Here is a 144,179-nt window from a genome sequence, read left to right as displayed (position 1 = left end):
CAACTAAATTCATAGTAACTTACAGCCAGTAAAGGATATGTAAACTAAAATTCTTTCTGAAAAAGATGATCAATGTAGAGAGACCTTGAAAGCGCTTACGGAGCCAGAGCCAAGTGATTGCATTTTGCCAATGGCAATTATTATTGAATATTAGAACATCTTCAATGACATTGCATTTTGCAATTATTCTTGTGTCAATGAGAAACACAAATTTGAGGGATGAAACAAGTACCATTTGGCTGCATAAATGTTGTGTCTTGCAATTATTTTTTAGAGATAATTTCACAACCTGAATTCCCATTGTACTTCAAAATGCATGGCTAATTACTTTTTCTTATTTCTTTTAGAAACTTCCTTTGTAGTTTGAATTTTTATGCATACTACATTTTTTTTTTTTGTCAATTTCGTTTTTTTTTTTTTTTTGGGGGGGGGAATACAGTATAAAATTAAACGAAAATTTTTAAGTTAAAGTACAATAAACCAGAACAATAAAATTCCCATCTCACTAGCAGACTAAAATTTAATATTTATATTTTATAGTGATAATATTTAAAATTATAACGTATGTAGAAATTAATTGTTTGAGCTTGCTATTACTTTTTGTTAACTCTACAGATAGCCTTTTCACATTATTATTTTTTATTTACTTGAAAAGATATACTATATCATTTTAATTATTTTCTCGTTCTGCCCATAAATTTCCATTCAATTTAATTTATATTTTATACTGAAAAAGGGAAAAATTGCAAATAATGAAAATTCAAAAAGAAGTTTATGCCGAAAGTAAAATTGTTGAAGTAAATTTCAAACTATAAGGAACTTTCTATAAAGATTAAAATAGTAGGGTGAATGTACAAAACTTTCAAAGTAGAAGGGAAGCGTATAGAATTATTCATAATTTTTTTATTATAATTAAGAATTATAAGCAGGAATGATCTTAATTTTTAGTGAATAATGGATTGCCAATTCTCCAATTAACCGAAAATAGAAGAATATATATTTTAAAAGGTACAAGCAGGTTACAGGATAATCTTAAAAAACATATAATAAATTAAACTTAATATTATACATATTATGAAAATTTTTCTACTAAAATTAAAAATTGAGTAAGCAACAGATTAAGGTCCGTATCCAATAACTTTCTGGAATTGGACAGGTAGGGAAACCCATGAACGCTTCAATTTGCTAGGAACTCCTTTGTTATTTTCCAACTTCAACAAATTCACTACGAGCTGCAATGTACGAGCTGAAATTAAAAATATTTACCTATTTAAATTTTTCTATATATAAAATTCAAATTTAAATTTAAATTCAAAAGTAAATATATAATAGTTTCCTTATATGAGATTCAAATTCAAATTCAACTATATTTTTTGATTTTTTGCAAATAATTAATTTTCTTATGTTAAACTTTTATAACATAATTTCATTATATTTATTATTATTATTGTTATTATTATAACTAATTAACAATATTTTGGATTTAAAAAGAAGTATAGATATACATACCATAAATATAGTTCCATTATTATATGTGTTAATTTGTATATTATAATACATATGAGTATCAAATTATATATAATTTATGGTATATTGTATATATTTTATTTTAATAGTATATATATTTTGATTATGACCTATATTTAATGCGCATGATAATATTAATTATAGTAAAAATTTGTATATATAATATTATAAATATATATTATTGTTTATTTAAAATTTATTTCAAAATAAAAATTGATTTTATATATATTTAGATACAACCATAAAAGGTAAAATATTTATACTTTTTCAATAAATTATCTAATATTATAATAATAAAATATATATTTTTTAATACAACCAGTAGAGGTTAAAAAAAAAAAACTTTATACTTTTAAATAGTTATTTTATTAAATAATGATTAATATTTTGATAGAATCATAAATAATTAAAAAATATATATTTTTGTTATTGATGATTTTGAAGGGAATTTGTAATGATAATACACTGGCATGTGGCACAAAACTCTTCTACTTTTATATATTATTATAAAATTATATTTTTATATATTTAAAATATATATAGGTATATATCTATATATATAATTTTATAAAAATTCCTATAACTATGTTTATAGGAATAAAAATTGCATAAAAATATATATTTTTTATATATTTATTATTCAAATATATAATAAAAAAGGGTGATAGCTGCTTTTTTGGGGAGTGGTCTCCAGGATCTTCCCCTATTGGCCCGACTATACTTAATCATATGATGTTGTGAGTAATTAATACAAATATTAGGGATGAAATAAACACCATTTTGTTACCTAAATATTGCATCTTGCGATTATTATTATTTCTTACTTTATTAAGAATCAAGTAGAAATCTTATATATTTTAGTTAATTCTAAATCACAATTATTAGCAACTTTAATGTGTATATTTAAAATACGTCAATATTCCTACTTATTTATAGACCATGACTTGAACTTGAATGTTCAGGATTTTGGAGTTTGTTACCATATTAAGTTATCATAATTTCCAAAGGTTTAAACAGTTGGTAATAAGTAGGCTCAAAATTATGCTTATTAAGTTATGTCAACAGAAATCATAACATTTACTTTCATGATACAAGTGCGTAAGAGGATAGTAAAAAAGTTTTGCAAAGTGCTAACCACATGGTTGAATATTCTTTTGAAATTCCAGTAGTTTTTAGCCATATACGTTTCTCTATATGAAGAATCGATCATATGACAAAAACTAATGTATACACATTTTATGAAAAGTAAAAATAAAAATAAAATATCTACCCACTAAAATTACGAATTGACGTGCCAACAGATTCAGGTAAAAAAATCCAGTAACTTTCTGGAATTGCAGAGGCATAGAAACCCACGAATCTCTAAACTTGACAAAAAGCCCCTTTTCCTTCTTGGTGATGGACAAACATATTCATCGCGGTCAATTGCAATGTTCGAGACTTAATGTCTTCATCAAATTTAGATGGCAGTGAGATTTCCTCAGGCTGCAAGTCCAAGTGCTTAACAAACCACAAACCACTATAACAGAAGCTGCAATGAAGTGAACTGCTGCCAAGCCAAACTACCATTCCTTCTCATGCAATAATGGCCTTCACTACCACTTTTCAACCCGAAAGAGATCAAATGTGCAAATACGCATTTGTGGTAGGCCAAGATTGGTTTATGTCAAACAATACAGATTTCGTTACCATACGCGATATGGACTATGTTCCTGTAACTCTAAAATGGAGCTTATACGATTCAAAACAACAAATTTTTGGAACAAATAAATCCGATGAACAACTTGATTTTTGTTAGGGAAGAAATCAATCCGTTGGTACAGAAGTGCTTCCATCTCTTCAATAAATCAATCAACGGCGCTGGAATGCTACTGTGGCTACGGCTTTGAAGGAAATTAATATCTTTTGGATGGATGTCAAGGTAAAACATAATTGACAGTGTAGTAAATAATATTCTACCTCCTTATAACATATATATACCTTTGTTGAGTGCTTGATATCAATACAACCAAAGGCTTTTTTGTATACCAATGCTTCAGTGCTATCTTTGATTTTGCAGTTTAATATACAAAAATAATTCGAGATTTACTTGCTGTACCTTTTACATATTAGATATCAACGAACGTGAAATTGATCCCACCACATGTCATGGAGCGGGAACTTGTGTGGACACTATTAGATCATATGAGTGCCGAAAGATTAACGTGAAAATTGTCCTTAAAGCTATGTCAGTCCAATGGTAAAATTTAATTTTTATTTTCTGATTATAAAAAAATTATAACCAATAAAATATCAAGTAAAAATAAAATGAAAATGTATACATATGCACTTATCTCAACAATATTCAAACACAAGACTACTAGTAATTTATCATTTTATAGCACGACTTTTCATGAAGGCTAGAGGAAGTATGTTAAGAATGATTAAATTAGCAGGCGCATGCTGCTGAGTGCCATCTTTCTAGATATGATTCACATTTTTCCACAAATAATTTTGAAACAGAAAAAAACTAGCTTGACAAATTCATAAACTTGAGCTTTGTACAGGTTTCGGCATCGGTCTTGGAGTGCTGTGTTTGCTTATTGGCACACGGTGTCCACAAAAATTCATAAAGAAAAGAAAATCCATCAAACATAGAAAACAGTTCTTCAAACGAAATGGTAGTCTATTGTTACATCAACACATATATTCAGGGGCAGTACAATTTCATGCTAAAACCAAGGTGTTCAATTCAAAGGAGCTACTCAAAACCAATTCAAATAAAATTATAGGCCAAGGTGGCCACATTAGTATTTGCAAAGGAAAGGTGGCGGATGGCAAAAGCGTTGCGGTGGAGAAATCTAAAATAGTAGACGAAGAGTAACTTGTGGAATTCATTAAGGAAGTTATCATTCTTTCACAAATTAATCACAGGAACGTGGCTAAACTATTCGAATGTTGTTTAGAGACCGAAGTTCCGCTTCTTATTTATGAATTTATACCTAATGATACACTTTCCGACTATATACATGACCAAAAAGAGGAATTTCCTTTTACATGGGAAATGCGTTCACGAATTGCATTGGAAATTGCAGGTGCTCTCTCCTATTTAGACTCTGCAGCTTCCTTTCCCTTATACCATTGCAACATCAAGTCTTTGAGCGTACTTTTAGATGACAAGTACAGAGTGAAAATTGCTGATTTTGGAAGTTCAAAATCAGTTACCATTGACCAAACACATGTTGCTACACTGGTACATGGTACATTTGGCTATTTGTTGGATCCTGAGTATTTCCAATCAAGCCAATTTACATAGAAAGGCGATGTTTATAGCTTCGGTGTGGTAATCGTTCAGCTCTTGACGGGACAAAAAACAATTTGTATAAAGAGGTTTAAAGAAGGAAGAAGCCTAGCAAATTTTTTCTTCATGTGCATGGAGGAAAATCGTCTGTTTGATGTAGTTGATCCTAAAATTGGTAATAAAGGAAGTAAGGAACAGATCATGGAAGTTGCTAATCTTGCATGAATTTGAATGGAAGGCATCGACCCACAATAAAAGAAGTGGCAATGGAGTTGGAGGCAATTCAGAAATCAACCAAAACTTTTTTGAATGAACAGACTCATGGAGAAGTTGAATATGTAAGGCCTCAAATACCATAGCCTTGGGATGTTTCCACACCAACTGGTTCACACATAAACACTGGTAATAATATTGCTTCACCATTAGATGCATTACCACTATTAGTTTGCTCTCCTTCTTTTATAACTCTAAGCGGGAGGCCTTCCCTCTTAGCTCTTAAGGAATTCTTAAACCTATAGACGTTGTTAACGAGCTAACCTAACTAATAGAATCTCTTCCCTAGGTAGTTTGTAGTGGGCATTCCTATCTGACCGAGTTGCTAGTAGGAAGCTAGGCTAGTAATGGTTATTAGAAATATTATATATTTGTACTTTAATTGCCTTCGTTGTTGGAAAACAAACTGAATTGTTTCTCCAGTTTTGGTAATCTTTCATTTTATTTCTCTTTTTCTTTCTCTTTTTCCTTTGTTTTTTATTTTTATTTTTATTCTTTTAAAGTAATAGAATATGGACAGGGTCACAGCAAGGCCCTATGACATATTACAATTTACTAAAGATAGAAAAAGTGCAAGAAAAATATGTAGAGCTAGAAGAAGAAGAAGAAGAAGAAGATTAAAATTGCTGACTTTGATAACAGAAATTAGTCTGACCGAATGCTGACAAGGCAAGCATTGAATTTGAAAGAATTTACAAAACGGATTTTACCTCCAAGGACTCTGTTTTCAACCTTGCATCCTCTGTTATATTTAATAAGATCATATTACTGTTTCCATGCAAATATTTACAAAAAGAACTAGTTTTAAGAAATTATTGTTTTAATAAGGAACCCAACTAAAAACCTGTCTCAATCCAAAAATATTAAATATATATATATATATATATATCCAGGTTCAAAAATGTTGAGGTTATGGCAAAAAACTTGTAGAACAAAAGAAAAAACAAGTCAACTACATGAAGAGTTTCCTACTTACAGGGGTAATTAATAAATCCACTGTATTCGAAAATCTATGCCCTAATTAATGGCCGACAGATCGACTTTATTTCATTTTATCTCAAGTTATATCATTAATATTTTTTTGTTGATGCTAGAAGATTGCTTCTAGCGAAGCTTCTTATCATTGTTTGATCATTAAATATTTTATGACTTTATATGTGTTAATGAAAGAGACACAAGTTCCCCGTAAATTCGTGATGGCCAGAATGAAATTTTCCACTTAGGAAACGGTGTGTCCACTCTTTTTAAATGTCTAAGTCCTTACTTTTTTTTTTACCACAATTGGTCATATCATTAAAGTCCCCTACAATCTAACTTAGAATTTTCTTATCTAAATTGATGTAGCTATTTACTAAAAGGCATTGGCTAGTAAGAGCGTCCATGGGGCTCCTTTATCTTCTGCATACTTTTTATTTTGTAGTTTGACTTTTTAAAATACAAAATTGGTTTCATATTTGGAGAGTTAAATTCTTTAGGTATATTTAATATTAAATTAATATAATTTAAATTTACAAAACACTATCTATTTTAGTTATCAATGTATTGTTTCTAGAAAAAAAAAAAGAAAAGAAAAAAAAGAGGGAAATAATAAAATAATTGAGAGAGAATTTTAATAAAAAAAAGTAAGGCAATAAATATAGAAATAAATGTTTATTGAAAAATAAAAATAAAGAATATAATATAAAAAGAATTATTGGATAATTTTTTGCTGAAATAATCCTCTAAAAGGCCTTTAAACAAAAAATATATATGTTTTGGTAAAAATTAAATCTTGTCAAAATATACAGCTGGATAAATGTAACAGCTCGTACAAAAAATACACATGATTAAACAAATTTGATCAAGTTAACTAAGTTTGACCAAATTTGATCAAGTGAACAATATATGGATCCAAATTGACTTTTTCAATGGCCAATATTTTTTGTTTGACTGAGGTACCATTGTGCAGATCTCGTCGATACGAGTTTATAGACTGGTGGCACGTCAAATTCTGAGTTACGGATAAGAAGTTATGATTCTGAGAAATTTTAAGCATAAGTTTTATATCAGTGTCCAAACCAGTCCTCAGATTTTGTCTGTTAATGACCACTACTAGAATCGAGCTGATACACGACGCAAGTACTGCGTCGCACTAAATAAACAGCGACGCATTTGACAGAGTCGCCAAATGTCTTGTCGCGAAATATATAAGATAACAGGCGACGTATCATAACAGTCACCTAATAATAATTTTTAGCGATGCACATTTAATTTTTAGCGACTCATACAGTGATGTACTTATAGCGACTCTTTATAATAAAGTCGCTAATAAATTTTTAGCGACACTTACGTGATTCGTCGCCAAATAATTATGTCGCTAAAAATGCTTCCTGAATAGCGACTCATTCATTTTTAGCGACATATTTTTTTGTCGCTTATTTAGCGACGCGTTATTTTTTGCGACGCATTATGTGAGTCTCTCTTTTAACGACCATATATTTTTAGCGACTATTTTTTAGTGTCTCTAAATTAGCGTCTCATGAATTTTTAGCGATGCTTTTTTGTCACCTATTTAGCGACAAATTTTGTGGATCGGTTTTTTAACGACCCGTAACAATTAGCGAGGAGTTTTTAGTGTCGCCATATTAGCGACCGTTCATGTTTTAGCGACAAATTATAAGAGTCGCATATTTATTAATTTTTAGCGACTCTTTTACCTATTTAGCGACATATACAACAATATATTTATGTCGCTAAAAATTATATGAGTCGCCAAATTGATCTTATTATATGTCGTTATATATTTTAGGCGACTTTTAGTTATATTCATAAACCGCCATTTCTTTTATATTTTTTTAGATTTATCTTCATAAAAATTTATTAAAATATAAAATTAATTATAATAGCAAAAAACCCAAACTAACTTCGTCCAAAATAATTAGAATATAAAAATTTAAAATAAATACTTGTTCATAACAAAACAATAATCAATATAATTAAATATCATCTCATTGACATATTTTTACATATGCATACTTATTGAGATGGAAGTTGATGTACTCAAGTTGACGATATTACGCCCTCATACTGCATATGGAAAAATAAAAAAATTTGTTAGCACTGACGCAAAATAAATTAATAAAAACTTAATCATAATTAATAAATTAAATTGTAATTTGGCAAATGAAAATTTAATGAATATTTACCTTCTTAAGGTTTGGCGTGGCACATATTCTCCTAATTAAAGTGGAAAACACATAAGAAAAAAACACACAATGAATAAATAAATATTACTTAAAATATAATTATAAGTTAATAAATATACGTACCAATTTATTTAGAAGATATTGTTTATCCATATCCCCTCACAGTCATTACGAACATAGCCACTCTCACATTCATCCTCATTATCATTTTCATCAACACTTGGCAATTGTATGGCAAATGGATTGTGAGCCATTGTAGTATCGCCAAGAACATCTTCTTCAACCAATTCTTCTTCAACCAAAGTACAATGTCATGGTGGAGTTAAAACAACAGACCATCTCGAGTCAAGTTGATCTTCAACATAAAATATTTGTTGAACTTGTGAAGCCATGATGAATGGGTCAGATTTATATCCAATTTTACTAAAGTTAACACATGTAAACCCCATCTCATCAACTTTCACACCACTGCTGTCAACCCAATCACACTTGAACACTGGAATTCGAAACATAGTGTAATCGACGTCCCAAATCTCTCTTATGATCCCATAGTATGTCATCTCGGCTAAAATTGGGTTATTATCCTTAGCACTAGCAAAATGCTCACTTTTGGCAATACCTTTGACACCACTATTCTGGGTGACCCTCTTATTATCCATATTTATAGTGTTGAATCTAACCCCTCTAATGACATATCCTTCATGTTTCGTTACCACCCATTGCGGACCATGGGCTAACCATCGTAATGTTTCAGACACTGTGTGATTAGGTTGACTTCGCTCTTGTGCAATCTAGTCAATAGAAAAATATGAAAAATTAAAGCTAAAACAATGATATTATATATTGAATATTTAACTTTCCCATACCTTATCACGTAACCAATACGTAAATGTACGTTTGTGTTCGTCTTGAAACCATTTTGCTTTTTTTCCTCGATTTTTTTTGCTTGACTTCAAGACTTCAAAATGAATACTAAAACAAATAAAAGTTGTTGTAATTAATAAAAATATCCAACATATCAACTTATCGATGCCTATTAATATATTCAAAATATCAACTAAATTATACATGTTGATATATATATATATATTAAAAATATCAACTATTTTATACATTAACATGTATATACGCACCTGACATACGGTTCCACTTCTGGTGTATTCAAAAGTATATATCTATGAACTTGCTCCCAAAGTTGTTGATCAATTGATTGATTTTTTCCACCTTTAAATGGGGCACCAACATCATCCTTATCATTTAACTTTTGATATCTACCAATTGGGTTTCCAACTGCATCTAATCCTCTCTGAAATTCACTACAAAACTCAATCACTTCTTCACATATGTAACCCTCGGCAATACAACCTTCTGGCCGATTTTTGTTTCGAACATAACTTTTCAATACTTTCATGTACCTCTCAAACGGGTACATCCACCTGAAATGTACTGGTCCACACAATCTTACCTCTCGAACCAAATGTACAGTTAGATGAACCATTACATCAAAAAATGATGGTGGAAAGAATTTCTCTAAAATGCACAAAGTTGTGACAAGATCATTTTGAATATTTTCCAATTCAGTAACAATGATAGACTTCTTGCAAATTGCATTGAAGAAAAAACAAAGTCTTGCAATTGCATGTCTCACATGTTTAGGAAGGATTGCACGAATTGCAAGAGGCAAGAGTTGTTGCATCAATGTATGACAATCATGAGATTTCAATCCTACCATCTTTAAGTCCTCCATTGAAACAAGATTCCTAAAGTTTGAAGAATAACCATCTGGAACCTTTAAGTCCGCTAAACACTTACAAAACAATTTCTTCTCATGCTTTGATAATGTATAGCAGGCCGGTGGTAGGAAAGTTCGATTACCTTGAGGCTTAGGGGCCAAGTCTTTCCGCAAACCCATTTCTTGTAAATCTAACCGAGCATTAACTCCGTCCTTCATCTTACCAGGAATATTGAGCAATGTATCATATATGCTCTCACAAACATTTTTCTCAATATGCATGACATCTAAATTATGTCGCACATGGAGAAATTTCCAATATTCCAATTCAAAAAAAATGGACTTCCTCTTCCAACATTCTTCAGAATCAACAGTCATTTTCCTCTTGTGTGAGTTATCAAATCTCATTGCATTAAGCTTATCTAAGATTTCTTCTCCAGTTAACGGTTTTGGAGGCACTCCAAATTCTTGAAATCCATTGAAAGCCTTCTTTTGCCTTCTATATTGATGATTTGGAGGAAGAAATCTTCTATGCCCGGTAAAACTCATTTTTTTTCCATGCTTTAGCCTTGTAGCAAAAGTATTTTCACTGCAAATTGGACAAGCATAATATCCCTTCACCGCATGACCGGACAAGTTACCATAAGCTGGGAAATCATTTATTGTCTATAGCAACACTGCCTTCAACGTGAATTTCTCCTGACGGTAAGCATCGAAGACCGTAACACCCTCATTCCACAACCGCTGCAGGTCTTCAAATAACGGCTCCATGTATACATCAATTTGATTTCCTAGTTGCTTCGGTCCAGAAATTAGAAGACTTAACATCATAAATTTCCGCTTCATACACAACCAAGGAGGAAGATTATACACAACCGTCATCACAGGCCAACAACTATACCTACTACTCAACATATTATGTGGATTAACTCCATCGGCCGCGATTCCAAGTCTCAAATTCCTATCTTCGGATGCAAAGTTTGGCCATAAACGATCAACCAACTTCCAAGATGGAGAATCCGCAGGGTGTTGCATTTCCCCTGTCTTAACCTTTCTCCCATTGGCATGCCATGTCAAATTCTTAGCTGTTTCAACACTACCAAACATTCGTTTAAAACGCAGAATAATAGGAAAGTACCATAAAACTTTATTTGGAATATTGCTAGCAACTCCATTCTTATCAATTTTCCATCTAGCAGATCCACATTTAGGACATTCATTAAGGTCTACATATTTCTTTCTAAACAGAATACAACTTTTAGGACATGCATGAATCTTGATGTACTCCATTCCCAAAGCACTCAAAGTCTTCTTAACATTGTACATGGAGGTTGGCAACACATTGTCATTTGGCAACATCTGGGATAACAATTGCAACAGTACATCAAAGCTCTTATCAGAATATCCATATCTTACCTTTAAGTTGTATAATTTAACCAAAGCCGACAACTTGGTAAATTTGGTACAACCTAGGTACAAAGGTTTCTCCGCATCCTCCAATAAGGTAGCAAATTCATTAGGATCATTATCAAAAGTTTCTAATGCAGCACGGGTCATGTCTAAGCTATTGAAAGCCACGTCTTCCTTACTACTACTATCATTTTCATTATATTCTACATTAATATTCCCAAAATGAGAAGATGGTCTAATACCATCAGCACATGACTCACCATGCCAAATCCATCGCCGATAGTTGACATCAAACCCATTCCAATATATATGGCCTTTAATATCCCTAATAGTATGGATTTTCATATTCCCGCATTGCATGCAAGGACACCATATGGCATTACAATCATTGGCATTCTCCATGCTAAATTTCAAAAATTCACTCACCCCCTTAGCAAAATCGCTTGAGGTTCTATCCTTCGTTATCCACGATTTATCCATTTCCCTACCAATCTAAACAGAACAATATCAAACAATATCATAAAAAAAATTTGAGACAAAAGCAAGATTAAGAAAACCCATCGCAAACAAATTATCGACAAAAGCAAGATTAAGAAACCCATCGAAGCAAGATTAAGAAAACCCATTGCAAACAAATTATCGACAAAAGCAAGATTAAGAAAACCCATCTCAAACAAATTATCGACAAAAGCAAGATTAAGAAACCCATCGAAGCAAGATTAAAAAAACCCATCGCAAACAAATTATCCACAAAAGCGAGATTAAGAAAACCCATCGCAAACAAATTACTGACAAAAGCAAAATTAAGAAAACCCATCGAAAACAAATTATCCACAAAAACAAGATTAAGAAAACCCAGCGAACCTAACCTTCGGGTATAATGAATAAATAAATAAAAAATAACCCAATCCACCACATGTCACCGCCAATCATAAAGCGAAAAGAAACTCACCGAAACCATGGAGACGAAGAAAGAAGAATCCAAGCTAACCACGAGGGAGACGAAGAAAGAAGAATCCAAGCTAACCACGAGGTTGACGAAGAAAGAAGAATCCACGAAGAAAGAAATCCAACTTCCAGATAGCAATGCAAGCAAATGGAAAATTAAACACGAAATATCCCACTCTTCAAGTCTCTTTTAGATTGCTTCCAATTCTAACACCTATTATGAAGTGTACTAACACATATTTTGTGAAAAGAAATGGTATTCAAAATCCCGCGTAAATTTTGAAAACGCGCCAAAAATTTTAAGAAATTGGATAAACAGGCGACATATTCAGATAAACTATGTCGCTAAAGGATAAACAGTTTCATAGACGCTCTTTTTTTAATTCGTTTAAAACAAATAAGTTTCTCCAAGTACTGTTTATTTCCTTCTTAAACTTTTGGCAATAATTCTAAAATGGTAATTTTACATTTAAAAAGGTATATGATCTAGCGACTCATTGATAGAAACAGGCGACGCATTTACGTATATAAGGGTCGCCTTATCCAATAGTAATTAAAATTTATTTTTTAATTTGTGTCACTTTTTTTAAAATTACATTCAAAAAACATTTTCACATAGCATTCCAATGAACACCAAGTCAATTAATCTAAAAATATAAAACAGTTCTATCAATGCTCTTTTCAATTATTCTAATATATGATGAGTATACACAAACACAAAAACACATCTCACGACATAATTTAAGATAGGATATAACAATTGTAAATTGGTCTAAAGCAAGGACCCATAGTCCAATTGCTCGATGTAAGTATGTTCAAGGAGTTGCACGTTCATGTTTTCGGCTATCAGTGATAGTTTATATGAACCCAAATAAACTAATAGATTACATTTGGGAAGGACATTTCAAATAAAAAGCGACTCATTAAAATATTTATGAGTCGCTTATGAACAAATAATTTGTTTTTTTGGGTTTGTGATCTTTCTGTTCAATCAATCTGATATTATTTCAGCATCAAATAACCAGTGAAAATATTTAAAGATGATAAACAGAGTTTTTTTTTTTTTTTAAATTATAGTAATAGGCGACGCATAAACATCCTTATGCGTCGCCTAATACCCATTTTTTTTTCCCCAAAAAAAAACCATCTTTTTTAACAATTTGATTTTCTAGGAGCATCAAATAACCAGTGAAGATATTTAAACAAGATAAAGAGAGTTTTTTTTTTTTTAATAATAGGCGACGCATAAACATCCTTATGCGTCGCCTAATACCCTTTTTTTTTTTCCCCAAAAAAAACCATCTTTTTTAATAATTTGATTTTCTAGGAGCATCAAATAACCAGTAAAGATATTTAAACAAGATAAAGAGAGTTTTTTTTTTTTAAAATTATAGTAATAGGCGACGCATAAACATCCTTATGCGTCGCCTAATACCCATTTTTTTTTCCCCCCCAAAAAAAACCATCTTTTTTAACAATTTGATTTTCTAGGAGCATCAAATAACCAGTGAAGATATTTAAACAAGGTAAAGAGAGTTTTTTTTTTTTAATTATAGTAATAGGTGACGCATAAGCATCATTACAGTAAATGACAAGTTAGAGAAGGTTTTTTTTTTTTTTAAATCTTCCTGTTTAACAATTTGATTTTCTTCCAGCATCAAATGACCAGTGAAAATATTTAAAGATGATAAACAGAGTTTTTTTTTTTTTAAATTACAGTAATAGGCGACACATAATCTATTTTATGCGTCGCCTAATACCCATTTATTTTTCATATATTTTTTTAAAACCTTCCTTTTTAACAATTTGATTTTGTTGGAGCATCAAATAACCAGTGAAAATATTTAAACAAGATAAAGAGAGTTTTTTTTTTTTAAATTATAGTAATAGGCGACGCATAAACATCCTTATGCGTCGCCTAATACCCATTTTTTTTTTCCCCCAAAAAAACCATCTTTTTTAACAATTTGATTTTCTAGGAGCATCAAATAACCAGTGAAGATATTTAAACAAGATAAAGAGAGTTTTTTTTTTTTTTTGAATTTTAGTAATAGGCGACACATAAGGATGCTTATGCGTCGCCTAATACCCTATATATTTTTTTTTAAAACCTTCATTTTTAACAATTGGATTTTAGTTGAGCATCAAATAACCAGTGAAAATATTTAAACAATATAAAAAGAGTTTTTTTTTTAATTATAGTAATAGGCGACGCATAAGCAGTATTATGTGTCGCCTAATACCCAATTTTTTTTTTCTTTCAAAAAAACCATGCTTTTTAACAATTTGATTTTCTTCCAGCATCAAATAACCAGTGAAAATATTTAAACAACATAAATGAGTTTTGTTTTTTTATTTTTTTAATCAATCTGATTTTATCTCAGCATCAAATAACTAGTTAAAATATTTTAACAACGTGAATGAGTTTTTTTTTTATATTTTTTAATCAGTTTGATTTTCTTTCAAGTATATTTATTTTTTATTTAACATTTCAAAACACTTAAAATTTATATGCTTTTTAATTTTTATAGGCGACGTATTTTATTCTTTATACGTCGCTTTTTCTGTTTTTTTTTTTTTTTTGTATTTCCATTTTTTCGTTTGTAAATGTCTTTAAATATTTTTATTTGCCCCTAAAATGTTTTTAATAACATTTTTTTATTCCCCAATATTCATGAAATATTATAAATAAAATGGCACGTTAATCTATGGGCTTTCTTTTCAACCATTAACCATTAGTACGGAAACTAGAGAGTTGGAAGCAATCTAGGGGGTATGAGAAGATTTTGAAGGATCACTCTCATTATGCATTCTTGTTTCTTTCAAGGGTTTGAAGGATTTTGTGGGTTTCTTTCCTAAATACCCAAAGTTCCTTCTTCCTCTACGTCTTCCTTCTTGCCGGTGGTTGGGTTGGAAGAACTTCACCTTCTCTCCGTCGCCGTCGCCGTCACACTGGGTGGCTGGGGTTTTTGCCGTCTCGTCGCCGGGATTTGGTTGCTGGGTTTCTGCCGTGCCGTCGCCGTCGCTGCTGTGGTGGCTTGAAGTTCCTCTTGATTGCTGGATTTGTAAAGGTGTGCTGTTTTTGTGTGCTATTTTTCATCCCTTTTAGGGTTCGGTGGTGTATGTGTGCTGTTTTTGTGTGCTGTTTTTCATCCCTTTTGGGGTTCGGTGGTGTATGTGTTTGCTGGAAAAAAAATTCTGTTTGCTGGTGTTTTTGTTTTTTTTTAAATATTTGTTCGTTACTGTAATTTTGGTGGGGTTTTATGTTGTCAAAATCATGGCTTGTTGTCGACAATGGGTTAGCTAAATTTTGTTTGGAAAAATAGCTATATTTATTAAGTGGGGTTCGATTGTATGTAAAGCAAAATTATCTGCTATTATTTGTATTATGTGTTTATATGGTTAAATTTGCGTGGGAAATGTCAGAGGTGGTGCTCTGTTTTGGGTCTTAAAACGATGTCGTTTGTGCGACTCAAAATCCATTAGTGATTTAGTCGCTGGATGCAGAGTTTGAAAATGTTAATGACTGTTAAAGAGGATAGATGTTAAGAGAAGATACTATTACGGCATCACTTGGTAAATAAATTACATGAATTTATCGTTTATTATTGTTATTAATGGTTTATTCATTATACTACACCCTATATTGTTAGTAATATTAATTTGTGTTTATGTTTTTTGTATGTAGAATTATGGATTCTTTTAATGAACATGTCCTCTCGGATGGGGATGGTGCTGGATCACCATCCAGTGATATGGAAAGGCCAAATACATCATCCCCAAGGCGTAGAAAACGAGGGGCCACAACAATGAAAGGCCTTAGAAAGCATTTGGCGGGAAACAAAAGCTTGGAACCTCAATATAATGAGGTTGGAGTTGCTATTAACTCTGAGGCCGTTCGACTAAACAATTTGGAGGGCTCGTTGGCTAGGAGCACAATACCAATTAATATACCTAATTGGAGAGATGTGTCCGATAGGTTAAAAGATAACCTATGGGCATCAATAAAGGTACGGAGTGCATTATTGTTAGATATTGTTTATTATAAATAATATTTAATTGATGGAGATTTTATAATTCTTTTTTTGCATTTGCAGCTTGTATATATGCATTTTACTTGCATTTCTAACTTACCGCATTTACTTGTCAATCAATGTTACTAAATATATATATATATATATATTAATTTTGCAGCAATATACGGGTAAGGATGATAGTTTTAGGAAGGCAACTTTAAAAGATTGTTGTGACAAATGGAGAAAATTCAAGAATTACTTGTATAGATCTTTTGTTCGACCATATATTGACACACCCGAAAAGTTGAAGCATCAACCCTCAATTTATGAATTCATAAGCCAAGAGGTGTGGGATGATTTTGTACAACAAAGGTTGTCGGATAAATTCCAGGTATAGTTTTATTTAACGCACGGTACTGTTGTATTAAATTGCGCTGGCATTATTTATATAAAAATTAAAATTTGTTATGGTGACTTATGTTATTTGGATTTTCTAATATGTTTGTTTATAACTTTTGTAGGCATTAAGTCAAAAGTATTCAGAAAAACGGCAATTAAACAAGTATCCGCATAGGATGGGTGCAATGGGCTACGCAAGATTAGAAAGAGCCATTGTATGCAATTTATTTTTATTTACATTTAACCATAATAATTTTGTCATTGTTACTTGATCAGTTGCATGCATTATTAAAATTAATTTATTTGTAATTTTGAAGCAACTTGAAAGAGGCACTGAAGATTATGTAGACCGAGATGACCTGTGGATACAGGCACGTATGGGGAAGGATGGAAAATATGCAAATGAAGAAACTGAACATGTAGCGGAAAAAATTGTGAGTATTGTATTTTATATGAATATTTGTTGCATATATTATTATTTACTTCATTATTATATAAACTGATATATTCAATCATTTAAACAATATATTGTAGAATGACTTAAAGAAAAAGGCAACAGAAGGAGAAATTCGGCCTTCACCTCCTGTGGATATCCTAACACAAGCTTTGGGAAAAGAGGAGTATGGAGGTAGGCTTAGGGGTCGAGGCAAAGGATACACGGTGAATAACTTTTTCCATACTCCTAAGCCGAGTTCACAAAAAAAGACCAAGTTGGAGGGAAGTGGAAACAATTCAATCTATGAGACGCTGCTCAAAGGTCTGATGGCGATCGTCAGAAATTCAAGCAGTAGCAGCGCTGCCCAAGTTGATGCGCTCATATCGGCATGTGGTATTCAGATTCCGTCACTCGCTCATCTAGCCGATACTGTTGCTGCTCCTGGGACCCAAGTCGATGATGTTGCTGGTCTAGGGACCCCTCCAGCCGATGATGTTAATGCTCGTGGGACCCAAGTCGATGATGTTGCTGCTCATGGGACCCCCCCAGCCGATGATGTTGATGCTCCGGGCACCCAATTCGATGATGTTGCTGCTCATGGGACCCAATCTACATCTTGGATTGATGCTCCTCGGATCTATCCTGAGGTGATTATTTCATATTTTATTTATTTATTTATTTATTTATTTATATATATATGTATGTATGTATGTTTAAGTGGGTTATTACTATCTATATAGCTCCCATGGTTGAAGGGTCTTACCTACCGCCATGAGGTCATGGGATCGAGTCTTTAAGTTGAAGGAATATTGTCATGTGAACATATATTAATCTTTTTTTTTTAAAAACTTTGCAGGGTGTAAAATGCAATCTTGCACAAGGCAATGTTGGTCATATAGTAGCACGTGGCACTTTGGTACCTTCGCTGCCAACGGATATGTGCCATGGTGTGAAGCTAGGTGCAGCAAATTATAAGGTAACTGTTGATGACGTTATTGATGGATTTGCACCTTTGCCTATTCCGTCATTTGACATCATACGTGTCGGTGATGCTGAAGGTGCATTTGTTGCATGGCCAAGAGATCTTGTTATCTTGCCATCTGAGGAGGTATTGTTCGATGCAGCTCTATATATTAATGAAGTTTAAAATAATTTCATTTTTGTTCTATTTTAAATGTTGTTTGTTGATATTTTGTAGGGAAGCTCGAACAGGTCAAATGTTGAGAATGATGAAGATGATAATGTTGATTCCTTAATCGTTACCCCAACGATCCGAGAGTTGCTATGTCGGATCAAGGACGTCGATAGCGATCATTTATGGTTTTTTAATATGAAAAAAGAGATCTTTGGGAAAGAACAATAGTTGGCCATAGCGAGTAGTGATATAAACAATTTTTGTTACATGCAAGAATTATCTTCCAAATGCATCTCATTCTACATAAGGTAAACTAAATTTGGATGTCTTTATAACTAATTCTTTAATTTAATTAATTAAACACTATAATTATTTGTAATCGGATTATGTGGGCATTTATGTGAGGGATTGACGGGCTCCTTCGAAGGGAAATATTGCTTTGTTCATCCGGATATTATTGCTTCGGTTGGTCATCAAAACCCTCATGAACGGATATCAAATATATTGAGTAGATGGCAAGATGCAAGAAATAATCAACTATGGTTATTTCCCTACTGTGCAAGGTAATATTGTGTTAGTTTTATTGAATTATGTTATGAAAATATTCATTTCGAGAAACATCATATTAACTAAAATATTTATTGGTGTTTTTAGGAATCATTGGATGCTATGTGTTGTTGATTTATACAAAGCAGTAGCATGGTTTTTTGATTCTTTGAAGACTCATAAGAATATAATTGATAAGGATCTAAAATCTTTGATCGACGAGTAAGTTAATTAATAACTTTAATATTTTTACTTAATTGTTCTTATATATATTGGATTTGTACTTTTGAAGCTATTGTATAATCTTATACAATATTTATATTTCTATATAGTTCCTTCGTTGCATGGAACCAAGGAAAGACATTTGAAAAGAAACTTCGGTGGCAAAATACTAAGGTAATTATTATATATAAAAACTTAGCATTATTAGTTGTTAGTTAATTTAAATACTTGTATATATTCGTATCTAATATTACACATAATTTACTGTTTGCAAATTTAGACACCGATGCAGCTTGGGAATACGGAATGCGGTTACTATATGATGATGATAATGCGAGATATCATTAGGCGCAAAGTTCCTCCCCGGGACTTAAGAGGAATGGTAAATTATTATTAATTTAATGATTTCATCATATTTCTATTATGTAATAATTAATATTTATTATTATTTTTATATGTATTAACATAAGTTTCTCATGTTCAGTACGAAGGTGTCACTTGGTTACAAGCTGAAAATGTCAACGAATTTAGAGATGAATGGGCAACAGCGATGATCACAAGTATCTCAAACCAATGAATATATATATGCATGGTAGTGAAATAGCTAGATTTTGTTAATAGCTTTTGTTTGTACATATAAAATATCGTAGACAAATTTGTGAAAATCGCTCATAAGGTAGTATTTGTTTTGCATGAACTTTGGTTTCAAACATACCAATTTTACAAAATTTCAAACAATATTAAAAATAATTAAAATAAACGATGAATAGGCGACGCACAATATGCTTCAGAGTCTCCTGATACAAATAATGCAAAAAAAAAAAAAAAACCATCACAGTTATGTGCTTCAATATTTTAACAGATTATTTGATGCCAAAAGTAAAACAGATTGATAAATATTTTCACAAAACCAAAGGAAAAAAAATATTTAAATAAAAAGTCAATAGGCGACGCACAAAAAGCTTGAGGGTCGCCTAAGGGAAATAAGAAACAAAAACAAAAAAAAAAGCTCTGTGATGCTGCTTAAACATTTTCACTTGTTATTTAAAGTTAAAAGAAAATCACATGTTTAATACTTAGAAAAAAACAAAAAAAAATATTTTCACAATGATAGGCGACGCATAATGGTATTTATGCGTCGCCATATATCAATAACATATTTTCTAAAAATTTATTTGGAAAAAAAAAAAAAAAGCACTGTGAAGCAGCTATAAAATTTTCACTTGTTATTTAAAGTTGAAAGAAATCAACTGTTTAATACTTAGAAAAAAACAAAAAAACAAATTTCACAATAATAGGCGACGCATAATAGTATTTATGTGTCGCCATATATCAATAACATATTTTCTAAAAATTTATTTGAAAAAACAAAAAAAAAAAAACACTGTGAAGCAGCTATAACATTTTCACTTGTTATTTAAAGTTGAAAGGAATCAACTGTTTAATACAAAAAAAAAAAAATTTCACAATAATAGGCGACGCATAATGGTATTTATGCGTCGCCATACATCAATAACATATTTTCTAAAAATTTATTTGAAAAAACAAAAAAAAAAAAACAGCACTGTGAAGCAGCTATAACATTTTCACTTGTTATTTAAAGTTGAAAGAAATCAACTGTTTAATACTTAGAAAAACACAAAAAAAAAAAATTTCACAATAATAGGCGACGCATAATGGTATTTATGCGTCGCCATACATCAATAACATATTTTCTAAAAATTTATTTCAAAAAACAAAAAAAAAAAAGCACTATGAAGCAGCTATAACATTTTCACTTGTTATTTAAAGTTGAAAGAAATCAACTGTTTAATACTTAGAAAAAAACAAAAAAAAAAATTTCACAGTAATAGGCGACGCATAATAGTATTGATGCGTCGCCATATATCAATAACGTATTTTCTAAAAATTTATTTGAAAAAACAAAAAAAAAAGCACTGTGAAGCAGCTATAACATTTTCACTTGTTATTTAAAGTTGAAAGAAATCAACTGTTTAATACTTAGAAAAAAACAAAAAAAAAATTTCACAATAATAGGCGACGCATAATGGTATTTATGCGTCGCCATATATCAATAACATATTTTCTAAAAATTTATTTGAATAAACAAAAAAAAAAAAAGCACTGTGAAGCAGCTATAACATTTTCACTTGTTATTTAAAGTTGAAAGAAATCAATTGTTTAATACTTACTAAAAATTTCAAAAAAAATATATGATAATAGACTAATAGGCGACGCACAATTCTTCTTGTCGCCTGATATCATTAATAAATATTTTAAAAAAAAATTTTCAAAAAAAAAAAAATGTCATGCTGCTTAAACATTTTCACTTGTTATTTAAAGTTGAAAGAATATCAACTGTTTAATACTTAGAAAAAACACCCAAAAATATAAATTTATTCCCTAATGGGCGACCCATAATAGTGTATACGTCGCCTTATATCAATAAAATATTTTCTGAAATATTTAAACATTTTCACTTGTTATTTAAATTTGAAAGAAAATTAACTGTTACATACTTAAAAAAACGCAAAAAAAAAAAATGTTACACTAATAGGCGACGCATAACTGTGTTTATTCAGCAACTCTAAATCTTATGCGTCGTGTGTTTTTGTTTCTCGCGACTTCTCGACGACAACATTTTTTTTATGCGTCGTCGATTGGTCGAATTTTTACTGACGTATTAACCTCAAAGTCGCGGTTTTATTTTTTTAGACTCATTTATCTCGTAGCGTCGCTAATAATGTGTTGCTAGAGCTTAGGTTTCGCGTAGTGGACCTTAGACTCTATATAAGCCTTGATAAACATGCCAAACAGGAATCAAAGTCCAAAATATCCATTTCATCTCCAAAACCCGAGATATTCTCCCCCAGACCCATGGGTTTGAACTGGATTGTTTCGACCTCTTTAGCATCAAACCGGGTTATCGCCGTTTTGCCCATTTCTGGCCAACCACCACTTACACGGGCCAGCTAAGTAGAAAGGTCACTTGAAGATGAGCTTAGCATGAAATTTCAAAGCGAGAGGTGGCCAGACACGCCCAGATCGGGCCGGCAAAATCCTCAGCGATCGGCTAGGTGGGTTGCCGGATTTTCTCAATTTTTGGCCTTTTCAGACCAACCCATACACCTTTTCCACTATTTTTGACCCCTCTGAACTCATTCCAGTGGTTCTTTTGTCCAGATTCCTCACCGTTTGGGAGATACGACAACTTGAATTTTGGCCGAAGCTTCAACTAAGTTTTCCGGCCACCAAAGAAATCTTTGGACCAAGGTGAGCATACTGGTGGATTTTTTGTCTCTTGGGCTTTCTGTCAATATAAAATTTGTGAATTTTGGAGATTGTTTGATAGTTTTTCCATTTTTGGGTCAATTAGTTAATTTTCGGATAAGTTGGGATTGTGTTTGGACAAAATTGGTTAAATTGGATAAAATTAGAGTTAGATTAGTGAAATTAGATATTATTAGGATCCATTAGAAGGTTCAATTTTAAAAAATTAGCTTTCAGATGAAAAACCCTAATTTTGGATACCGGATCCTAAGGGAATGCGGTATAATTGGACCTCCCGGTGTTCAATTTATCTAATTTTATTGTAGCATAAATCAATTTGAGACATTTGGGTCATACAAGTGTCTTTGGTTTAGTTATTAGAGCCTAGAAAATATTTTATTATATTACAAACACTCGTGTTAAGTCTGGAGGTGGTCCTGCAGGTGAGCAGGAGTGAGCAACTACAGTATTGTGAGTGGTTATAATTTTAAAAATATTTTGAGTGTATAGTATAATATATATATATATATATATGTGGTTTGAGTATTTTACTTATACCTATCGTTTAATTTGAATGTTCATTTTATGGATATATGAGGATCTGCTTTTACATATATGTTTTATTATTTTATATGACTTTTATCAATATTTTAAATGTTTGGCAATTCTAATGAGTTCATGAATGAACTTGTGGTATTTGAATTGAGGTTTTAAATCACTTTGGAAAATAATTGATTTGAGAAAGCAGATTGAAAATTATATAATTTTAAGCATGTGCAAGTATTTTAAAATTTTATATGCTAAAAATTGGTTTATGGTGAATATGTTTCACTGTGGTATTTTTCATTTTATATGAAATGATGATTTGAAATTTTTGGAATATTTAAATAAGCAGTTGAATTTGAATATTAAATAAGGATTTATGATTTATGATACAGTATCATTTGGGAAAAGTATATATGATCTTACAAGATTATTTTGAGGATACCGTATTGGTTATTTTTAAATTGATGTGCCATGTAATGCCAATATCTTGGATCATTATCATATTATATTATATTACAACGCGCAAAGTTTACCACGGTGCCGTGAGGTTGGTCTCATCCAAAGGTTTATTACTGCCACGGACCGTGAGGTCGGGTTATCCAACGGTTTATTATTATTACCACGGTGTCATGAGGTTGGTCTCATCCAATGGTTTATTATTGCCACGGACTGTGAGATCGGTTTTATTTGACGGTTTATTATTATTACCACAGTACCGTGAGGTTGGTTTCACCCAACGGTTTATTATTGCCATGAACAGTGAGGTTGGATATGTCCTGACAGTTATTTATTATTTCCACAATATTGTTCGTATATTGAGGGTCGTGAGGTGGGTGTATCCTATAGTTTACAGATTGGTACATCGTATGGTACATTGTATACACTTGAATATATTGTTGATTTACAAATATTGTGGTGCTTTCTGCATTTTGATATTTATTTGGTGGAACTGTGTTTATTATATTTATATCTTGATTTGAGACATTTTATAATATTACAATGATCCTTCATTTATACATTTAAGCATGAATTTTTATGTATTAGATTGGGGTACAAGTTTAGGTTTTGTGAAATGAGTTTTAAACGAGGAATTTTTCAAACGAATGGAACGAGAGTTTTTGAGAGAAAGATTTTTCAGAAATAAATTATTATTTTTCTATTATACTATGTCACTCCCTGAGATTTCTTTATCTCATATTTTATTTGTTTTAAATTCATTCCCCTAGGCCTAGGCAGCTAGTAGCAGTCTACCTCGTGCACAACTTATCACTTGTTTCCTTCCACGATAGCAGCCGTATTTATCTTTTCTTTATCTATTGTTATCTTCTGGACTTATTTATTATTTATTTATACTCCTAGACTTTGTTGACACTCTTAGAATGCTCTGATTTTAAATATGGGACTCAGTAGAGACTATGATACTTATATGTGTAGTTATGGCCTATAGTACAGTACGCTGGTTGTGGACTTTACGCTGTTGTGGATTTATTTATATATATATATATATATATATATATATTGGGGTATTATCGTTATCGCTTGTATTCGTTGTCCACATTTTAAGGTGATGTTCCATTGGATACTCTCTAAGGATTGTCCAGTGGGACTTCATTAGACGAGACCACCTGGGAGGTCCTAGGAGGGTTCCCGGGGCAGATCCTGTCAGCTTGGTTTTATCTTTCTACCTTCATTTGTTGGCAAATAAAATACTTGAATACATATTCAACAACTTCTCTTTTCATCCCTTTTTAGCTCTTCATTAGCTAGAAAACAATGCCTATAACCAATTACCAAGGCTTCATTACCTCTAATAGCGAAATCTGACTTTCCCCATTGTTTAACTTTCCTTCTCGTGCTCATCAAGTAAGAGTCTTCAAATTGGGCCTCAAAAGCACAATCTATAAGTATCAGTCATAGTTGGAAGCCAACAAAAAGTGCTCCAGAATTATGCATCCGCAAATCGACACCTAACTCTCTTAACTTAACCACCAAGGAAGTTGTATTGTTTGCATATAAGCCAATCAGCCTGTAGACTTCCTATTTAGTACATCAGCCACCACATTTACCTTGCTTGAATTATAATCAATAATGCAATCATAATCTTTGAGCTACTCCATCCATCTCTTTTTCCTTAAATTCAACTCCTTCTGAGTAAACAAATACTTAAAGCTCTTATAATCGGTAAATATCCAACAAGCGGCTCCATACTAGTAGTGCTTCCAAGTATTCAATACAAAGATCACTGCAGCCAGTTCTCAATTATGAGTCGAATAATTCATCTCGTGCTTCTTGAACTGTCTGGAAGCATAAGTAACAACTCATAACTTTCTAAAAGAAAATCCATCCATCAATTCAAAAACAAAGCTTAAAACTTATATCTAATTTCCTCAAACCAAATACCAGTGTCACAAAGTTAATATGTAAATTATTCTCTTCGCCTCCAATTGCACTCCTAGTGCTTGCAATTATAAGATCTATGTTCCTCATTGATTATCCAAATTTCTTAACCTCGACAAGCATCTTTCTTTTAACCAAATTCATGAAAGTCATAAAATAAAATTTTTCATACTTATTCTAATGGAAGGCTTTAGATTGCTTATAAAACCTAAAAGAAATCCTCAGGAATGTCAACGCCAAAGATTATGAAACCAAAAGATCAAGTTCAAGTCTTCTAGTGATCTCAAATATCATTCTTGAAGAAACCTCAAATTCTTCCAATTCAAACAAACTCCAAGAATACATACCTCGAGCAATAAAGAGATTTAAATCTTAATTCTAATATCACAACCAAATACTAAAAACTAGTTTCTAGATCCTTAACCATAAGAAAACATTCATCACTTTCTTATATTCTAGCTACGTCCCAAGAATCATATTCCTTAGGAGATTAAGTTATCATCAAGGATACCAACCCTCAGATTCATAAAACATTGTTGACATAAAATCCTCAATCTCCAAGAAAATAAAATATCAAAACCAATATATAAAATCATCACCCAAAAGCAAATGCCACAAAACCAGCTTATGAAATTTACCACTTAATTATCAACAAGTTATCCCACACAAGATCACCAAAATGCATCAACCAAACTTGGTCTATATCAGATTCTAGTATTAAGATCTTAATTTCCATAAAACGAAAACAACTACTCTTGAACATCTTACTAGGTCAATGAACCCTCTTGTGAAGGTGGAAATTTTCAAGTGACATCACAAAGGAACTGGAGTTATCCTGACTTGTGCAATATATTCACGTAAACAAAAGAGCATGTGGTCCTTGAGCCAATAAAATATGTATGTCATTACCAAGTATAGATAATGTATCTATCACAACATCGGGGTGATTTGTGCCTTTTAACTGATCATCGCATATACCTTACCTCTGGTAAGTAGTAATCCTCTCTGATCTTCGCCTCTAGCTGTGGATGACGACCGTTGTCCAATGTGGGTAAAACCTCATGAAGTCTGGCTGGTTTATCTATCATGTACTTTGTACCCATCAATCAACTAAAATTGTGCACCCGATCTTAAAACTCTAGCATGCATATACCCTTGATAGGAGCAATTATTTTTAAAGTGTTCCGACTACCTGTAATAAAAGCATGATCCATCCCACTGTCACTGCCATCATAAAACTTGCCACATAAGCTACCTCGGACTGCCGACCTCTGAAAATGGTCGCTACTATTATTCACTGTCCATTATCTTGAATCCTGAGTGGGTGTCTCAATTTTAACCTCTTAATTTTAATAGAGATTGGAGGACAAAACTCGGTGTAAAATGCAATCTTAAACTATGTCCAAGGGTGACGTCTCCTAGTTTTTTTTTTTTTTTTTTCATATGTTCACCACCTCCTCGAGTTTCCTTCTAGCATAAAGCTAGCTAATGTAACCTTATCCTCATCCGGATATTGCATAAGACCCATGGAGCCATCACAATCGACTCCTCCAAGTCTACAAGCCTAATTAACAAAATACCTAATAAACCCACTCCTCTTGAGTGATCGAGCCAGGCACATGACAAGATGCTGCAAATAAGTGGACACATCTACACTTTCAGCTAAGCTTGTTGGAAACTACGTCTACCTTTTCGCGACATCAAGAAAAAGTTCTATGTGAACAATAAGCCAAAATATATTTAACAACCAACAAAATGGTAGGTATGGCAGGCAAAACACAGGATGAGTTGTACAGCAATGCACAATCCCAAGACAATTTATAACCAGGCTCTGATACTAAGCTGACAGGATCTACCCCGGGAACCCTCCCAAGATCTCTCAAGTGGTCTCGTCTAGTGAAGTCCTACTAGACAATCCTTAGAGAGTATCCAATGGAACCTCACCTTAAAACATGGACAACGAACACAAGCGATAACAATAATATCCCAATATATATATATATAAATAAATCCACAGCAGTGTAAAGTCCACAACCGGTAGACTGTACTACAGGCCATAACTACACACATAAGTACTATGGTCTCTACTGAGTCCCATATTTAAAATTAGAGAATTCTAAGAGTGTCAACAAAGTCTAGGAGTATAAATAAATAATAAATAAGTCCAGAAGATAACAATAGATAAAGAAAAGATAAATACGGCTGCTATCGTGGAAGGAAACAAGTGATAAGTTGTGCACGAGGTAGACTGCTACTAGCTGCCTAGGCCTAGGGGAATGAATTTAAAACAAATAAAATATGAGATAAAGAAATCTCAGGGAGTGACATAGTATAATAGAAAAATAATAATTTATTTCTGAAAAATCTTTCTCTCAAAAACTCTCGTTCCATTCGTTTGAAAAATTCCTCGTTTAAAACTCATTTCACAAAACCTAAACTTGTACCCCAATCTAATACATAAAAATTCATGCTTAAATGTATAAATGAAGGATCATTGTAATATTATAAAATGTCTCAAATTAAGATATAAATATAATAAACACAGTTCCACCAAATAAATATCAAAATGCAGAAAGCACCACAATATTTGTAAATCAACAGTATATTCAAATGTATACAATGTACTATACGATGTACCTATCTGTAAACTGTGGGATACACCCACCTCACGACCCTCAATATATGAATGGTGTTGTGGAAATAATAAATAACCGTCAGGACATACCCAACCTCACAGTCGGTGGTAATAATAAACCGTTGGGTGAAACCAATCTCACGGCATCGTGGTAATAATAATAAACTGTCGGATAAACCCGACCTTACAATCCATGGCAATAATAAATCGTTGGATCAGTCTAACCTCACGACACCGTGGTAATAATAATAAACCATCGGATAACCCAGCCTCACGATCCATGGCAATATTAAACCATTGGATGAGACCAACCTCATGGCACCGTGGTAAACCTAGCGTGCTGTAATATAATATAATATAATACTGATCCAAGATATTGGTATGATATGGTACGTCAATTTAAAAATAACCAATACAGTATCCTTAAAACAATCTTATAAGATCATATATACTTTTCCCAAATGATATTGTATCATTAATCATAAATCTTTATTTAATATTCAAATTCAACTGCTTATTTAAATATTCCAAAAATTTCAAATCATCATTTCATATAAAACCAAAAATACCACAGTGAAACATATTCACCATAAACCAATTTTAAGCATATAAAATTTTAAAATACTTGAACATGCTTAAAATCATATAATTTTTTATATGCTTTCTCAAATCAATTATTTTCCAAAGTGATTTAAAACCTCAATTCAAATACCAAAATATTTAAATACTGCAAGGTCATTCATGAACTCATTAGAATTGCCAAACATTTAAAATATTGACAAAAGCGATATAAAATAATAACACATATATGTAAAAGCAGATCCTTATATATCCATAAAATAAACATTCAAATCAAATGATAGGTATAAATAAAATACTCAAACCACATACATATTATACTATACACCCAAAACATTTTTAAAATTATCAGCACGCACAGTACTGCAGATGCTCACTCCTGCTTCCCTGCAGGACTGCCTCTAGACTCAACACGAGTGTCTGTAATATAATAAAATATTTTTCGGGCTCCAATAACTAAACCAAAGACGCTTTTATGATCCAAATATCTCAAATTGATTTATACTACAATAAAATTAGATAAATTGAACACCGGGAGATCTAATTATACCGTGTGCCCTTAGGACTCGATACCCAAAATTGGAATTTTTCATCCGAAAGCTAATTTTTTGAAATTGAACCTTCTAATAAGTCCTAATAATATCTAATTTCACTAATATAACTCCAATTTTATCCAATTTAACCAATTTTGCCCAAACACAGTCTCAACTTATCTGAAAATTAACTAATTGACCCAAAAATTAAAAAAATATCAAACGACCTCCAAAATTCACAAATTTTAGATTGACGGAAAGCCCAAGAGATAAGAAACCCACCAGTATGCTCACCTTGGTCCAAAGATTTCTCTGGTGGCCGAAAAACTCAATTGAAGCTTCGGTCGAACTTCAAGTTGTCGTATCTCCCAAACGGTGAGGAATCTGGACAAAAGAATCACGAGAATGAGTTCATCGAGGTAAAATATAGTGAAAACGTGTATGGGTTGGCCTGAAATGGCCAAAAATTGAGAAAATCTGGTGACCCACCTCACCGGCTGCCGTGGACTTCACCGGCCCGATATGGGCACGTCCCGCTGCATCTCGCTTTGAAATTTCATGGCTAGGCTCGCCTTCAAGTGACCTTTCTACTTGGTTGGCGCGTGTAAGTGGTGGTTGGCCTAAAATGGGCAAAACGACGATAACCCAGTTCGACGGTTCGAACCCATGTGTCAGGACCCGTTCAAAATTCCTCACTAGAACCCTAGACAAGCCCTGATCCCAGAGAAACCCTACCGAATCCTCCAATGGAAAATCCGGCAGAACCTCTCCTAAGGGTTGAACTTACCACAATTTTTCTGCACTGAAAATACACTTCTATATACACCACCTTATTCCTCCCACATTACTACAATTTAAGTTCCACAACTGGCAGCATTTCGATAACAAATTATATAAAAGGCATATAATGGAATTAATTTAGTAAATAACCAATTAAGATGTACCATCATAGATTTTCGTCCGCCCACACCACCCACTTAGTGCTACACATGTCAAATACACTTTAAATATCGTTTTACAAATATGACAATGCGTAACATAGAAAGAAAGGTAAACAACATCACATTAACAATCAAAAAAACTATACCAAACGTTTTAATGATGATGGTATTGATGTAACTTGCCTGAGGGCTATTATATTCCCACACATGTATTAATGTAACTTGCCTGAGGACTATCTCACTCAGGCATCTCACATACCCAGAGGCTACCATTTGTCCGAGGACTATTATACTTGCCCAATGGCTATCTTTCTTGCCCGTAGGCTTTGATACTTATCCGAAGGTACCATATGGTAGTAATAATAATAAAAACAATAACAAAATTAAAATTAAAGATCTCATAATAGTGTTAATAAAAATAAAAATAAAAATATATAATAACAACTATAATTATAATAATGATAATAATAGGAATTGGAATTACAATAAAAATAATCATTATAAATAATAATAACAATCCCGATAACAGTAACAATAATGATTAAATAAATAGTTAAACACAATTAATATTAATAAGAATATAATAACATCGATTAAGAATATTAGTAAGAAATTAATTCACAAATAGATAACATAACATAAATACGTAAAATCATATCTTAAAATTCATAGCATAAAATGAAATATGCACGCTCGTAATGGAGATACGTACGATACCTTCTAACATGCTACGTGATCCATGATTCCAGCTGTCGTCGGCACTCTGCTACCAAGGTGATTGCCTATATAGGCCGTCCGATCCCCTGGTCTCGTAGGCAACATGATTATGGGGCTAGCTCTACATGGACCACATTGGTTCGCCGCCTCCGTATGGTGCGGTATATGCAGTATAATATCAAACAATATAACATACAAATATATGTACGAACATATAAAAAAAAAAATACTTGATGCACCATACTATATACTAGTGGTGCCTGAAGGTACCCAGCGTCCTGAGCACCGACTGACGAGAGGTTAAAGAGAGAAACTTGCATACGGTCACTTTGGCATCCTGACAGCGCCGCTGCTTAAACCGTCATCCCGGCCATGGAGGGGGGCGGCTTATGGCCAATATCAAACTTGCCTGCCCTCGGTCCAATGGCAACTCACGGGAGACATTATAACTTGCGCGCTTATTATAATCACATATACAGTACAAAACACCGGTACGTGTATGGGTGCATCTAAAATAAATAACCATATTTATTATTAAAATACGAAATTTTTTCAAAATTCACCGTGGGAATTATACCATTTTTCAAATTCACCATCCCACATTTTTCTTTAAATAACACCAGCATAAATCCACCGATAATAATATACAAATAATTTTTTCCCAAATCATAAAATCAATTAAATAATATTCCAAAGGCATAATTATATAATTTGAAACCACCAAACTTAACCAATATTTTCCTCGAAATATTTAAAACCAAATCATGCCCAAAAATAATATTAAAATCCAAATACACTTAATTAAATGAAAACACGTTGCTCATACGTAATGAATACAATTAAATCACAATAATAAAAATCAAGAATTCCTTAATAAACCAAATTTCCATTTAGCATCAATAAACATAATAAAATTTAAATCATAATTTCATAAAATTAGTCTCTTCCACAATAATTCAATTCAACACAATTTGGCATTTTCAATATAAATAATAACTTAGTTAAATATCCAACACATAAAATTCATTCTTCAAATATTTAATTAACACAAAATATACTTAATTTAACAACCCAAAATATAAATATGAGGCAATATATATACTAACTCAACATAACTTAGCATCACAAATATAAATAGCAGTTTCTTAAATATTAAACACAGATGATCTAATAAATTCTATATAACGAATATATTTAAATCACATTAAAATAACACATTAAAATCAAATAACAATATCTCTTAAAATTTAAAACATATATGATATACTTCAAAATTTTGAATGATATAAAATACATATGTATAAATGTCTTGATGCACACAAGTACATAGATATATATATTCACACACACACACACACACACATATATGTATCCACATATATATAATTATGTATTTTCATATAACATCACACATCTTCATATATATATATATATATATATATATGTATATGCCCATTAACAATACATATAAATATATATATATACATACATATATGCATCATATGTTTACCGTACATGTGTGTGTGTGTATATATATATATATATATCAATCTATACACATGCTAACTATAATTTTTGTATAATAAATCCAATCAACATAACAAGTAAACTCACAAAATCTATAACAATCCTTGTACACCTTCTGCTTAATATTATCAACATTGCCCACTCTAATTTGATAGAAAATCAGATGAACCCGTATGGCCTAAACTGAGATTTGGGATTTTTAAATATCTTGACAATTAATTCAAATTAACCATTCCTTTAGCCTCCAACAATCATTAAGAACCCAAATGTAATGGCAATTGGCTAAGGACTTGTCCACTCTCTATCCAATTTCAACATAAACACAACCTAACTCCATCAATGGCAATTTCCTAATTACTCAATTATAATTCACATTCTAGCTACCAATTTGAAGCTTATGATGAGAACATCAAGAAGGTACCTTCAATTGGTCCAACCGCTGCCGGAGGTCGCCGGAATCCTGCCGTGAAGTTGCTGCCGAAATGGGTCTCTTGTCATATCTCACGAATGAGCAAGATTTGAGCCAATCCAAGCTTGGAAACAGATTCAGGGGGCCCAAATTCATGGGAAAGGACCAGTCACGCCGCCGGTAGCGGCCAAAAAATTGGTCAACAGAGAGGACGCCGGCCGCCGATGTTGGGCGCCGATCCCAGCACATCCGTCGGCCAACCGGCCGGAGAATCGACAGCTGAGCTCGCCTGGCCGTGGGCCGTCCCGTCGCCTGGCACGTGTGGCCGTCTGATGGCCGAAAAAAAAACGCAGACCGAGAGGGAGAGGCCGTCGGGAGGAAGAAGAAGAAGAAGAAGAAGAAGAAAAGAAATGCCATGCCCGTCCCTTTTTTCCCACGTGGGGTGAAGAAAAGAAAAAGAAAAAAAGAAAAAGAAAATAATAAACAATTATATAAAATAATATTAAAATAATATTATTGTATAGAATAATAATAAAATAATATGATATTTAATCATGGTTGACACGTGGCATCTCACCATTGTGACATATGGCACCTTTCATTAAGTAACACGTGGCACACTGTTCACATATTCAAAAATAATATTAAAATAATACTGTATTTAAAAATTTTGCAGGTCCATAACTTTTTAACCAAATGTCCAATTTAAGTGTGCCGCTAGTCTATGAACTCGTATCGACAAGTACTTTACAACCATGCATGAGTCAAAGCTCAACTTTGCATGAACAAAAAGTCAACTCCGGCATCCCTTGTATAGTTTGGACCTCAACTTGTTTTGCTCATAATTTTCAAACCGTAGCTCCGTTTCCAACGTGCTACTAGTCTATGAACTCGTGACAACATATGCTTTTTAATGGTACCTTGGTCAATGTGAAATTTCATCAGAAGCAAAAAGTCAACATTTGATCCCTTCTCCGTCAACGATGGTAAACCCGGTCAACCTTGGTCAAATTTGAAAAATTTTCGATGTACTTCGGGATGGGGTGTTACACCATGGGTTTGGGAAGGGGAATATCTCAGATTTTGGAGATGAAATGCATGTTTTGGACTTTGATTCCTGTTTGGCAGGCTTATCAAGGCTTATATAGAGCCTAAGGTCACTAATAGACAAAAATTGGAGGCTGGTTTGGACACTGATATAAAACTTATGCTTAAAATTTCTCAAAATCATAACTTTTTATCCGTAACTCGGAATTTGATGTGCTACCAGTGTATGAACTTGTATCGACGAGATCTACACATTGATACCTCAGTCAAACCAAAAATATTGGCTATTGAAAAAGTCAACTTGGATCCACACATTGTTCACTTGATCAAACTTAGTCAACTTGGTCAAACTTGTTTAATCATGTGTATTTTTGGTACAGGGTATTATAATAAACCCTAATACCCTTTCTGTATGCTTTTAAAAAGAAAAAGAAATACTGAAGAAGACAAATCAAATCTAGATACAAAGTGAGAAAAGAAAACCACATGTAGAGGTTGATAAAAAGCGAGGACGAGAAAAATTAGATAGAATGATAGAAGATAGAGATGAAACCACATGCAAAAATCTTCATTTTTGATGAAAATTGGAAAAAAAAAATAGAAGAGGAAGAAGAAGAAGAAGAAAGATCTCCATTACTGCCGCAAATTGAAAAAAAAAATCCTCAATTTTTCGAGATTTAGAGAAAAAAATAAATAAATATTTATTATAATCGGGAAATCACTGGTAACTTTTAAAGTTGGTAGATGGTTTGTTGCACAGAGTTGTGTCAGGACCCGTCCAAAGTTCCCCACCGGAACCCTAGACAAGCCCTGATCCCAGGGAAACCCTACCGGACCCTTCTGTGGAAGATCCGGCAGAACCTCCCCTAAGGGATGGACTTACCACAAAAGTTCCTGCACTGAAAACACACTTCTATAATTGTTCCCTTATTCCTCCCACAGTACTACGAACTGGTTCCACAAATTTCAGCACTCCAAAATAAAAATACAGTAATCCAGTGCAATACAAATACTTAAGTGTCCCATACAGTATACAGAGCTTTATGAAGTACTGAAGTACTACAAAATACAGAATACAGTAAAAGTGAAAGAAATAGTACAACTGCAGTAAAAGAAGAACAAGGTACTGCACGAACAAATACAGCGAGGAAGATCAAGTCCGCTCCGAGTGAACACCGACAACCTGGTACCTAGAGGAACGGAATTTAAGAGTGTGAGATGCTAATCATCTCAGTGAGCGACCCTACTACTCTACACTATCATACCACGGTAATAGGTATATAAATAATAATTATTTGGAAATAATAATGTCTCTCAAAACCCTTACAATTCTCTCAGTTGGAAAGGTTCCCCTTTTAAAACATTTTCACAAAACCCTTTATTCATATTTCCCGAAAACCAAGACATCAATTAAATACCAGAACAGTAATATTATATTTTTAATTCCAATACAGTTTCCAAACATTTTATTTTTAAAACACAGTTCTGAAAATCATTTGATGCACCCACTATATACCAGTGGCGCCAACAGTACCCAGCGTCCCAAGGTACCGCCAGACAGGAGGTTATAGAAAGAAACCGGCATACGGTCGCGTGGCGTCCCACTGCGCCGCTGCTAACCTGGTGTCCCGGCCAAAGGGGGGTGGCCGCCCTCTCCGATGGCATCCACAGGACACCCTCATAATATCAACCGCGCGCTACTCACACCCACCTGCGCGCTAATCACAACCGTGTGCACACTAACCATATCACATATACCATATCACATATACCATATCACATAATCAGAACACCAGTACGTGCACGGTGCATCTAAAAATTATAAAATCCATAAATTTAAATCATAAAACAAATTTCACATTTTTCATAAGCATAGCGGGCATAATCCATCCGCTTGAACCGGGAAATTCTCCACAATTTCCTTATAATCCATACCATAAATTCCATGATTTTCAAATCCACCAACTCCCAAATCCATCAATTCAAATATCCACATTTTTTTTTTTTTTTCCAAGCATAAATAATTTCTCGAAATATCATAATCAAATCCCATAATATTTTATGGGCATATTTCATAAAAATTGAAATCACCAACATAACCAAATATTTTCCTTGAAATATTTGAAAATCAAATCGTGCCCAATTTACCATTAAAACCACACCAATTTCAAAATCCTCAAAACCATAAAATAATTCCACATGGCATAAATTGGTGAAATACACATTTTCTTAAATCCGATAAATTCACAAATAATTCCACAATAATTCAAATAAATATTTGGCACATAGAAATTAAATTCCAAATATTTAAATCACACATTATATATTCACCAATTAAATTCCCAAAATTAATTTGAAGGTGGGTCACTCACCTTGTGCACGTATCTCAATCAAGATCCTCCGCAGGATCGACTCCGCTACTTGCACGTGCACCTAAAACATCCACAGTACCAAAACCACAAATATTAATATTTTATTCGGGTAATCCCCAAATGGGTACCCGAGGAGCGAACACCAAATGATAACTAAAATTTACGAATGATATACCGAATCGAAGCTCGAGTGATGCTAATCACAGATCCGGTCTTAATTTCCGATGATCGTACCCGACGGGGTCGGAATTTTATCGGGAAGCTTTTCGGGTTTCGGCTCCGCAATTCTCCCAAACCGTCGCGAATTGGTGGAAACGGAAGTCGGATTTGGGTTCAGGAGGTCGAACACTGCGGACTGGAGCTGGCCGGAATTTTCGGGGTACTCGCCGGAACAGTACTTTCCGGCGGGCCGCCACGTCACCGGCAACCGTCGCCGGAACAGTAATTTCCGACGGTGGCCGTTTGCTGTGAAATTTTGCAGATTTGTAGATCGTGAGGAGAGCAATCCAACGGAACCGACGGTGAGCAAAACGGAGGTCGGACGGCGGAGAAATCACCGTTTGAAGATTTTCGACCCCTCGCCGGAAAACGCTCCGATCCCGGCGCGTCGGTGGTCCGATGGCCGTGATTTTTGGTGGGTAGGCCGGACTTGAGGAGAGGATCAAGGCTGTCAGGCGCGTGTACTGTGTATAGGCCGGAATAGTGCCGATTCGCGGTGGCCGGCGGTGGAGGGGAAAAATCGCCGCCAAACTTCGGACGTCCGATCCGGGCGCGTCCGGCGGCCGTTCGCCGTGAAATTTGGAGGTTTTGCCGGAAATGAGGTGGGCAATCTGGCTGGCCGGCGCGTGTACAGTAACTAGGCCGGAAAAACGTGAAAATGGCCGGCGGCCGGCGGTGGCTCTTTCTCTCTCCTCTCTCTCTTTCTCTCTCTTCTCTCTCTTTCTCTCTCTTCCCCGAGTGTTTTAACAAATAAAACCCCTGCATGACACTGTTCATGCCACGTGGACCAATCAGAAACTGACACGTGGCGTTTCACTGTTCACCGACCCAAAAAAAATATTAAAATAATACGGTATCCGGTAAACTTCAAACGTCCATAACTTTTTAACCGGATGTCCGTTTTGAGCGTGCCGCTAGTCTGTGAACTCGTATCGACGAGTACTTTACAACCATACAAGAGTCAACTCACAATTACATCACAAGAAAAAGTCAACTCCCGGCACCTTTTAGACAGTTTACACTTCAACTTGTTTTGCCCATAACTTTCAAACCGTAGCTCCGTTTTCGACGTGCTACTAGTCTACGAACTCAGGGCGTCATGCACTTCGCCACGGTACCCTGGTCAACTCGAAATTCCCACCGAGTCAAAAAGTCAACTTTGACCCCTTCGGTCAACGGTCAACGGTCAACCTCGGTCAACGTGCACGGATTCCGGTGCGATTCGGGACGGGGTGTTACAGCCTTCCCCCCTTACAAAAATTTCGTCCTCGAAATTTCCGCACGTCACTGGAACAGATACGGGTACTGCTCACGCATCTGTGCTTCGGGTTCCCACGTTGCTTCCTCGACCAAGTGGTTCCGCCATAAGACCTTAACTAGAGGAATAGTCTTGTTACGTAGCGTGCGTTCCTCGCGATCCAAAATCTGTACTGGCTGCTCCACATACGAAAGATCTTCCCTTATCTCTATATCCGGACTCTCGAGTACGTGCGAAGGGTCTGCAATATACTTCCGTAGCATCGACACATGAAACACGTTGTGTACTCGAGCTAGCTCTTCCGGTAACGCCAACCTATACGCCACCGGGCCAATCCTCTCCGTAACCTCGTAAGGCCCAATATAACGAGGACCCAACTTACCTCGTCGTCCAAAACGTACTACTCCTTTCCATGGAGATAGTTTTAGGAATACCCAATCCCCTACCTCGAATTCCAAATCCTTTCTACGCACATCGGCGTAACTCTTCTGTCTATCTTGGGCAACCTTCAAGCGATCCCTAATGATCTTCACCTTGTCCAAGGTCATCCTTAAATACTCAGATCCGACCGCATTAGTTGTTGCAAGGAGCCTCTCTTCTCCTACCTCACTCCAACACAAAGGTGTCCGACACTGTCTCCCATATAAAGCTTCATACGGGGACATTCCAGTACTCGCTTGATAACTGTTGTTGTAGACAAACTCTATCAGTGGCAGTTGTTCATCCCAGCTACCGCTAAATTGCATAATGCAAGACCTTAGCATGTCTTCTAATGTCTGGATTGTGCGCTCTGCTTGTCCATCAGATTGTGGGTGAAAAGCGGTGCTGTAGTTAAGTCTTGCTCCTAGTGCATCAGCCAACTTCCGCCATAGTCGTGAAGTAAAGCGCGGATCTCGATCGGAGACGATGGCTAACGGTACTCCATGAAGACTTACAATGCGTTGCACGAACAACTGGGCTAACTTCTCGGGCGAAAAACGTTCTCGTACCGGTAGGAAGTGTGCCGACTTGGTGAGACGATCAATGATTACCCAAATGCCGTCGTACCTTCTAGGTGTGGAAGGAAGCTTGAATACGAAGTCCATGTTGAGTTCTTCCCACTTCCACACGGGAATCGGTAAAGGTTGGAGTAGTCCCGAAGGCTTCTGTCTTTCTGCTTTCACTTGTTGACAAATCAAACACTTTGATACAAAGTCTGCCACTTCTCTCTTCATACCAATCCACCAATAATACTTAACAAGCGTCCGATACATCTTGGTACTCCCAGGATGCATCGCATACATCGAGCTATGCGCCTCCTCCAAAATCTCCTTCTTGAGTCCTGGGATATCCGGAACGCAAAGTCGTCCTTTATACACGAGGGCTCCATCCCTCCTTATGGAAAATTCCGGATCAAGACCTTCTTGTACCTTGCCCTTAATTGTCCTCAACTTAGGATCTTCCATTTGGGTCTCTACTATACGATCCACCAACACCGGTCGTACCTGGAAGCTAGCCATGAGAACTCCTGAAGGATGCATATGCATTAACACCCCCATCTTCTTCAACTCCACCATGAGAGGTAGTTGGATGACTTGGATGTGAGCAAGGGATCCAGTAGCCTTCCTACTCAAAGCATCTGCCACTATATTCGCCTTACCCGGGTGATAGTCAATCACACAGTCATAATCCTTTAACAACTCCATCCATCGCCTTTGCCTCATATTTAACTCCTTCTGAGTGAAAATATACTTGAGGCTCTTGTGGTCGGTATAGATTTGGCACGTGGCCCCATACAAGTAGTGCCTCCACTTCTTTAGAGCAAAGACTACCGCCGCCAATTCTAAGTCGTGCGTAGGGTAATTCTTTTCGTGCTGCTTCAATTGCCGAGATGCATACGCTACCACCCTTTGATTCTGCATTAGCACGCAACCCAACCCTTGATGGGATGCATCACAATAAACTTCAAAACCTTCATTCCCATCAGGTAAAGTTAAAACAGGTGCGGATGTCAACTTTTGCTTCAACTCCTGAAAACTCTGTTCACACCTGTCCGTCCAACTAAATTCAACATTCTTTCGGGTCAATCTATGAAGCGGCCCGGCAATCCTTGAAAACCCTTCAATAAAACGACGGTAGTAACCCGCTAATCCAAGAAAACTTCGTACCTCCCTCACAGTGGTAGGGCGCTCCCAACTCAACACTGCCTTTACCTTATCAGGGTCCACATAGATACCTTCTGCCGACACGATATGTCCGAGAAAACCCACTTGATTCAACCAGAATTCACACTTGTCGAATTTAGCATATAGCTGATGCTGTCTTAGAGTTTGGAGCACTCTCTTCAAATGCCTCACGTGCTCTTCTTGGCTCCTTGAATAGATCAGAATGTCATCGATAAATACAATGACAAAATGATCCAAGTACGGACGAAACACCCTATTCATCAAGTCCATGAAAGCTGCTGGGGCATTGGTGAGTCCGAACGACATCACTAGGAATTCATAATGTCCGTACCTCGTCCTAAAGGCAGTCTTAGGAATGTCCGACTCTCGGATCCTTAACTGATGGTATCCCGACCTCAAGTCGATCTTGAAGAACACCTTGGCACCTTGGAGTTGGTCGAATAGATCATCTATCCTTGGCAACGGATAGCGATTAGGAATGGTGACCTTATTAAGTTGTCGGTAGTCTATACACAGCCTTAGACTACCATCCTTTTTCTTTACAAACAAAACTGGGGCTCCCCACGGCGATATACTTGGTCTAATAAACCCCTTATCTACCAAATCTTGCAACTGGACCTTTAGCTCCCTTAACTCCGCTGGAGCCATCCGATACGGTGGTAGAGAAATAGGCACGGTGCCTGGAATCAATTCAATGGGAAAGTCAACTTCCCTTTCCGGAGGCAATCCTGGTAACTCCTCAGGAAACACGTCCGGGAAATCCCTCACAACGGGCATGTCTTCCAACCTGACCCCACTTACTCGGGTATCTATCACATGAGCCAAATACCCCTGGCAACCTTTATTCAGTAGCTTCTTGGCGGTAAAGGTAGATATCAACCTCGGTAAGGGCCTTCCAACTCCTCCACGGAATACTACTTCTGGCAACCCTAGCCTCCTGAATGTAACTTCCTTGCTGAAACAGTCTACAGATGCATGGTTCCTTGCCAACCAATCCATGCCCAAAATTACATCAAGTCCGGACAGATCCAACAGGATCAAGTCCGCCTCCATCACTTGATCTTCGATGCAGAAGAAACATTCCTTGATTAACTGGCTAGGCCACAAGGATTCTCCTGCAGGAGTGGCTATCTCTACTAGACATTCTAAAGAAGTAGGGGTCATACCGACCCGAGTGACGAATTCCTTGGAGATAAATGAATGTGTTGCTCCCGGGTCTATAAGTACTAATGCATCATTACCAAATATATTCAACGTACCTGCCACGACGTCCGGTGTAGCTAGGGCCTCCTGCTGCGTCATCGCAAACACTCGACCCTGCCCTGTCTGCTGGGGCCTCCGTCCTCTACCCCTGCTCGGTCCAACAGGCTGTGGGACTGATCCCGATGAACCTCCTACTGCATAACTCCCTCGGGAACTCTGACCCCGCGATCCACTGGCCTGATGTGATGGTGGGCTCACCCCTAACACTCCCGCCTCTCCATAAGGGCAATTTCTCTTAATATGTCCCGCCTGTCCACACTGAAAGCACACACCCTCAAACTGGCAAATCCCATGGTGTGCTCTATTGCAACGTCTGCAGAATGGCTTGGGGCTAAACCCAGAGTGCTGATATGAGCTCGTGCCGCCGCTGATGGAATGGCGCGCTGGTTGGGGCATACGATAGCCGCCTCTCCTCTGAAATCTGCCTCGAGGGCTGAACCCACCACTGTCTGAGCCTGAACTATGACTCTTCTTAGATGCCCCCTGTCGAGGTACCCCGCTGTACGAACCTTCGAACGGTCTGCGCCTCGAGGGTTTGTGTATCTCCGCCTGTCTCTCTAGCTCGAGCGCTGCATCCCTGGCGGACTGATAGGTGGGGTGTACTGACCCAGAAAGGGTGTAGCCGATGCTCTCGTTCAACCCGTCTATGAACCTCACCTTCTTCGCGTGATCGTCGGGAATCAAGTGCATGCAGAACTCTGACAGCTCCCGGAACCTCCTCTCGTACTCTGTCACCGTCATGTTTCCCTGGCGCAGTCCCTCGAACTCTCTCCTTCTCGCCTCACGGTAGGCAGGAGGACAGAACTCAGTAGAGAAGGCAATCTTGAACTGGTCCCACGTATGCCTTCTGCGGGTCTTCTCCATTTGCCACCACTTCCGGGCGTCTCCCTCTAACATGAACCCAGAAATCCTCACCATATCCTCATCGGGGCACTGCATCCCCTCTTCCAAGATTTTCTCCATGCTGGATAGCCACTTCAAGGCTGCAGCTGGGCCTTGGCTTCCATCGAACTCCACGGCTCCTAAACGTCGAGCCTGATCCACGGATCGGTTACTAGAGCTTGAACCTCCTAAGGCTCTAGTTAGCTGAGAGACCAGATCTCTAAGGCTTGATCGACTCCCGGAACTCTCAGCCGAGCGTTCCCGAGTTCTACGTGTGTCCCGCCGACTCATCGTAGTCGATTACTGAAGAAACAAACAAGAGTTTAGAAACAGGGACACTTAAGCACGATTACAAAAGGAAGGAATTTACGGATGGGCTGTACAGCAATGCACAGTCCCTTAGGATTACAAGAACCTATGCTCTGATACCAACTGTCAGGACCCGTCCAAAGTTCCCCACCGGAACCCTAGACAAGCCCTGATCCCAGGGAAACCCTACCGGACCCTTCTGTGGAAGATCCGGCAGAACCTCCCCTAAGGGATGGACTTACCACAAAAGTTCCTGCACTGAAAACACACTTCTATAATTGTTCCCTTATTCCTCCCACAGTACTACGAACTGGTTCCACAAATTTCAGCACTCCAAAATAAAAATACAGTAATCCAGTGCAATACAAATACTTAAGTGTCCCATACAGTATACAGAGCTTTATGAAGTACTGAAGTACTACAAAATACAGAATACAGTAAAAGTGAAAGAAATAGTACAACTGCAGTAAAAGAAGAACAAGGTACTGCACGAACAAATACAGCGAGGAAGATCAAGTCCGCTCCGAGTGAACACCGACAACCTGGTACCTAGAGGAACGGAATTTAAGAGTGTGAGATGCTAATCATCTCAGTGAGCGACCCTACTACTCTACACTATCATACCACGGTAATAGGTATATAAATAATAATTATTTGGAAATAATAATGTCTCTCAAAACCCTTACAATTCTCTCAGTTGGAAAGGTTCCCCTTTTAAAACATTTTCACAAAACCCTTTATTCATATTTCCCGAAAACCAAGACATCAATTAAATACCAGAACAGTAATATTATATTTTTAATTCCAATACAGTTTCCAAACATTTTATTTTTAAAACACAGTTCTGAAAATCATTTGATGCACCCACTATATACCAGTGGCGCCAACAGTACCCAGCGTCCCAAGGTACCGCCAGACAGGAGGTTATAGAAAGAAACCGGCATACGGTCGCGTGGCGTCCCACTGCGCCGCTGCTAACCTGGTGTCCCGGCCAAAGGGGGGTGGCCGCCCTCTCCGATGGCATCCACAGGACACCCTCATAATATCAACCGCGCGCTACTCACACCCACCTGCGCGCTAATCACAACCGTGTGCACACTAACCATATCACATATACCATATCACATATACCATATCACATAATCAGAACACCAGTACGTGCACGGTGCATCTAAAAATTATAAAATCCATAAATTTAAATCATAAAACAAATTTCACATTTTTCATAAGCATAGCGGGCATAATCCATCCGCTTGAACCGGGAAATTCTCCACAATTTCCTTATAATCCATACCATAAATTCCATGATTTTCAAATCCACCAACTCCCAAATCCATCAATTCAAATATCCACATTTTTTTTTTTTTTTTCCAAGCATAAATAATTTCTCGAAATATCATAATCAAATCCCATAATATTTTATGGGCATATTTCATAAAAATTGAAATCACCAACATAACCAAATATTTTCCTTGAAATATTTGAAAATCAAATCGTGCCCAATTTACCATTAAAACCACACCAATTTCAAAATCCTCAAAACCATAAAATAATTCCACATGGCATAAATTGGTGAAATACACATTTTCTTAAATCCGATAAATTCACAAATAATTCCACAATAATTCAAATAAATATTTGGCACATAGAAATTAAATTCCAAATATTTAAATCACACATTATATATTCACCAATTAAATTCCCAAAATTAATTTGAAGGTGGGTCACTCACCTTGTGCACGTATCTCAATCAAGATCCTCCGCAGGATCGACTCCGCTACTTGCACGTGCACCTAAAACATCCACAGTACCAAAACCACAAATATTAATATTTTATTCGGGTAATCCCCAAATGGGTACCCGAGGAGCGAACACCAAATGATAACTAAAATTTACGAATGATATACCGAATCGAAGCTCGAGTGATGCTAATCACAGATCCGGTCTTAATTTCCGATGATCGTACCCGACGGGGTCGGAATTTTATCGGGAAGCTTTTCGGGTTTCGGCTCCGCAATTCTCCCAAACCGTCGCGAATTGGTGGAAACGGAAGTCGGATTTGGGTTCAGGAGGTCGAACACTGCGGACTGGAGCTGGCCGGAATTTTCGGGGTACTCGCCGGAACAGTACTTTCCGGCGGGCCGCCACGTCACCGGCAACCGTCGCCGGAACAGTAATTTCCGACGGTGGCCGTTTGCTGTGAAATTTTGCAGATTTGTAGATCGTGAGGAGAGCAATCCAACGGAACCGACGGTGAGCAAAACGGAGGTCGGACGGCGGAGAAATCACCGTTTGAAGATTTTCGACCCCTCGCCGGAAAACGCTCCGATCCCGGCGCGTCGGTGGTCCGATGGCCGTGATTTTTGGTGGGTAGGCCGGACTTGAGGAGAGGATCAAGGCTGTCAGGCGCGTGTACTGTGTATAGGCCGGAATAGTGCCGATTCGCGGTGGCCGGCGGTGGAGGGGAAAAATCGCCGCCAAACTTCGGACGTCCGATCCGGGCGCGTCCGGCGGCCGTTCGCCGTGAAATTTGGAGGTTTTGCCGGAAATGAGGTGGGCAATCTGGCTGGCCGGCGCGTGTACAGTAACTAGGCCGGAAAAACGTGAAAATGGCCGGCGGCCGGCGGTGGCTCTTTCTCTCTCCTCTCTCTCTTTCTCTCTCTTCTCTCTCTTTCTCTCTCTTCCCCGAGTGTTTTAACAAATAAAACCCCTGCATGACACTGTTCATGCCACGTGGACCAATCAGAAACTGACACGTGGCGTTTCACTGTTCACCGACCCAAAAAAAATATTAAAATAATACGGTATCCGGTAAACTTCAAACGTCCATAACTTTTTAACCGGATGTCCGTTTTGAGCGTGCCGCTAGTCTGTGAACTCGTATCGACGAGTACTTTACAACCATACAAGAGTCAACTCACAATTACATCACAAGAAAAAGTCAACTCCCGGCACCTTTTAGACAGTTTACACTTCAACTTGTTTTGCCCATAACTTTCAAACCGTAGCTCCGTTTTCGACGTGCTACTAGTCTACGAACTCAGGGCGTCATGCACTTCGCCACGGTACCCTGGTCAACTCGAAATTCCCACCGAGTCAAAAAGTCAACTTTGACCCCTTCGGTCAACGGTCAACGGTCAACCTCGGTCAACGTGCACGGATTCCGGTGCGATTCGGGACGGGGTGTTACAGTTGTTTAGAAAAGAAAATAAACAAAATTGACTTTATGAAGTCCCTATACCGTCTAACTCATATCGTTGAATTCCTATGCCATCCAACTGATTTCCTTGATCAATCAATGTAGATTCCCAAGTTTTGAATTCGTTGCTTTATAAATTCGATCAAGATATATATATATATATATATATATATGAGTGTACGTATGTATGCATACCAAGATCTATATATGGTACATGCAAACAAGTTTGAAAGACGATTGATGATTTTTCCTCTCTCCAATGGTAGTCTCTGATCACTACAAAGGGGCAGCTAGTGAAGGTAAATTAATAAAATAAAAACTTAAAAATTTAAAGTATAGTAAAATTATTCGTCTCTTTATGATAAAATTAAAAGGAAAATAAGAAGAGAAATGAAATAAATGATACTAGATCAACAATTATTTAGCAAAGTGTAAGTGGTCCTTCCAAGCGGGGAACCATTTCATAATAAAAATAAAAATAAAAACAAAACAAAAAGCAATGACTTAAAAGAAGAAGAAATTGACTAAAAATAGTAGCCAAAATAATAACCATAATAATTGAGGAACTCATATATGTTTGATATATATATATATATGTATAGTCAATCTCATGATTAAGTGATGTTAATTTAGTTGATAAAATATTATGACTCACGCTAATAATTGAAAATCGATATATCAGAATGGAAATATTTATTCTAAATGTTAAAAATACAGTTTGATTGTGTATGTGTGTGTGTGTGTACATAATGTATACTAAGTGATAATTGCAAAATATATAAAAATATTTTTTTGTATTTTGTAAATAATATTTTACTATGATAGAAAGACAAAAAAAAAAAAAAAATTCTTAAAAAAGAATAATACAAATATATTTATAAGAAAATTATTAGGAAATACATAATAAAATTTATACAAATATTAAATTTTTTAAGACTAATGCTGGTGTTTTTAAGGAAAAAAATCTTCATGGGATTATTGTCAGGACCCGTCCAAAATTCCTAACCGGAACCCTAGACAAGCCCTGATCCCAGGAAAACCCTACCGGACCCTCCAATGGAAAATCTGGCAGAACCTCCCCTAAGGGTTGGACTTACCACAAATTTCCTGCACTGAAAACACACTTCTATATCCATCCCCTGATTCCTCCCACAATACTACAAATTGATTCCACAAATTTACAGCACTCCATTGAATAACAATAATCCAGTGCATAATTAATAACTACATGTCCAATACAGTACACAGAGCATTATACAAATAAATGTGGAATTAATACAATGTCAGATAAAGAAGTAATACAAGATGAAGAGGAAAAAGGGAAGAAATGCTGCTTGGACTTTCGGCAATGAACTGAAACGTCGAGTTCGCCCCGGACGATCAACATCTTCCAACCTGGACCTAGGGGAACGGAATTTAAAAACGTGAGATGCTAATCATCTCAGTGAGTGACCCTATCTACTGTACACCTTTAATATTTATAATATAACAAATAAAGGAATTTACTTACTTAATACAAAACAATTAAATAAATAAATAATAATAACAATTGAAAGTAATAATTTCACTCAAAACTCTCACTATTCACTCCATTGGAAATGTTCCCCTTTTTAAAACATTTTCACAAAACCCGATGTTCGTATTTCCCGAAAACCAAGGGATCAATTAATTTCATAAACAATAGATAAATACCCAAAATATAAATAAAATGTAATAAAATATAATAAATAATTTTTGAACACTTTGGGGTTTGAAACTTCTATCCGAAAATTTATACTTGACGCACCACATCATATACCAGTGATGCCCTCCAATACCCAACGTTCCGAGCACCGACTGGCAGGGAGATTAAAGAGAGAAACTTGCACATGGCGTTTCGGCGTCCCAATAGTACCGCTGCTGAAACCGTCATCCCGGCCAAGGAGGGGGGCGGCTATGTGCACTATAAAACTTACCTGCCCTCGGTCCAATGGCAACTCATGGGAGACATAATAACTTGCGCGCTAACCTCAAATAATTATTAAATTAATTATTACCGTACCGATTTTCTAAAAATCACCGTGGAAAATCTATCAGTTTTCAAATTTACCATCCCACATTTTCTTTTAACATTTCCGGTACGAAACCATCGATAACGATATAAAAATAATTTTTCTCGTAACACGAGGTTTAACAAATAATATTCTACGGGCATAATTATAAAATTTAAACCACCAATTAAACCAATTATGCCAAAAAAAAATAATATTAAAATCACATACGATTTATTACTGAAAATACCTTACTCATGCGTAATAAATAAAATTAAATCACAATAAAATAATAATTTTCCACAATTATAATTAAATTGCATCACATGAGCATAATTCCAAATACCAATTAAACACCAATTAAATAAAATTAATTGCCCCAAAATATTTTTAAAGGTGGGTCACTCACCTGGAGCACGCAATTAATCCAAGATCCTCCATGGGATCAATTCCACGACTCACCCGTGCTCCTAGAACAACCACATTACACATCTCAAATAAATTAATATTTTATTCGGATAAATAATACCCGGTACCCGAGAGTCTAACACAAACGTTAACCAAAATTGACAAATTATATGTCTATGGAAAGCTTGTGAGATGAGGATCACATTACCGACCTCCATTGAGCTCAATTCAACTGGTGGTGGCCGGAAAGCTTCAGCCGAGTTTAAACTTGAGGGATCTCTCAAACGGTGGGAATTTTGGGTAATCTAACCCCGAAAATGCACTCAGAGGGGTTGAAAACGGTGGAATAGAGGTATTGGTCGAGCCGGGTTGGTCGGAAAACACAAAAAAAGAGGAGAGAGAAAATTTCCAGCCAGCGGCTTCTCCGGCCAGATCTGGGCACGTCCGGCGACTGATGGCCGTGAAATTTTGCAGCCGAGCTCGCCTCCGTCCCCTGCTCCTCTCTGGCCGACGCATGTGGCTGTTCGGTGGCCGAAAACGAAGAAACGACGACAGTCCAAGAGGAAGAAGGAAAGGAAAGGAAGAGGAAGGAGGAAGAAGAAAAAGACTCGGGGAGGGGGCTGGTGTTTTCCCACATGGGGGAAAAGAAAAAAAGAAAAAAAAGAAAAGAAAAAGAAAGAAAAATAAATAAAAATAAAATAAAATAAAATAATTAAATAATATTAAAAATAATATTATTATATAAAATAACAATAATAAAATAATATGGTATTAAACATGGTTGATATGTGGCATCTCAACATGGTGACACATGGTCACATTTATTAAGTCACATGTGGTACATTGTTACAAGTTTAAAAATAATATTAAAATAATACGGTATTCGAAAAATTCTATAGGTCCATAATTTTCAAACCACATGTCCAAATCGGACGTGCTGCTAGTCTACGGACTCGTATCAACAAGTACTTCACAACCATGTATGAGTCAAAACTCAACTTTGCATGAATAAAAAGTCAACTCCGACACCCCTTGGACAGTTTAGACATCGACTTGTTTTGCCCATAACTTTCAAACCGTAGCTCCGTTTTCGACGTGCTACTAGTCTACGAAGTCGTGCCAACGTGTACTTCGTAATGGTACCTCAGTCAACCTAGAATTTCATCCGAGTCAAAAAATCAACTTTTGACCCTTTCGGTCAATGGTCAACAGTCAACGGTCAAAGTTGAAAAATTTCCGTTGTACTTTGGGACGAGGTATTACAATTATTTATAAGAAAAAGTTAACTTCTAGACCAACAATATAGTTTAGTAATTGTGAAGAATGTATTCGGCTGATCAAGATCTATCAAAAGAATAATAAATATTAAAAAAAATTTACTTAAAAATCAAATTTTAGTTGCAATAAAATATTGAATCATTATTTTGATATATATTAACTAAATTGGATTGTTCACATTGTTTATAACTTGATTACTAAAACCACATAAATTAAATTAATAATCTATTTCGAATTTAATTAATTAAGACATAATAAAAAAAACTCACATCCTATTTTAGAGAAAGAATTAATTCTTCAATTTAAGCTTTGAAAAGAAAATTCGTTAAATATAATTAAATATCTTATTGAAATTTTATTGGTTATTTTAAATGCATGGGGCCCCAATAATTATTATTTTGGTGTCGCCCCTTTTCATACGTTTACATTAGTCAATAGTTGACTTATTTCCTTTTACAGCATCCGTGTAAAACACTCAAGAAAAAAGGTGTGGCCGGTATATCACTCAATTAAAAAAATATTCAATTACCTTTCAGAGAGTGTTTATTTTTTTATTTTTTATTTTTTTTTTTTGGGGGACCTTTCCGAGAGTGTCTTGTAATTACACAAGTGTTCTCTATAGTCACGTTAAGTCGTCTAGGATGATTTTAATATTAAATTATTTTAATTAATAACTGAATCGTATTAAAAATTATAATTTAAAAAATTAATTACCAAATAAATATAAATTTATTAATATATTAAATTGGTTCTATCTATTGAAAGAGAAAAGAAACCCATTAGAATCTCTTTAGATCATATAAAAGTTATAATTTAAAATTTAATTAGTAATTAAAAATAAATTTATTGATATTTTAAAATTATATTTAAAAAAATAAATTCTATAAGAACTTGACAAACTATGAATATATATTTTAATCTAAAATTTTGAAGTGATCTAATAAATAAAAATGAAAATTTAATGATTTTATCATCAAATGATAGAATTCTTGTATTATATATATTTATATGAATTTTGAAATTGATAAAATTTTCAATATACGATTTTATCATCAGCTAATAGAAATCTTGTATTATATATATTTATATGAATTTTAAAATTGTTAAAATCTTCGATATATATATAGTCTATTGATTAGAAGCTAAACAAATAATATTTTTTTCCTAAGCATAAGAAGAAAGGAATTAACCTCACTTGTCAATAATAATAATAATAATAATAATAATAATAATTTCTTAGGACCGCAAAGTTAACTAAAGTCATCAAACTTTTAGAACGCGGTTGATATGACCTGCTTCAAAATATTTTAACAATAGTCAAGAATATACTATCAGAGTCAGATTTTACATATGGTTAACATGATAATTTCAAAATAAAGTATTCTATTATTATATTTTAAATCATATTAAATGTTAATATTTAAAATTTAATTATTAATTAAATGTGAATTTAATGACATATTAAATATTTAGATAGAATAAACCCTATAGAATAAAAAACTCAAAAAGAAAATTTTGATCATAAATTTGTCAATCTGTTGATTAATATTTTTTTTTTCTTACGAATAGATGATATTTGCTTTGTACAAGCTAGAAGGCTTATTTATTTTTTTATTTTATATTTTATGGAAGATGATATTTGCACTCGACAAGAATGTTCACATGCTATTTTTTTACAACAATTTCTTTCAACTAGATATCTCAAATTTACAATTTTTTAGACATAAAAATGAGTGTCATACTAATTAAATCAACTTTACTTGATTTTTTTATTTTTTATTAACTAGTTTACCTAAGTCAGAATGACAAATGTCGTAATCATATCTTTAATAAACTTTATAATGGCTGTTAATTTATCTAATTATATAATCCTTTTAATATGTCAATTTCTATTATGTAATCTTATAATCTAAGTATTTATTACGATCTCTTTGATTTATTCCTTATTTATTCAAATGACCAACAAAATCAATGTCCCATTTAGAGTGGAGAACATAGAACATATTGATTTTTCAAATAAAGTATTATTATATGAATTAACTTGAACAATAAATGGTTTTCATCTGCCTTTGAAAAAAAAATGATTGGGGAGGGATATTTTAATACTAGACTGTTCAAGCCAAACGGACAATTCGGATGGCCATTATTCGCAACAGTTAAATGGGGGAAATGGTGGACTAGTGTAAATATATATAAAATAAAATAAAAAAAATACTAAAGTTGTTGAGGAATCAGATAAATAATGTGTAGTTAAAATAATAAATCCCACCAAAAAAAAAATAGCCGATTAAAAAAAATATGCAATCAATAAATAAATTTAGTCACAGCAAATTCAACTATCTAAATTCTAAAGAGAAAGAGACGAGCAAATATAATTAAAAAAAAAAAAAAAAAGCAAAAAACTAAAAACAGCATATATAATGTAATTCAATAAAGTTGATCAATGTTCAATAAAAACAGCAGATATAATGTAATTCAATCAAGCTGATCAACATTCATGGACAAACAAAGAAGAATGCCTTTCATTAGTATTAAAGATATACAAGTCCCCAATAATGGCATATAAGATAACGCACTTTTTCCTTCTCTAAAACAAAGTTTCTCACGGGACTCCCAGCTCGAGTTCCAAAAAGAAAAGATGACTTACGAGTCACGAAGGGTAAAAATGAATTTTCAGCGCACCTGACAACAAGACGGCACACCACGCGCTTGAAAGGAGCTCGCACGAGCGAGGAAACTCTGAACAGCGGTTGGCCACGAGCTCTTCATGGCGCTCTCGCACCAGTGTACCTGTTAGGCTGCCAAACAGCAGCTCATTAAATCCTGACAGATACACAAAACGCCAGCCCAAAATAAAAATGAAAAAAAAAAAAAATTTCAAACTTATTCCATCATTGCCGCTCTTTTTGACTTGTCACTTCGAAGACCAATCATCATTAATCCTCTGAAACACCATTGGACATCGTAAATACCATGAAGCTTCGTTCACTGATAATTGAGTCACCGGTCATCAAAAGTATTATTAATATACCAATAGTTTATGTGGAGTGCAAACTGCAATATGACCTTCTTCTGCTTTTTATTTTTTATTTTTATTTTATTTCCCCGATAAAACTATGAGACCGATATTTTGAGATAAGTCAGCAAATACGTAAAAAATCAATGATGCATACTTCTTATCGACTATGGACCACTAGGAGTTGGATTCTTTAATATAATTGGTTGTTTCTCTTGTACTAGCTAACATATGTAGTGCATATATATAGATAGATAAGCCTAAGCAAGTTGATTAAGTACTAGGATAGGGGAAGTGAAGAAAGAAAAGGATGGTGAGGCGGCTGTTGCTTGTTTGCACGATTGTATTCTTATGGCTGATCATTCATGATTCATTAGCATCGGCAGTACCAGCAGCGACCATAGGAAAACATGGTTGTCAAACGGAATGTGGAAACGTAAACATCTCTTTCCCTTTTGGCATTGGATCCCCACATTGTTATGCTGACGATTGGTTCGAAGTAGTGTGCAAAAATTCTAGTAGACCTTTCCTAAAACGCACCAATCTCGAAGTCCTCAATACGTCTTATATTGACGGCTACTTGGAGACAGATCAGACTGTGAGTAAGATAACTTTTTTTTGCTACGTATATTTTGTATCTTGCAATTACTATTGTTATGACTTTTTTGTTATATTAATAATCAAGTAGGAATACATAGGAATACATCTTTTAGGCATCCTCTGGAGCAGAAATCAGGTAAAGTTTATTAATTTTATTGTTAACAGTATTGTTGCTTTTAATTGTAAGATGCGTAGTAGTTTTCTGGATTGTCTTAAATTTTTGCATAGTGGTTCCAGGAGTTGTTGGCCAATTATATCCATCTCTATATGAAGAAAGATATGATAAAACTAAGATTATATATATTAGGGTAAATTTTCTACTAACAGAATTATATTGCAAATTGACTTTACAGATTCAGGTGAGAAGCCCAATAACTTTTTGGAATTGCAAAGGCAAGGGAACCCAAGGGCCTCTTAACTTGACAGGAAGCCCCTTTGTCTTGTCCAACGACCAAAACATAGTTGCTGCCATCAGTTACGATGTGCTAGCGTTGATGTCTTCATCAATCTTGGATGGGACTGAAATTTCAGCAGGCTGCAAGTCCAAGTGTTCAAACAAGTACCATAACAGAAGCTGCAACGGAGTGAATTGCTGCCAAACCACCATTCCATCTCATGATATGCAGACCTATACTATCACTTTTCAAAATACGGACTCCGTATGCAAATACGCGTTCGTGGTAGACGAAAATTGGTTTATGTCATCCAATTCTACAGATTTTGTTGAAATTAAAGATATGCACTTCGTTCCGGTGACTCTGTATTGGACATTATACCATTCGCCACAAGAAATTTTTGGAAATGAATTCATGCCAGAAAACTCAGGAAGCAAATATTATTGCCAGAATGGCGCCGTTTCAGGAAATCAGACGTCTTTTAGATGTTTCTGTAAAGACGGCTATAGTGGAATTGCCTATCTTTCTCCTGATGGATGTCAAGGTAAAAATCTCCGCAGCCATCAAACCTTCAAAATGAACCAATTTATTATATTTATCTCCATTATTTTAAGGAACACTTTCATTCATACTTTTTTAGTTTTTTTATTATTTTATTTAGATTTAATACTTTTGAAAATTTTTTATTTGTTTTTGTTTAGTTTTTTAAATCTATTAAAATATACTCATTCATCAATGTTTACCTGTTAAATTTTATAATTGAAGATCAAAATTATATTTTAAAAATATTAGTTAATTATAAAATATTGATTTTTTCAACTTTCTTTTAACCTTTAATTATTAAAATTAATTAATAAAAATTAATAAATAAATATATTTTGATATATAAATATAATTAAAAAAAGGCTAATGATTAGTTTTCAAAAATATCAAATTTAAATTTAAGTTAAATGATATTAAAATTAAAAATGCGTAAATAAATTTACCCTTATTTTAAAATGCCCAAATTCAATTTTGTTTTATTTTTTCTAATTTATTTATGTATGTCAAAGTTTTTCATTTTATATTTAATTTATATATTTTCTTGTTTTACATGTCAGATGTCAACGAATGTGAAATGTCTCCCACCATATGTGATGGAGTCGGAACTTGTGTGAACACAGTTGGATCGTACAAGTGCCGAAAGCCCAAGGTTCTAGTTGTCGTTATAGGTATGTCCCCTGTTCTTCTAATTCAATTTTATGAGTTAAGCCACCCTGAACAATACGGCCACCTATATTGATTAATCCAATGAATATAAAGAATAGCATATATATATATATATATATGTATAGAAACTATATATCTTTTTTGGTGAAAAAAATTAACACATGAATTTTAAATTAATTTTAACTTTTCATGTTCGACAACTGACTTAAAAAAAGGCCAATTAGAAAAATATAAACGCATCGGCAATTAATTATGTGTTGTTTATTAACATGATCGATTTTTTTTTATTTAATTGTTTGTATTTTACTTAATTCAATTTCTTTTTTTTTTCTTTATTTATTTATTTATTTATTTATTTATTTTATGTTAGTAGTTCAATATAATTCAACAAAATTTTAAATTGTATTAAATTTATCATTTTTGTTTTATTTTTTTTAAATTTATAGTTAATTAAAATATATAACAAAGTCTACAACTAACATTGGAAGCAGATAGTTAGACTACACATAATTAAGCAAAAAATACAAAAAAACGAAAACAAAAACCAACACGTACCAAAACCGACCTAATAAATAAATATTCATCCAATATGAGCTAAAGTCCCATATCTGGTCAGCTTAAGAGAAAACTATTTAGTAAATCCGTGTAAGTAGGGCAAGACCTGGAAATTTTTTTTTTTTTCTTTTTTCTTCTCTCTATCTAATTGAGTTACAAAAGCAAGATTTTGATACAGAACAGAACCTAGCTCTAGTACTATTTTATAACACAACTTTTTATGAAGGCTAAAGGAAGTAGTTCAAGAATGGATACTTCAACCGTCACTTGTTTGCATACTGATGCTACTGAATGCTATCTTTCTAAAAGTTATTGATATTTTTCCATAAATTATTTTCAAACAGAAAACTGGGTAGACGATTTCACATACTTCAGTTTTTTATAGGTTTCGGTAGTGGTCTTGGAGCATTGTTTCTTCTAATTGGCACATGGCGTTCATACAAATTCATCAAAAAAAGAAAAGCCATTAGACGTAGAAAAAGGTTCTTCAAACGAAATGGCGGTTTAGTGTTGCAACAACAATTATCTTCAGGGGAAATTTAGCTTCTTTTATTGGCTAGCAGATTTGATGTTCAAGGAGAGATTAATAAGCAAAAAAGACCCCATCAGAAAAATAAGACGAGAAATTAATTAGATAAATAAGACAGTATTTATTAATAAATATCTCTCGCAAAGTGAGTGGTGATGGCAAAGAGTTGAGTAAGCAATGTATATGCATCGATGCATAGTCAATCTTGATGTGCTTTTTATTGTACAAATAAATAAGAAAATTTATACAGTAAAACTAGTATTTTCTCAAAAATAAAATTCTCCACCTCCAATGTCAATATATATTAAAGTTTGAATCTTTAAAGACCACAGGAAAAGATATTAGGGTAGAAGTAAAGTTTTCTTATAGCTTATTTACTTTAGTTATTAATTATTTAATTTTTGATATTTTAGATTAAAGTGACATTAAAATAAATGTCACTGTATTAAGATTTTCTTGTATAGTAATCAATTTAATAGCAACTATAAAAGGTATATTAAGTATATTTGATAGTATTTTAAAATGTTATTTAAGTATATTCATAGCATTTGAAAATGTTATAGATTTCTATAGCATTTGAAAATATTATTGTAAAGTAAAATTTTATCCAACATGTAAAAAATAGATTGAAAATACTATTGTTTTATATTATTAATGACATTTTTTTAAAATGCTATAATCGTAAGTGTCAGGACCCATCCAGAATTCCTTCCCCGGAACCCTAGACAGCCCTGATCCCAGGGAAACCCTACCAAACCCTCCAGTGGAAAATCCGGCAGAGCCTCCCCTAAGGGATTTACTTACCATAAACTACCTGCACTGAAAACACACTTCTAAAAATATCCCCTTATTCCTCCCACAACTACAAACTGTTCCACAAATTTTTAGCACTTCTCAAAAGCAATAACAGTCCAGTGCATAAATAAAACAGAAGTATCTCAATAGTATACAGAGCTTTAAGAAATGCTAAACAATAGAAATACAACAAGGCTGAAAGAAATAATATACTGAAATGAAAGAGTACAGAAGTACTTCTCGAAACAAAACAGCAGCGGAAAACTTGGTTCGCTCCGGAAGAACGTCTACCACCACTTGCACCTAAGGGAACGGAATTTAAGAGTGTGAGATGCTAATCATCTCCGTGAGTAACCCGAACTACTGAACACCTTTTGTGATAATAAAAATAATAGTAATAGCAATTAAGGAATAAAACAAATACCAGCAATTAATAAATAAATAATAATAACTGTTGGAAAATAATAATTTCCCTCAAAACTCTCACCAATCGCTCCGTTTGAAATGTTCCCTTTTTAAAACCTTTTCGCAAAACCCAATGTACATACCTCCCAAAAACCAAGGGATTAAACCATTTGATACACAATAAATAAATAAAAACATACCCCAATATATATAATAAAAATATAATAAATTATAGTAAATCATTTTGAACACCTTTGGGGTTTAAACCATTATTTGCAATTTACACCGACAATTACACCTGACGCACCACACCATATACCGGTGATGCCCTCCGATACCCAGCGTCCCGAGCACCGACTGGCGGGGGGTTTAAAGAGAGAAACCTGCAACGGTCACTTCGGCGTCCCGACAGTACCGCTGCTACAAACCATCACCCGGCCAAGGAGAGGGGCGGCTGTGGCCAACAACAACTTGCCTGCCCACGGTCCAATGGCAACTCACGGGTGAAGTAAAAACCGTGCGCTAAACCAGATAATAACCGCGCACTACCACGTGTCCATACACCATACACCAGAACACCAATACTGTATGAGTGCGTCTAAAAATAAACATAAGTAACCAACCGTACCGTTTTTCCAAAAACCACCGTGGGAAGTATACCAAAATTTCACAAAACACCATCCCACATATTTTTATTCAACAACCCGGTACGAAACACTGATAACCAACAAACCACAATTTTCTCGAAGTACGAGATGCAACCATAAAAATACCACGGGCATAATTTATAAAATTTAAACAAATACTTTCGTAAAATATTTAACCCAATCATGCCCGGAAAATCAAATTTAAAACCACGTACAAATACTACCAAAATACACCTTGCTCATGCATAAAAATTAATTAAACCACAATAAAATTCATAAATAAATCACACCACATGAGCATAATTTAAATACCAAATTAAATACCAATTAAATATAATTAATTGCCCAAAATAATTTTTGAAGGTGGGTCACTCACCTGGAGCACGTAAATCAACTAAGATCCTCCTCGGGAACAACTCCACTACTCGCGCGTGCACCTAAACAACCACAGTGCACAAACCAAAAATATTAATAATTTATTCGGGTAATCCCCAAATGGGTACCCGGGGAGCGAACACCAAGCGACATCTAAAGGGTTACGATTTATATACCGAATCAAAGCTCGCGTGATGAGGATCACGGATTCGGTCTTACTTTCCGGTGATCGGACCCGACGGGGTCGGAATCTCGCCGGAAAGCTTTTCGAGTTTCGGTTCCGCAATTCTCCCAAACCGTCATGAATTGGCGGAAACGGAAGCCGGATTCGGGTTCAGGAGGTCGAACACTGCGGACTGGAGCTGGCTGGAAATTCGGGTACTCGCCGGAACAGTACTTTCCGGCGAGCCGCCGCGGTCACCAGCAACCGTCGCCGGCGGCGGCGCGTGAGGTGGCCGTTGGTCGTGAAATTTGGAGGTTTTGCCGGACATGAGGAGGGCAAGCTTGCTGGCCGGTGCATGTACAGTAACTCGGCCGGAACAGTGGAAAAATTCCGGTGGCCGGCGGGTCCTCTCTCTCTCTCTTTCTCTCTCCTCTCTCTCTTTCTCTCTCTTCCCCGGGAATTTTAACAAATAAAAACCCCTGTGTGACACTGTTCATGCCACGTGGACCAATCACAAGCTGACATGTGGTGTTTCACTGTTCACCGACCCAAAAACATTAAAATAATACGGTATCCGGTAAACTTCAAACGTCCATAACTTTTTAACCGGATGTCTGTTTTGAGCGTGCCACTAGTCTGTGAACTCGTATCGACGAGCACTTCACAACCATGCACGAGTCAAAGCTCATTTCCCCATAAACAAAAAGTCAACTCCGGCACCCCTTGGACAGTTTGGACCGCAACTTGTTTCGTCCATAACTTTCAAACCGTAGCTCCGTTTTCGATGTGCTACCAGTCTACGAATTCGTGGCATCGTGCTCTTCACCACAGTACCCTGGTCAACTCGAAATTCCCACCGAGTCAAAAAGTTAACTTTTGACCCTTTCGGTCAACGGTCAACCTCGGTCAACGTGCACGGATTCCGGTGCGATTTGGGACGGGGTGTTACAGTAAGCTACAAAATCCCATATGTGTTGTAGTGATATATTGGGAGAAGATGCCCAACACATGGAATTAGAAATTATTATTTTTGAGTTGCAAATTAAAATTTAAATACAAGACTTGTAGCACAACCTCTTATAAAGGCTAAAGGAAGTAGGCCAAGAATTATTCGTTACTTTAACCGCGTCACTTATTTTGCATGCTGATCAGTGCCATCTAAGTCTGATTTTTTTTATCCCTTAAATTATTTTGATAAGAGAAAAACTAGCTCGACGATTTAATGTGTACTTGAGTTTTACATAGGTGTCGGCAGTGGTCTTGGAGCATTGTTTCTACTCATTATTGGCGCACGGTGTTTATACAAATCCATAAAGAAAAGAAAAGCCATTAAACGTAGAAAGCAGCTCTTCAAACAAAATGGTGGTCTATTGCGAACCAAGCTGTTCAATTCAAAAGAGTTACAGAAAGCCACTGACAACTTCAACCTAGACCGAGTTCTAGGTTAGGGAGGCCAAGGTACTGTTTATAAAGGAATGTTGGCAGATGGTAAAATTGTTGCTGTGAAGAAGTCTAAAATAGTTGATGAAGAGAAACTCACTGAATTCATTAATGAGGTTATCATTCTTTCCCAAATTAACCATAGGAATGTGGTTAAACTACTTGGATGCTGTTTAAAGACCCAAGTTCCACTTCTTGTTTATGAATTCATATCCAATGGTACACTTTCCCAGTATATTCGTGACCAAAATGAGGAATTTCTTTTTACATGGGAAATTCGCTTACGAATTGCAACAGAAATTGCTGGAGCTCTTTCCTATTTACACTCCGCAGCTTCCTTTCCCATTTACCACCGAGACATCAAATCATCAAACATACTCTTAGATGAAGAGTTGAGAGCAAAAGTAGCAGATTTTGGAACTTCAAAATCAGTTGCCATTGACCAAACACATGTTACTACAATGGTACATGGTACATTTGGCTATTTGGACCCTGAGTATTTCCAAACAAGCCAATATACGGATAAGAGTGATGTTTATAGCTTTGGTGTGGTGATTGTTGAGCTCTTGACAGGACAAAAACCGACTTGTTTAAAGAGGTCAAAAGAAGGACGAAGTCTAGCAACTTATTTCATCATGTGCATGGAGGAGAATCGCTTATTTGATATAATTGATCCTCAAATCCTCAAGGAGGGAAAAAATGAACAGATGTTGGAAGTTGCTAACCTCGCAAAAAGATGCTTGAATTTGAATGGAAGATACCGACCTACAATGAAAGAAGTGGCAACGGAGTTGGAGGCCATTCAGAAGTCAATCAAAACTGTTTCTGATCAACAGAGTTTTGAAGAAGTTGAATCTGTGAGGACTGAAATAACAGCGGCTTGGAACGTTTCCAACACAATTGGTTCAAACCCGTCTACATCCATTGATATTGCTTCCTTGTTCGACTAATCATCACTGTTGTCAAAATAAAATTACCTTTTTACTCTTCTTCGTTGTTCATTTTCATTCTCCGTTTAGAAAATGGAATTTTATTATTGTGACTTTTACTAGAGATATGTTTAACAAGTTGTTTTAGCCCGACTATATAATTTGTTTTTTTTTTTTTTTTTGAATTTTTGAAGATACATCTATGTTTCAATTCAAAGAACCTATATATTAGCACCATCTGCCTTAGAGTTTATTGGCTTCTATAAATCAAGGTGTTACAATTATGGACAGATAAAAATATTCCTTTATTATAAATATTCAGAACAAATAAAATAATTGCAATATATAAATGCAATGAAACAAACTTACAAATATTAAATATTAAAAACCTGGTAAAATTAGCAAAATCCACAGAAATTGATCTAAATTCAAGGCCTGAATTCTACAATATCTTTAAGACAGATTCGTCTCATATGGTATAAATGATCCTGCAATAACTGTCTTTCAAAGTACAGCAAATCAATTAGAGTGAATAAAAAAAAATTAAACACCTCTAAAGCTCTCTTCTACGCACTTAATTAATCTATTCCTTCCTCTATCATACTACAAACTTAGACTTTCTTAGAATTTTAGGAGAAGAAGATAGAAAATATATTGTATTAATTTTCTATTTCGTTTTTGGTGGGTTCAATTCTGAGAAGGAACCACTTATACATATAGCCCACAAGAATCATAGGAATTACAAAACTTTTGTAATACAAGTTTAAAATTTTTTTTAATACAAATTAAAACAAAAATGGTTAAATAACTCAATTACAAATTCATTCAAAACTTTTGTAACTCTCGTAACTCCTCAATTTGATGAGAGCTTTATGTGTATGTGAGTTAAGCCCCTGTTTTGGGCAGTAAGAACAGAGCCAAACAAAGTGGGGAGAGAGAGAGAGAGAGAGTAGAGAGAGAAAAGGTGGACGTTAGTAGCTAATTTTGATAGAAGAGATCGGGGGGGGGAAGGGTTGTGTGTTTATTGGTTAATGTCTACTTTTTATTCCTCAAGTCATAGCTAAAATAGCTTACACAGATACTAACTAAATAACAGCATTTCATAAAAATCAGGAAGCAGTACTCCACTTCACAGAGTGGCTAACAACAAGGAAACAAAACAAATCAAAGATAAGACCAAGTCTTAGGAGACTAAGTCATCTGTCAACCCAACGTCCAACGTGAGCCTTCTTAGCATGGCACGTGCAACACCTAACACAATTCAAAGCCAATAAACATGGCTGCTACAAGAAGTTTTTTAAGACAAAGAATAACATATATGTCTTACCATGCAATTGTGCTTCCAGAGATTCATTATGCAACAGTTTGATAGACAAAAAAACCTTGTATCACCTTGAGTACTACACACCAACAGAGAAATTATGTTTTGGATGCTTAATTTTACATCACAAATCCACTTTTTTATGCAATTCCAAAGGGTGTACTAGATAAGTAAAAACATATGATAAAATTCCAGAAGAAGAAAATAAATATTACAACTTTTCCAGAAAGAAAAAAAATGGTACCTCAAAATTTTCTCTCTGCATCCCACCCTGACTACCTTCTTGTAGTGATACTTCCCATGCATTTTCGAAACTGCTAAACTTATAAGATAAAAAAGTTAAAGAGGATATGCTGCTAATCTCCAACAGATTTAGCTAAAATCAATGAAGCTTAACCAGAGAGATACCAAAATCAACACAAAATATAAAGCATTGCCAACAAATTCAACAATAGAGACTGTAAACTTTTTAATTACCAAAAGTCTCGAGATCAAACTACAGGGCAAAAAATTTAGATATTGGAATAATACACCAAAAAAATAATATCAATACAACATGAATGCATACGTATACATAAAAGAGACCGTAAAAAGGATCAACTAAATTCATAGTAACTTACAGCCAGTAAAGGATATGTAAACTAAAATTCTTTCTGAAAAAGATGATCAATGTAGAGAGACCTTGAAAGCGCTTACGGAGCCAGAGCCAAGTGCTTGCATTTTGCCAATGGCAATTATTATTGAATATTAGAACATCTTCAATGACATTGCATTTTGCAATTATTCTTGTGTCAATGAGAAACACAACTTTGAGGGATGAAACAAGTACCATTTGGCTGCATAAATGTTGTGTCTTGCAATTATTTTTTAGAGATAATTTCACAACCTAAATTCCCATTGTACTTCAAAATGCATGGCTAATTACTTTTTCTTATTTCTTTTAGAAACTTCCTTTGTAGTTTGAATTTTTATGCATACTACATTTTTTTTTTTTTGTCAATTTCGTTTTTTTTTTTTTTTGGGGGGGGGGGAATACAGTATAAAATTAAACGAAAATTTTTAAGTTAAAGTACAATAAACCAGAACAATAAAATTCCCATCTCACTAGCAGACTAAAATTTAATATTTATATTTTATAGTGATAATATTTAAAATTATAACGTATGTAGAAATTAATTGTTTGAGCTTGCTATTACTTTTTGTTAACTCTACAGATAGCCTTTTCACATTATTATTTTTTATTTACTTGAAAAGATATACTATATCATTTTAATTATTTTCTCGTTCTGCCCATAAATTTCCATTCAATTTAATTTATATTTTATACTGAAAAAGGGAAAAATTGCAAATAATGAAAATTCAAAAAGAAGTTTATGCCGAAAGTAAAATTGTTGAAGTAAATTTCAAACTATAAGGAACTTTCTATAAAGATTAAAATAGTAGGGTGAATGTACAAAACTTTCAAAGTAGAAGGGAAGCGTATAGAATTATTCATAATTTTTTTATTATAATTAAGAATTATAAGCAGGAATGATCTTAATTTTTAGTGAATAATGGATTGCCAATTCTCCAATTAACCGAAAATAGAAGAATATATATTTTAAAAGGTACAAGCAGGTTACTAAAATATATATTCTCCAATTCTACTAAAATTAAAAATTGAGTAAGCAACAGATTAAGATTAAGGTCCGTATCCAATAACTTTCTGGAATTGGACAGGTAGGGAAACCCATGAACACTTCAATTTGCTAGGAACTCCTTTGTTATTTTCCAACTTCAACAAATTCACTACGAGCTGCAATGTACGAGCTGAAATTAAAAATATTTACCTATTTAAAATTTTCTATATATAAAATTCAAATTTAAATTTAAATTCAAAAGTAAATATATAATAGTTTCCTTATATGAGATTCAAATTCAAATTCAACTATATTTTTTGATTTTTTGCAAATAATTAATTTTCTTATGTTAAACTTTTATAACATAATTTAATTATATTTATTATTATTATTATTGTTTTTATTATAACTAATTAACAATATTTTGGATTTAAAAAGAAGTATAGATATACATACCATAAATATAGTTCCATTATTATATGTGTTAATTTGTATATTATAATACATATGAGTATCAAATTATATATAACTTATGGTATATTGTATATATTTTATTTTAATAGTATATATACTTTGATTATGACCTATATTTAATGCGCATGATAATATTAATTATAGTAAAAATTTGTATATATAATATTATAAATATATATTATTGTTTATTTAAAATTTATTTCAAAATAAAAATTGATTTTATATATATTTAGATACAACCATAAAAGATAAAATATTTTATACTTTTTCAATAAATTATCTAATATTATAATAATAAAAATATATTTTTTTTAATACAACCAGTAGAGGTTAAAAAAGGAAAAAACTTTATACTTTTAAATAGTTATTCTATTCGGTAATGATTAATATTTTAATAGAATCATAAATAATTAAAAAAGAAAAAGAGATATTTTTGTTATTGATGATTTTGGAGGGAATTTGTAATGATAATACACTGGCACGTAGCACAAAACTCTTCTACTTTTATATATTATTATAAAATTATATTTTTATATATTTAAAATATATATAGATATATATCTATATATATAATTTTATAAAAATTCCTATAACTATGTTTATAGGAATAAAAATTGCATAAAAATATATATTTTTTATATATTTATTATTCAAATATATAATAAAAAAGGGTGATAGCTGCTTTTTGGGGGACTGGTCTCCAGGATCTTCCCCTATTGGCCTGACTATACTTAATCATATGATGTTGTGAGTAATTAATACAAATATTAGGGATGAAATAAACACCATTTTGTTACGTAAATATTGCATTTTGCGATTATTATTATTTCTTATTTTATTAAGAATCCAGTAGAAATCTTATATATTTTAGTTAATTCTAAATCACAATTATTAGCAACTTTAATGTGTATATTTAAAATATGTCAATATTCCTACTTATTTGTAGACCATGACTTGAACTTGAATGTTTAGGATTTTGGAGTTTGTTACCATATTAAGTTATCATAATTTCCAAAAGTTTAAACAGTTAGTAATAAGTAGGCTCAAAATTATGCTTATTGAGTTATGTCAACAGAAATCATAACATTTACTTTCACGATACAAGTGCGTAAGAGGATAGTAAAAAATTTTTGCAAAGTGCTAACCACATGGTTGAATATTCTTTTGAAATTCCAGTAGTTTTTAGCCATATACGTTTCTCTATATTAAGAATCGATCATATGACAAAAACTGATGTATACACATTTTAAGAAAAATAAAAATAAAAATAAAATATCTACCCACTAAAATTATGAATTGACGTGCCAACAGATTCAGGTAAACAAATCCAGTAACTTTCTGGAATTGCACAGGCAAAGAAACCCACAAATCTCTAAGCTTGACAAAAAGCCCCTTTTCCTTCTTGGTGATGGACAAACATATTCATCGCGGTCAATTGCAATGTTCAAGACTTAATGTCTTCATCAAATTTAGATCGCAGTGAGATTTCCTCAGGCTGCAAGTCCAAGTGCTTAACAAACCACAAACCACTATAACAGAAGCTGCAATGAAGTGAACTGCTGCCAAGTCAAACTACCATTCCTTCTCATGCAATAATGGCCTTCACTACCACTTTTCAACCCGAAAGAGATCAAATGTGCAAATACGCATTTGTGGTAGGCCAAGATTGGTTTATGTCAAACAATACAGATTTCGTTACCATACGCGATATGGACTATGTTCCTGTAACTCTAAAATGGAGCTTATACGATTCAAAACAACAAATTTTTGGAACAAATAAATCCGATGAACAACTTGATTTTTGTTAGGGAAGAAATCAATCCGTTGGTACAGAAGTGCTTCCATCTCTTCAATAAATCAATCAACGGCGCTGTAATGCTACTGTGGCTACGGCTTTGAAGGAAATTAATATCTTTTGGATGGATGTCAAGGTAAAACATAATTGACAGAGTAGTAAATAATATTCTACCTCCTTATAACATATATATACCTTTTGATGGAAAATCAGAACAAACAAACCAACGCAGATCTTATCGAGGTTCTGCCAAGATAGCCTACGTCCTCGTTGCTCCGGCGAGAGCTTCTGATCTCTTATTAATCTTGCAACAATCACAGAGAAGACAACACTTTGACACAATCTGGTTTTCACACAGAAAACACAACCAACCCGAAGCCCCTTTCTACACCCTTCCTATTTTGTATATTCAATCTAATTCACTCAGAGATTTTTCACTAAGAAAAATGAACACAATAGAAGAAAATGTAGAACACGAATCTTGGAGCTCCTCTCTCTTTCTCAATCTTGAAGAAAAGCTGGTATTTCTATTACTTGGATCGAAGAGGAAGAGTTCTGTGTATATATATTGCATAACAGCTTTAAAACGACGTCGTCCAACTTATTATGAGGAATCACTTAGATTAAGACACGTAGCTTGCAGTTATTCAGTTATAATAGGCTTGAAATGACCACTTTGTCCTTCTTTATTTCCAAGTAAATGAAACGATGCGTTTTGCCCTTCTGCAACTTAACCATCGAGTCTGAGAAGTCACACCAGCTTAAATCCTCTCCAAGTGTTGACCATACTCACCAAAAACCTTGTAAGATTGAATTTGTGGATTAAATCTTCACATATCTCCACCTAATCCTCAAATTCAACAAACACAGAAGCTCATCACCATCTCAGTAAGATTTCTTCACAAATTAATCAGCTTGCTCCTATTCGAAGTAGGTTCTTGCAAGTGTTAAGCTTGCCAACAGTAAGCACTTTTGTTCCCATATCTGAAGGATTAAACTCTGTAGGGATCTTCTCCAATCTGATTACTTTCTGAGCTGTCATATCTCGAATGAAATGGTATCTAACTTGAATGTGTTTCGATCTTTCATGAAACACTGGATTTTTACACAAATGTATTGCACTTTGACTATCTGAGTACGAAGTAACCTTTTGCTTGAGTGCTTTAAGCTCTGTCAGTAGCCCTTTAAGCCAAATGGCTTCTTTTACAGCCTCAATTGCTACCATATATTATGATTCAGTCGTTGACACAGCCACCACAGGCTGTAACTGAGATTTCCAACTTATGCAATTTCCACACAAGGTCAATGCATAAGAGGACATTGACCTTCTCTTGTCCTTATCTTCTACATAATCAGAATCTAGATATCCATTTAGCTCCACTCCACTTGAATCCCCCTTATAAATCAATCCTTCACTAGCTGTATGTTTCAAATACCTTAGAAGCCATTTTAAAGCTTTCCAATGATCTCGGCCAGGATTTGCCATGTATCTACTTAAGATACTAATGGCATGAGCTAAGTCAGGCCTAGTTGAGGTCATCACATACATCACTGACCCCATAGCATTAGAATAGGGAACTGCTATCATATCTTCCTTCTCTTGCTCAGTTGATGGGCACTGTTCACTTGATAATTTGAAATGTCCACCAAGAGGTACACTTGCAAGCTTTGCACCTTCCATTGAAAACCTTGAAATTACCTTCTAGGTATATGAAGATTGCAGTAACTTCATTTCACATCTTGACCTGTTTCTCACTATCTCTATTCCCAAAATCTTCTTGGCTGGTCCAAGATCCTTCATTTCGAGCTCTGACTTTAACAAGTTCTTCACAATTTGTATAATTCTGCCATTTGGTCCAGCTAGAAGCATTTCATCTACATATAACAGTAGATACACTGCTTTATCTGTCATAGGATCTTTAAAATATAAACAGCTGTCAAAATTACTTCTTTCAAAACCAGATTTCACCACAAATGAGTCAAAACGTTTATACCACTGCCTTGATGATTGCTTAAGTCCATACAGTGACTTCTTAAGCAAGCACACCAAATCTCCACCTTTTCCTTTAATCTCAAAACCTTCAGGCTGCTTCATATATATTATTTCTTCCAATTCACCATGGAGAAAGGCAGTCTTGACATCCATTTGTTCTAATTCCCATTCAAAATGAGTCACTAATGCCAACATGACTCTTATGTTTGTATACTTCACAACCGGTGAGAAAATCTCATTGTAGTCTACTCCTTCCACCTGAGTAAACCCCTTGGCCACTAATCTGGCCTTGAACCTCACTGGTTCAGATTTAGATATGCCCACCTTGACCTTGTAGATCCATTTACAATCTACAACTCTTCGATTTGTTGGTGTTGGTACTAAGTCCCAAGTTCTGTTCTTATGAAGAGATTTCATTTCCTCCTTCATGGCTATTTTCCATTTTGCTGATTCCTTAGATTTCAATGCTTCTTTGTAACTCCTTGGCTCATTATCAGTGAGCTCTTCGAATGCCATCAAGGCATAAGCTATGTAGTCTGCATAACCGTACTTCCTGTTTGGTTTCACTTTCCTCTTAGCTCTATCTCTTGTCAGCAAATAGCCAGGTGATGCTATATTTTTGTTTCTTGTATTTGGTGACTGTTGTTGGGTGTGATCATCTTTAGAATCTTCATCAGACTGAGCAGGTGTTAGTTTTTCTGGTTCATCACCTCTTACAAGTTCATTTACTCCTTTTGAAGTTGGCCTTTCATCCAAATCTTCACTATGTTGGTTTTCCACCTCAGGAAACAAATTTAAACTTCTTGTCTCCACTTTGTTGCTCATTTCATTACCTGCACTGTTAGAATCTTTGCAAGGCATAGAATTTTCATCAAAATTGACATCTCTGCTAATAATGACTTTAAAACCTTTACTTTCTCTATCTCAAAGCCTATAGCCTTTAATTCCCTAAGGGTAGCCTAAGAAAGTACATTTCGAACTCCTAGGCTCAAGTTTCCCTTCAAATTGATGGAAATATGCAGCACAGCCAAAAATCCTCAGCTTGCCATAATCAGGCTTTTTACCAAGCCACATTTGTTCAAGAGTTCTAAAATTTAAAGCTGTAGAAGGTGACAAGTTCACCAAATACATGGCTGTCATAACAGCCTCACCCCAAAACAGCTTAGGTAACCCAGATGACACTAGCATGCATCTTACCTTATCGAGTAAGGTTCTATTCATTCTTTCAGCCACACCATTTTACTGTGGTGTGTATTTCACAGTTCTATGCCTTAAAATACCATTTGACTTGTAAAAGTCATCAAATTCTCTATCGCAAAACTCAAGACCATTGTCTGTTCTTAAAATTTTAACAACTTTGCTGGTTTGATTTTCAACCAGCAATTTCCACTCTTTGAACCTTGAAAAAAAACCTCATCTTTAGTCTTTAACAAGTATATCCAGACTTTTCTAGAATAATCATCAATTATAGACAAAAAAAATATCTATTTCCACTCTGTGTTTGCACCTTAGCAGGTCCCCACAAATCAGCATGAACATAGTCTAAGACAGATTTGGCCCTATTTGAGCTCAAATTAAAACTGAGCGTGTGCTGTTTGCCCAAAATGCAGGTTTCACAAGACTCTAAATTACTAACTACATTCTTATAAAAAACATTTAGTTTATTCAAGTAATACAGGCCTTTTTCACTAATGTGGCCTAATCTCTTATGCCACAAAGCAGTTTTATCAGCAGGTGAACTTATAGAAGCATTACTTGAATTGACTAATGTCTTACCAAGTAAGACATATAGGCCATTTTTCTTCTGAACCTTCATTACTACAAGTGATCCTTTGGTCACTTTCATGACACCATTCTCACTTTTACAGGACAAACCAGATTCATCTAACATGCCAAGAGAAATTAAATTTCTCTTCAAATCAGGTCCATGCCTTACTGCAGTAAGAGTTTTAATGGTACCATCTACTAACTGTAGCTGCACATTACCAATGCCAGTTACTGAACAAGATCGATTATTGCCTAACAAAACTTGGCCACCATCACACTTAGTATATGAGTTGAAACAACTCAAATCAGGACACGTGTGGAAAGAGCAGCCAGAATCCAACACCCATTCAGTGTGATTTTGGCTTGTGGACATTACCAAGACTTCTGCAGGTTCTAAACCAGTGTAGGCCACTGCTAAATCTCCAGATTCTTGACTCTTTTCTTTCTCATCTTTCTTCTTCTTAAAATAATTTTTAATAATGTGTCCCTCTCTCTTACAGTAATAGCACCTCCTACCCCTAGTTCTAGATTTAGACCTGAAATTCTCCCTAGACTTACTCCTGTGGACACCATGACCCCAACTTCGAGTAGCACTCCTACCCCTCACAGTAAGTCCTTCACCTTTGGATTCAGACTTCAATTCCAAGTCTCTAGATCTAAGGGCACTTACAACAGCATCTAAGGTCAATGAGTCCCTACCATACTTAATGGCATTCTTTACTTCTCTATAAATTTCAAGCAATGAGTTTAATAAGATCACAGCATGATGTTCATCATCAAAAGTAACCTTACAATTTGCAAGGCTTAAGATTAAACGATTAAAGGCATCAGGATTTGTGTCTAAATCCTTAGTGGTATCCATCTTAAAGCCAAAACATTGCTCAAGTAAAAGAATTCTATCAGGTAAGGATCTTACCAAGTAAAGTTGTTCAAGTTTTTGCCACATTTGAGAAGTAGTACTTACATCATCGACTTGCCACATTAGAGAGGTGCAATAAAATTGTGCTCATTGCAATCTCATCAATCTCATGCTTTTTTTCATCAGTAACATCAGCAGCATAAGTTCCATCAATTGCCTTAGCCACCTTCATCTGCACCAGTACTACTCTCATTTTCTTGCACCACAGCAAGAAATATCCTTGGCCATTGAAAACATCAATTTCCAATTTTGTAGACATTCTTAACTTCTCAGAAAATTGAAAACCCTCACAAAGATGATTCTCACAGAAAATCTAAAAAACCAAGAATCAAGAACACTTAACCAAGCTCTGATACCACTGATGGAAAATCAGAACAAACAAAACAACACACATCTTATCGAGGTTCAGCCAAGATAGCCTACGTCCTCGTTGCTCCGGCGAGAGCTTATGATCTCTTATTAATCTTGCAACAATCACAGAGAAAACAACACTTTGACACAATCTGGTTTTCAGATAGAAAACACAACCAACCCGAAGACCCTTTCTACACCCTTCCTATTTTGTATATTCAATCTAATTCACTCAGAGATTTTTCACTAAGAAAAATGAACACAATAGAAGAAAATGTAGAACACGAATCTTGGAGCTCCTCTCTATTTCTCAATCTTGAAGAAAAGCTAGTATTTCTGTTACTTGGATCGAAGAGGAAGAGTTCTGTGTATATATATTGCATAACAGCTTCAAAACGACGTCGTCCAACTTATTATGAGGAATCACTTAGATTAAGACACGTAGCTTGCAGTTATTCAGTTATAATAGGCTTGAAATGACCATTTTTTCCTTCTTTATTTCCAAGTAAATGAAATGATGCGTTTTGCCCTTCTGCAACTTAACCATCGAGTCTAAGAAGTCACACCAGCTTAAATCCTCTCCAAATGTTGACCATACTCACCAGAAACCTTGCAAGATTGAATTTGTGGATTAAATCTTCACACCTTTGTTGAGTGCTTGATATCAATACAACCAAAGGCTTTTTTATATACCAATGCTTCAGTGCTATCTTTGATTTTGCAGTTTAATATAAAAAATAACCTGAGATTTACTTGCTGTACCTTTTACATATTAGATATCAACGAACGAGAAATTGATCCCACCATATGTCATGGAGTGGGAACTTGTGTGGACACTATTAGATCATATGAGTGCCGAAAGATTAACGTGAAAATTGTCCTTAAAGGTATGTCAGTCCAATGGCAATATATATATATATATATATATGCATGTTCATGTATAAAACAATTTAATTTTTATTTTCTGATTATAAAAAAATTCTAACCAATAAAATATCAAGTAAAAATGAAAAGAAAATGTATACTTATGCACTTATCTCAACAATATTCAAACACAAAACTACTAGTAATTTATCATTTTATAGCACTACTTTTCATGAAGGCTAGAGGAAGTATGTTAAGAATGATTAAATTAGCAGGCGCATGCTGCTGAGTGCCATTTTTCTAGATATGATTCACATTTTTCCACAAATAATTTTGAAACAGAAAAAAACTAGCTTGACAATTTCACAAACTTGAGCTTTGTACAGGTTTCGGCATTGGTCTTGGAGTGTTGTGTTTGCTTATTGGCACACGGTGTCCACAAAAATTCATAAAGAAAAGAAAATCCATCAAACATAGAAAACAGTTCTTCAAACGAAATGGTAGTCTATTGTTACAGCAACACATATATTCAGGGGCAGTACAATTTCATGCTAAAACCAAGGTGTTCAATTCAAAGGAGCTACTCAAAGCCAATTCAAATAAAATTATAGGCCAAGGTGGCCAAGGTACTATTTGCAAAGGAAATGTGGCGGATGGAAAAAGCGTTGCGGTGAAGAAATCTAAAATAGTAGACGAAGAGTAACTTGTGGAATTCATTAAGGAAGTTATCATTCTTTCACAAATTAATCACAGGAACGTGGTTAAACTATTCGAATGCTGTTTAGAGACCGAAGTTCCGCTTTTTGTTTATGAATTTATGTTACGGAATTGAGAGAAAAACAAATAGCAACGAAAACAAAGAAAACGAAGAACAAACACACAATTTACGTGGAAACCCTTGACGGGAAAAACCACGGGCAGGGAGAAGCAAATCCAATATCGAAAGATTGATACAAAGGTGAGCCAAATTTCGAGATACCCTAAAAACCCCAATTACAGCCGAACAATATATATATATATATAGTACGGAAGAAACCCTAAAATTGAACAGGTCCACCACTGAGCCCCAAATTTTTCTCCAAAATTAGTTTCACCAAATGGGTCGCACCGCGAGCTTTTCGGGTCGGGTCAACAAGAATTCGAGTCACTAACTCTAACAATTTATACCTAATGATACACTTTCCGACTATATACATGACCAAAAAGAGGAATTTCCTTTTACATGGGAATTGCGTTCATGAATTGCATTGGAAATTGCAGGTGCTCTCTCCTATTTAGACTCTGCAGCTTCCTTTCCCTTATACCATTGCAACATCAAGTCTTTGAGCGTACTTTTAGATGACAAGTACAGAGTGAAAATTGCTGATTTTGGAAGTTCAAAATCAGTTACCATTGACCAAACACATGTTGCTACACTGGTACATGGTACATTTGGCTATTTAGATCCTGAGTATTTCCAATCAAGCCAATTTACATAGAAAGGCGATGTCTAGCTTTGGTGTGGTAATCGTTCAGCTCTTGACGGGACAAAAAACAATTTATATAACGAGGTTTAAAGAAGGAAGAAGCCTAGAAAATTTTTTCTTCATGTGCATGGAGGAAAATCGTTTGTTTGATGTAGTTGATCCTAAAATTGGTAATAAAGGAAGTAAAAATTGGTAATAAAGGAAGTAAGGAACAGATCATGGAAGTTGCTAATCTTGCATGAATTTGAATGGAAGGCATCGACCCGCAATAAAAGAAGTGGCAATGGAGTTGGAGGCAATTCAGAAATCAACCAAAACTTTTTTGAATGAACAGATTCATGAAGAAGTTGAATATGTAAGGCCTGAAATAACATAGCCTTGGGATGTTTCCACACCAACTGGTTCACACATAAACACTGGTAATAATATTGCTTCACCATTAGATGCATTACCACTATTAGTTTCCAAATAATAGTTATTAGAAATATTATATATTTGTACTTTAATTGCCTTCGTTGTTGGAAAACAAACTGAATTGTTTCTCCAGTTTTGGTAATCTTTCATTTTATTTCTCGTTTTCTATTAATTTTTCTTTCTCTTTTTCCTTTGTTTTTTATTTTTATTTTTATTCTTTTAAAGTAATAGAATATGGACAGGGTCACAGCAAGGCCCTATGACATATTACAATTTACTAAAGATAGAAAAAGTACAAGAAAAATATGTAGAGCTAGAAGAAGAAGAAGAAGAAGAAGAAGATTAAAATTGCTGACTTGGATAACAGAAATTAGTCTGACCGAATGCTGACAAGGCAAGCATGAATTTGAAAGAATTTACAAAACGCATTTTACCTCCAAGGACTCTGTTTTCAACCTTGCATCCTCTGTTATATTTAATAAGATCATATTACTGTTTCCATGCAAATATTTACAAAAACGGCTAGTTTTAAGAAATTATTGTTTTAATAAGGAACCCAACTAAAAACCTTGTCTCAATCCAAAAATATTAAATATATATATATATATATATCTAGGTTCAAAAATGTTGAGGTTATGGCAAAAAACTTGTAGAACAAAAGAAAAAACAAGTCAACTACATGAAGAGTTTCCTACTTACAGGGGAAATTAATAAATCCACTGTATTCGAAAATCTATGCCCTAATTAATGGCCGACAGATCGACTTTATTTCATTTTATCTCAAGTTATATCATTAATACTTTTTTGTTGATGCTAGAAAATTGCTTCTAGCGAAGCTTCTTGTCATTGCTTGATCATTAAATATTTCATGACTTTATAGGTATTAATGAAAGACACACAATTTCCCCGTAAATTCGTGATGGCCAGAATGAAATTTTCCACTTAGGAAACGGTGTGTCCACTCTTTCTAAAAGTCTAAGTCCTTACTTTTTATTTTACCACAATTGGTCATATCATTAAAGTCCCCTATAAACTAACTTAGAATTTTCTTATCTAAATTGATGTAGCTATTACTAAAAGGCATTGGCTAGTAAGAGCATCCACGAGGCTCCTTTATCTTCTGCATACTTTTTATTTTGTGGTTTGATTTTTTAAAATATAAAATTGATTTTATATTTGAAGAGTTAAATTCTTTATGTATATTTAATATTAAATCAATATAATTTAAATTTCCAAAACACTATCTATTTTAGTTATCAATGTATTGTTTCTAGAAAAAAAAAAAAAAGAAAAGGAGTGGGAAATAATAAAATAATTGAGAGAGAATTTTAATAAAAAAGAATGAGGCAATAAATATAGTAATAAATGTTTATTGAAAAATAAAAATAAAGAATATAATATAAAGAGAATTGTTGGATAATTTTTTGCTTAAATAATCCTCTAAAAAGCCTTTAAACAAAAATAAAGAGAAGAAGAAGAAGAAAGATCTCCATCATTGCTGCAAATTGAAAAAAAAAAAAAATCCTCAAGTTTTTTCCAGATTTAGTTCTTCTATTTCCATTTTTTATAGAGACAAAAACAAATAAATTCTTATTATAAATGTCAAGGTTATTGGAATTTTAAAACTTCTTGCAGAGGAATAAAAAAAAGTAAGAGCTATGGAGAAAGTAGAACTATAGCGTCTATAATATAAAAGGTATTTTTTTCAACATAAGTCAATTATTGAATATTTTTTATATCTTTTTAAAAAAATATGGATTATATTTCATCTCAATTATAATTATTAAGCCAAAAAAAAAAAAAAACACTCAATGAGATTTTTAAGTCGTATATAAGAATGTTCTTTATTAAAAAGAATATGCTTTTTTTTTATATAAATAAAACCGGATGTTCTAAACGTTTCTTCTTTTTTTTATTATTATTCATAAAAAGAGATGGCTGACGTGCCAATGGTATTTGAATAGGAGTTATTTTATTAAGAATTGATGTATATATGTACTTCAACAGAGAATAATTGAGTACGAGACCAATAAATCCACTACCCAATCGGTCGAAGGTTCGATGTAAAGCTCAACACCATTTTAAATATTCAAATCATTAAAATTAATTAATTTGTAATGAGAAACGAACAAATTCGACTGCAGTTATTTATGAATGCAGCCAAGATAGCAATTATCGCGTTCATTTTTCCTGAGAGGAAAAAAAAGTTGGTTTGTAATTATAAAAAGGTATTAACCATATCATAAATACGATTCATTTATTTAAGTGAAAGTAAATTAATATAAAAAATGAAAGTAAATTAGTGATATACATAATTTAAAAGTCAAAGTACAAAAACGGCATCATAAAAAAAAATAATAATAATCAAATGGTTACTGAATTAACCATTATTGAATGGAAAATATTTTATATTATTATATATGACTATCATAAATGAGATATGCATATTCACATAACATTTTAATTGACTACTCATTTACTTTTTCATATTAAAATTTGAATTTTATAAAGTTTTTGAGTTATACAAAATTAAGTCAAAATGTATCAAATTAATACTAATTGTCATGTTTTTATTCAAAAAATAATAATAATAAATAGCCAAACGTACGTTTTGTTGTGTTAGCCAAGATCACAAAAGCCCAAATAAAAATTCCAATAATAACAGGCCTAAGACAAGAACACTAGACTTTTCAGCCCAAAGCTCTATCAATTTCAGAAAATATCCAAAAGAACCTATGTGGATAATTGTTTACGTGTAATTATTCATATCTGTCTAGGCAACTTACAGGCAGCTTTCTTTTTATACATTTTATTATTTTTATTAATTTATATAAATATATATCTTAAAGGGACGAAACAGAAAGATAGAGACATTCAATCATTTATTGCGATGCTAAATATCTTTCTTTATATGTGGTCCTACCAAAGGGAGACATGAAAACTCATTGTAGGGACATAAAGAGTTAAAGTCATGAAAGTGTTTGTGGCTGATATGACCACCCTTAAAAGTCCTTCACTGAATCACTATCAGCATTAGAAAAAAATTAAAAACTGTATATATATATATAAAAGAAAATTGCTTTTTATGTGGGCCCCACATGAATGTGAAAAAGAAGTCCGGAACCAGTTGAATTTATTTATTTATTATTATTATTTCCCTTGCGAGGTTGGCTTCGTTTGTATATAGAACGCTATACCTGGCAATTCGGGTTGGTGGGTCGTGTTTGTGTCAATCCGTTTAATAATCGAGTCAAAAATGTCTAACCCGAACACGACCCATTTATTAATCGTGTCAGGTACCTAAAACACTAACCCGACCTGTTTATAAACAGGTCAACACGACACGACCCGTTTAACACGATTATTTTAACGGGTCGTGTTGACCTATTAACCCGTTAACCTGAAATTGACCTATTAACCCGAAAACTAACCTATTAACCCGTTAACCCGAAAATTAACCTATTAACCCGAAATTTTTTTTATTTTTTTTTATTTTTATGTTTTTGTTTTATTAAAGATGTATTTTTTGTTTTTAAAAAATTAGTAATAGAAAATTATTTTTATAAAATTTTTAATTTATAATATTTTTTAGTTATTAAATATTATATTAGTGATAAAATATTAATTTAAAATTAAATTTAAATGGGTTGTAATAGGTATATAATCGTGTTAAACAGGTCAACCCGAAAATGACACGATTAATAAATGGGTCGTAACGGGTCAATTTCGAGTTAAACAGGTCAACCCGAAAATGACACGATTAATAATCGTGTTAAACGGGTTGACCCGAACCCATTTATAATAAACCCAAATCCATTTATTTAGTGTCGTTTTCGAGTCGTGTCGCCGTGTCATGATCCAAATTGCCAGGTCTATAGAACGCATAGATGAATTAGAGATACGTTTAATTTATATTTTAATTTATATTTATAGATTAGTAAATTTGAATTTAAAAATTTAATGATTTATATTGAATTTTATATTTAATAAATTGAAAAATATAAATTGAATTGTATTTTGTTCCAAAATTGAATCAACCCAATCCATATCACCATTACATGTAAGCATGTCCACTTAATATAGTCTTAAAGCCTTAACTGACTATTTATTTATTTTTTTCATATTAAAATTAAAATTTTATAAATTTTTAGCAAAAAAAGTCAATATATAAAATTAAGTCAAATATATCAAATTAATACTAATTGTAATTATCAAAATAATAATAATAAATCATCACCAATTGAAAAAATAGCAAAACTTTTATTGCAACTAGTAAAAGAACAAATGCAGCATATGTATGGTCCTACCCAATGGGGACACAAGAACTCATTTTAGTGACATAAGAGTTTAAGGTCATGAACCTGTTTGTGGGTGGTATGACCGCGCTTAAAAGACCTTCACTGAATCACCATCCGCATTAGAAAAAAATTAAATATATATATATATATATACACATAATATATCTGTATATATAATAAATTTTCTTTTATGTGTGCCCCACATGAATGTGATAGGAAGGTCCGGAAATGGCTGAAATTTATTTATTATTTCCTTTGGGAGGTTGGCTTCATTTGTTTATAGAAGTTAGAACGCAGAGATAAATTAGGGATACTGAAATGGGAAGACTTGTCGAGAAGAGGAAAACAGATATCAAACAACATTAAAGCGGACACGCGTCAATTTTCAGTAGAAGATGGGTATGACACGTCGTGTACAAGCACAACACGCAATTACCTTTGGATATTTTTGTTTTCCAAGTTTCCAAATTGGTTTGAGACCACTAGCTGTTCTCAACATTAATTAAGCAACTACTACGAAAATTCAATTCATGCATAGACTTATCAACACTGAATCATTAATACTTCGAGAGCCACACTTTTTATTTTTTTATTTTTTTATTTTTAATTCCTTTCTTTTGGGGTTTTGGCTTGGTTCGCATAAAGAAAGCATGGGCAGATTAAGAAAAGAAAACACGGAAAGAAAAATGCCATTTGCTATGCTAAAAAAGTTTTTAGTGAGATTTATATATTAAATTGTAATTAAAATAATTTATTTTTAAAATTATAACATAAAAATAATAAAATTAAATATTTAAATTAAAAATTATTCTATAAATTAATAATAGTCGTTGATAGTGATAAATAATAAAATTCAAATAGAAATCAAGAAAGTCTTATCGGAAGAGGAAAACAAATGCTAAGGGGACCATATATCAAATTTTCTTTTCCAAGATTCCAAATTGCTTTGGGACCAATAAGTGTCCTCAAACATAAATTGTGCAAGTACTACGAAAATTCGATTCATGCATTAGATTTTTCAACTATGGAATAGGAATAGAATAATTTCTTTAATTTTCTTGTTTGCTCTCTTAATTAAACTAGTATATATTGCTAATAAAATAAATAGGCCAAAGCAAACTAATCAAGGAGGAGTCGAAAAGCCAAGAAAGAAAAGAGAATGGGGGCGAGAAGGCTGGTGGTGGTGCTCGTTCACCTGATTGGATTTTCATGGCTGATCACTAAAAATGCACTACCATCATTTGCACTAACCATAGGTAAGCGTGGTTGTCAAACGGAATGTGGAAATGTAAGCATCCCATTTCCTTTTGGAATTGGATCCACAAATAATAAATGTTTTCTTGACGATTGGTTCGAAATAGTCTGCGACAACTCTACCTCCTCTCCCACAGCTTACCTCAAACGCACCAATCTCCAAGTCCTCAATATTTCTTTGAAAGACTACTCCTACTACAGCTCGTCACCTGGCGTTGTGAGTAATCAATTTAAATATTACTAGGGATGAAAGAAGCACCATTTCTTTACATAAATGTTGTCTCTTGCAATTATCATTATTTACTTTTTTTTTTTTTTTGTATTAAGTACCATTTCATTTTCGCCAGCTCTCTAGCAGAAAGAATGTATGTCATTATTATTATTATTTTTTTAAAAAAAATTTATATATATATATATATATAAGGTATATATAGTCTTAGATTTTTGCAAAGTGGTGACCGTGTTTTTAAATTTTTTGGAATTCCAAGAATTTTATATGACGAAGCATATATATAATAAAACTAATATTTATGCATATTAATTATGAAAAGAATTTTTAGTAATGGACTTTTGCAAACAGATTCAGGTCAAAAACCCAATAACTTTGTGGAATTGCACGGACAAAGAAACCCGTGAATCACTAAACTTGACAGGAAGCCCCTTTGTCTTCTCGGCTAGTGAGAACATGTTCACAGCGGTGAGTTGCGGTGCACGAGCCTTAATGTCTTCATCAAGCTTAGATGACGTTGAAATTTCGGCAGGCTGCAAGTCCAAGTGCTTACAAAACAAGCAAGGGTACATGAATTGCTGGAAAGGAGTGAATTGCTGCCAAACTACCATTCCTTCTTATGTGATCCAGACCTTCTCTACCACTTTTGAAACCGAGACACAGAAAACATGCATATATGCCTTCGTAGCAGACCAAGAATGGTTCATTTCCATGTTCAACCATACAAATACTTCTGCTGCCCTTCACAATATGGATTACGTTCCTGTAACTCTAGAATGGAAATTAAACAACTATTCAAAAAACCAAATTTTCGGAACAAATCTATCCGTTTTTAAACTTGAAGATTTGCTACGGAGCAAATCAATCCTTTGCCGCGGAGATTATTCCATTTCTTCAGAGAATCTGACAGCGGCACTTTCAGTGCAGGGTTGTTACTGCAACGACGGCTTTGAAGGAAATCAGTATCTTTTGGAGGGATGTCAAGGTAAAACCTTCGTCATCGATCCAAACTTCAACATTGATAGAGTTACTATATAAAATAAGGTTCATTTTCATAAGGAAAATCTCATTTAGACCCTTTACTTTTATTATAATTATAATTAGATTCTATAATTTTAAAAAATAATCATTTAGATTTCATTTAACAGTTTTTAATAATTAATTTTAACAGTTAAAATATAAAAAAAAATTACATAATTATTCAACATCAAATATTGATTTTTAACATTTTTTTTTGTCTTTAATAATAAGATTTAACTAGAAAAAACTAATAAATAGATTTATTCTGATAAATATAGAATACTAAAAAATAAAGTTAATAATTATTTTTATATAGCATAATATATAAATATAATGAGAATAAAACTAAAAAGGTTTAAATGAAATTTGCTCCTATATATATTTTTCTCAATAATTATAAAATAACTGTCATATAATCATTTATTATTTATGTAAGTTTGATCTCTCAAACAAAAAAAAGAAAAAAAATAGATAAAATCTAAAACGTAAATTAAACTGAACAAGGGTACATTAAAACACGCATCTGATGTTGGCTGTTACTTCCGTAAATGATATATTTTACGTGTCAGATATTAATGAATGTCAAATTTATCCCCATGCATGTGACGGAGGTGGAACTTGTGTGAACACTATTGGGTGGTATAAGTGCCGCAAGTCCAAGGTTAAAATTGTCCTTATAGGTATGTCTCCTTTACTTTTAAATTTAAAATAATGTTTTTTTTTTTTTTTGGCTACAAAAATTCAAGACATGTTTATATATACTCTAAGTAATCCAATGGGAACAATCCAACAGTAAATATTACTGTTTAATATATGATTTTTATTATTTGAAAGGAAAGTTTATTATTTTATTATTTTATTATAGAAAACTTCTATGACGAATAAAATATTGAGTACAAATGAAAATAAAATATATGTTTATTTAAATAAAATTTAATTTTCTATGAAAGCATGTTAAAACTTTTTTTTTTGGCTAGCAGATTTAATGTTCAAAAAGAGATTATAACAAAAAAAATAAAAAATAAAAAGCCCAATTAGAAAAATAAGACAAGAAATTAATTAGATAAATAAGACAATATTAATTGATAAATATCTCTCGCAGAGTTGAGTAAGCAATATATACGCATAGATGCATACGTCACTTTTGATGTGCTTTCTACTTTATAAATAAATAAGAAAAGTTATACAGTGAAGCTACTATTTTGTCGACAATAAAATTATCCTCCTCTAATGTCAGAATATATATTGCGAGAAGATGTCCAACACATGGAATTAGAAATTATTATTTTGTTCTCTCTTTTCTTGAGTTACAAATCAAAAATTGAATACAAGACCTGTAGCACAATTTCTCATGAAGGCTAAAGGAAGTAGGCCAAGAATTACTGGTTACTTTAACCGCATCACTTATTTTGCATGCTGATTAGTGCCATCTAAATGTGATTTTTTTTTTCCTTAAATTATTTTGATAATAGAAAAATTAGCTCGACGATTTAATGTCTACTTGAGTTTTGTATAGGTTTCGGCAGTGGTGTTGGAGCATTGTTTCTACTTATTGGCGCATGGTTTCTATACAAATTCATAAAGAAAAGAAAAGCCATTAAACGTAGAAAGCAGTTCTTCAAACGAAATGGTGGTCTATTGTTACAACAACAAATATCTTCAGAGGAAGTCAATTTTGAAGCAAAAACCAAGTTGTTCAGTTCAAAAGTGTTACAGAAAGCCACTGACAACTTCAACCTAGACCGAATTCTAGGTCAAGGAGGCCAAGGTACTGTTTACAAAGGAATGTTGGCAGATGGTAAAATTGTTGCTGTCAAGAAGTCTAAAGTAGTTGATGAAGATAAGCTCATTGAATTCATTAATGAGGTTATCATTCTTTCCCAAATTAACCATAGGAATGTGGTTAAACTACTTGGATGCTGTTTAGAGACCGAAGTTCCACTTCTTGTTTATGAATTCATACCCAATGGTACACTTTCCGAGTATATTCATGATCAAAATGAGGAATTTCTTTTTACATGGGAAATGCGCTTACGTATTGCAGCAGAAATTGCGGGAGCTCTTTCCTATTTACACTCCGCAGCTTCCTTTCCCATTTACCACCGAGACATCAAATCATCAAACATACTCTTAGATGAAAAGCTCAGAGCAAAAGTAGCAGATTTTGGAACTTCAAAATCAGTAGCCATTGACCAAACACATGTTACTACAATGGTACATGGTACATTTGGTTATTTGGACCCTGAGTATTTCCAAACAAGCCAATTTACGGATAAGAGTGATGTTTATAGCTTCGGTGTGGTGATTGTTGAGCTCTTGACAGGACAAAAACCGATTTGTTTAAAGAGGTTAGAAGAAGGACGAAGTCTTGCAACTTATTTCCTCATGTGCATGGAGGAGAATCGCTTATTTGACATAATTGATCCTCAAATCGTCGGGGGAAAAAAAGAAGAGATGTTGGAAGTTGCTAATCTTGCGAAAAGATGCCTGTATTTGAATGGAAGATACCGACCTACAATGAAAGAAGTGGCAATGGAGTTGGAGGCCATTCAGAAGTCAATCAAAACCGTTGCTCATCGAAAGAGTAATGAAGAAGTTGAATATGAGAGGACTGAAATAACAGAGCCTTGGGATGTTTCCACCACAATTGGGCCAAACTCGTCTACATCTATTGATGTTGCTTCATCGTTAGACGAATCGCCACTGTTGTCTAAATAAAAATTACTTTTTTATTCTTCTTCGTTGTTCATTTTCATTCTCCGTTTAGAAAATGGATTTTTATTATTGTGATTTTTACTAGACATATGTTTAACAAGTTGTTTTCGCTCGACTATATAATTCGTTTTTAGTGAATTTTTTAAGATACATCCATGTTTCAATTCAAAGAACCTGTATATTAGCACCATCTGACTTAGAGTTTATTAGCTTCTATAAATCAAAGTGTTACAAACATGAACAGGAAAAAATATTCCTTTATTATAAATAGTCAGAACGAATAAAATAATTGTAACACAATATTTAAATTCAGTGAAACAAAATTACAAATATTAAATATTAAGAACCTGGTAAAATTTGCAAAATCCACAGAAATTGATCTGAATTCAAGGCTTGTACTCTATAGTATTTTTAAAATAGATTCGCCTCACATGATATAAGTAATCCTGTAATAACTGTCTTTCAAAATACAACGATTCAATTAAAGTTTTGAAATTAAGCACCTTTAAAGCTCTCTGCTACGAACTTAATCTATGCCTTCCTCTATCATACTACAAACTTAGACCTCACTACAAGAAATTCACCTTTTACTGACAAAACATTATTGTTGGCAAAAACATAAAATTCATCGGTAAATTATTTACCCAAAAAAATAAATTCGTCGGCAACTTTGTCGCCTATGCTTGGTCTGCGATTGTATTTACCGACAAATTTTAAAATTTTCCTGCTAAAACTTTTGCCGACAAAAATTAAATTTTCTTGCCAAATACAATTTCCTTCAAATCAAAATTGTCAGGAAAAGATTTTGGCGACAAAATGTAGTATTTGGCAAACTATTTTTATATTGTTGAAATTCCAATTAGCAACAAAAATATTTTGTTGGCAATAATTGATTTGTCATCAAAAGTGGAATTCGTCGGCAAAGGTTATTTTAGCGATGAAAATGCTTGGCCGGCAATAAGGTTTTTGGGGGCAAATTAAAGGTTGGACGGAAAATATTCAACTTTTAGCGACAGCAATATTCCTTTTACCAACCACTCCCATGGCAGTTTCATTGTTCCCTAATTCTTATAGCATTTAAGTGGACAAACTATTCCAGGAGTACAACTTCATAAACTAACTAGTACTGTGAATGTTCCAGCCACCAGTCATACATGTTATATCAACTATATTTAGGTACCAAATGTAAAATAGTTTAACAAAATGAGATATTCCAAAATCCACTGATATATCCTAGGTTGTTGATAACTTGCACTAAGATAAGATACTTAAAGTAGAAAGAAAAGTTGCATCCATCTAGACATGATCTAGCACTCCATCACCATTAATATCAGCATGAAGGCCACCTTCTTGAAGATGAAGCTAGAGAGACTAACAAATTTTGTGTTATTTTTCAACTTGTTAAAGATGATATAACATAAATTTGTGAATTCATAGCTAACATAACCAGAAATAGTAATTAACAAAAGCGATTGTAACAGACATGGGAAGAGGTTGATTGCAATCAAGGAAGGAGCGAATTCATAAAAGGAGCAATTATATTGACGTGGCAAAGAGAGAGAGTCAGATAAACAGACATTAACTTGGTCATCTTTCTGTTGAAGTAGGGCATATTATTAACTATTATATAAAGTATCATTGCACATGGATAACCGCATATGGCATGCCATCATTTTGGGGTTTTCATTTACCTTACAAATAGTGCAACCGGTTGCTAAATGAACAGCTTCAATTCCTTCCTTTGATGAGCCACAACAACATTCGGAAGCCACCGAAGTTGAGTGTAGTTTGTCATTGTAGGAACATAATGAAATGGCTGCAGAACAAAAGAAAGCTTAAGAAAGATATTCATGATACAAATTCCTGAGAAGACAATCAATGCGCTGAAAGACATAGCTTAAATAAATGTCTCCAATAAGTATGGATTACAACTAATAATGCCACGACTGTATGCTTGACAAGTCTTACCTTTTTTGGTTTTGCAGAACCGGCATACTCTGCTGCTTTTCAAATGAAGCTCGAAATTTTCTTGGTGGAGTCCTTCCCTGGAGGGTGATTCTCCTGGGGCTTGTAAAAAGGCAAGCTTGTAGCCTTTCCAGGTGTTTTCTTCAAAGTTTTCCTTTTATGCCGCCTGAAGTGTGCCAGTTTTAACATGGTATCTTCACTCCTATCCTGAAAATATCATAAGAATGCCACAAAATATTCTTTCATCCTAAAAATACATAGAATAAACAAAAATGAAATGAATTCCAGGGAAGACATGATTTTATAAACATACCCAATGAGGTGACAACTCCCAGGATTGACTCTCTGAATTCCCTACATTCAAACTAAAATTTAACTAGTTTCAAAAAGCATATCTCAACCAAACATCTAATTCTAGATGAATTAAATTCCGATCCTAGCACAAAGAGAGTTTATTCAAGCTAGCTCCAAGTCAATAATTTGAAAATTTTGAACAGTAAAGGGAAAAAATGCAATTCAGAAAAGAAATAAAGAGTTGCACAAAATGAGTTAACAGCATTCCTCTCCTGGATGATGACTATTAGGAGCCTGAACATCAAGCTTGTAGCTATGTTGTGCAATCAATGCATCTGAAGAATGTCCTTCAATATTCTAAGTAACAGAATGACGAAAGTAGTAACTTAAATAGGAATTGTCACTTTTATGGCTATAGTGTTGGCTTTGGCAATACCAATCAATTATGTTAACGTGAAATTTCAAATAGTTCCAGTAATATTCTAACAACTTAGCATACGCATGAAAAAGAAATCCATGCTGTATGCATAGTTCTAAAAGGTAGAAGTAAAATGTAACACCCTGTCCCAAATCGCACCGGAATCCGTGCACGTTGACCGAGGTTGACCGTTGACCGAAGGGGTCAAAAGTTGACTTTTTGATCCAGTTGGAATTTCGAGTTGACCAGGGTACCGTGGCGAAGTGCACGATGCCCCGAGTTCGTAGACTGGTAGCATGTCGAAAACGGAGCTACGGTTTGAAAGTTATGAGCGAAACAAGTTGCGGTCTAAACTGTCCAAGGGGTGCTGGAGTTGACTTTTTGTTTATGGGGAAATGAGCTTTTACTCATGCATGGTTGTGAAGTGCTCATCGATACGAGTTCACAGACTAGCGGCACGCTTAAAATGGACATCCGGTTAAAAAGTTACGGACGTTTGAAGTTTACCGGATACCGTAATATTTTAATATTTTTGGGTCGGTGAACAGTGAACACCATGTGTCAGCTTCTGATTGGTCTATGTGACATGAATAGTGTCACACAGGGGTTTTTATTTGATAAAATTCTCGGGGAAGAGAGAGAAAGAGAGAGAAGAGAGAGAAAGAGAGAGAGAGTCCGCCGGCCGTCGGACTTTTTCAACTGTTCCGGTCGAGTTACTGTACAAAAACTGGCCAGCAAGGTTGCCCTCCCCATTTCCGGCAAAACCTCCAAATTTCACGGTGAACGGCCGCCGGACGCGCCCGGATCGGACCTCCGAAAATCGGCGGCGAGTTTTTCCCCTCCACCGCCGGCCACCGCAAATCGACCCACTTCCGGCCATTTTCCGACCACACGCGCCGTACACCATTGATCCTCTCCTCAAGTCCGGCCGACCCACCAAAAATCACGGCCATCGGACCACCGACGCGCCGGGATCGGAGCGTTTTCCGGCGAGGGGCCGAAAATCTTCAAACGGTGATTTCTCCACCGTCCGGCGTCCGTTTTGCTCACCTCCGGTCCCGTTGGGTTGCTCTCCTCATGATCTAGAAGTCTGCAAAATTTCACGACCAACGGCCACCGCACGCGCCGCCGCCGGCGACGGTTGCCGGTGACCGCGGCGGCTCGCCCGAAAGTACTGTTCCGGCGAGTACCCGAATTTCTAGCCGGCTCCAGTCCGCTGTGTTCGACCTCCTGAACCCGAATCCGGCTTCCGTTTCTGCCAATTCGTGACGGTTTGGGAGAATTGCGGAGCCGAAACTCGGAAAGCTTTCCGGCGAGATTCCGACCCCGTCGGGTCCGATCACCGGAAAGTAAGACCGAATCCGTGATCCTCATCACGCGAGCTTCGATTCGGTATATAACTCGTAACCCTTTAGATATCGTTTGGTGTTCGCTCCCCGGGTATCCATTTGGGAATTATCCGAATAAAATATTAATATTTTTGGTTGGTACTCTGTGGTTGTTTAGGTGCGCGTACGAGTGGTGGAGTTGATCCCGAGGAGGATCTTTGTTGATTTGCGTGCTCAAGGTGAGTGACCCACCTTCAAAAATTATTTTGGGAAATTAATTATGTTTAATTGGTATTTAAATTGGTATTTAAATTATGCTCATGTGGTGTGATTTAATTATGGTTTTATTGTGGTGTAATTTATTTATTATGCATGAGCATAGTATGTTTCGGTAGTATTTGTACATGGTTTTCAGTATTAATTTTTCGGGCATAATTGGGTTAAATATTTTACGAAAATATTTGGTTATATTTTATAAATTATGCCCGTGGTATTTTTATGGTTGCATCTCGTACTTCGAGAAAGTTGTGGTTTGTTGGTTATCAATGTTTCGTACCGGGTTATTAAATAAAAATGTGTGGGATGGTGTTTTGTGAAAATTTGGTATACTTCCCACGGTAATTTTGGAAAAACGGTACGGTTGGTTAATACTGTTTATTTTTGGACGCACTCATACAGTATTGGTGTTCTGGTGTATCGTGTATGGACACGTGGTAGTGCGCGGTTATTATGTGGTTTAGCGCACGGTTATTACTTCACCCGTGAGTTGCCATTGGACCGTGGGCAGGAAAGGTTATTGTTGCGCATAGCCGCCCCCCTCTTTGGCCGGGTTGATGGTTTTAGCAGCGGTACTGTCGGGACGCCGAAGTGACCGTTGCAGGTTTCTCTCTTTAACCCCCCCGCCAGTCGGTGCTCGGGACGCTGGTTATCGGAGGGCATCACCGGTATATGGTGTGGTGCGTCGGTGTAAATTGCAAATAATGGTTTAAACCCCAAAGGTGTTCAAAATTATTTACTATAATTTATTATATTTTTATTATATATTTGGGGTATGTATTTATTTAATTATTGTTTACCAAATGGTTTAATCCCTTGGTTTTCGGGAGGTATGTACATCAGGTTTTGTGAAAGGGTTTTAAAAAGGGAACATTTCAAACGGAGCGATTGGTGAGAGTTTTGAGGGAAATTATTATTTTCCAACAGTTATTATTATTTATTTATTAATTGTTGGTATTTGTTCTATTCCTTAATTTCTATTACTATTATTTTTATTATCACAAAAGGTGTTCATTAGTTCGGGTTACTCATGGAGATGATTAGCATCTCACACTCTTAAATTCCGTTCCCTTAGGTGCAAGTGGTGGTAGACGTTCTTCCGGAGCGAACCAAGTTTTCCACTGCTGTTGTGTTTCGAGAAGTACTTCTGTACTCTTTCATTTCAGTGTATTATTTCTTTCAGCCTTGTTGTATTCTGTTGTTTAGCACTTCTTAAAGCTCTGTATACTATTGGGATACTTATGTTTTATTTATGCACTGGACTGTTGTTGTTTTTGAGAAGTGCTGGAATTTGTGGAACAATTTGTAGTTTGCGGGAGGAATAAGGGGATGAATTTTAGAAGTGTGTTTTCAGTGCAGGTAGTTTGTGGTAAGTAAATCCCTTAGGGGAGGCTCTGCCGGATTTTCCGTTGGAGGGTTCAGTAGGGTTTTCCTGGGATCAGGGCTTGTCTAGGGTTCCGGAGGAGGAATTCTGGACGGGTCCTGACATAAAAGGTCAAAATATCACATTATTGTAAATTAATAATGTTTATTACATCCTGGTAGTAAATCAATTTAATCTAAAGCAATTACAAGGTCAGAAAGACCACACATAATAGAGTTTCAATATTGGATGTTTCAAGAAAATGCTTCAGTCTACTAGCCCTTGAATTTTACATCCTTCCAGAGAACACAATTTAGTGGTCATCACTCAGAAATGCAAAAATGATTGGGAAGAGAAAATATTATGATATCATTTTACATTTAGTATGCAGCTTTGAGTGCCAATATCAAAAGTACATAAAACTCAACCAAACTACACATGAACAAAAGAACATTTGGGGTCAGCATCAAATTGCTTTCCAAGAAACCATTTTTTCCTCTCATTATATCTAGAAGTACATTAGTGCAATGGTATGATAGATCACCTCATTCCTTCCACTCCACCTAATAGCACCAGAGCCACCAGCAAAAGCATAAAATTTAAAATGGCTTAGATCTGCAGCACCTGAGTTTTCAGTAGCTATAGAAGATTGGGAAACCAAAAAAAAAAAAAAAAAAAGGAGAGAGAGAGAGAGAGAGAGTTAAACAATAGTAAATAAAGAGTACCATACCACTTTAGAAGATTGGCAAAAAGAAAAAATTGAAAGAGAGAAGAAGAAGAAGAAGAAAAGAAAAGAGCATTCCGTGTACAGATACTGGTGTTGAAAGGTTTGCATTTCAATAAATATAGCTGCATAGTATTTATATCACACAATCTTCTACGAAAATAGCTGTAAAGATCATCTATAACAGTGAAACCATTAAAAGGTTTATCATGCATAAGCAAAAAGAAGACAATACCTTTTCAGTAGCACTTCGTCCATGCTGCACAATGAAATATATTATCATAACATTCATCAATATCTTTTGTTTCTTGCTCTCCAAGACTCGAATTATTCGGTCTAAATATGTTTATGTACAACCTCCGTAGGTCTCCAATAGGCATTAAGATAATTACATATTTATGTAATTGTAAACAGAATTTAGAATGACAGATTCAAGACCTAAAATAGGTTAAGCTTTGGCTCAAGTTGGGTTTCATGCATATATTAAGGCCTATTCTGGTATGGACTCGTCGATCTTCTTTTAGTATAATAAAAGTTTATAATGTCTTCTTCTAATTACAAAACAAGAGCTAGATGTATGTCCATATTAATATTTTAATCTTAAAATATGCATATTTTTAGAATATCTAGCATCACAGTCAAGAATAAGAGAAAAAAACCAGTGGCTTCATCATAAAAGTATCTGTGCTATGTTACTTGCAGGAAAAATAAAAAATAAAAAATTAATCCACTACATACATTAAAACAGAGTACATAGAAGGGGGAAAAATATCAATCCTATGGTAGTGTAGGAACCGAAGAGGGTCTGAAATGGAAATTTTTTTTAAAAAATAAATGGAATGGAGTACAATAGAATGAAATGAAGGGTGGAACATTTGTTTAATTAGATTTTGAAATTAACATATGAATCAACAACATATCGAATTATTTTGACCAAAATGCCCTATCTATGATATAATTAAAGTAATTAATTTTTTTATTTTAAAAAAATAATTTAAAATTTCCAAGAAAAGCATAATCTGGGTTAGATGTTGATGGTGTAATTGAGGAGACACAACGTCCTCTGGTCTCTGCATTGTCATGTGAAAGGTGGAAGCTTCCATACCTTACTTTTAGTCATTAACGAAAATTTGCAATTAAGTTAACATTTTTGTCCTTTTTTTTTTTTTTTTAAATTTTAGAATCATCATCATCATCATTATTATTGTTGTGTACAATTTCCATTCCCTTCTAACATTTGCGTTGAAAATTAACTCAGACCCAGTGTTTCTTTTTATGGGTTCCAAAACTAGTATAAAAAACTAAGAGACCGACATGGCATAGAGGAAAAATTTAACGGTGGAAAAGGTTATGCATATTCTGCAACTGAACCAGGAGGGGGAAATGGCGACGGAGTTACAGAAAGAGGAATTGAACCCACCTGAAACCCGAAAATTGGGAGGCGCCGCAGCTGACCATGGTCGTTCAAACCGAAAACCGGAAGCTTATTTCTATAGCAATATCCCCAAAAAAAAAAAAAACAAAACAAAACAGCACCAACCTGCAAAGATTGGGGACCAGAACGGCAACAACCAGAACGACTTTAAACGGCAACCAGCAGATCGATCGGCGACTAGCACCTGCAGAAGAAGAAAAAAAAAAAGAAAAAAAAAAGAAAGAGAATTTCGAAGAGAAATTCAAAGTGAAATTCAAAGAAGAAAATGGGTTTGCTTCAACCTTTGGAGATGCAGTGACCAACTGATTTGATTCAACTGGTTTTGAAGGAAGAAAGTAGGTTTGCGGTGGAAAATGATTTTGACAGAAGAAGAAGAAAAAAAAAAAAAAAAAAAAAAGAGAAAGGAAAAGGAGATGCAACGGAGAAGGAGAGAAAGATAATGGGTCAAATAGCCTCATTAATTGTATTTTGATTTATTTTTCCACGTTAGAACTGCCGGGACTGTAAGGCGGGATGGGTACGAGAGCGAATTTTTTTTTCGGTTGCGACGAATTTGTTAAATAACAAATTCTCGCCAAAATATCCAATTTTTTACCGACAAATTTTATCAATTTGTTGGTAACAGCAGTTTTTCCGAAGAAAATATATTTCGTTGGCAAAATATCCAAACAATTAAAAAATATATAATATATATCAGTTTTTTATAAATACATCAAAACGAATAAAAAAGCAATACCTTTGTCAAATAAATAAAATATAAATTTCATCGACAAATATTTACTAGTATTTTTAAAAAATGAAATACATATAATGCAATAAATATATGTGCTCTCTACCATTAGAATGTAATATAGAATATAATTAAACTGTAAATTTAATTGTAAGCTAAGATTAAAAAAAAGTAATTTAGCTATATATATATATATATATATATTGGTTCAATTTAATTTATATCTTACAAATTTTGAAATAATATTATTATTAATGATAACAATAATAATACTATATACATAGTTTTATATAATTATAATATTAATTGTTAAGCATCACATTTAATTTTTTTAACATAAAAAACTTACATATACATGACATAAAAAACCCAAACTAAAAATACAAAAAAGAAATATAAGAATTTTTTTTTCCAAAAACTACATTTTTCCCAAATGTTTATTCCATTACCCATAGAAAAATAAAGTATTTAAAATATAATAAATTATTTGTAAGTTGAGATATAAACTAACTTATATGTATGCTCTTCAATTTAATTTATACTACGACTACTAATAATAATACATATGTGTAGATATATAGTTTTATATAATTATAATACTAGCTAATAAGTACTGCATTTAATTTGTTTTTAACATAAAAAATTTAAACATATGTCACAAAAATCCTATGTAGAATATGGAAAAAATTAAATATATGATAATTTTTCCCAAAAATACATTTTTTGAAATAAAATATTCACAACTTTTACCAACAAAATTGTTAAATTTCATTGCCAACAGTCACATTTGCAGAGGAAGTTTTTAAATTTACAGCAAAAAGTTTGTTCCATCACAAAAAAAAGTAAGGTACATAGAAGGTAACAAATAAATGAAAGGTAAGATAGAAAGTAATTTATATGTGTAAAAATTTAAAAATCCAAAACAAAGTCATGCGACAGATATGTAAAATTTTGTTGTCAAATTGTTTTTTTTTTTTTTTCTATTACCTCCTTACCAAAATTCAAATATATAGTATATATTAATTACAAACAAATAAAATAGATAGATTCACTAAATAATAATAATAATAATAATAATAATAATAATAATAATTCAAAAGTATATATTTTGGGATTTTATCTTTTACGGGCAATTGTGGAGTTTGTTGGTAAAATGTGTAACTTTTTGCAACAAACATAAGGTTTGTAGGTAAATGTTAACCTTTTGCCGAGAATATTTCAAATTGCGCTAAAAAGCATCATTTTTGCCAACTAATTTCAATTTCATCAGTAAATGTTATGTTTTTACCGACAATATATAAAGTTGAGGGTAAAATTTCTAACTTTTGCCGATAAATTTTAATTTTGTTGGTAAATAGTTATATTTTTGCCGACAGTATTCTGGGATTGTCGGTAAAAGTTAGTTCAATACCGGCAAAATAGTGTTTTCGTTGGTAAAAATATAACATTTGCCGACGATTTTATTTTTCATCGCCAAAAGTATAATTTTTACTGAGAAATATTTTTTTTGTCGATAAATGTTATCTTTCAATATTGTTTTTCGTCAGTAAAAACTCCATCGCTAAATGATCATTTTCTTCTGATGCCTTCTTAGAATTTTAGGAGAAGAAGATAGAAAATATACTGTATTATTTTTCTATTTGGTTTTTTCAACTCTGAGAAAGAACCACTTATACATTTAGCCCACAAGAATCATAGGAGTTACAAAACATTTTTAATACAAATTAAAACAAAAAAGGTTAAATAACTCAATTACAAGTTCATTCAAAACTTTTGTAACTCTTCTAACTCCTCAATTAAAGGCCAACAAACATGGCTGTTACAAGAAGTTTTTTAACATAAAGAATGATATATTTGTCTTATCATGCAAATATGCTTCCAAAGATCCATTATGCATCAGTTGATAGACAAAAAACATTGTATCACCTTGAGTACTACACCCCAACAGAGAAATTATGTTTGGATGCTGAATTTTTACTTCACAAATCCACTTCATTAGGCAATTCCAAAGGGTGTACTAGATAAATAACAAACATATGAGAAAATTTCAGAAGAAGAAAATAAAAATTATAACTTTTCCAGAAAGAAAAAAAATGGTACCTCAAAATTTTCTCTTTGCATCCCACAGTCTAGCTTCTTATCATGAAAATAGTAACCTGACTACTTTCTTGTAGTGACACTTCCCAGGCATTTTCGAAACTGCTAAATTTATAAGATAAAAAGTTAAAGAGGATATGCTGCTAATCTCCAACAGATTTAGCTAAAATCAATGAAGTTTAACCAGAGAGATATCAAAATCGACACAAAATATAAAGCGTTGCCAACAAATTCAACAACAGAGACTGTAAACTTTTTAATTACCAAAAGCCTCGAGATGAAACTACAGGGCATAAAATTTAGATATTGGAATAATCTACCAAAAAATGATATCCATTCAACATGAATGCATATGTATACATAAAAGAGACCGTAAAAAGGATCAACTAAATTCATAGTAACTTAGAGCCGATAAAGGATATGTAAACTAAAATTCTGAAAGAGATGATCAACGTAGAGAGACCTTGAAAGCACTTGCGGAACCAGAGCCAAGTGCTTGCGTCTTGCCAATGGCTTGAAATGTTATTATTGAATATTAGAACATCTTCAATGACATTGCAGTTTGCAACTATTCCTATGTCAATGAGAAACACAAATTTTAGGGATGAAACAAGTACCATTTGGCTGCATAAATGTTGTGTCTTGCAATAATTTTTTGGAGATAATTTCACAACTTTAATTCCCTTTAAACTTCAAAATTTGTGCACGGCTAATTACTTTCTTATTTTTTTTAGAAACTTCCTTAGTAGTTTGAATTTTTTTGCATACTACGTTCTTTTTTTTTTTTTTTTCAATTTCTATATTTTTTTTTGGGTGTACAGTATAATATTAGACAAAAAATTTTAAGTTAAAATATAATAAACCAGAAAAATAAAATTCTCCATCTCATTAGCAGACTAAAATTTAATATTTAGATTTTATAGTGGTAATATTTAAATTATAAAGTATTTAGAAATTAATTTTTTGAGCTTGCTATTATTTTTTATTAACTCTGCAGAGAGCCTTTTCACATTATTATTTTCTTATTTACTTGAAAAGATACACTATATCATTTTAATTATTTTCTTGCTCTGCCCATAAATTTTCATTCAATTTAATTTATATTTTATACTAAAAAAGGAAAAAAATTGCAAATAATGAAAATTCAGAAAGAAGTTTATGCCATAAGCAAAATTGTCGGAGTAACTATATGCGAAAAATTTCAAACTATAAGGAACTTTCTATAAAAATTAAAATAGTAGGGTGATGTACAAAACTTTCAAACTAGAAGGGAAGCTTATGAAATTATTCATAAATTTTTTTATTATAATTTAAGAATTATATGCAGGAATGATCTTAATTTTTAGTGAACGATGGATTGCCACTTCTCCAATTAACCGAAAATAGAAGAATATATATTTTAAGGGGTACAAGCAGGTTACAGGATAATCTAAAGAAACATATAATAAATTAAACTTAATATTATACATATTATGAAAATTTTATGCAAACTAAAATTACAAATTGAGTTAGCAACAGATTAAGGTCCTGTATCCAATAACTTTCTGGAATTGTACGGGTAGGGAAACCCGTGAATGCTTCAATTTGACAGGAACTCCTTTGTTATTTTCCAACTTCAACAAATTCAATGCGAGCTGCGATGTTCGTGCTTTGATGTTTTCATCAATTTTCGACTACGCTGAAATGTCAGTGGGGTGCAAGTCCATCTGTTCAACAAATAAATAAATAAATAAAATAAAAAATAAAACATATATAAAGCTAAAGCTTTATCAAAATCTAAAGGTTCAAAAACCATGAAGATCATCCACATGAAATTTTGAACAAAAACTAGGCAACTGAAAGGACCATGACCAGTCAGCTGAAGAAAGTGACAGACTTGGAAAGAGCATTACCATTTCCATCCCTGTAAATGTGTGAGACCTTGTAAGAAATAGAAAACGCAAGCAATTTTCCGATTATCTTCAAGCTCCAAGTAACGCCAAGAACAATCTCAAATAAAATTAACTACATAAGTTGAATCCCATATGGTTCAAAGAACGATCTCAAATAAGATTAACTACATAAGTTGAATCCCATTTGGTCCATGTCAAATTCCACCCAAATCTTTTGACATAACCAATGCCTTTAACGACAGCGACCAATTCAGCCTCAAATGCATAAGCAATCCCCGCAGAACCCCAATAGCAATCTAGTCAAATTTGTATACTTGGAATTTTTTATTTTTTTTGTATAAACTGTTGTGAATCTGACTTTATATATATCTATGTAAATCCTTTTTGAATCATACAAAACAAATATTCTGAAGGTGGATGAGCACAACTAAAATAAATGAAAAAAAATAATTTTGATAAATGAATTTATAAAAATATAAAATAAAATAAATGAAAAAAATTGAATTGAAAAATCTAATATAATTAACATTTGACCAGTTATTAATTATTAAAAATGTACGGACTGTGCCTTAAGCCGGCAGTTTTTTTTTTTTTTTGGGGGTAAATTATTTTTGAGTCATAAAACGACAAATGACAACAACTGGTCCTAGCAGTGAGTCAGTCACGTTGGGGACCACGAATTAATTATTAAAGTCACCAAACTTTTTATGTTTTTATTTGCTTTAAGAAAAGGTTTTAATACAACCAAATACCCGAAGGCAACACAAGCCTACTAAAGGGAACTGGCCAGAAAGCCGTTCTCCTGGGCGACTAAACAAGAAAGGATTCCTGGAAGGGAATCTACTTGAACTGATCCAACAATGTTGTTTTTGAGACGCCATTTAGTCACCAAACTTTATACGTTGATATGACTGTTTATAAAATATCTTCACTAAGTAATCCATACATGTTGATTTTTAGTCAAGTTCTTAATAAAACTAGCAATCCGATAATACATCAAATACCTCTGGCAAAAAAGGAAAAATAAAAAAATAAATAAAGTAAGAAATAATAATTAATAAAAATGCATTCTTATCCCCATGGATTGGGGAATATTTGACCATACAGAGAGCTGCTGGGAAAATAGAAACACATATGTACAACTGGAGCAAGTTAATCAAGGAGAAGACACAAAGCCAAGAAGCAACTTAATAGGACTAAACAAGCAGTTGAAAAGGTGGTTAAAAAATTTAAAAAAAAAAAAAGGGAAAAATTATATAGAAATGGATAACGAGATATCGATGGAGGAGGCTCCGGCACCGAAAGTAGGGGTGGCGGTCGTCTTGCTCAGAGTGAAAACCGTGTTGTTGGGCCGATGACACTCCGCCGGTGTTGGTGACACCAAATTTTCACTCACTAGTGATCACCTTGAGTTTGGTTTGTGTCCACTTTCATACCCTCCAAACATCAAATCATCAAACATACTCTTGGACGAGAAGTTGAGTGCAAGTAGCCGATTTCGGAACTTCCAAATTTGTAGCCATTGATCAAACACATGTTACTGCAATGGTCCATGGTACATTTGGCTATTTGGACCTCAGTATTTCCAATCACACCAATTTACAGAAAAAAGTGATGTTTATAGCCTTGGTGTGGTGATTGTTGAGATTTCGACAGGACAAAAGCCCATTTGTGTAAAGATGTTAAAAGAAGGAAGAAGTCTTGCTACTTATTTCATAATGTGCATGGAGGAAAATTGTGTTGCTTGATATAGTTGATCCTCAAATTGCTAAAGAGGGAGGTAATGATAATGAACAGATTTTGGCAGTGGCTAAGCTTGCTAAAAGATGCTTGAATTTGAATGGAAGGTATCGACCTACAATGAAAGAAGTTGCAACAGAGTGGGATGCGATTCAGAAGTCAATGAAAACTTGTTCGAATATTGAAGAGAGTTATGAAGAAGTTGAATATGTGAGGAATGAAATAATCGAGACTTGGGATGTTTCCACCACAATTGGGTCAAACGCTTCTACTTCTAGTGGTGTTGCTCCATCATCTGATAAACTCCCACTGTCTGTCTAAATAATAATCATCAAGAACTATCTTTTGTTCATTGTATTTTTCATTAGGTGGCTTGGTCGAGATATATGCAACATGTTCCTTTTTCTTTTTTTCTTTTTGGGTTAATTTTTGGAAGCTATTTATTTTTCAATTCAGAGAACAGAAAAGACGCTTACTTAATTTTTAATAATGATATGGAGACAGAGGATGGATCTCTGCCTTGTCCGAGTAACAATTTACCTTTGCCCCAATCTTCCTCTTCTTCTTCTTCTTATTCTTTCTTTTTTATTATTTATTTATTTATTTCTGGTGAATGGTTATTCACAAAAAATTATAAAATTTAAAAATATTTTTCTAAGAAAAAAGTCTATTTATAAGTTTTATTTGGTACTTCAGTCAATATTTTGGAAAACTGAAGTGAGAGTTGTGTTAATGGAGAAGACACGCCACCCTGCCTTCGGTGGCGGCTATAGCAAAATTGGTGGTGGAGATTGCTATGTGGCCTACGCCGGGTTATCAAAGTTTGAATTCTTTGCTACGTACACATGATTATACACCAACTTGTACAAATAGGAAAAAGACATTTTGTACATAGAGACGATGATGACTTTTCTATGTTCAAAAGAGATTTCTTCTATATAATTATACAATAAATCAAAGACTTCTTTCTTGATCATCATTTACAAGAATTAAATCTAGGTAACCAAATTTAAATCACCTGGAATTCTGTTATTATTCGCTAGTCATTGGCTTTTTATACATTTACTTCTTCATGAAGCAGTAAATTAACCAAGGTGCAAAGAAATTAAACGTTTCACTTTTGGATCTATATATATATATATATATATATATATCATCGTAACTAAAGAGGAGGAGAAAAAGAAGAAGAAGAAGAAGAAGCTATGGTTGGACAGGTAATGCTTTTTCATATTGTTTTGCTTTCATGGCCGATCATTCATACGGTAGCATTAGGAGGAGCCATAGCCAAGCCTGGTTGTCCTTCGGATTGCGGAAACAACGTAAGCATTCCCTTTCCTTTCGGGATCGGAGCTGGCTGTTATGTTGATGAATGGTTTGAAATTGTCTGCAACAACTCCGCTAATAGACCTTTCCTGAAACGAACCAACCTGGAGGTGCTCAACGTTTATACCAGTGACTATACTACGTCTTCATCGGGACAAATCTCAAGCAGCAAGGTAAGTTTGTAAATATTGATTTTGTGAAAATCACAATTTTCTTGCAGACATGTTTGCAACATCCAAATCTGTTATTAATTTTACTAAGAATGAATTGGGAAATTTGGTTTGGACTGAAAATGGTAGAGCTGATAGCTGCTTTATAGAAAACAGAACTCCTTACAAAAAAAAAAAAAAAAAAAAAAAAAAAAAAGTATAATATTTACTGATGTAGAGAACTATGTCACTAAAGCGTTTTGTTACCAAAAATTCATTGATTCCATAGAGCCCACGTCGCTCCCAGACTATGTTCTAGAATTATGTATATGTACTTGCGCTTAGCCTCCGTACAGTAACTTGGCTTCCATTATTTTTGTCACAAAAAGGTTATAGATATATATCTTCAAAGCTTTGGAATTCAACCAAGTCTTGGGCCACATATCTAGCTTTATATGAACCAACATATATAATTATAACATTGTAGAAACTATGCAAGTTTCATTCTAACATAGATTACATATTGGATTCCAACAGCTCAAGGTCAGATACCCAATAAGTTTCCAGAATTGCACAGGCAAAGAAAGCCATAAACCTGATTTAAACTTGACAGGAAGCCCCTTTATGTTTTCGGTGACCGACAACATATTTACTGCCGTTAGTTGCGACGTTCGTGCCACTATGTCTTCATCGAATGTGGAAGGAGCAGAAATTTCAGCAGGGTGCAAATCCATCTGTTCAAATTCAACAAATAATAATAATAGTAGCTGCAATGGCCTGAATTGCTGCCAAACCACCATTCCTTCTTTTGTGGAAACCTTTACCACCACTTTCGAAACTACAGGCACAGATAGAGATAAAGCATGCAAATATGCATTCATGGTGGACCAAAATTGGTTTGGCTCGTCAAACACTATGAATTTTGTGGACATTGGAGATATGGACGATGTTCCTGTGACTCTTGATTGGAGCCTACATTATTCGGAAAATGAAATTTTCGGAACAGAGTTTGCCGCTAAAAACTCATTGACCTATAGTTGCTATGAATCCAATTCTACCTTTTCATTTATAATTGGAAAATTCCTTGTATGTCAATGCTTTCATGGCTTTGAAGGAAACCCTTATCTTCCTGGCGGATGTCAAGGTAAGAACCTCCCTCAATTAAGTTCTCTAATACAAGAAGTATTAACTCAAACTATATCTTCCTCTGTTTTTTTTCTGAAATAGATATATAAGTAGAATTCTTATGTGGAAATTTTTTTTTCTTCTTTTTCAACATCTAATGCTTATGTTCGTAATTATATATTAGATATCGATGAATGCAAAGAGCATTCTGGATTTTCGTGTGGAAGCGGTGCAACTTGTGTGAACACAATTGGATCGTTTCAGTGCCAAGGTCCAAAAGCCAATATGTTAGCCGTAGGTATGTTCTGCTTCTCTCATATAAACCGTAATTCAAAATGAAAGCCGAGTCAAGAAATTTTATTGTAGTCTTTTAATTACAGAAAATATATAAAGTACTGATGTATATGAAACATTTCAACCTATTAGATCATATGGTATTGTTGGCATGCATATGTAGATGCGAATTAAATTGAACTCGTCTTCATTTCCATTTTATTTCCTATTAGTTAAATCAATTCATGCATTTTCATAGATGAACTTGCTGGCGTTAATACACATCTCATATACAACTCAGCTTAGAAACTGTTTCGAATACACATCTCATATATAACTCAGCTTAGAAACTGTATTATTCAATTTTTATTATACTTTTAGATAGCATGTATTATTGATGTCGCAAAATTTATAAGGAAAAATTGCATAGTTGGACTAATTAAACTGACATAAAAATAATAGTTAAAGGGGCAATGTAAAGAGTTTTATAATTTAGAAGGCAAAGTACAAAAAAGTAGCATAGTTTTCTCTCTTTTTTTTTTTTTTCATCACTATTACATAGGTAGTATAGTTAAAAGGGGTAAAATAAAGTTGCACCTATTCTATATAAACATAATTCTGAAATAAAAATGCCAGTTTGACAAAGTTATCATTATTTCTAGTGGTATTGATTTTTATGTGCATTATATATACAGGTTTCGGCAGCGGTTTTGGAGCGCTGTTTCTACTTATTGGTGCCTGGGGCTTATACAAATTCATCAAGAAAAGGAATGACACAAAACGCAAGCAAAACTTTTTCAAAAGAAATGGTGGTTTACTCTTACAGCAACAAATATCTTCTGGGGAAGTCAATGTTGAAGCAAAAACACCGTTGTTCGATTCAAAAGAGTTAGAAAAAGCCACTGACCATTTTAACGTAGACCGAATTCTTGGTCAAGGAGGACAAGGCACCGTTTACAAAGGAATGTTAACAGATGGAAAAATTGTTGCTGTGAAGAAATCTCAAAAAGTTAATGAAAGCAAAGTTTCGGAATTCATTAACGAAGTTGTCATTCTTTCCCAAGTTAACCACAGGAATGTGGTTAAACTACTAGGATGTTGTTTGGAGACCGAAGTTCCTCTTCTCGTATACGAATTCATACCAAATGGTACACTTTACCAATATATTCATGATCAAAGTGGGGAATTTCCACTCACATGGGAAACGCGTCTACGTATTGCTACAGAAGCCGCAGGAGCTCTTTCCTACTTGCACTCTGCAGCTTCTTATCCCATTTTCCATCGAGACGTAAAGTCCTCAAACATACTCTTGGATGACAAGTACAGAGCAAAACTAGCAGATTTTGGAACTTCAAGAACAATTATCATTGGCCAAACACATCTTACTACAATGGTACACGGGACTTTTGGTTATTTGGACCCTGAGTATTTTCAATCAAGCAAGTTTACTGAGAAAAGCGATGTTTATAGCTTCGGTGTGGTTCTTGTTGAGCTTTTGACTGGCCAAAAACCAATTTGTTCATCAAGGATAGAAGAAGGACAAGGTCTAGCATCATATTTTATAATGTACATGGAAGAGAATCGTTTGTTTGAAATCATTGATGATCGAATACTTCAGGAAGGAGGTAATGAAAAGATAATCACGGCGATTGCTATTCTTGCGAAAAGATGCTTGAATTTGAAGGGAAAGTATCGACCTACAATGAAAGAAGTGACTATGGAGTTGGAGGCCATTTATAAGTCGGCAAAAACTTCTTCTGTGCATCAGAATTTCAATTATGATCATCAAGAAGTTGAATATGTTAGTACTGGAGTAACCGAGCCCTGGGATGCTTCTTTTTCAATTGGTTCAAATGTGCCAAGTTATACTAATTCATCATCAGATGTTGTACCACTAATGTCTTCCTAATAATTAATTTGTTGTGAATTATGAACAAAAGACCTTTACTTTTGAAGGATCTAAATCCTCTATTACAATTTTTCCATCCTCATTCATGTTTACCATGATGTCATATCATTTAAAAAATTAGCAAAAAAATAAAGAAAAATTAATTAAGTGAAAAAAATATATTATATATATACGTATCAATCAATCTCAAATAAGTTTTATATTACTACTTTAATGACCATTTAATTATATCAAACATTAGGATTAAAATTTTAAAAATAATCAAATATATATTTAATAACATGCTAAAAACATATTTTAAAAAAAATAAACTTGTTGAGACTCATGATTAGTAAATGTTATTTTAAATTTTAGTCTCAAATATTATAAAAAACTTAAAAATGAAAACTTCATTTTAGCTCTCATATCGAAGACTTTATTTCAACTTGATATTGATTAAATAAAGTGTGATGTTATTGTTGATCGGATAGAAATGGGATAAAAGATTTTCATCCTTTATTTAAATGGTCATTCTACATAAACATTGTTAATCCTCTTTTGTTATGTGCTTAAACTCCATAATTAGAAATATCTTCCAAATTTTTTTAGCATAATCTTTTATTTCTAAAAACAAAAATGTCCGATCAAATGAATCAATTAATAAAATAAATATATATTTTCAGTTAAAGCAAGATTGAGAGAAAAAAAAAAAAAAATGACGGTCAATTTAAACACACTGACCGACCATTTTTCTCTGTTTCATACCTTTTGTCCTTTCGTATTATTATATTATTTTTTGGGGTAAAGTTGAATTTTGGCTATTGGGGTATACACAATACGTTAAAATTCAACCCTGGTTTGTGACTGTGTAGACAGCTGAATATTTGCAATTCAACCTGTTCTTCCACCCAGCTAACCTTCAGACTGGTCATTACTTTGTAAAGTGTGTGGATCTAAAAGGTTTGGTTCCAAAATTATTATGTTCCTTTGAAATTAGGTACATGACCTTTTTTTTTGCCCACTTCAAGATAAAATCCTGTGCGGAAATTCCTTGTTTAAACATAAAATTTGTTTTTTTTTTCTTTTGGGTAAGAAAGAAATTTGATATTTGTCAGGACTGTAGTTGATATGACAAACTCGTAATGTTAGTTATCCAATCAATCAGCAAAAAACCAATATAAAAGATTATCTTTTTCTAGCAACTCTCTTAAAAAAAAAAAAAAAATTAGTGCGTAGAGTAATATTAATTAATAAATAGATGAATATTAATATTATGCAGGTATATCAAAGTCGTCTCGATTTTAGCCGGGACGGGACCACTTGTTTGAACACTTTTGGATCATATGATTGCGTAAAGCCAAAGGTTAAGATTCTTAACGTTGCTTTTATAGGTATCAATGCATGTATGTCCCTGGTCTTTTAAATTACATGATCAACCAAGGCACGCCATCTGTCTATGCAGTACAAATAGTCTTCACTCGCAACTCACAACGTTGTGGACCCCACATGTGGGTCCCACATGCCTGTTGCCCGTACGAGAGTAGCAATTCTTACGGGTGCCACTAGAATTTTGTTCACATTTACAGCCCATGCTTGGAGAGTTTTCTTTCTTTCTTTTTTATTTATTTGTTTATTTATTTTTATGTTTTTTTTGGTGGTTGTTGTTGTTTTCGTAAAAAAGACTAATATATGATAAAAATTTATATATTTGAGCCATTATAGAGAAATTTAATTTTATTGTTTGATTATAAATGTATAAATTGATCGTTAAATATGCATCCTCCATTTTAAATTTCTATTAAAATTCGATAGAAAGTTTATATTTTTTAGTTTTATATTAATTTTTTAACTATTAAAATAATATCATATCATTTTTACCACATTATTTGATAAAAAAAAGAAAATTAGTAAACAACTTGATGTTTGTAATGTTTGTAGCATACTATTACATATATGTATATATATAAGTCATTGATCAGTAACTATATATATTTTATCTAATACAGAAATTTTGGTTGGTTTAAAATTTGTTTTAAAAAAATTCAACTACAACCATTATCTGGCATGCTGTACAAATTTAATCTTAGGTTTCATGAAAATTTTCTTTCTTTATTATTTTTTTTTAATCTTTCGATCTAGCATAAATATTGGAATTTGAGGATCAAAAGCAAAAATTGATGGAATTTAGCATTGCTTCAATGTTATATTGATAACTAATTATCAATATTCAATTGATTCAAATTCACAATATTACGAGTTACAAAATATATATATATATATATATATATATATTGTAATTCTATATATATACCATTTACAATATATGTGCTTGATTAAAATCAATTACTTCCTAGATATTATATGTGCCATCTTTCAATGTGTTTGATTAATTTTTAGAAATAGTTTTGAGCTACGAACCATGAAAATTAAATGTACTTAATTAAACTTGATACGGGTTTGGGAAGTGGTCTTGGAGCATTGTTTCTGCTAATTGGTGCATGGTTTTTATACAAATTCATAAAGAAAAGAAAAGCCATTAAACGTAGAAAACAATTTTTCAAAACGAAATGGTGGTTTATCGTTACAACAACAGATATCTTCAGGGGAAGTCAATTTCGATAACAAAACCAAGATATTCAATTCAAAGGAGTTACAGAAAGCCACTGACAGTTTTAATATTGATAGAATTCTAGGTCAGGGAGGCCAAGGTACAGTTTACAAAGGAATGCTGACCGATTGAAGAATTGTTGCTGTAGAGAGGTCTAAAATAGTGGATGAAGGAAAACCCACAGAATTCATTCTTTCTCAAATTAATCACAGCAATGTGGTTAAACTACTGGGATGTTGCTTAGAGACCGAAGTTTCTCTTCTTGTTTATGAATTCATACCCAATGGTACACTTTCCGACTATATTCATGGCCAAAATGAAGAATTTCTATTTACATGGGAAATGCGCTTACGGATTGCATTAGAAATTGCAGGAGCTCTTTCCTACTTACACTCTGCAGCTTCCTTTCCCATTTACCACCGAGACATCAAATCATCAAACATACTCTTGGACAAGAAGTTGAGAGCAAAAGTAGTCGATTCCGGAACTTCAAAATCAGTAGCCATTGATCAAACACATGTTACCACAATGGTACATGGTTCATTTGGCTATTGGGACCCTGAGTATTTCAAAACAAGCCAATTTACGGAAAAAAAAAAGTGATGTTTATAGCTTCGGTTTGGTGATTGTTGAGCTTTTGACAGGATAAAAGCCCATTTGTGTAAAGATGTTAAAAGGAGGAAGAAGTCTAGCTATGTATTTCATAATGTGCATGGAGGAAAATTGTTTGCTTGACATAGTTGATCCTCAAGTTGCTAAAGAGGGAGGTGATAATAATGAACAGATTTTGGCAGTGGCTAATCTTGCTAAAAGATGCTTGAATTTGAATAGGAGGTGTCGACCTACAATGAAAGAAGTTGCAACAGAGTTGGATGCGATTCAGGAGTCAATGAAAACTTGTTCGAATAGTGAAGAGAGTTACGAAGAAGTTGAATATGTGAGGAATGAAATAACCGAGCCTTGGGATGTTTCCACCACAATTGGGTCAAACGCTTCTACTTCTAGTGGTGTTGTTCCATGTTAAGAAAAATATAAATAAGATGAAAGTTTATATTTCATAAATTTAAACTTTTGGAATTAATGTTATTTTAACATGGTATTAAAGCCAAAACTCTAAAAGTTTCTGAGTTCGAAATTCAACAACTCTACCGAAAAAAATAAAAAATCAAATGTGAAGACTTAAAAAAAAACTCAACAACTCCACAAAAAAAAAAAAAAAAAAAAAAAAAAAAACAACAACAACAACAACAAAGTGTAAGAATCCAAAAAAAAACTCAAAAGAAACTGATCTATATTCGTGGAAAATGTTAAAGAAAAATATAAATTAAATGAAAATTCATTTTCTATAACCTTAAATTTTTAGAATCAATGGTAATTCAACACTCCATCGTCTGATACATTCCCACTACTGTCAGTCTAAATAATAATCATCAAGAACTTTCTTTTGTTCATTATGTATTTTTCTTTAGGTGGAGTGGTCGAGATATATGTAACATTTTTTTTTTTCAGTGAATTTTTAGACGCTATCTATTTTTCAATTCGTAGAACAGAAAATATGCTTATTTAAATTTTTAATAAGGATATGGAGACAGAGGATGGGTCTCTGCCTTGTCCAAGGGGACAATTTACCTCTGACCCAATCATCTTCTTCTTCTTCTTCTTCTTTATTTTTCATTATTTATTTATTTTCTGGTGAATGCTCCAATCGTCTTTATATTCACCAAAAGTATAAAATTTAAAAAAAGTCTTTCTATAAATTCTACTTGGTACTTTAAGTCGACATTTTGGAAAACTGGAGTGAGAGCTGTGTCAATGGAGAAGACAAGCCACCCTGCCTTCAGGTATCCCTGTAGCGGCGATGGCAAATTGGCGGTGGAGGTTGCTATGTGGCCCTAAGAAATGTGTCCAAATCCTTTGTTGATCTAAGGGCCTAACATAGCCAGATAATGGACTATTTGGGCTTCAATTGGTATTTTGGGTCATGCTTCTTTACCAGACCCATTGGGTCATGTAATGGATAAATTTCTGCCCATGATCACCAGCCAACAAAACTGAGAAATTACCAGTCGACAGAAGTAATTGGAGTTTTAGGGGCTTATCGCACACAGAATTTTTTTTTTTTTTTTTTGGGCCTTTTTATGTAGCCCCGGCCTTTTTAGTACCAAAGACATGGCTTATGATGTGCGAATTAGGATTCCATGCATATTTTTATTTTATCTTTACGCATGCTTTTTTTTTTTTTTTTTTAACACAAAAAATATCTAATTATATATGTTTTAATAAAATTTAATTATGTTTTAAACAATTATATTAATAAAATAGATATATATAATCTATTGATAATGCACGGTCAAAATTAAAAAACAAAGATAAAAAAGTATAGAAAAAATCAAAAAGGATCCAGACCAATGATGTACGGATTTAAGTTTTACCACACCATCAACTTGGGGAAATTGACTATGGAATTTGTGCGCAAAAAATTTGGGCTGAGTTATAAACCAACTAATAGCTCAGCCGGTCATCTAGTATCTTCTTTTTTTTTTTTAATTGTAACGTACATTTACTTTTACTTTATATTATATTGTCTTGCTTAACTCGGTCACCATAATGGCATATGTCTTCTGGTTTCAGCCCAAACCGGTCAGGTCATGGACCGGGTTATCAAAGTTTGAATTCTTTGCTATGCACACACGGTTATTCACCAAGGTGTATAAATAGCAAAAAGACACTTGTACATAGAGACGATGATGACTTTTCTATGTTCAAAAGAGATTTCTTCTATATAATTATATAATATATCAAAGACTTTTCCTTGATCATCACTTACAAGAATTCAATCTAGGTAACCAAATGTAAATCATCTGGAATTCTGTTATTGGCTAGTCCTAGTCCTTGGTTATTTATATATTGACTTCTTCATGAAGCAATAAATTAACCAAGTCCAAGGTGCAAGGAAATTAAACATTTCGCTTTTGTATCTATACACACACACACACACACACACACATATATATATATATATATATCATGGTAATTAAAGAGGAGGAGAAAAAAGAAGAAGAAGAAGAAGCTATGGTTGGACAGGTAATGCTTTTTCATATTGTTTTGCTTTCATGGCCGATCATTCATACGGTTGCATTAGGAGGAGCCATAGCCAAGCCTGGTTGTCCATCAGATTGCGGAAACAACGTAAGCATTCCCTTCCCTTTCGGGATCGGAGCTGGTTGTCATGTTGATGAATGGTTTGAAATCATCTGCAACAACTCCACTAATAGACCTTTCCTTAAACTCACCAACCTGGAGGTGCTCAAGATTTATACCAGTGACTATACTCCGTCTTCACCCGGACAAAGCTCAAGCAGCAAGGTAAGTTTGTAAATATTGATTTAGTGAGAATCACAATTTGCTTGCGGACATGTTTGCAACATGCAAATGGTGTTTTTAATTTTACTAGGAATGAATTGGGAGTTTTGGTTTGGACTGAAAATGGTAAAGCTGATAGCTGCTTCAGAGAAAACAGAATTCCCTACCAAAAAAAAAAAAAAAAAAAAGTATAATATTTAGTGATAATAGGGAAGTCTGTCATAAAGCGTTTTGTTACGAAAAATTCATTGATTCTATGGAGACCTTCTTGAATTACATATGCACTTGCGCTTAGCATCCGGAAAGCAACTTGGCTTCCATTATTTTTGTCACAAAAATGTTATAGATAGATAGATATCTTCAAAGGTTTTGAATTCTACCGAGTCTTAGGCCATATATCTAGCTTTATATGAACCAACATAGATAATAATAAAATTGCAGAAACTATGCAAGTTTCATTCTAACAAAGATTACATGTTGGATTTCCAGCAGCTCCAGGTCAGATACCCGATAAGTTTCCAGAATTGCACAGGCAAAGAAAGCCATAAACCTGATTTAAACTTGACAGGAAGCCCCTTTGTATTTTCGGTGACCGACAACAGATTCACTGCCGTTAGTTGTGGTGTTCATGCTTCTATGTCTTCCTCGAACGAAGGAGAAGCAGAAATTTCAGCAGGGTGCACATCCATCTGTTCAAGTTCAACAAATAATAATAATGGTAGCTGCGATGGTGTGAATTGCTGCCAAACCACCCTTCCTTCTTATGTGGAAACCTTTACTACCACTTTCGAAACTACTGGCACAGACAGAGATAACGCATGCAAATATGCATTCGTGGTGGACCAAAATTGGTTTGGCTTAGCAAATGCTACGAATTTTGTGGACATTGTAGATATGGACGATGTTCCTGTGACTCTAGATTGGAGCCTACATTATACGGAAAATGAAATTTTCGGAACAGAGCTTGCCGCTAAAAACTCATGGAACTACTATTGCTATGAATCCAATTCCACTTCTTCACGTATAATTGGCAAATTCCTTGTGTGTGAATGCTCTCATGGCTTTGAAGGAAATCCTTATCTGGCTGGCGGATGTCAAGGTGAAAACCTCCCTCAATTAAGTTCTCTAATATAAGAAGTATTAACTCAAAACTATATCTTCCTCTCTTTGTCTGAAATATATATGTGGGATTTATTTTTTTTCTTTTTTGAAATTTAATGCTTATGTTCGTAATTATGTGCTAGATATCGATGAATGCAAAGGACATTCTGAATCTTTGTGTGGAAGCGGCGCAACTTGTTTGAACACAATTGGATCGTTTCAGTGCCAAGGTCCCAAAGCCAATATGTTAGCCGTAGGTATGTTGTGCTTCTCTGTTATCAACTGTAATACAAAATGAAAGGTACGAGTCAAGAAATTTTATTTTAGTTTTTTAATTACAGAAAATATATAATGTACTGATGTATATGAAACTTTTCAACCTACTAGATTATATGGTATTGTTGGTATGTATATGTAGATGCGAATTAAATTGAACTCGTCTTCATTTCCATTTTATTTCCTGTTAGTTAAATCAATTCATGCATTTTGAATTTGATGATGTTAAAACTCAGCTTAGGAAGTGTATTATTCAATTTTTATATTACTTATAGAAAGCATGTATGATTCATGTTGTAAAATTTGTTAGGAAAAATTGCATGACCGGAGTAATTAAATTGACATAAAAATAGTAGTTCAAAGGGTAATGTAAAAAATTATAGTTTAGAACGCAAAGTACAAAAAAGTAGCATAGTTTTTTTTTTTTTTTTTTTTTTTTTTGAATATCACATAGGTAGTCTAGTTAGAAGGGGTAAAATGAAGTTGCACCTAATTCTATATGTACATAATTCTGAAACAAAAAAGCTAATTTGACAAAGTTATCATTATTTCTAGTGGTATTGATTTTTATGTGCATTATATATACAGGTTTCGGCAGCGGTTTTGGAGCGCTGTTTCTACTTATTGGTGCTTGGGGCTTATACAAATTCATCAAGAAGAGGAATGACACAAAACGCAAGCAAAACTTCTTCAAAAGAAATGGTGGTTTACTCTTAGAGCAACAAATATCTTCTGGGGAAGTCAATGTTGAAGCGAGAACACCGTTGTTCGATTCAAAATAGTTAGAAAAAGCCACTGACCATTTTAACGTAGACCGAATTCTTGGTCAAGGAGGACAAGGCACCGTTTACAAAGGAATGTTAACAGATGGAAAAATTGTTGCTGTGAAGAAATCTCAAAAAGTTAATGAAAGCAAAGTTTCGGAATTCATTAACGAAGTTGTCATTCTTTCCCAAGTTAACCACAGGAATGTGGTTAAACTACTAGGATGTTGTTTGGAGACCGAAGTTCCTCTTCTCGTTTACGAATTCATACCAAATGGTACACTTTACCAATATATTCATGATCAAAATGGGGAATTTCCACTCACATGGGAAACGCGTCTACGAATTGCTACGGAAGCCGCAGGAGCTCTTTCCTACTTGCACTCTGCAGCTTCTTATCCCATTTTCCATCGAGACGTGAAGTCTTCAAATATACTCTTGGATGACAAGTACAGAGCAAAAATAGCAGATTTTGGAACTTCAAGAACAATTGCCCTTGACCAAACGCATGTTACTACAATGGTATATGGGACTTTTGGTTATTTGGACCCTGAGTACTTTCAATCAGGCCAATTTACTGAGAAAAGCGATGTTTATAGCTTTGGTGTGGTTCTTCTTGAGCTTTTGACTGGACAAAAACCAATATCTTCAGCAAGGATAGAACAAGGACAAGGTCTAGCATCGTATTTTATAATGTACATGGAAGAGAATCGTTTGTTCGAAATCATTGATGATCGAATACTCGAGGAAGAAGGTAACGAAAAGTTCATCATGGCGATTGCTATTCTTGCAAAAAGATGTTTGAATTTGAAGGGAAAGTATCGACCTACAATGAAAGAAGTGGCCATGGAGTTGGAGGCCGTTTATAAGTCGGTAAGAACTTCTTCTTTGCACCAGAATTTCAATTATGATCATCAAGAAGTTGAATATGTTAGTACTGGAGTAACCAAGCCCTGGGATGTTTCTATTTCAATTTGTTCGAATGTGCCTAGTTATACTAATTTATCATTAGATGTGATACCACTATTGTCTTCCAAATAATTAATTTGTTGTGAATTACGAACAAAATACTTTTACTATTGAAGGATCTGAATCCTCTTTTACATTTTTTCCATCCTCATTCATGTTTACCATTAAGTCATTTCATTTAAAAAATTAGCGAAGAAATAAAGAAAAATTAATTAGGTGAAAAATAAAATACATATATATGCATATGTAATAGTCTCAAATAAAATTCATATTATTTTATTAAACTAATGTTTATCCTAATGACCATTTGATCTTATCAAAGGCTAGAATTTATAATTTGAAAAATGGTTAAATATGTTTCAATGACCGACTAAAACCATATTTAGGAAAAAATAAATCTATTGGGACCTTGTGATCAATAAATGTTATTTTAAATCTTAACATTTAATATGATCCAAAAATTAAAAATAAAAATTTTAAATTAGCTCTCATATTAAAAATATTATTTAAACTTGATTATATATATATATATATATATATATATATTAATTAAATAAAATGTGATTCTATTATTGATTAGACAGGAAAGGAATAAAAGATTTTCATCCTTTATTTAAATGGTCATTCTACCGAAACATGGTTAATTCTCTTTCATTATATGCTTAAACACCTTAAATAGAAATATCTTCCAAATGTTTTTAGCATAACCTTTTTATATCTAAAACATAAATGTCCGATCAAATGAATCAGTGAATAGAAACAAAAATATTTTCATCTAAAGCCAGATTGAGGGGAAAAAAAAAAAAATGACGGTCAATTTAAACACACTGATCGACCGTTTTATATATATAGGTCTTAAACCTTTCTAGATGATTTTATAATAATCAACCAAACAGGCCTTGAAATTTCTTTACAATCTGGCCTATGAAACTTGTGAATTGAGAAAGATACACGTTTTTATCAAAAAAATTACATAAAAGTTCTTAGATTAGTGCAACAGATTTATGGAGTTTGAATTGACTCAATCCTAGCTTATCCATTTGTGGACGGACATATATGACCTTGGTTTGAATAATTTAATTAAAATAATATTTAACATATAATATACATACGGCTTAGGGAGAAAATTAAGCACCTTATACAGACAGACAGAAGGTTCGGCCGACTCTCTTGTATCAAACTCTTTTCTTTTTCAACGAATTTATGCTTCTTTTTTTATGCATGACAGTAATAGCATCAAATTCAAATTGTTTACCAAATTATTTAGTAATGACATATGTCAATAACTTATGTAATACGAAGACTATTAATTTTGATCACTAATGATTCACCAATTTAATTGTGATCATTTTTTATGTAGATTTTTTAATTTTAAAAATAAAAGGTTTAAAGGAACCGAATTAATTACTGCCACTAACAATTATTGTCATATCTACATACAAAACTGACACCTTAAGAGATAGTTCTCAGCTTATTTGGGAAACATGTTGATATCGACTCTAAATGGAATCCATATGCTTTCCAAAAACTTTTATTGGCCACTCCAAGGGGTTATACTTTCCCATATACAATGAAACGGGATACGAAAGGCTGATAGACATAATTAAATAAAAATGAAATTATTATCACAAAAAAAAAAAAAAAAAAAAAAACTCTGCCCCTGCAAGGCTGCAACATTCATTGGTCAAGCATGGCTGCAACATTCATTGGTCAAGCATGGCTGCTTCAACATACTTTCCTCACAAGAAACTTAATTAAACGAAACCAGATAACTTTTTTGATTAATGTAAATCCCGACGAATGAATTAAGAATACAAGTCCATCCATAGAGCTACTTTGTCATTAATGACCATTTCCATGAATCAAAAGAACCAACCAACCAACCAGCTTCCCTTCTAAAATTTCGATGATATATATAAACTCATTGAAACTTTTTTTTTTTCTTGGTAAAACCCACAAAAGAAAAGAAAACAATAATTAAAAAAAAAAAAAAAAAACAAAACAAAACAAAATATGGTTCTTCTTCAGTTTCTTCTTCATCTGCTCCTACTCTGTTCCATACACATACCAGCATCAACGGCAATATTATCATCCATAGCAAAGCTCAATTGTCCAACGCAATGCGGAAACATTAGCATCCCATACCCTTTCGGAATCGGAACCGGTTGTTACGTCGACGAATGGTTCGAAATCCTCTGCTTGAACAACAACACCACAGCCTTCCTGAACCGCACCAAACTTGAGGTCCTAGAGATCTCACTCCAAGGGACCACTCTCGTGGCCAAAAACCCAATTACTTTCTCGAATTGCAGCAACAAGCAAACCATTCAAAGCCCAAACTTGGAAGGAACCCCATTTCTGTACTCGCAGAGCAACAGATTCACCGCGTTGAGTTGCGGTGTTCTGGCGCTGATCAAATCTTCAGGCGGCGGCTCCGATGAGTCGACGGTCGGCGGTTGCATGTCTGTTTGCGATGAGAATAGCATCCATACTAGCTGTAATGGAATGAACTGCTGTCAAACGACAATCCCTTCCCATCTCAAAGCCTTTAATACGACTTTCGAAGCCATTGAAGCTGAGACAAGAGAAGCTTGCAAGTATGCTTTCATGGTGGACAAAGATTGGATTTCTTCATCGAGTTGGAGAAATTTGTCTTCGATCAGTGAAATGGACTATGTTCCTGTTGTGATAGATTGGGAATTATATCATTCCACGTCTGAATTATTTGGAAAATCTATTGAGACAAACAGGACTACTGAGTCCACCAATGATTACTGTGATAAAATAAGTGTCTCCGAGTCAGGTGACTCGGAAGCTGATATATGCATCAGAAACTCTTATTGCGAAACGTATAACGAAACGTTTTCGGTTTATAACCGGTCCAGGATTCAATGTTTCTGCGGAGAGGGTTTTGAAGGAAATCCATATCTTGTTGAAGGATGTCAAGGTATATATGTATATTTGTAATCGAAAAAAAAAACAATGTTATAATTTTTTTTATGTTAGATCACCAGCAACTTTTTTTTTTTTGGTATTATTTACTTTTATTTATTTTTATTTTTTTCCAATTGTGTTGCAGATATTAATGAATGCGAGGTAAAGCCTCCGGTATGCATGAATAATGATAAGTGTGAGAATCGTCCGGGGACTTACAGGTGCTACTCACCAAATAAAAAGTCTGTGCTTAAGACGGTCTACGATGGTATGTATTTTATCGTTGTAAATTTTAATAGATTTTTGTTATTTGCTACAACTGGTTTAATTAACTTGTTCTGTTATATAATATGACAATTATTAATGGGTGGCATTCAATTTTTAATATTAAAGATGAAAAAGTAAACCATAATGTTAATCAATTAAATTATTATATAGGATGTAGTTTTAACAGATTCTATATTATTAATAATAACAAATAGTATTTTTCATCTGTACCACTAATGCTTCTAATTGTTCTTCATAAATGTCAATGCAACTCTTGGCATGCACTGAATAGTCTCCCCTGCTTGTTACTATTTGGGTTCCACCTCAAAATTCTTGATTCAAGGCACAAAATTATTAAAACAAGAATTCTTCAATTTGACGGAAGACAGGTTTTGGAAAATTACATCCTCTTACCGCTTCTAGATAAAATCAAGAAAAATATATTTATGTAATAATCTAATTAATCGATGCGACAGGTAAAGCTATGATATTTGCCCTGTTTTAAAAAAGTAAGAGATTACTAATTACAATTGACCTACCTCAATCAGTACTCGTCTCTGTTCAAATAAACTGCCCCGTACGTGATCCATTTTATTTATAATCCTAGCCTTGTATATTATTCCAAGTCCGTGATCCATTTTTATCTGTTTTATACTTTTTGTCCTTTCATATTGTTTTATATTTTTTTGGGGAGTAAAGTTGAATTTTTGGTCTTTGGGGTTCATACAATAAGTTAAAATTCAACCCTGGTTTGTGTTGACAGCTGAATATTTGCAATTCAACCTGCTCTTCTACCCAGCTAACCTTCAGACTAGTCATTTTAGTTAGTCCATTGTAAAGCGTGCGGATCTAAACGGTTTGGTTGCAAAATTATTATGTCTTTGAAATTAGGTACATGACCTCTTTCGCCCTCTTAAAATAAATTCCAGTACGATAATTCCTTATTTAAACATTAAGCTTTTTGTTTTTTTTTTTCTTTTGGGTAAGAATGAAATTAGTTATTTTTCAGGCCTGTAGTTGATGTGACAAATTCGAGTATTAGTTGTCCAATCAATTAGCAAATAACCAATATAAAAAATAATATTCTTTTAGAAACTCTCTTAAAAAAAAAAAAAATTACTACATAGATGAATATTGTTTTATTGATCATAGTGATAAAATAAAGCTTTCACAACTCAAAATCATATCCTCTACCGTTTCATTTTTTTTTTTTTTATGCAGGTATAGTCAACTTCATGGGACTAATATTTCTTCTTGCTTCCCCATGGTGGATAAAAAATGCTGTAAGGAAACGAAGTAGAAAACATCTCAAGGAAAAGTTTTTCAAAAGAAATGGTGGTTTATTACTACAACAACAATTGTCTTCAAACCAAACAAATGTTGAGAAAACAAAGCTGTTCAATTCAAAAGAGTTAGAGAAGGCCACCAACAATTTTAGTACAAAGAGAATTCTTGGCCAAGGAGGTCAAGGTACAGTTTACAAAGGAATGTTGGCAGATGGAAAAATTGTTGCGGTCAAAAAATCTAAAAAGGTTAGCGAAAATAAAGTCGTGGAATTCATCAACGAAGTCGTCATTCTTTCGCAAATTAACCATAGGAATGTGGTTAAGCTATTGGGATGTTGTTTAGAGACCGAAGTTCCCATATTAGTCTACGAGTTCATACCAAATGGAACACTCTTTGACTATATTCACCACCATAATGATGACTTTCCGCTAAGTTGGGAAACACGTTTACGAATCGCTGTGGAAATTGCAGGAGCTATTTCATACCTGCACTCATCAGCTTCCTATCCCATCTACCACCGCGACATCAAGTCTACAAACGTTCTCTTAGACGAAAAGTACCAAGCGAAAATAGCGGATTTCGGAACTTCAAGAACAGTTCCAATTGACAAAACTCACCTCACAACACTTGTTCATGGCACATTTGGTTATTTGGATCCTGAATACTTCCAGTCAAGCAGATTTACGGATAAGAGTGATGTTTATAGCTTTGGTGTGGTTATGGTGGAGCTCTTAACGGGACAAAAACCAATTTCCATGAAGTCTAAAGAAGAAGAAGAAGAAGAAGAAGCTAGGAGCTTGACAAAGTATTTTATTGAGTGCATGGAAGAGGATCGTTTGTTTGATATTGTCGATGGTGGAATCATTGAGAAGGGAAAGAATGATGAAGAGATTAAGGGTGTCGCTAATCTTGCAAAAAGATGTTTGAATTTGAATGGAAGGAATCGACCTACAATGAAAGAAGTGGCAATGGAGTTGGAAAGCATTCATAAATCGGTTAAAGCTCAACAAAATTTTCAGGAGGTTGAATATATAAGAAATAAAAGAACCGAGACTTGCAATGATGTTTCTATCTCTGTATGGTCAAGCTCAGATAGCGGTTATACTTCATCAATAGATGTAGTCCCATTATTGTAGCGCACGCCAAAGTTAACAATATCTTTTCTATTTCAGTTTAATATAATTAGGATTGCCATGAGGTTTTTTTAAATTTATTTATTTATTTTTCTTTTTATGAGGTATGAAGATTGGTTAAAGATCTTCTATTTTCATTTTTCTTTCCGATCAGAGTAGTAGAATTTTATCACCTTATTTTATAAAGCAAGTTTTTTATTTTTTATTTACTTAGTTTTTATTTTATTTCATTCTTTGTTGGAATTATTACCTTAGGTAAAAAAAGGTGCACCTTGTTTCCGAAGGGACTATGATAAATTTTTTTCTCATGTACTATTACTTTATCAATAGGCATTTTTCTATTTAAGCTAAAAGCCCAAAATTAAAATGGCAATGTATAAGAGTATCCTCAATCAGAATTTGGATTATTAAAAAAACATGTTACATAAGTAATATAAAAAATAAAAAAAATTACTCTCCAATAAGAGCATCTCCAATAGTTAATTTGAATTGCTATATACGTGTCACAAAAATTAACAACATTATCGAAATAACATAAATGGACAGTCAAATCAAAATTATTGTCTAATGCTATTATACCAAAAAGCTATTGATAATGGCTGTTAGTTGGTTACATATTATATAAATATTTTTCCTTTTCAGAAAAAATTGATTTTTAAAGAAAATTTAGCTTTTGAGAATTTTTTTTTGCAATGCAAAACAAACTATACAAAGTCTCATATATGGTAAATAGAGAATGTCTCATAGAAACTCTAGAAGTAAATATATTTTATCTTGACAAATTCTAGATCCCATTAGTTTAACATTCATTTTAAACATTACTATTAGAGAGATATTTTTTTAAAATGTTTTCTATATTACTTTTATCTCATGGGTATTTGCATAATCCACATTTCTATAGATGTTCTGATAATGTCTATAATTAATGTTAAGCTGATGTGGCTAAATATTATTAGGGTGAGTGTCTACTTCTAACGATTCTGTTAAATATTGTAAAATTTTCTAAAAGTAATTTTTTTTAAATAAAAAATTCAAAAATCAAAAGGAAATTGTTCATCAAAAAATAAAACAATAAAAATGAAGAAATTAAAAACATCTCTAATGAAAATATGGATTATAAAAATAAACATGTCATATAAGCAATATGGAATGCGTATTAAAGAAATTACTCTCCAATGGCAATACTGAAATGAATATCAATTTGATGTAATGACATTGTCGAAATAAATGTCTATTTAATTAATACATGGGCCGATATTATCAACTGTGCTAACTTGAGTATGGAAATTATGCATGAACATAATGCTTATAACTTCCCTTTAGATCTAATTGCTATCAAAGTTCCATTTAAAAATGGATAAGACTTTGCTATTAGAGTATATTGAAGCTTTGTTAGGTGCTATAAAGAATTTTAAAAAGTCATTTTTTTTAAAAATAAATAAATAAATAAAATATACAATTGATTGATAGTCATAAACAACTTTTAAAAACATTATTATTAAAGAATAATTTAAAATTAACTATATATTTATGTTATTTAAATTTAAATAATGTTAATTTTTCTATTATAGAGCAATCGGAACACAGATGCTTTAAATGTTAAAACTTTTGAATCATAAATTAGATTGACAAAGATAGCAAAGGACATCATGAAATGACAAAGGAGTAGCAACACACACCACAAAATCACCTATGCAACCTATTTAGTACCAAAGTGGATAGATGAAGAGTATATATATATAGAGGGAGAGAGAGGAAAAGGCTGAGATGAAGACGATCTAACGTTTTGAAATCACGTCCTAAATTTGCACTTATGATTTCTTAAATATGAGCCGAATTTCACATTTTTTCTAAGCAAGTGATAGAATCAAATATCAAAACCAAATTTTTAAAAAGTTAGATAATCCTAACGTGAGACTAACTATGTGTATATATATATATATATATAACACTGTGTATAATTAACTGTAGCCAGTCACAATTAAATCTCTTAACTATTGAAACCGCCCAAAACGAGTCACAATATATTCAAGATTTTATTAAAAATGTAATTTAAATTAATCATATTACCATGATCAAAAAAAATAATTATATTATCATTACAAATAAAATATCTTATGCATATTTTTAAAAAGTAAAAATTAAATGTCATGTACATATATCAGCTTGTTTTCTGTGAAAAATAATAATAATAATAATAATAACAATTAAAAGAGTAAAATAAAAGAATTATTATCTAAAAGATATAATTTGTTATTATTTTTATTTTGTTAAATATTTTCGATGAATTATTTTAGTACAGTTTTTATTTTTTTAAATCTCATAATAATCAATATTTTTACCATTATGCTTGGATAATACGGTAAATTAAATATGTAAAATTTCATTTTTACTATAGTTATATCGTAGTATCATTTTATAATAATTAATATTATTTTTATTATCACATATTTAAAAAAAAAACTTAATGAAAAATATAGAAAAAAGAAAAATTTGAAGTTTTCAAATTAATTATCGTAAAAACAAAGAAACAAGTATTTAAAAATAATTTAACTTAACAAAAATATAAAAGTAATTTAGATAGTTAAATATAAGAGAGTATGGCTCTATTTGGTAGGGTTTTTTTTTTGCTTAAAAACTCTACTAGAATGTCAAAAGCTTTTTTATAAAAAAATAAAGACGTTTGGAAAAAGTTAATAAGTATTTATTGACTAAAAATGAGCTTTTTTAAGCTGTTTTAGAGAAGTTCAAATTTTGAGATTCTCTAAAAAAGTTCTTTTCTTTTACTTTATATGGAAATTTAATAACTATTTAATACAGTTTAATGAGCATTTAATGCAGTTTTTTTATTTACAACTAAATACTTATTAGATTTTTAATAAAAAAAATTTTTTTTAAAAATCTATTACACAAAACTTTACAGACTAAAGCTCTACTTTTATCAGCTATACCAAACGAACTCTAAAAACTAAAAAGGGTGAATGAAGTTATTAGCAACATCAGAGATGCTTTTATAATTACCTCAAACTTCAAGTGTTATAAATGAATATTCCCTATATATATGATTTGGATTTAGTGTCCTAAAGAATTCACTTTTGAATTGTTAGCATAAAAAGTCAAAAAACTAATTCACTTTTAAATTTTTAACATAAAAAGTCAAAAATAATCAAACAACATCCAATTAATATTTGATATACGAGGAATGAATCCCACTAATTCTTATCATGGGTGACATATAGGTAAACAAAAATCTCCATCTAAATTTTTGTCCAAGTTAAAATTTTCCACTGTCATTATCCAAAATCTTTTCTTTGTTTTAGTAATATTTTCTACTTAATTTTCTAACATTATATAAAAGGCAAGTAATCCAAAAATTTTAATGTCAATTTTTAAAATTATACAAATCTAATCTAATTAGACTTTTTTTCTAAAATTTCTCTCTCAAAAATTTAGATTTTTTCCTCAAAAGTTTTGAATAATTTCCTTTTTATTAATCCTTATTAATAATATTGCCAAAATATTAAAAAGCCCTTAAACATCCAATGTGAAAATTTTCAATGATGTAGTCATGTAGCCCAAGATTCTACAAAGGTTTTATCAAAAAATAATAATAATAATAATAATAATTCGGCAAAGGTAAGTTACGTAGGTACATAATTGGCTCCACAAAATTATAAATATATTTATATAAAATGCCCACCTAATACATGTCCATCTCAGAAAAGCTCTCAAGAAACTGCGCTGCTCTCTCTTTCTCATCTGTCTTACCAAACAAAACTATTCACACAAAAAGAAAACCATCCAAAGTCCACCAAAAAACAACGAAAAAAAAATCAGTTGGAGGTTCAGACTTCAGTCATGTTCAAAATCCCAACTACCCCTATTTTCTCGAGTCCCAATGCGGAATCATCGTTCTTACCCTCTGATTCATTTCAATATTAAAAACGACGACGTTTCCAGATTTATCACTGAAAACATCTCTCTAAATTTCCAGCCCCACCTAGTGTCTTACCAAAAGACATAACACAAAAGAAATTGACATGGTGGAAGATACAATTCCTAGAAAGGTACAAAGCAAAGTGTTTTTTAGAAACAAAATCCCAAAAAAAATTTTAAAACAAAAATGTAGGAAGCAAATTTAATGAGACATTAGACATACACGTGATTACCTAACATTTAAATCCCTATGGTCTTGTTTTTATATTCGAAATGGCAAAGAGCACTGGTACATTGGTTTTTTGGCATTCCATTTCCTACTAAAATAAAATCCATTTATAAATATTTAACCAAAAACAAATCTCCATTGCCAAAAAAAATCTCTTTTGTCATGAAAGTGCACTTTTCGGGTCTTATCTTCCATTATTTGAAAAATAAAAAATAGATTTAACTTCCATTGGGCCCAATTGTTCATTCATTGGAAGACAAAGTGTCATTGAATGTAAATTTTCAAGGAAAAAATAAAATTTTAATTCTACATCTTTTACTTCTTTGTCAATCTATCAACATTTGGGTTAACATTCATATCAAACCTTCTATTTCGATTAACTTCATTGCAATTATTAAATGTCAGAAATACTCATTAAATCAAGTGAAATAATAATAAATAAATAAAAAAAGGGAAAAATCCAATGAACTTATAGAATGCACCGGGTAAGGTAACCCATAACCCGACCCATTTATTCCAACCAGTCCACTTCTCTTACCGTTAGGTGAGGGGAAAAAAAAAAACACATTTAGCGTATGCTTTTTCTATCTACTATTCCAACAAAAACTGGTAGTTATCGTTGAAGTTTTGGTCTGATTTATAATCGACCATACTAATTTTTTTCTCACTTAATCACTTTTTGTTAATAATATATATACATCGTATTTGCAATCTCCATAGTTGTAGTCAAAAAAAAATTTAACAGTCCACTGAAAGAAGACCACCTGGTGTGTGTATGTGTGTGTAGGGAAAAAAAAAGAAAAAAAAAAGAAATCAACCATGAATCCAGAGGAGTCTACCACTACGCCGTTGCTGCAAAACCCTGACACAAACGGTCATGTTTCGTCGAACTTGCCGTCGGAGGAAATGGAAAAGGTTTTGGAGAACAAAAGGGCAGTGCCGATCCGATGGTGGACCAAATTGGTTATTTGGGAATCCAAAACCCTTTGGCAACTCTCTTGGGCATCCATTATTGTCCAAGTATTCAATTACATGCTCTCCTTTGCCACACTTACGTTCGTCGGCCACCTCAACGCTTTAGAACTCGCCGGCGCTTCTGTCACCAACGTTGGAATTCAAGGTCTTGCATATGGTATTATGGTATACAATTCTAACTCCCTTTTTTTTTTTTTTTATATGGGTTAATTTTTTTTACAAGCAAATTTTCAATACTTCTGGAATATAATATTTCTTACATACAAACATTTGTGGGACCCCCATGTAGCGTCTAGAGAGAAACATAATTGGATGTTAGGCATTCAAGGTCTTAATTTTTACCTTTTAAATGTTATTTTTTATTTGTTTATTATATATTTTTTATTTTTTTAATCTTTTTTTAAAGCTTGGGATGGCAAGCGCTGTACAAACAGTTTGTGGGCAAGCTTATGGAGCAAAGCAGTATGGAGCACTGGGAATAATATGCCAAAGGGCAATCATTTTGCACCTAGGAGCAGCTATTCTACTAACATTTTTTTATTGGTTTTCGGGGCCAATATTGGTTGCCATAGGCCAAACAGAGGCTATAGCAGAGCAAGGTCAAATTTATGCACACGGATTGATTTTCCAGATTTATGCATTTGCTTTGAGTTGTCCAATGCAGAGGTTTCTCCAAGCTCAGAATATTGTAAACCCTTTGGCTTATATGGCTGTTGGGGTTTTCGTTGTCCATGTTGTCCTCACTTGGTTGGTGGTTGATGTGCTTCAATATGGGCTTATTGGAGCTGCTCTGACTCTTAGCTTCTCTTGGTGGTTGCTTGTTATTCTTAATGGGCTTTATATTCTTTTTAGCCCTTCTTGCAAAGAAACTTGGACTGGATTCTCTTGGAAAGCCTTTAAAGGAATCTGGCCTTATTTTAAGTTGACTCTTGCTTCCGCTGTCATGCTCTGGTATGTCCATAAAATATATATCTTCTGACATAAATATCTTTTTATTTATGGATTTAAATTTGGTAAATATTTTATTCATTTATTAATATGACTAATGGAAATGACGTTTATATATTTGTGAATGTAGTTTAGAGATATGGTACAACCAAGGGCTAGTGCTTATATCAGGGCTGCTACCTAATCCTACAATCTCCTTGGACTCTCTCTCAGTTTGGTAATAATTCTGTGTTGAGGCTTATTTATTTTATTGTTATAGTCAATTCTTTTGAATTAGTTTCTTCTGTAAGTTACATAAATATGTTTTATACTTTTAGAAAATGATAAAAATATTATTAAAAAATATAAATTTTTAATTACATACATAGTTTGACAAATAGCGTGTAGGTTTTAGTTGATCCAATAAACATACTAACTGAGTTTTACTTTTTTTTTCCATTAATGTGCTGTACAGTGTACACCCTCTGATCCGTCACATCACATGACAACAAAAAATAAAAATAAAAAATGAAAAATAAAAGGTCATGAATAATTATTTTTTAAAATTTTTTTTAACTAATTCATATTTGATTGATCAAAAAAATAAAAATCTACCTTTTATCATTTTTTTTTTTTGGTAAATAATCTTCCTTTAATCATGCATATTATATTATTGATATTTTAATATGTTATATTATATAACTACAGGAATTGTATTTTGCACTTTCTTTCTTTTTTTCTTTTTTTCTTTTTTTGGGGTCTTTCGACTTTTATAAAAGTACACACGGCAACAGACATCAAAAGTTGAAACACAACAATATATTCTTAAACATTTTAAAGTATAAAGGATATTTAATATCTTTTACCTTTTAAAAAGATATAAATCATTTTTATTACTTGTTATATGCATTTTCTGTCTGTACACAATTACTAAAATCATTTATGCCTGTTGCTTAAATATTTTTCTGTGTACTCACATGAGAACTTTAAAATAAAATAAAATAATAAAAAGTATAAGAATAGAGAACAGAGACAAAAAGGAGAAAGTGATATTGTTGATTTTTAATTCCTCATTTTTGTTTTACTACCATCTAGATCTTGTCTAATTTGACAACAATGTTGACTAATTTATCATTTTTGTTTTATTATCCCTTCTCTCTCTCTCTCTCTCTCTCTCTATATATATATATATATATATTATATTTATATGTTAAATAAATATTATATATCTAACTTAACACTTTCTTATTTTGAGTGGAATCCAGCATGAACTACTTAACTTGGGACATATGTTTTATGTTGGGCATAAGCACAGCAGCCAGGTTTGTGACAAAAATATTTCTTTTTAATTATTTTATGGCAAAAATTTAATCTTTCTTTTTTTTTTTTTTTTTTTTTTGGGTTAATTGCTAATGACAATGTCGGGTATGCGGGTGCAGCATTCGGGTGGGTAATGAGCTCGGGGCAGGCAATCCAAAAGTGGCAAGGTTTTCAGTGTATGTAGTAACAGGGACAAGCACAGTGATTAGCATAGTGTTCACAGCAATTGTATTAATATTCCGTGTACAATTATCCAAGCTATTTAGTAGCGACGCTGCTGTTATTGAAGCTGCCACTAATTTGGCCCCATTGCTTGCCATTTCTGTTTTGTTGAATGGGATACAACCTATACTCTCAGGTAAGTACAAACCTATTTGTTATACCTTGTGACTGAAATGTGTCATTAATTAGGAGATATTATATCTAACTATGACCAAATTTTGTTTTTTTTTTAAATGCTATTTTTTATCAACAGTATTGATAGAGACATATAGTGATTATTAATTTAGCAAAACGTTAATAAGTTTGCTTTTATCTCTATAGCTTTTAAGTTTTTTAAAATCAGAAGAGTTATAAAGGCAATTAATATTAATAGACATAGTGTCAGCTACAAATAGGGTCCATAATGGAAAAATGAGTATGTATTCCATAAATATTGTAGATTTTCCACCAATATTGGATCAAATAGCTGGATTTAAAAGTTTTGTCACCAGATTTTATTGATAACATAATCACCATAGAACTTTTTACTTTCAGTGATATATACATATACATTGCTTAGTTTGCTCACAAGTCATTCTGTGCTGCTTTATGCTTGGAATTTCAGGAGTTGCCATCGGCAGTGGATGGCAAGCTGTAGTGGCTTATGTGAACCTGGCTTGTTACTACATTATTGGTCTTCCCATTGGATGTGTTCTTGGCTTCAAAACAAGTTTAGCAGAAGCAGTATGTCATTAATTCCATCTTAATTTCCTGCGGACTCCCTCCTTAATCAACTAATTAGGCTTCAGAATGATAACTAAATTGGCTATCTTTTTTTTGGTCATTTTACAGGGTATCTGGTGGGGAATGATCCTTGGAGTCCTTTTACAAACAATAACTCTGATTATTCTCACTGCTAGAACAAATTGGAATGCTGAGGTAGATTTAAACTTTAATCCATATATTCTGATACATTTGGTTGGATCAATATGGATCTGATAAAATTGTCACAAATACATAATGATGAAAATTATGTTTTTGTTCGTAGGTTGAAAAAGCCGCTGATCGAGTTCAGAATTCTGCAAATGAGAACCTAGATTTGATTGTCAGCGTATGAAGGATACAATTATCAATCTTTTGCATTATTGTATGAGCAAAGAGGCTAATTTACCTATAGAGAGAGATAGGTTTCTTCCTACCTTTTTTTTTTTTTTTATTTGTCAGAAAACAAATAAAATATCAATGCTAGCTAAACGAGATCATCTAATGTGAAAAAATCAATTCTTGTTTTTGTTTCAAGGCTTTAATTTCCATGATAAGCGCAGCAACTTTTACATTATTATGAGGAAAAAAAATTATTTTATTAGCAATTTTTACATATAAATGGTACCGGAAATTCCATTTTGCTTTTTCGGCCTTCAAAATCAGTTTACTATACCAAATATGTTAATAAGAAGAACCTACAGCATTTATGGAATGCATACTTCTAAATTATTTACAAACACAATTCTTTTTTACACACATATATGGAATCAATATAAATCCATATAGAGTATGGATTCAAATCTGCTACTCGATTGTGGGTGTGAGAGTACCAATCCAAAAATACCATAGATTTTTCTGTTATCTAGGTAATGAAAAGTGGGAATAATGTGCTCATTCATCGCTAGTTCGACCACGCTTGATCCGTGCTAATAATTTTTTATTGATTTTTGTTTAAAGATACAACTCTATAAAGGCAATATGACATAGCCGCTACCAATTAAGTGCCTCCCTGGATTTGATTTTAAAATGATCAAAATCATTTTTAAAAAGATAAGCAAAAACATAAAAAGCGGTTTTTGGTGATTTTGTTTATAGAAAATTATGTATTTAACGATTCAGAAAGTACCAATTATATGTTTTTATATGGTTTTTTTAATTAAACTTTGTTATTTGTCAGCAACAATGCAATGCGATTCATTATGAAGATAAAATATTAATTGATTGCATTTAATTATTTAAATATATTATTTTTATACTAAAGACCAGCATTTAATTATGTTGACTTTTTGTTTTTAAAATTTAATATGAAAAAATAAATTTTTTTTATTACCAATTAAATTTTCAGTTGATATGTATAATGGTTACTACCGATAACAAATAATATTTTTTTTAAAAAAAAATTATTATTTATTAGTAGTAATGATGATCACTAGTGAAACCCATGCTAATATAACAAATATTTATTGGATATATTTAATTTTTTTTTATACTAAAATTCTACTTAGGAAAATTCAATTTTTTTGGGTAACCAATAAAAGTACCAAAATATATGAATCTTTATAGTGATTATTCATCAGTGATAACAAATAGCATTTTTATTTTTTTTCTTCTTTATAAATCACTTTTTCTTTTAAGGTATAAATGATAAAGCCAGGGGGAATTGCCCTTAGAAAAGTAACAATTATTTTTATGTTTGAATACTTATTTCAAGATGGAAAAGTGTGACATATTGAATATCTGATTCTATTTTATATAGGAAAGTATGTTAAAAAATTATTCTCACTTGTAAAGATATCATTTTAAGATTTTTTGTAAAACTAGTTTTTAAAATTTTTTAAAAATACATATTTATTTTTAATTTATTAACGCAATTATTATAAGTCTTTTAACTTTCTATTATTTAACAAACATAACAAGAGAAAAATTGATTTCCAACAAAGTCATTTCCAAAGGATTAATTTCCCTTGCCATTTGGATGATAGTAAAATTTGTGAAAATATAATTTCTTTAAAAAAATGATAACTTTTCTTTGTTTGAATATTTATTTTGCTGTAGAAAATTCTGGGCCCATGGGATTAAATTCTCATTTATGTGGAAAAGTTGTTCTTATTTATGGAGATGTCCCAAAGAAAATGGTTTTAGAATTTTTTTTAAAGATACAAATTTTTAATTTATCAGACAATATTAAATTTAATTACTTACAAATCTTAACTTTGATATTTTTTACCAAATATAATATATGAGAAAATTTAATTCCTAAAAAAATTAATTTTTGAGAAATTAAATCTCAAAAATCAGTTTTACTTCAAATTTTAATACTTCCCCAAACGGAGCATATTAAAACCTAACACTTTTCGAGGAAATCTAAGAGAAACTATGCCAACAAAATCATTTCAAATGGGTTGTATATCATACGTAGTCATGGGCATATTAGTGACAAATAACATACTATTTAAGAAAATAAAAATATCTCTACTTAGGAGACTTTCAATGCCAATTACTGCACGTAGAAATTATAAGGAAGAAGATTCTAACCCACTCAAAGTCCAAGGACGATGTGAGCATCTTAGCGGTCCACTTTTGCCGTTCCCCAAATAGTTGAATTGTAATACGATAGGCGATGAAAGTGGTATGAAAGACGTCATAAATGTCAAAAATAGCCTTAAAAGCATTTCTAATAGTAATTGTTAATTTGGCATTATCATTCTATAATTAAGTATTAATATAATTTTTTTAATAATAAATATTAGTATCAATCTAAATTTTGTTGTTAAATCAAGTACATCCTAATCCATAATCCAAAACATTATTCTAAAGAGCAATATTATAGGTATTATTTTTTTTATCAAAAATTTGGCAATAAATGATTTTTTTTATTAATTGTATTAAATTGATATTATTTCATATCTATAGGAGTTAAATCATTTAAAAAATATTAAATTATAAATATCAAAATTTTAATAAAAATATATTTAATTATTTTTTATTTATCATATTCTAAATGACCGTAAAAAAACAAAGATTTCAACCAAAAAAAAAAAAAAAAAACAACAAAGGTAAAAGGAGGTGCCTAGGCATAATGCATGGAAAAACAGCCTCACCTCTATATGAGAGGCGGGGAAAAAGACGGTTAACTGTACGTTAAACATTTAAGACACGAAAGATAGACCCGTAGACGTCAAAAGGCGTGCCTTTTATTTCATTTGTTCTATTTTTTCATTTTTTAAAAAAGACTTAATTTTTTATAAAAAAAAACTTATTTTTTTAATATTAAATATACTAATGAAGTTAAAATGACATTATTACTTTTGTAAGGTTAAATATTCCCATATATTATTAAGTAGTTGTAGTATTTATGGTTTTAACTTTAACTTATTTTTTTTTTTGGAAATTTAGAAATTATAAAGTTTAAGATTTATTTTTTAAAAAAAATTTAAAAATATAAAGTTTCAATAAATATATTATCATTAGTAATCTTATTTTAATTCCATACACTTATTTATGATCTTAGGATTATTAAAATATTAATAAAAATACCAAAAAACCTTATTGTGACTAAGCTTCGTCTAAACACATGTAGATTTCGTAAGATTTAAAATTTGATTTTGCTATTTTATGATAACTCACACTTTTTACGGTCTTTTTTTTTTTTTGTAAGTAAAAAGATAGACTTTCTAGAAAGTATCTTCGACCTAAGTGATAGGAAACTGTAAACCATTAAGAGCTGTAATTTTATAAAACATTAGGAATACACAAACTGCCTAGTCCACCACCGTCCGACTGTCTCTATCACCCTCTTCCACAATACGTTGCATGTAAAATCCACACTAAGACTTAGATAGGACATATGAAAAATCAAACCCATAACTCTTACAAAGAGGTGTGATGGATCCTTCCAACCCCTTGATGTGCACCTTTTAGTCTTGCTCCAAAATAAGGCCGCAATGATAATGATGCTGGTAAAATTATTAAAGGAAATGTATATTTCATTTTCCCAACTATAATACATTTAAAATAAGAACCTAGCCCCAATTGATTACGTAAAAGCTACGCTGCTAAAGTCAAATTTATTAATAATACTTCTACTTGTGTATAAAATATGGTATTTATTTCCTTCCTTTTAGGAAGTACTTTGACTTCGAATTTTCCAATATTGAATATGTTGTTTTTCTTCATTTTCCTTCCTAATGTGACCATGTCACTCTTACAAAAAAAACTATATAAAAAAATGATTTTTTTTTTTTTTCATAGTAAGTGTGGGTTTTCATGAATTTTTTCAGTTAGCTTTTCTACATAATTTATCCGTTAAATGCGTATGTATATATATATATATATATATATCCATATATATACATATATGTAGAAAATTCTTTAATTCAAAAATCGTTTACTCTGTTAAGTTAAAGATTTTTTTAAAAAATTATCACATCCTATTCTTATATTTAAATTCAAATATTAATTATCACTTAATTCAAGTTAGACATTTGTGACTTGAGCATTCTTAATTTAATTAAATTAATACTTTTTTCTATTATGTTAACATGATGGTTTTATAATGAAAATTTTTTAACCTTTAAATTGCTTTAACAGTTGAAATTTATAATTTTATTTATGAATTACCTAAGCCTTTACAAGATTTATCCAAATAGAATTTTATATACTAGTAAATCCAAGTCAAAGATATCTTAACTTCATAAAATTAAGATATCAACGTCTAGCAATATGCTATAGAGGCAAGTGATACCTCCCATAACATAAGATTAGGATATCCTTATTTGAAAATGATTATATATATAGTAAAATTCTATGGTGTGGATAGTCTACACTATATAATGGTGCGGACCATCTCAAAGATAATAGTTTTTTTAAAAAATCATCATCAATACTTATTTTTGTGTGATAATATTGATGACGGTTTTCTTGTTGAAATCCGCATGATAAAAATGTACGGACGTTCGCACCATAAACAAACTCTATATATATATATATATATATATATATATATATATATATCATTCAAAGAAATTTGGCAATTAACTTTGCCAAATAATATTAACCTTTAAATTTGTCTAATCTAATAGCATAAATTTAATTTTTTTTTTTAAACCCTTCAAACTCTTATCCTCACTTGCAAACACAAAGTCACAATTGCTTGTATTATTTATTTTTTTTATACACAAAGCAAACTTTCAATCAAATTTTCTCCCCTTAATGATTTTAAAACTTTTTTTTTTTTTTTTTGGTTTACAGCAAAACAAAAGAAGCAAACTTTTATCCGGATTAATATGAGGCAACAATATTTATTTACCTTTTTTTTGGGGACAAATCTTTCTTTTTTTTGCTAAAATTTTTTGGATCCAATCTTAGGCCAAAGTTTTTTCAAGAAAATATATACTAATTTTTATAAACTCATTGTCTCATTACATTATGACTAAAGTGAACAAACTCCTTCAATTACCACTTTTTTTCTTACAATGAATTGTTTCCTAGAGACTTTGAGAATAACTTTGAAATTGCCATAGTTTTATCATTCTTTCATAAAACTCATAATCACCAATTTAGGATTGGAAGAACTTTTATTATAGTTCAAATTTAGATTTTGCCAAAAAATAAAACCATTGATTACTATAAAGAAATATAAAAATAGTAAATTATTATTAGTGCTACAATAATATAAACAATTAAATATGTATCAATTGCAGCACTGTAAATTCAGAATCTATATGCAGACACATATTGTATTTGATATATAAACCTTTTAAATGCAAATCATTGAATCATAAATAAAATAAACTTTTTGATCTGCAAAATATAAAATAAAGTGACAGAAACAGTGCGTAATGGACACACTATTTTCTAACATTTTTCCCCATCGGATTTTCACCAATTAGATATCCATAGATATCTTAGGCCTTAATTTTTCTATTGTATTGTATTCCCCAATTATTTATATCTATATATATATATATATATATAAATAATTAATAAATAATAATTATTATTATAATAATAAAAATAGAGAATAAGTCAATTGGACTTTTAGAGAGAACAGGTTTTTTAATACAATGAACCAACTAAAATATTACAGAAAATATGTACCCAATGGCTCCACTAAAAAGATCAATAAACAAACAAATCTCATTACTAGCACAAATAAACCTTGTAAGTGAGTCACATGATTATAATTAGTTCACATAAAATATCTAATAATTATAAGATTGCTTCTATCACTATTCTTTTATCTTTCACCCAAGAAAAAAATTATGACGCACAAATATGGAAAATTAATAATTTTGATTTGTCTTTTGTTCTTTAATGGTAGATTGCAGAATGACATTAGGGTAGAAGAAATATAGTTTCTTGAAGTAATATCTTATAATTAACAAGCTTATTGGGATATAATGCCACAAACAAGTTTTCAAAGTGGCATGAAGAGAAGATCAAATATAGAAACCAATTTTATTTGGAGGCTTATATAAGATAAATTAATAAAGAAAATATTGAAATTGCCTTATATTAAAAAACAAATTACACGGGATGCGTGGCCATGGCCACTCATGCGACAATGTGTCTCTGCCCTTGTATATAAGCACAAAATAAATAAATAAGCTATCATTCGGTAACATAGTTGATTGTTAATTTTTTTTAGTTGTATAATTCTATATAATTTGTTTATATCAAATTTAACTTGTGATAGTCAGAATTTATTAGAAATTTTAAACAACTAAAAAATTTGAAATAAAAAGAAGGAGAAAAACTAATACAATTTGAAATTATGTTTAATTATATATGTATTTTTTTTAAAAAAAAATTTATGTTTATTTATTTATTTTTATTTAACTTTATACCTAACTTAGATTTCTAATAAATTCTGACAATTGATTTGATATTAACAAATTATACATAAATAACAAAAAAAAATTTCCAACAGTACATGCATACCAAACTCTCTCCATAATTTTTTTTTTTTTTTTTTTCCTAAAATCTCAACATTCACTTGTTGGAGGCATTTTCACAATAATATATATATCTCGTAATACCGTTTTGGTCTCCAAACATCATGAAAGACATCAAAATCAGTTTGAAATTTTTTTATCACGTGGCCAGACCGGTAGGTATCTGTCGTATACTTTGAATGGTAGTTTGGTAGTAAGGCCAATGGCCTTCAAGGTTACACTGTTTTTTTATCCAAAAATAAATAAATAAAATAAAATTAAAATTAAAAGTTATTATTTTTATGCCACCTGATGACCGTTTGATAGAGATATATGAACTGAACACATTGTTTCCAGTATGCACTTTTTACTCACTTACATAACCACTCAGAAAAAGCAGGGGTTGAGAAGTGGAGTTGCAAATGAAATATGGGATCGATATCTGAATCAGAACACTACCGGCCGCTGCTAATTGGGCTCGACTCTCATTCTCAAATTCCTGACTTGTCGTCGGTGACAATCGAAGAGTTTCTTGAGCATAAACCGGTGGCACTCCGGTGGTGGCCTCGGTTAGTTGGATGGGAGTCAAGGCTTCTCTGGCTCCTATCAGGGGCTTCCATTACTGTGTCAATATTCAATTACTTGCTCAGTTTTGTGACCCTCATGTTTACAGGCCATTTGGGTGCTTTGGAGCTTGCTGGTGCCTCCATTGCAAGTGTGGGAATTCAAGGTCTTGCTTATGGTATTATGGTAATATAAAAAAATAATTAAAAAAAGAAATCTTTTTTTTCTTCTTTACTGTGCCAAGTGTTTGTTTTTATCATTTAAGAGTCTGACATATTTAAGACTTTTGTTTGGAAAATAGTTGGGTATGGCTAGTGCAGTGCAAACGTTATGTGGGCAAGCTTATGGTGCTAGACAGTATTCAGCGATGGGAATCATATGCCAAAGAGCAATCATTCTTCATTTGGGAGCGGCAATTCTTCTTACATTCCTGTATTGGTTCTCCGGTCCAGTTCTCATTGCCATTGGACAGACAAAGAGCATAGCAGAAAAGGGCCAAATTTTTGCTCATGGTTTGATTCCTCAAATCTATGCATTTGCAATAAGCTGTCCAATTCAGAGGTTTCTTCAAGCACAGAATATTGTGAACCCTCTTGCATTTATGGCTGTGGGGGTTTTCATTGTCCATGTTATTCTAACATGGTTGGTGGTTTATATTCTGAATTATGGGCTTATTGGAGCTTCTCTTACACTCAGCTTCTCATGGTGGCTTCTGGTCATTTCGAGTGGTCTTTACATTCTTTTAAGCCCATCTTGCAACGAAACTTGGACTGGCTTCACTTGGAAAGCCTTTAGAGGAATTTGGCCTTATTTCAAGTTAACCTTTGCTTCTGCTATCATGTTGTGGTGAGTCTATACTTAAAAGTCCTCTCTAAAAAAGTACTTTTTTTTTTCTTTTCTTTTTTTTTTTCTTTTTCTCTTTTCCGTATAACAATTATCAAACTTTGATATTGTTAAAGTACCATTTTCCCTGAAAGTTCAACTTAATAGGAGGTGGATTTTTATACACTTTAATAGATCACATTTTTATGCAGTTTGGAGATATGGTACAACCAAGGACTAGTTCTTATATCAGGGCTACTCCCTAGCCCTACAATCTCACTGGACTCAATATCTGTTTGGTATTTTTTTGGTATTTCATTTTTTTTATTATTATTATTTTTTAATATGTCCTTCGTCCCCTTGTTTTAGCAAAGCATTGTTAGTGACGAGTTCTTAAAATGTGTTTGTGATTTTCAGCATGAATTATTTGAATTTCGACATGCAATTTATGCTAGGTCTAGCCGCAGCAGCCAGGTGTGTAAATGTTGATATCAAATAGATATGTACCATGAATTTTTTTCTAATTCTATCCTTGTATGTTCCCATTATGCTTGACAACAATCACTAGTTTTATGTGAATACTATTTTGTCTGACTACCCTGCAGTGTTCGAGTCAGTAACGAGTTAGGTGCAGGTCATCCAAGCGTTGCAAAATTTTCAGTTTTGGTGGTGAATGGAACTAGCATCCTTGTGAGTACAGTGTTCAGTGCAATTATCTTTATATTCAAAGTTGGATTAAGCAAGCTCTTTATTACTGACGATGAGGTTGTTGAGGCAATTTCGAATTTGACTCCATTGCTTGCCATCTCGGTTTTCTTAAATGGAATTCAGCCAATCCTCTCGGGTAACAAAATACATAATCAACTAGATTTAAACATCAAAATATCAATGTTTTATTTTAACAATTGTGTTTGGAATTTTAGGTGTGGCCATTGGAATTGGATGGCAAGGTGTAGTGGCTTATGTTAACCTTGCCACTTACTATGTCATTGGTCTCCCAATTGGATGTGTTCTTGGCTTCAAAACCAATTTAGACGTAGCAGTAAGTTTTGGAACTGGAACTGGAACTCTTTCGCTCACTATTTGCATCAGATGTTCATGAATAACTGAACGAGTGAATTCTGTTTTTTTTTTTATTATTATTATTATTATTCAGGGTATTTGGTGGGGGATGATTATTGGAGTCCTTTTACAAACATTAACTCTGCTTTTTCTGATTTCTAGGACAAATTGGACCAAGGAGGTAATTTAAATTGTTGTTGAATCATCTTTTTATACAAGCAGATATAAGAAGTTTGACTGCAATTAAGCTGGTTTTTCATCAATGGTACTGGTTTTTATAGGTTGCAAAAGCTGCTGATCGCTTAAAGAGATCAACAAATGAAGAGAATGGAGACTTGATTACCAGCGTATGAGGACGCTATGGTGTTATAAGTTCTACTTTGTGTTTCCCCCCCCCCCCCCCCCCCCCCCCCAAAGAAACAGTGACTTTGCTATTAAACTGTTTTTAAAGGAAAGTATAGCATTCTGTCAGAGAGTACTCCACTGTGTTTTCCCCCTTTTTCTTTTTTTTCTTTTTTTTTTTTTGGTGGTGTGCGTGCATTGTGTAATAGGCCTATAGGATTCTTCTTTTGCCTGTAAAGATGCTATAAAGCTCTGCCAATTTTGATAATCAATGAAAGAAACAAATCCATGAAGCAGTAGTGACCGTCTCTTCTTATGAGAAAGAAAAACCAGGTTTTTATAGATGCTTTTAATAACTGTCCCTAGGAAACCATGAAACATTTCTGCAATAAAATTGAATGTGTCCAAATTGAGCACATTTTATAAATTCATACAGATCCTACACAAGTATTAAAAGAAATTTTAAGTCAAATAGCAAAAAAGGGCCATTTGCTTAAATTCCATCTTCTGCAATCAAATGATTCCACTCTAATGTAGTAACTTTTTTCATTTATCTGATTGAATTAATTTTCTGTCGAGTATTACAAAAGTACCATGGATACTAAGATACAAAACTTCACAATTCAATAGATTTTGGCGTATGTAGGAATTCTAGGTTTTGTTGATCATCACCAGCAAAATGATTCATTTCATCTTGTTTCTCATCATAAGAAACGGCATATTCCGGTGCATCATATTCTTCATCTTCATCTTCATCTTCATCATCCTCCTCATCAACAGACTTGGAAACTCCATTAAGTCTTGGTCCATTGTTGGATGGATTAAAATGTCCTACAAGTAGGTTAGCTTCCTTCTGTTCTTCTGATGTTTTCGCTAGAGATAAAAGGATATTCTTTGCTTTCTGATCAGGAAGGAGCCCACAAGATTCCATTTCCTTGTACCAGACAACAGCAGAGCCAAAATCTCTGTTTTTGCCATATGCATCCATAATCGTGGTCAATACCGTTTGATTCACTTTGACACCATATGACTGCAACTCCTCATATTTCTCCATCATTTTCTCAAGATTATTGGTCTTAGCATACCCTTTGATCAATGTACCATAAGTAACAACATTGGGTTTAACCCCCTCCTGTTTCATTCTGGTAAAGAATTTTTCAGCGCCCACCATATCGGAAGCATTCACATAAGCCGACAACATTGTTGTGTAAGAGCAAAGATCTGGGGTATATCTGCCAAAAACAAACCATCAAAATAGAGTGCAGGATTCAACTGACAAGAATAAATGTATGTTCAGAGGCAGATATTTTTGTCATAGATACCTGAAGGACTACACTTCTTTGCATTAATTTCCTTCTATAAGCACGAGTTTTAGTCATTTTGCTAAGAGAGTTCTTTCTTGAATAAACATAACAGATATGATACAGTTGAGTTGACCACCTAACAGTCTTTGGTTCTGTCAAACATTTTTTACAAATATAAACATTGTAGATAAGGTTTCTAGTTAGCATTATGTATGAAGGTTTGGGACTGTCTTAAATAAAATATTACTAATCACCACCAACTTAACAAAATCCTAGTTGTAAAGAGGGAAGAAATACAATAGTTGACCATAATTAACAATAGAATAGAAGCAGAATAAATGAAAAAGAGACAAATGGAAGCAACAAGAAGAAGAAAAAATGTTACCAAGAAATGGATAAATTGATGGACAAGGACTTAATTAATAGAGAAGTCTACTGCTGGTCCTAGAATGTTTGAGATGGTTAGTTACGACTCACAAGACATAAATGCCCACAATAACAATAAAGAAAAAGAACACACGATGGCTTAAGTGGATGAGCATACAGACTGATGGAAACATTCGTCCATGCATGAGTGGCAACGTGTGCACATGGTAAACATGGGATCTATTGTCTCTTTATAAACTGTAACATCCATGAAACTTCTCTAGTGACATAACACATGATTTAATAAATTTGTAAGTCAGAGACTCTTGTAGTATTTCAACACGTAAGACTGCCTTCATGGAATGCATGGACCTAACAACTAGGAAATTCACCTAGAAATATAGTTCACCGACATCAGTGACTTTTACACCCTTTTTTGTCTCAATATCAAGTTAACAAGTCTATTTCATAAATGTTCAATATTTTAAAATTTTAATATGTAATTTGGATCTGGCTCTGCCATAAAAAATGTCCATGTAGCAGTATGTCATCATTCCGTGACCATTATCAAGCAAAAAGAACAAAGTCTTGTCTATGAGGAACTAAAATCAAGAAGCGCACATAAATGGTTACTAATAGAAATTCCCCAAAAAAATTTAAAAAAAAAAGTGCACATGGCAACTTGTTCAAAAAAAAACAGAATAACCGTTAGACTGGATTCTGAATGCTTTACCTATCTCTTCTCATGCTCTTAAAAACAGTCTGAGCTTGCTCCACCATTCCCGATATTGCAAATGCATCAAGTAAGATGTTATAAGCTTTGTGCGTTGGTCTGGCAAGGTACAAAATAACAGGGATGGTAACTTTTATCAATAGTGAAAATGACATAAAAGTTTTGCCAAAATAAATTGTAATCAGCTGTTCATTCTAATGGAATCAGCTTGGCTTGGTACCATAACGTCGTGCAACTAGTAAAATGAAAGCTCAAGGATCTAACACATGATGACAAAAAGGAAACCAGCCACTTCTATGCCAAATATAGAAAAAGATTGACAATATAATTTGGTTGTAAGTTCATAATGCAACAGCAAACAGATTTAGTTGATCTCATATCACAATTTGTTTGACTAATTCCAAGTTCAAACACTTCCCACCAACTGCATCAGAAAGGTAATTCGCAAATACTTGAAGCCATCACAGCAATAAGAACAATATGCAAAATAAAACTTGAGGGAACAATTGGTCTTTTTTCTTTCCTTCCATATTGTTGCTGATTGGCTAGAGTGAATTCAGCAATCATCAGAGAAACTGAAAGAAACACGAAATGGATGATAGACCAAATCCATTTGTTCAGAATTTAGAATGGAGTACATGAGTAAAGGAGCTCAATGACCAAGTTGGTATCGTGAAAATGCAGTGAGCTTTAAGTAACCCAGCTTGAACTTTGTGAACAGAGGTAATTTAATAACCATCAATACAAGTGCTTTAACAAGAAACATTAGTGTCTACAGACCTGACACCAGCATCAAGCATCTCTTCAAAAACAGCAAGTGCTTCTTCCTCTCTTCTAGCTTTTCCATAAGCATTAATGAGTAAGGCATAGCTCACAACATCAGGACGAAGACCAGCTCTCTGCATCTATAATCAGAGATCATATATAAAAAACCTGAAGAATATTATTAAGAACATATTGCATTTGATGCCAATCAGGTGAGCAGCATGGTAATTTATTAAGTGCTTGAAACTTTTATCAAGTAATCGGAATTGATTTCAGCTAAAAAATATCAAATTGATCGATTTAACCATATGTCTGTGACTATCGATCTTACATGTTATGATGATGGATGATTTAATATGTATGTTCAACTACCATGTAAAATTATGGAAAATTTATTTGATGATAGAAATCATGAAAATCAATCCACTTGTGAAAATGTATAATATCCTAAGGAAGATGGTAAATAGATCAAAAAATAATAAATTTACAAAACTAATGAGAAGAGATCAGCCACCTATTGACACAGACTAATAGCTTAGCACCAGATTTTCTTTGTAAGAAACCATATACCATGTTGCAACTCAGCCACATGAGAAATAATTCAATTATTTCAACGATTTTTACCTGATCATATACTTTGGAAACTTCCTTGTAATTCGTTTCAAATGACATCAAGCTATTGTAAGTAACTGTAGATTGCTGTACTCCTCTCTCGGCCATCAGTGCAAATAATTTTCTAGCTTTTTCATAACTTCCAACCTTCTTATACATATAAATCATCATGTGGAACATCTTTTGGTCTGGCTTCAAATGTGATTTTTCTTCATTCAAAAGGGTCTCAAAGATTTCTTCAGCTTCCTTGAACTTACATCCCTGAACTAGCACCAGTTCTACACTCATGAAATAGGAATAAAGATGTTCCAGAAAAGCATGCATGGTGTCAAAACATTATAACCAGAACTCAATTTGCATTATGCAATATACCAGGCTTAAAGCCACATCAAGCCAAACAAGTTAGTTTTTCCAAGTATGACACTTACCTAGTAAATTTATTTATGTTTGGCTAAACAGAGTATTAAAATAAGATATAACATGTAGATTACCTCAACGAATATTTTTAGTATTATTTGATAAGTCAAAGCAGATGGTTCAGGACCAGAAGCCTGCATCCTTCGAAATATTGCTTCAGCATTATTGTACCGGCCTCCTCTTCCATATGCTTCCATAAGAGCAGTATGGGATATCACACTAGGTGCATATCCTTTCTTATTAATTAAGCTTAAAACTCTCTCAGCCTGGTTGAAATTCCCTTGCTTTCCATAAGCTGTAACAAGCATCAGGTAATCCATTTCACCAAAGTCCCACCAGTTTTGAGTCCTAAGCCATTCAAGGATCTTGAAGACAAAGGAAAAAAGAATATAATAATTAGTTCAAAACTTTCAAATGCTAAGAGTAACGAGCTCGGAAACAGCAAAAGACATTGTGCATAATAGAATTAATAAAGTGCAACCCACTATTTGCAAGATACCTCTAATCAGTATCATGAATAACCCCTTGAATTTCCAAACTATGCAAGAGTCTCATTTTCATCTGGATTCAAGAACAATGAAGACCAACCAACCATGTCCTGACTTCTTTCACTTTTAAGCTTTGCAATTGGGTGATCAAGAAAATTATTGAACAAGCAACCCCACTAACAGAATAATTTTGTTATTTAATACACAAATAAATGACATGCGCTTTCATGCATGTTATTAGTTGGAACCAGCTACTCGCCTTCAACAAGTAACAACTTGACATGTTTGTAACCAAAGACATATGCCACTAACTGAACAGGAAGGTACAACTCTACATACCTCACTAACAAGTTTCCATTTCTTCAGTTGCTTAAACCTAACCAAGGTGCCTACAACAAGATCCTTGGAAATAGCTCGGTTCTTCATCCTTTCACTTTTGAGCACTGAAACTGCAGAACCTGTATCTTCAATTTCCTTTATCAGTCTCCTCCAGTTCTTTTGTTCTGCTTCATCAGCAGCATCTTTAAAAACTTCTAGCTTCTTCCTTTTCTGGAAGAGCTTTCTTGGTGCAAGCATTCCCATACAAACTACCTCCACTCTTCCACATATCCGAATACTGGCATCTGTATAATTTGTATGTACATGCGAATTACTGAAGAAAACAGAACCAATTATACCCGTCATTTCCCAATATCAAAATGAGCACATAAAACTTGCATATGCTTTCAATAAAGTTATAATCTGTGTAAAAACTTATCTTTCCCAGTTTGATGGAAATCCATCATCCAATGAAAGCACTCAAGACTATGATGAAGAGAGCTACAAATTACATATTCACCCAATTGTTGAGCATGAATTTATGTACCCATATAAAAATGTAATTGCATATTTGTAATTTGAAAACCAATACTGATTTCAGTGGCAGATAACACAAAACAGCTTTTCCACTTCCAAACTATTCAGGTATAAACTACTGATATAACCATAGTAAATGCAAGTATATGACTATGGCGAACAAATAGACAAAAACCTGAATACCAATATAACAAAGAATATAAAAATATGCACATTTATGAAACAAAAAAGTAAATAAAAAATTGGGGGGAAAAAAAAAAGTGTAGACTTTTAGAACACAATCCCCAAGCCCAAATACTTCTCTACGGTTTATCCTCAATTTATGCCACGAAGAAAAACAGTAAATAAAATCCAACACCAGGAATTTTGACAAAAAGATAAAAACTTTGATGTAAGAGATAGAAAATGTCAAAGGGGTTTAAAGAGGGTTTAGCGGATTGAGTTCCAAAATTGAAAAACTGACCTCCAGTTGTTGAGAGGAACTGAAAGGAACGGTTTCAAAAATAGGGTCTGTGGCATTTTTGGGTCTCTATGCGTTAATGCTGAAAACCCAAGTGCCAAAGCTAGTCCTCTATGTATGATATTTTCTGTGAAGAAGCTGTCGGACCAGAAGACTATAATTGATATTTATTTTTTCAGGAAACCCAGTTTAATATCTTATCTGTTTGGAAAGGCTGAAGCTGGTAAATGAACCGGGCTTAGCTAATATTATTAGATTTCGAACCCGGTTCAGAGCTGGAAAAAGTAATAATGATTTTTAATTATATTTTATATGTTTATTGTTCTTTCAATTAAAACATCTATATTTAAAAAAAAAAAAAATTTTAACAAACTCATAAAATCTTAATGATTTTTCTTTTTTTTATAAATTAGAGAAGGAGATTTAACATCAGGTCTTAAATTCAAAATTAAAATTATTATTAATGATCATTGTTAAGTAGATTATTACTAACTAGATTATTCCAAAAGAATAAATCCTAATTGAATTGATGTGTAAAAAATTACAGAAAATTCAAACCAAAAAGATAAAAAGAGATAGATGTGTGAACCGAAGTGAAGCAGATTTTGGACCTATTTGTGGTATGAAGTTCTTTTCTGTTTTCTTGTGTTTAAAGATGCAAGTTAATATTTCTCTCAAAAAAAAAAAAAAATTTGATACGAGTTAATATTAAAAAAAAAATTTATAATAACAAATAACAAAACTAATATCATATGAATTGAGGTTATTCAAAAATTTTTTTTTGACATATTCCTAACAATAATGTTGTATATATTATAAAATTTTTAATCATAATTTTGCTATATAATAGATGTAATAGCCCATATCATTATGGCCGTAAGTGCCCAATTATATGTAATTCAACTAGATTAGTAATATTTATATACACTAATATTCTATTAAGTACTTAATTCAACTTGACGTGGAATTATATATAATTTGTGATCTAAATTAATATATAATTGAGCACTTGAGAGACAAAGATACCTAATAAAAATTTTAATATACAGTTATGCTATTTTGGGTGATAGTCGCCATGAATAATGAGTATTTATTACGCTATCATATCTAATTCATGAACATAATATCTTGAATTATATGTAATTTGATATTAAACATCAATCTTATGATGGTTAGACAACTTTGTTTATCATAGCAAAATTTTAAATATCTACATAATCATTTTTCTCTTAGATAATATTATTCAGTTTATACTAAATATTTGATATTTAATTATATATAATTTTTTAAAATATTTCATCCAAATTACTTATAATTCAAAACCAAATTACCAACTACCCAACAGAGACATCATAGTTAGAATTCAATTTTATATACACATATAATTTGCTAAGAAAGTGATGCTTAAATTCAGCAGTATCAATACAATCATTTACATAAAATTACCATCTTAAAAAAACTAATGATAATTCGAATTGAATACTTTGGGTGAAAAAACTTTTTACAATCAATTTTTTTTTTTTTTTTACTATCATTGAACTTATTTAAATCTCTCATTTAATATATATATATATTTATAAAGCACACGGTATTAAATCTAAAAATTAATGTAAATAGCATAGAAATTCATATTTTTCTCTATAAAAGCAATATTTGCATAGTAATCAAATATAGCACCATACATGGAAAGCATAGTAGTATTAACAAAAAAATTAATAACAAAACGAAATAAAATAAAGTGACTTTAAAATGTCCGTACAATTTGTAAGGGTGATAGAAGGGTGGAATAATCATGAAATTTCGTTTCCACTTATGCTTTTTCGTGGTGGTGTTGCAGCTGCACTTCATGAAGACCGTACGTGCGCAACTTAACATTCTAAAAGTACGATAATTATTTGATTTAAAAAAAATAATAATAACAAACAAACAAACAAACAAACAATTAAAAACTCTTCGTAGAAATACTTTATGATAAAAATATCAGTTTCCTAATTATTAACATTTTTTTTATTAAACAAAATAATTTGTGGTTGACCACAACTAAAGGAAGTAAAAAATTAAAAAAATTAAAAGAAGGAGTTGCCTTTCGCTTTAAAGTACAAAGTAACTAGAAAGTGAAAATTAAAAATTAAATAAAAAATAAAAAATAAAATCCGTTTGAGTCTTCCGTTTTTTGTATTTTGACTGCACGTAATGCACAAACACTTATAAAAAACAACAACAACAACAACAACAACACGCTAAAAAAGAAAACGTTTTCATTTATTAGCATTCTCAGAAAAAACAAAAACAAAAAAAAAACTTTTTTTAAAAAAAAAATTCATTTTGGCGTTTGAGAGAGAGAGAGAAAGAGAGAGAGAGTGATCGATATTCAGATCCCATCTGTGTTCAAAAAGAAAGAACCCCAAAAGCGGATTTGATCTGATCGCCACCGCTTCAATTGGTTTCCCGGTCAGCATTGCAGCCCCGAATTCTAAAGCAAAACACTTCTCCTTTAGATTTCTTCGTCGTTTTCCACATTTCTGAAACAGAACCTGCTTTTTTGTCTTTTTTTTTTTCCTTCAACGGCTACATTCTAAGGTGAGATTCGACAATGCCGGTGTTTTCATGGTTGTTTGGTTGATGAGAAAATCCCGTGGAAAATATAAAAAGAAAAAAACGGAAATGGAAATCTTTGTCTTTGGCATTCGTTTTCTTTATTTTTTTGGTTTTTTTTTTTTTTTTGGCTCTTTTTGTCACCCGAGTCAACAGTTGGGTGCAAAGTATTGATTTTTCGGGTCCCACCTAATGAATGCTCTTGTTTGTGTGTGTGTGAAAATTATGATGGTTTTTTGTTTTTTCAATCCTTCGTTTTTTCCTCATCAAACAAACAGAGTCTACGTATATATATATATATATATATATATTTATATGGTTTCATTGTAATATGATGAGTTTGGATCTAGAAAGTCACATCTTTTCCCTGCATTTTGGTTCCTGTAAAAAGTTAGTTATAAATTATGTAACTTTTTGAGTATCTGAGGAGGAAAAAAAAAAAAAAAAATTTGATCATCAATTCGCTGTGCTGAACATTATGGAAAACCTATGACAGACCACCAATCAAGTTTGATACATAAAAATATAATTAGCTTACTTGATCTTCAATGAGTAGTTAAAAATCAGACAGAAGGAAGCTTTAGATTCAATAACTTTTTCAACTAGTGTTTTGTTTGATGATTAATCAAATGTCTTTTTATGCTTCCTATGATAAGGAAAAAAGGATTCTCTGTTCTGTCCTTTTTGTTTCCTTGGAAATTTCGGTTTGTTTTCCTTTTTTTGGAGATGCATCTTTTAGTTTCTAGCTTGGTTCAAGTTTAATTGTTTATGTGATTTTATTATTATGTTGTGAGAGCTTACAGTTAATGACATTATATGTTCGGCTGCGCGGTTTAACACTTTTATGGAACGGATTGTTCAGGGTAGTGAGTTTGCTGTGACAACAGTTTGTACTAAGATTATTGTTATTGGATTACTGCTTTATAGTTGAGTCACCTGTGTACTGTAATCTGTAAACTTTGCAGCAAAAAGGGGATCCTCATGGCGGTAAAAATGACAAGAGATAGAAGTATAAAGAAAGGGGGATAAAATAAATTTTATGAAGAGAGGTGTAGAAACAGACTATAAGAAGCCAATCTATGGAGTCCGGAGAGGAAGTGTTTCGGGAATTTTCTGCAAATGGGATTTTTATGA

The 144,179-nt window shown here is 33.0% G+C and overlaps 9 protein-coding genes, 1 long non-coding RNA gene and 2 pseudogenes across 16 annotated transcripts in view; 10 read left to right on the top strand and 2 right to left on the bottom strand.

The window, feature by feature from the left end:
• Positions 1 to 52,192: 52,192 nt before the first annotated feature.
• LOC107403842 (wall-associated receptor kinase-like 3) lies at positions 52,193 to 59,260 on the top strand. Of its 2 annotated transcripts, none has more exons than XM_048472306.2 (4): positions 52,193 to 52,707; positions 53,063 to 53,648; positions 54,205 to 54,315; positions 59,028 to 59,260. In XM_048472306.2, the coding sequence occupies exons 1-4, from the start codon at positions 52,420 to 52,422 to the stop codon at positions 59,228 to 59,230; spliced, it is 1,188 nt and encodes a 395-aa protein (XP_048328263.1). In that variant the 5' UTR covers positions 52,193 to 52,419; the 3' UTR covers positions 59,231 to 59,260. The 2 variants fall into 2 exon arrangements, with proteins under 2 accessions (XP_048328263.1, XP_048328264.1); XM_048472307.2 differs by lacking the exon at positions 59,028 to 59,260 and adding an exon at positions 55,254 to 55,764 and having other exon boundaries at positions 52,198 to 52,707.
• On the top strand, positions 59,258 to 60,172 carry LOC125422084 (wall-associated receptor kinase-like 1). The gene has a single exon (XM_048472536.1). The coding sequence runs from the start codon at positions 59,258 to 59,260 to the stop codon at positions 60,170 to 60,172; it is 915 nt and encodes a 304-aa protein (XP_048328493.1).
• An 18,173-nt stretch (positions 60,173 to 78,345) lies between these two features.
• Positions 78,346 to 82,738, top strand: LOC125418311 (wall-associated receptor kinase-like 3). Its single transcript, XM_060816105.1, has 4 exons — positions 78,346 to 78,903; positions 79,267 to 79,900; positions 80,505 to 80,615; positions 81,452 to 82,738. The coding sequence occupies exons 1-4, from the start codon at positions 78,592 to 78,594 to the stop codon at positions 82,651 to 82,653; spliced, it is 2,259 nt and encodes a 752-aa protein (XP_060672088.1). The 5' UTR covers positions 78,346 to 78,591; the 3' UTR covers positions 82,654 to 82,738.
• A 986-nt stretch (positions 82,739 to 83,724) lies between these two features.
• LOC132803390 (uncharacterized) lies at positions 83,725 to 91,046 on the bottom strand. Of its 3 annotated transcripts, XR_009638597.1 has the most exons (5): positions 88,839 to 91,046; positions 84,929 to 84,980; positions 84,619 to 84,822; positions 84,342 to 84,466; positions 83,725 to 84,012 (listed from the first exon to the last, which is right to left on the bottom strand). It is a non-coding gene; the product is annotated as an uncharacterized LOC132803390 (long non-coding RNA). The 3 variants fall into 3 exon arrangements; XR_009638596.1 differs by lacking the exon at positions 83,725 to 84,012 and having other exon boundaries at positions 84,054 to 84,466; positions 88,839 to 91,045; XR_009638598.1 differs by lacking the exon at positions 83,725 to 84,012 and having other exon boundaries at positions 84,054 to 84,466; positions 84,929 to 84,969; positions 88,839 to 91,045.
• A 6,828-nt stretch (positions 91,047 to 97,874) lies between these two features.
• LOC107403843 (wall-associated receptor kinase-like 6) lies at positions 97,875 to 101,778 on the top strand. The gene is made up of 4 exons (XM_025068397.3): positions 97,875 to 98,408; positions 98,922 to 99,528; positions 99,694 to 99,807; positions 100,478 to 101,778. Exons 1-4 carry the CDS (start codon positions 98,115 to 98,117, stop codon positions 101,689 to 101,691), a joined length of 2,229 nt encoding a protein of 742 aa, XP_024924165.2. The 5' UTR covers positions 97,875 to 98,114; the 3' UTR covers positions 101,692 to 101,778.
• Positions 101,779 to 104,236: 2,458 nt separating this feature from the next.
• LOC112489606 (wall-associated receptor kinase-like 1) lies at positions 104,237 to 105,302 on the top strand (annotated as a pseudogene).
• A 1,931-nt stretch (positions 105,303 to 107,233) lies between these two features.
• On the top strand, positions 107,234 to 110,838 carry LOC107403844 (wall-associated receptor kinase-like 3; annotated as a pseudogene).
• Positions 110,839 to 112,557: 1,719 nt separating this feature from the next.
• Positions 112,558 to 116,577, top strand: LOC107416618 (wall-associated receptor kinase-like 8). Its single transcript, XM_048472286.2, has 3 exons — positions 112,558 to 113,698; positions 113,831 to 113,953; positions 115,174 to 116,577. Exons 1-3 carry the CDS (start codon positions 112,765 to 112,767, stop codon positions 116,373 to 116,375), a joined length of 2,259 nt encoding a protein of 752 aa, XP_048328243.2. The 5' UTR covers positions 112,558 to 112,764; the 3' UTR covers positions 116,376 to 116,577.
• A 4,648-nt stretch (positions 116,578 to 121,225) lies between these two features.
• LOC107416623 (protein DETOXIFICATION 41-like) lies at positions 121,226 to 125,259 on the top strand. Its single transcript, XM_048472304.2, has 8 exons — positions 121,226 to 121,677; positions 121,919 to 122,463; positions 122,591 to 122,677; positions 123,705 to 123,761; positions 123,879 to 124,117; positions 124,586 to 124,704; positions 124,813 to 124,899; positions 125,009 to 125,259. The coding sequence occupies exons 1-8, from the start codon at positions 121,357 to 121,359 to the stop codon at positions 125,075 to 125,077; spliced, it is 1,524 nt and encodes a 507-aa protein (XP_048328261.2). The 5' UTR covers positions 121,226 to 121,356; the 3' UTR covers positions 125,078 to 125,259.
• Positions 125,260 to 131,987: 6,728 nt separating this feature from the next.
• Positions 131,988 to 134,746, top strand: LOC107416600 (protein DETOXIFICATION 41). Of its 2 annotated transcripts, none has more exons than XM_048472302.2 (8): positions 131,988 to 132,410; positions 132,526 to 133,070; positions 133,259 to 133,345; positions 133,464 to 133,520; positions 133,652 to 133,890; positions 133,970 to 134,088; positions 134,271 to 134,289; positions 134,390 to 134,746. In XM_048472302.2, the coding sequence occupies exons 1-8, from the start codon at positions 132,090 to 132,092 to the stop codon at positions 134,404 to 134,406; spliced, it is 1,404 nt and encodes a 467-aa protein (XP_048328259.2). In that variant the 5' UTR covers positions 131,988 to 132,089; the 3' UTR covers positions 134,407 to 134,746. The 2 variants fall into 2 exon arrangements, with proteins under 2 accessions (XP_048328259.2, XP_015880604.3); XM_016025118.4 differs by having other exon boundaries at positions 131,989 to 132,410; positions 134,203 to 134,289.
• LOC107416599 (pentatricopeptide repeat-containing protein At3g59040) lies at positions 134,518 to 140,621 on the bottom strand. 2 transcript variants are annotated; one of them, XM_048472298.2, is made up of 7 exons: positions 140,454 to 140,621; positions 139,475 to 139,787; positions 138,722 to 139,012; positions 138,243 to 138,491; positions 137,634 to 137,752; positions 136,854 to 136,952; positions 134,518 to 135,682 (listed from the first exon to the last, which is right to left on the bottom strand). In XM_048472298.2, the coding sequence occupies exons 1-7, from the start codon at positions 140,507 to 140,509 to the stop codon at positions 135,067 to 135,069; spliced, it is 1,743 nt and encodes a 580-aa protein (XP_048328255.2). In that variant the 5' UTR covers positions 140,510 to 140,621; the 3' UTR covers positions 134,518 to 135,066. The 2 variants fall into 2 exon arrangements, with proteins under 2 accessions (XP_048328255.2, XP_048328254.2); XM_048472297.2 differs by having other exon boundaries at positions 137,634 to 137,758; positions 140,454 to 140,619.
• Positions 140,622 to 142,706: 2,085 nt separating this feature from the next.
• Positions 142,707 to 144,179, top strand: part of LOC107416598 (protein NPG1) — a 7,048-nt gene continuing 5,575 nt past the window's right edge. The window contains exons 1-2 of one of the 2 annotated variants that reach the window (XM_048472292.2): positions 142,707 to 143,030; positions 144,011 to 144,179. The exon at positions 144,011 to 144,179 is cut by the window's right edge and continues 89 nt beyond it. In XM_048472292.2, the coding sequence (XP_048328249.2) occupies positions 144,125 to 144,179 (55 nt within the window). In that variant the 5' untranslated portion in view covers positions 142,707 to 143,030; positions 144,011 to 144,124. Of the gene's footprint in view, positions 143,031 to 143,369; positions 143,909 to 144,010 lie in introns of those variants that run through there. The other variant, XM_048472293.2, reaches the window with a different exon arrangement.

This window comes from Ziziphus jujuba, chromosome 4 (assembly GCF_031755915.1).
Source record: "Ziziphus jujuba cultivar Dongzao chromosome 4, ASM3175591v1".
Taxonomy (NCBI): domain Eukaryota; kingdom Viridiplantae; phylum Streptophyta; class Magnoliopsida; order Rosales; family Rhamnaceae; genus Ziziphus; species Ziziphus jujuba.
Note: the sequence above shows the minus strand (reverse complement) of the source record. Positions and strands in the feature narration are given on the sequence as shown.

What these genes read in the sequence shown, in the direction of transcription:
- LOC107403842 (XM_048472306.2), top strand. Translation starts at nt 52,420, where the DNA reads ATGGTGAGGCGGCTGTTGCTTGTTTGCACGATTGTATTCTTATGGCTG. An exon ending in ACTTGGAGACAGATCAGACT is followed by an intron (nt 52,708 to 53,062) that starts GTGAGTAAGATA and finishes TTGACTTTACAG; the next exon opens with ATTCAGGTGAGAAGCCCAAT. An exon ending in TTCTCCTGATGGATGTCAAG is followed by an intron (nt 53,649 to 54,204) that starts GTAAAAATCTCC and finishes TTTACATGTCAG; the next exon opens with ATGTCAACGAATGTGAAATG.
- LOC125422084 (XM_048472536.1), top strand. Translation starts at nt 59,258, where the DNA reads ATGTTGGCAGATGGTAAAATTGTTGCTGTGAAGAAGTCTAAAATAGTT.
- LOC125418311 (XM_060816105.1), top strand. Translation starts at nt 78,592, where the DNA reads ATGGGGGCGAGAAGGCTGGTGGTGGTGCTCGTTCACCTGATTGGATTT. An exon ending in ACAGCTCGTCACCTGGCGTT is followed by an intron (nt 78,904 to 79,266) that starts GTGAGTAATCAA and finishes TTTTGCAAACAG; the next exon opens with ATTCAGGTCAAAAACCCAAT. An exon ending in GGTTAAAATTGTCCTTATAG is followed by an intron (nt 80,616 to 81,451) that starts GTATGTCTCCTT and finishes AGTTTTGTATAG; the next exon opens with GTTTCGGCAGTGGTGTTGGA.
- LOC107403843 (XM_025068397.3), top strand. Translation starts at nt 98,115, where the DNA reads ATGGTTGGACAGGTAATGCTTTTTCATATTGTTTTGCTTTCATGGCCG. An exon ending in GACAAATCTCAAGCAGCAAG is followed by an intron (nt 98,409 to 98,921) that starts GTAAGTTTGTAA and finishes GGATTCCAACAG; the next exon opens with CTCAAGGTCAGATACCCAAT. An exon ending in AGCCAATATGTTAGCCGTAG is followed by an intron (nt 99,808 to 100,477) that starts GTATGTTCTGCT and finishes TTATATATACAG; the next exon opens with GTTTCGGCAGCGGTTTTGGA.
- LOC107416618 (XM_048472286.2), top strand. Translation starts at nt 112,765, where the DNA reads ATGGTTCTTCTTCAGTTTCTTCTTCATCTGCTCCTACTCTGTTCCATA. An exon ending in TCTTGTTGAAGGATGTCAAG is followed by an intron (nt 113,699 to 113,830) that starts GTATATATGTAT and finishes ATTGTGTTGCAG; the next exon opens with ATATTAATGAATGCGAGGTA. An exon ending in GCTTAAGACGGTCTACGATG is followed by an intron (nt 113,954 to 115,173) that starts GTATGTATTTTA and finishes TTTTTTATGCAG; the next exon opens with GTATAGTCAACTTCATGGGA.
- LOC107416623 (XM_048472304.2), top strand. Translation starts at nt 121,357, where the DNA reads ATGAATCCAGAGGAGTCTACCACTACGCCGTTGCTGCAAAACCCTGAC. An exon ending in GTCTTGCATATGGTATTATG is followed by an intron (nt 121,678 to 121,918) that starts GTATACAATTCT and finishes CTTTTTTTAAAG; the next exon opens with CTTGGGATGGCAAGCGCTGT. An exon ending in AAACAAGTTTAGCAGAAGCA is followed by an intron (nt 124,705 to 124,812) that starts GTATGTCATTAA and finishes GTCATTTTACAG; the next exon opens with GGTATCTGGTGGGGAATGAT.
- LOC107416600 (XM_016025118.4), top strand. Translation starts at nt 132,090, where the DNA reads ATGGGATCGATATCTGAATCAGAACACTACCGGCCGCTGCTAATTGGG. An exon ending in GTCTTGCTTATGGTATTATG is followed by an intron (nt 132,411 to 132,525) that starts GTAATATAAAAA and finishes TTTGGAAAATAG; the next exon opens with TTGGGTATGGCTAGTGCAGT. An exon ending in AAACCAATTTAGACGTAGCA is followed by an intron (nt 134,089 to 134,202) that starts GTAAGTTTTGGA and finishes ATTATTATTCAG; the next exon opens with GGTATTTGGTGGGGGATGAT.
- LOC107416599 (XM_048472297.2), bottom strand. Translation starts at nt 140,509, where the DNA reads ATGCCACAGACCCTATTTTTGAAACCGTTCCTTTCAGTTCCTCTCAAC. An exon ending in TACTAAAAATATTCGTTGAG is followed by an intron (nt 138,492 to 138,721) that starts GTAATCTACATG and finishes GTGCTAGTTCAG; the next exon opens with GGATGTAAGTTCAAGGAAGC. An exon ending in AAGAGCATGAGAAGAGATAG is followed by an intron (nt 135,683 to 136,853) that starts GTAAAGCATTCA and finishes TGTTTTTGGCAG; the next exon opens with ATATACCCCAGATCTTTGCT.